A 144,179-nucleotide genomic window follows, 5' to 3' on the forward strand; every position below is an offset into this window, starting at 1 on the left:
TCTGCTGTGCCACTTTCCCTTTTTGGTTTCTGAGTGCTCAAAGCAGGTTCAGCAGGACAGCAAATCTGCCCTCCTTGTACCCGTGAAAGGAGGTGGGAGCCTGGCAGAGGTGGGAGCCTGGCAGAGGGGCAGCTCTCAGATCACCACACATTACACCTGCTAGTTTTGGCTTCAGTCTAGAATGACTGGGAAACAGCTTGGGCTACCAGTCCCTTCCACCCAAGTTGTTACTTTTCCTATGAGTTTGCCATGTGAGAATGGGCTCATTTTGCCTTGGGCATTGGCTATGTTCCTTCACCAATCATGAAGGCAACCACCTTCACCCACCAAAAGTCTGGGCCAAATGAGGCAGTGGACATTAGAGTAAGGTGGGAATGTGTCTGTCCTCTGAATCTGACATAATCTTCATGGCCGTTCCCAGTTGAAAAGAAGTCCAAGCTGCAAACCTTATCCATCTCCTGACACAAACTGGTGCAGTTTGTTTGATGATCTCAGAGGAAGGGGCTTTTCTGGGCCTTGTTTCACATTTTGCTGGGCAATCCAGTTTGCACAGGGAAATAGAAATCAGTTTTGATAGTGCTTCAGTTTTCTGGACATAAGCTGAAACAACATGCAAACCTCTCAAAGCTGCTCCTGGTGGGGACATAAACCATGTTTGAGGACCCTGACAAAGGATGTAACAGAAACCTACCGTGTTTTCCCCCCAAATAACAGCTTGGCCTTATTATCGGGGAGGACTTATTATTTTGGGGGTTCAGGAGGTGGTAAGTGTGGGACTGGATGTCCCGTTGCTGCCGCTGCCCTGACGTCTCCCGCCAGCGCTGCTTCCTCATGGAGCAGGACTCTGCAAGGCTTGTGCCGTTGCATGCACGAACTGCAGCACCACCATGAGCTTCATCATACCGGCACAGCTGGCGTCCTGCCGCTCGCGGCTGTGCCAGTATGTCGAACCTCACGGCTGTGCTGCAGTTCCTGCATGCAACGGCACAAGCCTTGCAGAGTCCTGCTTTACGAGGCAGCGGCGGCATGACGAGTCTCACAAAGACTCGTTTCTAGCAGGTAGGGTGGGGGAGAAGTGAGACACATGGAGCAAGAAGTGGCTCCCCTTGCCGTCTCTTCTCCCCCCCCCCACCGGGCATGACAGGGCTCCTGCCCCTCATTTAGCCACCTGCCCCCACCCGTTCCCTTTCGGGTGCAATTTGGGGGTGGCAGGTGGGGTGGATGAGAAGCGTCTCACTTCTCGCCCGCCCCACCTGCCACCCCTCTCGATAAAGAGACAGTGCGGAAGGGAAGCAGCCAGGCTGCTGTTGCCATTGGGGTGGGATGTGTTGGGCTGCGAGACGTGCATCTTACCTTCCCAGCAGCGTCACGTTCCTCGCCTTTCTGTCCAGGTAGACACATTGTAGAAAAAACTTTCTCGTGAGTTCAAGGAGTTTGACTGAACTTGTAAGAAAATTTTTTCTACAACGTATCTCCCTGGACAGAATGGCGACAAATAGCAAACAGGGAATATAAAATTCTGAGTTTGTAATAAATTACTTCCATCCTCAAGTTCTGTAGGGTAGAAAAAGATATTGAGAGAGAAAATCAAGAGAAAATAGATTGTCTTATTGATAATAAGTCTAAATGGTCTTTCATCAAGTCAATTTGCTTATAATATATGCAAGTCATTTCATAGCTGTTTCTATCTTAACTTAATGGATATGTCAGTTTACAACCAAGAGCCATCTGCTTTATGGGGTGCTTGCATCATTTCCTCTCTTTTAATTTAATAGCTGAACATTTTAAAAAAAACCCATTTGCAAGTCTCCTTCGTATTACATGCAGTACCAGGAAACTAATCTGTTAAATAAGGACAGAAATTTGGTTTCCAGTTGTAAACCAGTTTACAACTGGTTGATTAATTTCCCCCACCACAACCCACCAGGTGGAAATGCCTTGAGTTTTGCTGGACCATCTTCTTGCTTTACGGCCCTACCTTTCTCTCTGTGGCTGGCAAGACAAGCTGTCTATGTCTCAAACCTGATATGGAACTGTTGAGGGAACAGACTGAATAAAGCTCGGACTCCTTGGAACTATGTCTGGGAATGGACATCTAGAACCGACTACTTACCATGGATGAAAAATCAGCCTGATCACTACGAGAACAAAGAGTTCTGCGTTGAGATTGTGGACTTACAGTTCTGTAGCAATGCAACAGTCAAATTAAAATTATACTAACACGATGAACATTAAAATCAACCAAAACCTAGCAGCAAAGTCAGATTTCTGATTTGAAATCAGCCAATCTTGGGGAAAAAACCTGGCCTTTCAAGATTCTACCCAACCAGTCCAACAACAAGGGAAGTCGAGTAATTTATCTTACAGAGGTCAAGAATGTTCCTCATAGTGACATTGCAAGGGCTTCCCCAGTCCCTGTTTATCTAGGAGACACCTGGTTATCTGACAGAGGGAGGCTGGTTTGCTACCTGAAGGTTGGATAAATAATTAGTGTTGCTGCTCTTGTCATCACAACGTAAAGCCTCAAATGCCGCCCCCCCTCCCCGGGCGCAAGACCAAGCGGCGCCGCGTCGGAGAGGACCCATGCCTGGCCTTGCGGAAGGAGGAAGGAGGAGTCACCACCGGGCTGGATCGGGGCCGCATCTGGCTGAGCTTCTTCCCGTCAAGCTCCAACGTTGGAATTTAATTGTTTCAGAAAAGCTTACATATTGACTTTATACAGCCGCTCACCTTGCTTGCTTGTGACTCTGAGCAGTGCAGACAATTAAAAGAAAAACTGAACGATCAACATAATTATCCCCCTTCCTCTGCTTGTTTTTGGCCCTGTGGCAAAGGAGGTGTGGAGGATAACATTCCCGGTTTATATCCTCTTCTGTCTTGTTGGTAACGCACACATGACAACAATTAATTTTATCGTCGGGAAGATGTGCGTATGTATATGTGAGAGGGTGTTGGGATGGATGGGATAGAAGGAATGGGTTTAGAGTGGGTGAATTTGGGGAGAATAAGAGAGCCGGGAGCAAGGAATGGAGCCCCCTCTGCTGAGTGTGCAAACAGAAGCAGATGGGGGCTCAGATATGACCCTTGGCTCGGTATGAGTGGGGTGCCTTGCCTGTCGGGGAGGAGGGGGGCCATTGAGGTGGGGGAGGGGATCTCTGGGGTGTTGGAGAGCCAGAGTATTGCGGTTATGACTGGGAAAGGTAGATATGGCGGGAGCCGAGGGGTAGGCCGCTCTCGGGGAACTAGGACTCACTGTCTCAAAGCGATTACTTGTTCCGGCCCCTCTGGTTCTGGTTCACTGGGCTCGCCTCGTATACCTGGTGACTTGGGATGTCAGGGCCCTGGCCTCAGGCTGCTGCTGTTTAATGCCAGGTCTGTTGTTAACAAGATCCCCCTCGTTCGGGACTTAATTCTGGAGGAGGGGGCTGACCTGGCATGCATAACTGAGACCTGGCTGGGCCCGGAGGGGGGTGTGCCCCTCTCAGAGATGTGCCCAGACGGGTTCCAGATATTGCATCAGCCGCAACTCCAGGGAAGGGGTGGAGGAGTGGCACCTATTGTCTGGAAGAGTCTTTGCCCTCACAGGATCCCTGCCCCTGAGATTGTTGGGTGTGAGTCTCTCCTCTTGAGATTGGACTCAGGGGTTCAGTTGGGCTTGTTGCTGATGTACCTGCCTCCCAGCTGTGTTACAACAGCCCTGCCTGTGTTGCTAGAGGCGGTAGCTGGGCTGGCGGTGGAGTTCCCCAGGCTTATGATACTGGGGGACTTCAATTTGCCGTCACTTGGCGAATCCTCAGATGCAGCTTAGGAGTTCATGGCTTCCATGACAACCATGGACCTGACCCAAGTAGTTCAGGGTCCAACTCATAGGAGGGGACACACACTTGACCTGGTGTTTCTCTCGGAGCAGTGGAGATATGATCAGGAATTAAAGGGTATAGATGCTTCTCCCTTGTCGTGGTCAGATCATTTCCTGCTGAGGTTGGACTTCAGGATGCTACTCCTCCATCGCAGGGAGGTGGAACCGATTAAGTGGTTCCGCCCCAGGCGCCTAATGGACCCTGAAGGGTTCCAGAAGGAGCTTGGGGAGATACCTGACTCCCTTGTCCACAGTCTGGCTGAGTCCCTGGCGGCTGCCTGGAATAGGGCGGCATCGGGGGCACTGGACTGGATTGTGCCTTTGCGACCTCTCCCTGGTGGTGAATCCAGGAAAGCTCCCTGGTTTACCGAGGAGCTTCAGGAGATGAAGCACCAGAAGAGACATCTAGGGAGACGCTGGAAGACCAGTAACTCCGAATCTGACCGAACACTCTTAAGAGCCTTTAATAGGACTTATTTAGTGGTGATACGGGCGGAAAAACGTTTGCATTTTTCCGCACTTATTGCATCCGCTGATTCGCGCCCAGCCGCCCTATTTAGGGTGACTCGCTCCCTCCTTAATGTAGGGAGAATGGAGGAGCCCTTGCAGGGTAGAGCTGAGGACTTTGTGCAGTTTCTGTTGGATAAAGTCGCTCAGATTCGGATGGACCTGGACTCTGATTGGGCAATTCCGACCGAGATGACGGGGTCAGGTCTTAGTCCTATTGTGTGGGATGAGTTTGAGCCTGTGACTCCTGAGGAAGTAGACAAGGCTGTAGGAGTGATGAGTTCCTCCACTTGTTTGTTGGACCTGTGCCCCTTCTGGCTGGTTTTGGCCAGCAGGGAGGTGACACGAGGCTGGCTCCAGGCTTTAGTTAATGCATCCTTGAGAAAAGGGGCCTTCCCGCAACTGTTAAAGGAAGCAGTTGTAAGGCCCCTTCTCAAGAAGCCTTCCCTGGATCCAGCAGAATTAAAGTACTTTCGTCCAGTCTCCAACCTACCCTTTGTGGGAAAGGTTGTAGAGAAAGTGGTGGCACTTCAGCTCCTGCGGTCATTGGAGGAAACGGATTATCTAGACCCTTTTCAGTCTGGCTTCAGGCCTGGCTACAGCACGGAAACTGCTTTGGTCACACTGATGGATGATCTCTGGCGAGCCCGAGATGGGGGTCATTTTTAATTGTCTATGGGTTTTAGTCGGGATTTTAAATTTAGGCCAAAGTTGTGTAATTCTTTTAACAAATTTTAAATTTTGTATTGGGATGTTTTTATTTTGGCTGTACACCGCCCTAAGTCCAGCAGGAGAAGGGCGGTATACAAATTTAATAAAATAAATAAAATAAATAAATTCCTCCATCTTGGTGCTACTTGACCTGCTAATGAAATAGAATGGAAATGATTAAAGAAAAACTCTTTAGAAACAGAAACTTGCTGTGCATGAGGGATGACCGGCTGCTAAATTCCACCCATTTTCCTTAAAAGGATTTGGTGCATTATTTACTGATTTGTGTACTGATTAGCCTCTTCATTACTGTGCACTGGATAATAACTCTTCCAAACTGTAATTCAACATACAGAATAAAACCAGCTATTTGTTAAAAACAAAGGCTGAAAGCCAGGAGTACATTTCATGTAATTGCTAAAGAAAAATGATTAGTTTAATAGCATCAACCCAAAACTGTCAACATAATATAACATTATAATGTTGCAATGACTGGAATGGATTTCATAGCTTCATGACTTGAACAGAAATTGTTTTGATATGAGCTTCCTAAGCAATGAGGAAATGTTGCTAAATGGACAAATTGGAAAGGAGGGAGATAATAGAAATAAACTAAACTGGAGTATTTTCATTATATATTTCCAGACTTAAGAAATAAGTAATCACTTTATATCCATTATCACTGTGTAGATGTAGGAGGAGTATGGACAGCACACATTCAAAATTATTGATCTACTGGTACACACAGACAAGAAAGACCTGATCAAAGGAGTCTCATGTCTCACATGCCATATGAGATCTTTTTAATGCACGTTCTTGACATTTACCGGGTGTAATTTATCTACTTCATGAGCTTGGCTATAAGAAGAATATTGGGTGATAAAATTAAACTAGAGCAGACGGGAGAGTGGAAGTGAGTGAACAAAAAGAATCTAGATAGGTTGAACATCTGACAAAAATTCATATTAACTACATAGATTGCAGTAAAGGACTTAGCTAAACCTAACTAAGTTTTACACTATGTCCTAATTTTTTCATGAATGGATAATGTTTATTTATAATATTTATTATTTTCAGTAAATAAATAAACATCCCCAACCTGATGGTCGCCAAATATGTTAAACTTTAGTTATGATGATCACCAGGTAGCATGTTGGCACAAGGCTGAGGAATGAGGGAAAAAAAGTTACTGAATAGCTGAGACCATATATGCATTCTTGCTCATCCCCAGGAATTAGCTGCAGTTGCTGCTTTTTTCTTCCTTAAAAATAATGGGAACAGTTTTATAGATGGCAAAGAAAAACTTTCCCAAAACCAAGGCTAGGTGTCAAACAAGCTTCTTGGAGGACCGTATTTCTCTGATGAGCCAAAAGGCAATCCCTCAAAGAGGCCACCATAAATGGGGACAGATAAACAGGCTGTCTTGAGAGTACACACAGCAAGTATACCCAAGACAAGGTTGGACTCTGGGGGTTCCTAGTACTGTAATGAGACAATATAAGCTTGAATCCGGAGTTTAGGGGTGTCCAAACTAAATAGATGTTACCTATTCTATTCATAAATAAAACTGTAATGTAATAACATCTTTGTTTAAACCAAATAATTTAGGAATTAGCCCAAATTATTGAATAAACAGTCAAAACATAGTTCTATTGCTGTGATCACATATATGAGAACGGAGCTGTCTCTATAGCCTTCTCCTTGAAAGTGTATTTACTACTGCAGAAAATAAAAGAGGAATGCAATATGTGAGGTATCAAGTATAAATGCTTGATATAGTTATATTTTCTCTTTCTATTTTATCCCGCCCCATGTAGGCACAGAAGAAGTCCCATTATCTGTCCTTTTGTTACAGAACCCCTGACACTAATTTTGATGTGCTGATCATTGAGAAGGCTAAATTACTCTCTCAAATGCTGCCTCTCAATTTGGCATAAAGCCAAAATCTGAGCCGAAGAGGAAGTGGGGGGAGACAAAACCATAATGCCCAGTTCAACTTGCATCTAGTGTCATCAGTGGTGGGTTCCTCCCGGTTCGGTCCGGTTCAGCGGAGCCGGTAGCGGTGATGATATGACGTCACCAAACCGGTTCTCAACCCACCCACGTTATTCTTACCTTTTATTTGGTCCTACCCCCAATCTATTGCTGCCTCCTGAGTCCCAGCTGATGACTAGAGGGAAAAAAACTGTTTAAACTCTTGCCGCGGGGCTTCGAAGGGCCGTCCTACAGCTGATCAGTGTTAAAAGCAAACAAATGAGTCGGGTCGTAAGTGCGAGGACTGGTCGTAAGTGCGAGGACCTTCCAGAAATGACTCTGACCAGCTAGCCAAGCCCACCTAGTCACATGACCTCCAAGTCACACCCACAAAATAAGCCACACCCACAGAACCAGTAGTAAAAAAAATTAGAACCCACCCCTGAGTGTCATCATCACCATTTGAAAGCTGAAAGTCCCAAATCAGATCTTGGATAATCTTTGGATAAAGCTGATAAACACTCAACCAGCATAGTGAAGTTTTAGAATCAGGTCTGATCCAAAATATTGGATTTTCATCTGCTGAATGAAGGCAAACATATCATGTTACTCTTTTAGAAAGTTAAAATTACATTAATTTAGGCTTTGACCATCATGCTTGTCTCCTGGTAGTTACATTATCTGACAATTCAAAGGTAAAAGACTAAGAGGAAAAAAATAGCAATCACTGTGCAGAATAGGTTATATTTTTCAGTGATTTACCACTACATTATTTTGTAGAATAAACTTATCCAAAAGACACTTGTTAAAGCCTTGAAGAAATCTGTGTGATGGGGAAAAAGGAGACTTGAAGATAAATCTTATGACAATATCTGAATATATTTAAGATGAAAACTATTAGAATAAAAAAGAAGGAATGTAAAGTTGATTTATTTAATTGAAGTACAAATAAGACATTTTTGCAAGTTCTGGTGACCGTCTATGGATTTTTTTGCTGACACCATGATAGAAAAGCTGATGTTTTATGAATTTCCTTATAGATAAGGCATGGGTTATGGAATGCAGAGATAGATGTTGGTAATTTTATAGGAGGTAATGAATTACTAAATTTCTTTATGCATGTAATAAAGGTTGGAAGTAACTTCTTTATATATTTTCTTTTTCTTTTTTCTTTCATCTTTTATTCTTTTTATTCCTTTTCTTTATCCTATTCTATTTTTTTCTCAAAAAAGATTAAAACAGATTAACAGAGTTGGAAGGGACCTTATAAGTCATCTAGTCCAACCCCCCCACTCAAGCAAGAGACCCTACACCATTTCTGACAAATGGCAGTCCAATCTTTTCTTGAAAGTGTCAAGTGATGAAGCTCCCACAACTTCTGAAGGCAAGCTGTTCCATTGGTTGATTGTTCTCACTGTCAGAAAGTTCCTCCACATTTCTAGGTTGAATCTTTCCTTGGTCAGTTTCCATCCATTAGAGTGTTAGCTATTCCTGCCAGCTTAGTATCATCTGCAAATTTGGTAAGTTCCCCTTCTATTCCCTCATCTAAATCGTTTATGAAGATATTGAAGAGTACTGGACCTAAGACGGAAACTTGTGGCACCCCTCTGCTTACTTCTCTTCATGTAGACTTAGACCCATTAAGGACTACTCATTCAGTACGGTTTGTCAGCCAGTTGTGAAGCCATCTGGATGTGAAACTATCTATCCCACTTTTTTCTAGTTTACGAAGAAGTAGGTTGTGGTCTACTTTGTTGAATGCTTTGCTGAAGTTTAAGTATATTATGTCCACAGTATTTCACTGGTCTACTAATTTAGTCACTATGTTGAAGAATGAAATAAGATTGGTTTGGCATGATCTGTTTTTAACAAACCCATGCTGGCTGCTAGTTATTACTTTACTCATTTCTAGGTGTTGGCAGATCTTTTCCAGTATCTTCCTGGGTATTGATGTTAGGCTTATTGATCTGTAGTTTTCCTCGGTCTGTTTTTTTTCCCTTTTTTGAAGATGGGAATGGGAACCACATCAGCTCTTTTCCAGTCCTCTTGTAGTTCCCCAGTGTTCCAGGATTTTTGAAAGATGTGGTACAATGGTTCTGAGATGACATCTGCCAGCTCCTTTAGAACTCTGGGATGTAATCCATCAGGTCCTGGTGATTTGTATTCATCAAGATCAGACAGGTGTTCTCTTACTATTTTTTTTTTTTTGCTTATTTTAACTTTTTATCTCCAGTCTGTTTTTTACAGTTGTTTCTGGTAGGTTGGGCTATAGTTTCTTTTTGCGTGAAGACCGATGCAAAAAATCTAAGTTAAATTTGTATTAGTTTTTACTATTGTGATCAAAATTCATAATAAAAATTTTATTAAAAAAAGAAAAAAACTGACAGGATTTTCTTTTATCCAAATTTTGCAGGGAAGGTACCTCTTCAGGTTCAGGTTTAAACAAAACTATTTCATTTTGCCCAAGTGTAAAATGTTGATTGCTTTTCTTATCTTTCTCACAAGTAGAAGAATATGGAACAAATTCAGATTACTATATAGTAATAACCTTTAAAAAGTTTCTATTTCTTAATGCAAAAATTGTCACTGAATGAATTTTTCAAGCAGTGGAACTGCCTGCCTCCTGCAATCATGGGGACCCCATAACTAAAGGTTTTTGAGCAAAAGTTGATCAGCTGTTTGTTTTGGTTGGTCTGAGGATTCCTGCATTGGTAAGAGGTAGGAAAAGACTTCATAGAATCATAGGATTAGAAGGTTTCTTCTAATCCTATGATTCTTTGAAAATGTTCCCTCTGCTGTAAAGGCACACAAACTTTGCAAACTTTTTGTCTATTTAGTGTTACTGCATTCATTGATGAAGAAACCCTTGGTCCAGCTTTTCTCCAATTAGTTGTAGATGAGACTGTACAGCTAATGATGCAAAATGCATTTTAGTTAATACTCTAGTATCCTGTAATTCATGGATCAGAAGGACATTTTACTAGAAAATGACAGTGTGATCTTCGATCCATAATAATATTATTCCATAGCAAAGGTACTTAATGATATGTTGTGTTCATCTGCATTTTCAAAAAACCTTCTGTCCTATAATTGAAAAATGCTTTCTTTTGGGTTGTTTTGGTTTCACCAGCAGTAAGTAGAAGCCTTGTTGAGCAGGATAGCTTACCGTAAAATATTAGTGGCCATTAATTTTCATTACGGTAATAGCTCACAGAGTTCAAGCTACAATTCTGACAAATTGCACAAACCAACATGCATACCCACTGATTGCAACATTAGTCAAAATTCAACTCTTGACATTCATATGCAATATTTATGTGACCCATATCACAGCAGTACTAAATGACCCAGAATCTTTAATACATTTTGTTTATATTTTGTGAAACATAGTATAACTTTCAGTTTATAAATGAGAAAGTTGTGATGTTGTTAAAAGCAAAAATTACATTTGCTATGAGTCTTAACAGAATTTACAATATTTATATTACTTTGCTTTTAAAAGTTTAGCATAAACTATTTACCATGTGATTAGGTATAAAATGGTAAGAACTGCCTGTTTCTCCTCTAAACCCAAATGAGAGGTCACAGGAATAGCCAATGGGCATGGCCAGTATGAGGTGCTGCTGACCATAGCCACTCACTGCCAAAACTTACATTCTTTGCAGCAGACAAGAAATGGACAAATGATTTCACCCAAAACCAAGATTGTTGCAGAGGCTTCTTTAGTCAGATTTATTGAAAAGAAAATTGGATTAGGTTACAGAAATCTCAGCAATGGGATTATTTTCAAATTCAGAAGCTATTTTGTCTCCAAGCCTGCTAAGGTGGGAACTTTTTTCTGTGTTTAACCACATTTTTGACTGATAAAAGAGGAATGTCTAAATGTTAAAAATATAAATATTTCTCAAGCAATGAACCTAGTTACTTAATTATTGATTGGTCTTTTCTATTTTACCTTTCTTCAACTTCCAAACAATATATTGTGTGCACAATAGAGAATGCAGATTGAAGTAAGAAACAAGGTACCTTTGTCATATTTACGGAAGAGTGCTAAACCAGTGATCAAAAACCAGGGTGTCTATGTAGGAGAGAGGTATAGGATAAAGCAGGAATAACAGATTACTAGATATGTATTTAATCAGAGTTCCCCAAACTGGTCAATACTGACCCTTAAGGGTTAATAGAACTATTTATTATTATGGTCATCAGCTATAATTCAGATTCAGAATCTGATTCATAACATTGCTCCAACTGAGCCTATCGATTGTCAGCCTCAGAATTCATCAAGGGGCTGATTAATCACAGGCATCTCCTGATCAATTGAAGGATGAGGCATGGCTCCCAAGTCCCAGGTCTCAAAGTATGTAGCAGTAAGCAAAGCAATATTAGTCAATGAGGTTCCTCACTAGGTAAAGTGTAATGGAATGTGTTAAATTGGGTGATTGAGGAGGCAGAAGCAAGGTCTTCAGTAACAACAGCTCTTTAATTCAGTGTGAGACTTTAGCAAAGGTTACAGTAATACAGCTCCCTTTATATACCTTGCTGGCCAGGAAGCTGACCAATCACAATTGACCAATTACCTTTTAAACTTCCAGCCAAAACTATATACATAACACCCCTCCCTTCCCAGAGAACACTTAGGCTCGACATTTACATTTTTGCATACAAAATCACTGTTGTGGCTCCATCCTCCGAGCCTATCTTATCGGAGGAAGAAGGCTCAGAACATGAAGGAGAGGAGACGGTCAGGCCTCCCTCTCCAGGACCCTCCTCTCTGGCAATGCCTCAGGTGTCTCCCGAAGGAGAAGAGATTGGCCAAGAGCCAGGTGTTTCCGAGCCGTCGGATAGTGACGAAGAAACATTGTGGTTGGACCCACGCCAGCGTCGGAGAGACAAGCATGAACAGCAGAAAAGGAGGCGTGCCAGAGATTAAGCTGAGTCACTGGACCACACCCCACAGGCTATAAAAGGGAGTGTGGTGGCCATTTGGACTCTGTGACAGACAAAGCTAATCTCTGGTGAGGCACTTGCACTGGCGAGACACAACACCTATTTGCCGTGGATTTACTTACAAACTGGACTATTCAAACTGTGTGTATTTTTGTCTGTGTTATGGGAGTAAAAGCTCTTGGCAGGCAGCCATGGAGTTGCTGCCAAGTTCCTTATCACTGACGTTGTGTGTTTGAAGAGTTTATTTAACCCTCGGCTGGCTGGTTGGGTGTGTGCGTGGTACGGGGACAGAACAATCACGCAGGTGACCAGGGCGTTCCCTATGCCTAGTTGACCTGCGCAGTTCAGTCTGAGGCGTGGTGTCGAGCTGGTCGGAGGGACCTTTTGTTTCCCCCAGCTCCGCCAATGGAACCTCCTGGATTACTTTGGGGGTGTTGATTTCCTCGGCTGGGAGAGACATCTCGCTGGGGCGGCGCTGGACACCGAAGTCCCCAGATAAGTCTCCAGATTTCATCGGGCTTGAGCTAACTGTTGTGGGAAGAGTTTGGAAGTTAGGGCTTGGACTTTCTGGTTGGCGTTCTGGTTCGATGGCCACCCTTTTCCAGAGTTGATCAATGTGCCTTCACCATATCCTCCCGTCTTCCATGTCTACTGTGTATGACTTGGGGCCTGTGATATCCGAAATAGTCCCAGCTACCCATAGGGGCCCATTTGCGTAGTTCCTGGCAAAAACTGGTGTCCCACTCTGGAATTCCCTCAGCTTCTTGTCGCCCCCCTTGAACCCGTCTGGGGAATAGTTGGGGTGTAACCGGTCCAGGATGCACCTAAGTTTCCTGCCCATTAGGAGTTCAGCAGGGCTGTGCCCTGTGGCCATACATGGTGTGGTGTGTTGGACAGCCAGGAACTTATCTACTCTGGCCTGCCAGTCCCCAGACACTGTGAGAGTGCCTCCTTGGCCATTCTCACGAACCTTTCAGCCAGTCCATTACTGGCCAGATGAAAAGCTGCAGAGAGTGCACCAACTCTGCTAGGTACCCCTCAAATTGGGTGGCGGTGAATTGGGGCCCACTGTCTGATACGAGTGTATCGGGCAACCCGTGTGTGGCAAAGAGTTTCCGAAGCACTTTGATTACCGCTTTGGAAGTCGTGGATTGCATTAGGATGATTTCGAGCCATTTGGAATAGGCATCGATGATGACCAGGAACGTCTGGCCATGAAAGGGGCCTGCAAAATCTATGTGGATTCTAGTCCAGGGACCTCGGGGGTGTTCCCATTCCCTGACTGATGCTGTGGGTGGATCTGGCCTGGATTCCTGGCAGGGTTGACACTTCTCAGTAATGTTGTTGTCCATCTGTGGCCACCAAATGTAGCTCCTGGCTAGCCCTTTCATCCTCACAATTCTGGGGTGTCCATCATGTAAAATGTGCAAGACTTTTTTCCTTAAGCATAAGGGTACAATGACAAGATCACCCCACAATACATAACCCCCTTGCATAGACAATTCATCCCGCTTGTTTACAAACGCTTTAAATTCCCCGCCTTCGATCCTTCTCAGCCACCCCCTCGTGACCCAGCCCATGACTGTTTTCAAAACATGGTCTTTAGACGAGACTCTCACTATTTCGGCAGAAGCGAGAGGGCCTGAGTCCAAAGTGTCAATCAGCAATACTGGTATCCAGGGGTTGGGTCTTCTATGATGTCTGGTAGTGGGCATCTGCTGAGGGCATTGGCATGCCCCAAACTCAGTCCGGGTCGGTGTACAAGGCGATAGGAGTATGCCACTAGGAAGATTACCCATCAAGTCATTTGTGGAGACAAGGCAACAGGTGTGGGCAGATCCCCCGCCAGGAGGCCCAAAAGCGGCCGGTGGTCTGTAACAAGTTCGAAGTCCCGCCCAAACAAGTACTCGTGGAATTTCTTTACTCCCGAGATGGCTGCTAGAGCTCCTTGTCCAACTGGCTGTAATTTCTCTCAGCGCTGGACAGGGTGCAGGAATAGTAATAGATGGGCGCCTCTAGTCCATTTGGTAGTCTGTGGCTCAAAACAGTCCCTACTCCAAAGGGGGACACATCACAGACTAACACAAGGGGAAGCGTAGCGTTATACTGAATCAGGAAACTGTCTGCAGACAAAAGTTTCTTCACAGCAGCAAACGCGGCAGCCTCAGCTTTTCCCCAGACCCAGGGTTCGTTCTTGGCCAATAGTCTATGCAGAGGTTCAGCTACTGTTGCCTTGTCTCGCAGGAATATTGCATAGAAATTTAGTAACCCCAGGAACGCTTGTATATCTGCTTTGTTTTTTGGGATTGGCGCATTCCTAATGGCCCTTATTTTGCTTTCAGTGGGGTGAATGCCCATTCCATTCACCCTGTACCCCAGAAATTCAACAGAGGGCACTGCGATCCTGCATTTGTTTCGCTTGACCCTGAGGCCCGGGCTCCTGAATTTCTCTAGTACTTGTCTCAAGCGGTCCCCCAATTGTTGTTCGTCTTCTGCCATAATGAGGATATCATTGAAATAGGGAACTACCCCTGGAAGTCCTTGCAGCAGGCGTTCCATCGTGCTTTGGAATAGGCCGGGAGCTATGCTGACTCCGAATTGTAGTCTAGTACATTTGAAAGCACCTCTGTGTGTTATGATAGTCTGTGCCTCTGTGGTAGCGCCATCTACCGGTAGTTGCTGGTACGCCTGCGCAAAATCAAGTTTTGCAAAGATCTTGCCAGGGCCCAGGGAATGAAGCAAATGGTGCACGATGGGGACCGGATAAGCACTCTGCTGGACAGCCTTATTGATTGTGCATTTGTAATCAGTGCAGATGCACACAGACCCATCTGGCTTAATGGGCGTCACTATTGGGGTTTCCCATTTGGCGTGGTCGATGGGAACTAGGACCCCCTGCTTAATAAGCTTATCCAGTTCAATGTCAATTTTTGGTTTTAGTGCAAAAGGCATACTCCTCGTCTTAAATCTGATTGGGGCTACACAAGTTAAAAGAGATAGGGGTCCCCACGTACTTGCCCAGCCGGTCGTTGAACACATCCTGGAATTCTTGCATCAGGTTGTCCCTCAGGCTGCTGCCACTCGTGTTGTGGACTGCGGTGAATCCCATTCCTAGGGTCTTAAACCAGTCCAGTCCCAGGAGGCTCGGTAGGTGTCCACTGACCACAGTGAGGGGTAGCTTCTTCCGGTGCTCTCCTTACTCGACCTGGAACATGCCTACTCCTTCCACGGGGATGCGGTTTCCTTGGTAGTTAAAAAATCCGAATCCGCTGGGGCTGTAGTTGACCCTTTTTTAAACTGGGTATGGCCGTTTTCAGGGTGACCCAGGACATGATGGATAGAGATGAGCCGGTGTCGATGTCCATTTTGCATGGGCTCCCCTCTATTTCCACCCTGGTGTGGACCTTCTTCTCAATGGTTGCACTGGCTTGGTCTACCCTGGTGTTGAAGGTCTCGTGGTTTTTGAAACTTGCGCCTTTTTTTGTGTTGCCATCTTTGTTGGTCCTCTTGTACCACGCTGGCTCTGATTGGCTGGATCCACTCTTTGGCTTGTGGCTGACTGGTAGACTTGCCCTGCAGACTCTTGCCAAATGTCCTTTTTTATCGCAGTGTCTGCAGATGGCGTCCCTGAACTTGCAGGACTGTCGTTGGTGGAACCCTCTGCAATTTGTGCAGTTCTCTCGGTCATCCTTCTGGTCGCGTCGGTGTCGTTGTTTGGAAGACGTCTTCATCAGACTCTTCCTCGCTGTCGGTCTGGGTTGCCCCGCGGTGCATCGGTGTTGACCTTGGCGTTGCTTGTGATGGTGCTGGTCGTTGCAGGGTTTCTGTAGCCTTGGTGGAGGATTCGTGTGCTCTTGCTTCGTCAAGAGCGATGTGGAGTGTTAGATTAGACCTGGCGAGCAGTCTTCTCTGTAGGTGATTATTTCTAACGCCGCAGATTAGTTGCTCTAGGAGCGCATCGAGGTCTCGGTACTCGCAGTGCATGGCTGCCTTGCGCAGGGTGGCCATGTAAGCGCTGATTGGCTCGCCTTCTCGCTGCAGCCATTGCCTCTGGATGAATTTCGATGGTACCGGGGCATAGTGAGTCTTCAGCGAGGCTTGCAAAGCCTGCCAAATACCACTTGGACCGGGGTCGGTTCCGATAGTGACTCAGCCATGCCGAAAATCTCCGGTCCACAGTGGCTCAGGAACAGGGCTCGTTTCCTGTTGTTGGAGAGACCCTGTAAATCGCTGGCCTCCAGGAAGCACTTGAACCGAGCCATATACGACCCCTACTTCTCTCTGGCTGGGTCGAAAGGCGTTGGCGGTATAAAAGCAGTCATCGTGAAGGTCTCTCTCTTGGCACCGAGCTCGTCCACCTGGCTGAATCCGTTGTTGTTAGCTCTTTTCCAGCTTACTACTCATTGCCTCAATCCCACCTTCGTCGCCAATGTTAAGTTGGGCGATTGAGGAGGCAGAAGCAAGGTCTTCAGTAACAACAGCTCTTTAATTCAGTGTGAGACTTCAGCAAAGGTTACAGTAATACAGCTCCCTTTATATACCTTGCTGGCCAGGGAGCTGACCAATCACAACTGACCAATTACCTTTTAAACTTCCCGCCAAAACTATATACATAACAGAATGTATAAATTATCTTGAAGAAAGAAGGGACAAGATTCTGTCTAGGAAACAATCAGACAATAGGAGCAGAAGAAAGAAAGTGCAAACAATCAGGGAAAGAAAGACCCACCCTAATGGATCAAACAGTTAAAGTGGAGGCAGGAAGTTTTCTATCTTCAGACTTGCAAGATTCTGTTAATGTAGCCTTACAATAAAATAGAATTAGTTCATCTTGTCTTGTTTCCTATCTGGTTTATTTGGGAGGGCTGAAACAAAGAGTGAAGCCTGAGTATTTAAGCCAGATGCCTATAGATTGATTCATGGAACCATTTTGCTTCCAGCTTTATTTGGAATCAACAGTTTGGAATTCCAGCTCATGACTCTTGTTTTTGTGTTTCCCTGCTCTTGAATTCTTGTCTATTGGACCAGCTAATTATCTGACTTGGCTCTTTGACTCCTGGAATGAATTTGGAGCATTTTCTTGCTACCTGAATTTGAAATGGAATTATTAAGGCAAGCACTCTTTGCAAAAACCTTGCTTGATGAACTTGTCTATTGTTATTTGTCTGGTTCAAGTAAATAATTCAACTCTTTAGCAACTTGTGTCTGTGTGTCAGAACAATGATTAGTAATATTATAGTATTTATGAACTTATTTTCATATAATAAAAGTTTAGGGGTCAATGAAAAATTTGAAATATTATGAGCTGAACATTTTGGAGACCCTTGATTTAAATGAACAAGTCCAGCACTCTTAAGAGTGCTACATCTATGTTCAAAAATATCCTAACTCGGAGGTCAATGGGATAGAGATCCTCAAGTTTAAACAACTTGACAAATGATTACATCTCATTCACCCAGAGATGTTGAAGTTACCTGATTGCATGTTAAGGACAGTGGCTGGAGGATTTTTCCCCCCGTTGTCAGGTGATACTAGCTGGGAGAAGCAGAGTCAGGGAAATCCACCAACTCTTGCCTTCAACTGACCCATATTAAAATTGCAAGGATATAACAGCAGTGACCAGACATATCATTAAAGGAAAATAGAGTTTGGCTATCAAGGCACCACAATTTATACTGACAGAGCCATTTCATGGGATGGGCATCCATAAAATAAATAATACATAAATAATGAATATAATAAAATATATTAAAATTATAATATCTATATAAATATGAATGCAGCTTTGAGGAAGAGCTTTTTGCTTATAAATAAGTCTCTTTTCCTGGCAAATAGATGGGGAAGAAATGGAGGTAGTGACAGATTTTATTTTCCTGGGCTCCAAGATCACCGCAGATGGGAACTGCAGCCAAGAAATTAAAAGACACTTGCTCCTGGGGAGAAAAGCTATGGCAAATCTAGACAGCATACTAAAAAGCAGAGACATCACCCTGCCAACAAAAGTGCATATAGTCAAGGCTATGGCTTTCCCAGTTGCAATGTATGGCTGTGAAAGTTGGACCCAGTGGTGGGTTTCAACTGGTGTTACCACTGGTTTGCTTTGCACACACGCTTTGTGCGCGCTTTGCGATTTGCTTCATGCAAGCGCATTGCATTTCACAACGCTGAGGCATGGCAATCCGCTCTGCCGCGCCTATCAGCTGGGCTAAAAACAACCAAATATAGGTAGGTATAGCGCAGGGGCGGGTGGGAGAGCCCAGCTGATGGTCGGAGAGAATCAGTTCGCTCTTACCTCACCATCACCCCTACCAGCTCACCTGAACCGGGGAGAACCGGTAGTAACCCACCACTGGTTGGACCATAAGAAAGACTGAGCGCCAAAGAATTGAGGCCTTTGAACTATGGTGCTGGAGAACGCTCCTGCAAGTCCCTTGGACTGCAAGGCGAACAAACAAGCCAGTCCTAGAGATCAACCCTGACTGATCTTTAGAAGGCCAGATCCTGAAGATGATCTGATATTTTGGCCACCTAATGAGAAGGAAGGACTTACTGGAGAAGAACTTAATGCTGGAAAAGACTGAGGGCAAAAGAAGAAGGGGACGACAGAGAACGAGGTGGCTGGATGGAGTCACTGAAGCAGTAGCTTAAATGGACTCCAGAGGATGATAGAGGACAGGAAGCCTGGAGGAACGTTGTCCATGGGGTCGCGATGGGTCAGACACGACTTTGCAACTATCAACAAAAGGCCTCTAAGATTTTGATACAAGAAATGGATGGATAGATGAGTAGAGAAGTAAATGTCTTTTTGGAAGAAAAAAAATTCTCCAACTTAGTATAAATTTCTTGAATGTAAAATAAACATCAGATCCTACAAGAACCTGACATGGACACAAGCACTCTCCTGTACATACCAAGATCTATGTCTACAAGAGCATTGCAGAGAATTTTACAGTGACTCAAGGTGTGTATTTGTATTAAATCCAACAAGTGTTCCTAATCATCTTCTGCTCCAGAATAGTGCCACTGTCAGAATCTCTTCTGTAAATAGGTCTTTAGATTCACCCATTTACACTTGTTTTTTTCCCCTCTTTAAGCCACCCGCTATGAATTATGTTCTTATGTCTAATTAGCTTTGTCATTTAAAAGTATTTCCCTTTCTTTCTTGATAAGATTTTCCAGTTTCCAAAACTTTTGCTTAATAATGTAATTTTACCATAATGATATATGCCTTAAAGACATTGAAAACATTGCATACCCCTGACTAGTTTTCTTATTACAGCATAATATAGATAGATGTGTTTCTAGCTGCAGTAATTACTTTAATTTCATAGAAACATAAGACTGTTGAGTAATCGGCTATTACTAATGTAATTACTCCAACAAAAATGGTTCACAAAGAGACAGTGTTAGAGTTGTTCCTACATTGTACTAATTTAATAGTGAGTCACATTTATCTCTGAAGTGAATAATACAGGATAGCAAAATCCACATTATAATTAAGATGTATGAAAAGCATTTTTTGAGATGTACTATTGAGCTTTCCACAATAAACCTGTATCTTTCTGTCATTCTTATGTCATTCTTGGTTGTATTACACGGCCTCCTGAAAATCAAGGGATATATTTGTCTTAATTGAACACTAAAGATGCATTTTTTACATTTAAGAATAATATTTAAGCAGGCAAATATTCAATTCCATAAGCAGAGAATGTGCACTATACAAGGTCCTCTAGATTTTCCCCCTCTAGTTTCATAGCTATTTTTAAAAAAATGTTTTTGAGTTGAATTCTCAGTGATAACACTTTGGTGCATTTTTTAATGAAATGCATTTATGCAGTTCCTTCTTTTGGTCTCATATACAGTAAAGTAGAAAATAGACACGGCTCAGTTTTAGAGAAGAAACTAGATGAAGTTGATTGTTTCCTATAATAGATCCTTTGCAAATCTACTGCTTCTAACTAGATTTTAACTAGAATTTCCATCAATGATTGATGCATGTTTCATTTGTCATGCTGCAAGCCAGCTTCCAAAAGTCTTCATATCATATCATAAGATATATGAAATTATGATATAACATTCATATTAAATTATGATAAATTATGATTCATTAATATATGGCTGGAGGGATGTGCATCTCTGTGATTAATCATACTCTTCCTATGGACTAATTGCAAAATACTGTGCAAAATTGTCCCGGCTGCTAGGGAAAAGGTCTACTGGCAATTCTCTTCCCCACAGGGAGTGGATCATCCTAAATGAGCACTTGACTGATAAATCACCTACACAATAAGAAAGAAATAATAATATTTTGCCACTTTTATCACCAGATTGTAGATTTGAATATGAGCTCATATACCCCGTGTTCAGTCTTTGATTTCTAGTCTTTCTTTAATGGTACTCTAGGCATTGTTTCTGCCACACCATCTTCCAGAAATCTAAAGAACCTTGGTCCTTGCTCACTGAATGTGGGGTGTCTTGAATGTCATGCCTCAAGCCTTCAGTTTCATGAGGTACACATATGTTGCACAATACTGTCTAGCACACACAAATAATCTTGTTAAGGATATTTATTAGCTGAAATGTATGCCATTGTTACAAAACTAGTAAATAAAGCAAATGGAAAACAGTTCCTTTCATTTTAACAATTGAACATTAAAACAGGGACCTTGCAATTCTTCAGTTTTATTTCATCTTTAGTCAGACACTGAGTACTGAACAAGGGGAGTAAAGTAAGAGTAAAGAAATTTTATATGCACACACATACAGACCATATTAGTAATTCATTTAAATAATAATTTAAATATAGAATATCCAGCTGAACTTTTCATTGCTCTGCTAATTTGGAACAAAATAATTATCAATTATGATAATATAAAAGCAAGAGAAATAGAATTAGAAAATAAACTAAGTGGGTTACTGTATATATATCAAAATTAAAATAATTTCAAGCAATACTTTAGCACTGCAAGTAAAACACATTATTCTACTTTCAGTCCTTTGGATTTAAATTCAGAGTGAAGAATCTGCGCTAAGCATCTCCCAAATTCTTCTAGGATCATTTGTTCAGCTAAGCAAATGGAGTAATCTTGTTTTTCTGCCTCTTCAGCTTGAGCAAGAAGACAGGCACATGTTGCCTCAACCACCTCCCAAGATATACACGTACTAGATTGTCTATTACAACAAAACAATATATAATTACATTTTAAATATATAAATTGATGCAAAGAGAATTGCCATACATAACCACCAAATTCTAAATTTACTCATGGCTTAAGTAACTGTTCTGTGACAGATTTTTATTTCAACACTGACTGATCCCTGAATAGATGTTAAGTGACAGCAGAAGTCAGTCTGAGAGACACCAAACATTTTTTTAAATTTGCAGCTTTCTTTCTGCAACCAATCTCCTTTGATACAGGTAGCTGGAATCTTTCAAGAAAAAGATAGGGACAGGGTTGTCTGCAGGGACGACAATTGCTGAAAGCAAACATGAGCCATGTTACAATGTAATCTCTGCATACTTGCTTGCAATGTTTTGGCAGAAGACAGACAAAAACTTAATTCAATGAATGATCAGATTGGGACAGGCATATGAAAGGAGAAGTTCTGAATTATGCAAACTTGTAATTTTGGCATCTTCTTGTCTACCTAGGGGTATTGAATGCACAGGGAACAAATGATGAATTAAGCTTCCTGCTGTTATCCATCACTTCTTGTACCTTTAATGCAGTATTTCAGTATTTTAGTTCATTCTTTCAGAACTCAACTAATGCCAAATGTTAATTTTAGTCTTTAGTCAGATAATACCAATTAGTAATAAATGTACTTTTAAAAATACCAAGCACTTATATTCTTGAAGTAACTACAGAGAAAATAGTAAATTCTTTAAAGATTACTGAAGCTTTCCCTTATTGATATCTAGTCTTTGAGTCACTGGATTTAATTTTTAAAAATCTAGATTATGGAGGTTTTCAGGATATTTCCATGCTTTCTGTTTCATCCATATTGTAATTCAGTATAAACAGGATAATGGTAAATTCTGAAAGAGTTATGGAATTGTATAATATATAAAACATACACATTTGTACATATGTTAGAAAGTACAGCTATAACAAATTACTGAGTCTGGTTTGGAAAACTACAGATGAAAAGAACAGAGGTTGGAAGTCCAGACTCAAAGAATTATCTAAAAATATTCCCATAGTACAAAATATTACAAAGATATTATCTTAGAAAATATCTTAGAAAAATATTACATAGGTAATTAATTTCTACCTTTCTTTCTTGGTTTTTGATATTTCAGAGTTAGAAAATGATTCAGAATCATTTCCTTCATTGGTTTTAACTTCCATTTGAACTGGCATATTCATTAATGTTTTTCGATCAGGGCTTTCTTCATAATTTTTGCATCCAATACATTTGCAGATAGATGAGCACATAATTTTAGCCTACAGAGAAATAAAATATTTTAATTCCTAAAAAGACATGTTATTTAATAAAGATCCACCAATAAAAATAAATGAGATTGGACTGTTTGAAAATTCAATTATACAGCTGCTTTGTTGGAAATATATCTCTTGAGTCCAGTAATTTTCCATTGAACAAATATTTTTTTATCCAGAGAATGCTTAAATATTTTAAAATGAGAGGAATTTGCTTAATCCCAGTCCAATTTTCACTTGCCCTACTATTGTAGGAGGTTTTCAACCTCTTTAAAGGTTTGGAGTTCAAACTGTTTGGAAGATGAGGGACGTATTGAAAAGAAAAATCTCACTCCCTGTTCTGTAAATGAAAACTTTCTGTGTCCAGAGATACAATCATAGACGCTTAGGATCTAAAACTATATATTTATTTTAAATCTTTATTTACAGCTTTTCCAGATCTATGAAGTCATACATAGCAAACAGCACCATTCATATCTAAAAGGAAAGTCTAGACAATATTATGTAAATTTGACTCCTGGTAATTTCATAGATGTATATATCAGAGCTATATAGTGTTTTAGATTTTATCTCTAAAAGTGGTTCAGAGTAGGAACATGAATGTAGCAACAGTCTGCAAAACATAAAGCAGTTCAAGTAACTTAAAGTGCAGTCCTGTTAGGGTGTTGTATATTGCTGCTTAATTCATACATTATTGTATTTCAAAATATAAAGATTCAAACCAGAGCTTTGCACAGTTCTAAAAGCTGTGTTATCTTCTTGTTACAATGTAAAAGTGATTTGCCATTATCTTTTTCTGGGAATTTTTTCAGATTTCCCAATTTTGGGATTTCTTGGTGGCCTCCAGCCAAGTATTAAAAAGGTCTGACCACCTCCTAGCTTTTAAGGATCAACAAACATTGGTTAGTTACTGCCATTCAGCATGCAATAGGTAGGCATTTCTTTGTCCTGCTTGTTTTCTTATTTGCCATTCTCTCATCCTTTTTTAACCTTTTTAAAATTTAAAAACCATTTTTTTCCACAATTGCTTACTCCAGTTTTCCCTGATCACATATCCTGGAGGTTCCCACAAATAAAGACTCTTAATGCTTAGTCTAAGTATTCTTCTGCTATGATAATACTTTTATAAAACTGATGAAAAATATTTTCAACAAACCTCAAAGCATTCACAGTAATTTTTTAGACACCCTGAACGCTTACAGTTACAACCTTTATTATGTCTTGGTTTAATATCGCCAAGTTTTCCTTTTCCAATCTTTGGCAGGAAAGCTTCTGGATTTCTGTCAAGACAAGCCTAAATAAAACATATTACTCATATAGAATATACCTCTCAAGCAGTTTGAAAAAAAAAAAGCACACAGCTTACTTGCTTCCTAAAAGCAAACCTTTCCTAAAGTTTACTTTTTTCAAGAGACAGAAATTTCTAAGCATACTATTGAAATAGGCAAAATGTATTGAAATAAGGCAAAATGTATATCAAGTAGAAATTCACTGTCAAATTATCTAAAATACATACACTGGTATGTATTTTATTAGTACATCAAGAATCCTTGATCTGATTCTAAGACCTAAAAGAATTTTTGCATGTTTCACATGTTTGAAGAAACCCTAACAAGAACAGAAAATCAGGAATCTGATACCATGTTTTCCTACCAGAAAAGTTGATTAAAAAACATAAGTTTTTGTGAGCTGCAGCTCACTTCATCATATTTGATGAAGTAACTTGCAGTCCTGATGTATCTGACAACAGTAAACCAACTCTTGGATGAAGACTTTTGGGAGTAGAAAAATCTTAAAATAGCTCACTTTGAATTCAGATAAGCACCAGCTGTCTACATCTATAAATCCATTGAACACTAGGTAATAGATGAAGAGACAGTTATTAGAGTTGCACTGCACTTTTATAATTTTATCTTGTGAAAAAGACTTACTTAGAATGATTCTATATAATATGTATTCTATTGGTTGAATTGATTTTTTTTCAGGATTTTCATCACTTCCTTCCTGTCTCAGTTCAGTTCCTTTTCCCCCCACCAAAGTGTTATTTCTTTATAAGGGAGAATATTCTAACATTACAGGCTATTAACAATACATTTTTACTTCCATTCAATCATGTCTGATTCTAGAGACTGCTTCGACAAGTAAATCCCTACAATTTTCTTGGTAAGGTTTTTCAGAAGTGCCATTGCCTGAAGAGAAATGCAGCTGCCATATGATCCCAGGAAAAAATACATCTTAGGAGTTGCAAACAATTATTTTCCTATCCCTATATGCTCCAAAGCATGTTTTTTTGCCCTTGTATCCAAATTATTGCTCAAATCTGTTAATTGCAGTACCATTCCTATTATTTCCAGCATTTTCCAGTAAACTTGAATTGAGAACCAACATGCAAATCATCTGTGATGAAATGAAATTGCATTAACGTGACTGAACAGAGATATGTTTTGAACATAATTTCTCATTCCCTAATTCAAGTAATATGTAAAAAATGAGATGGTATTAAGATATCACTACAGGTAGTCCTCAAGTTATGACCACAATTGAGCCCAAAATTTATGTTGTTAAATGAAATATTTATTGAGTAAATATATATATTAAATAAATAAAAATATTTATTTGAGTAAAGATCATTCTTGCCACAGTTGTTAAGTGAATCACTGCAGTTGTTAAGTTAGCAACATGGTTGAATCTGGTTTCCCCATTGACTTTGCTTGTGAGAAGTTTGCAAAAGGGGATCATATGACCCCGGGACACTGCAACGGTCATAAATATGAGTCAAATGCCAAGCATCTGAATTTTGATCATGTTACCATGGGGATGCTGCAATGGTCATAAGTATGAAAAATAGTCATAAGTCATTTTTTAAAGTGCCATTGTAACTTTGAACGATCACTAATCGAACTGTTGTAAGTCGAGGACTACCTGTATTTCAAAAGGCTGTTTTAATTAATATGTTTACTCAGTTTGATATCCTGAATTGATGGAATATGTAAATGCAATTCATTCAAAATGTTTTAAAAATAACATCTAATTAATATAAATAATTTTCATATCAAAATAAAAAGAGAACATAGTTGAATTACCTTAATAGCCTTAAACCGTTCTATTTCATGCTCTGGATTGTTATAACAATTATTACAGTTGCAATTACTACAGAAATCACCATTGGCAAAACAATCACAGTATCTATATGTAATAAAAGAAGTACATTAAATTGTTTGTAGTTCAGCATTTTCAGATAATGCTCACTCTTATCTACTATTTTTTATTTATTTAATTTATTTAAAATTCCTGTATGGCCACTTGTTTTAATATCACAACTCTGGGCAGTTCATGAACCATAGTAAAACCCATCAAAACAGTAAAACTAAAATACAAAAAAGAAAAAAAAAAAGAATCTCTGCACTTAAGCCAACAGCCCCTAACTGATCCACAACTGCAATTATTGGGCTCCAGCCTCATCTTACCCCAATGCTTGAAGGAACAGCCAGGTTTTCAACCCCCTTTTAAAGGCTAGGGACTAGAACTTGGACTAAACCCACTCTACTAGACTGAGAAACAAGTAAGTTAAACTATATGGATATCTATGTTGTGGCCTGCCAGTGGCCAGTGGATCTGGCAGCAGATTTGGACAGTGAGGTGGTTTAGGAGGAACATGGGCCAGTCCTGGAGTCTGGGGAAGGCTCTGATGAGGGCTCTGTGTCGGAGGCAGAGAGGGGGCCAGAGCCGTATGCCAGTTATCAGCTGCCTTTGGAGTCAGTCATCAGTGAAGCAGACGAACAGCTGGAGCCTGTTCCCAGTGTGTGCATGCACAGAGTTTCCAGACAAAGGGAACAGCTAAAGAACAAAGGTCAATTTGGGAGTAAGGCTACAGGTGGCAATGAATGGCCCTTCCCAGAGGGAATAAAAGAGGAGTGAAAGGGGAGTAGAGTTTGCAGGAGACAATTAGTTCATTACTGCATTCTTGCCAAGTATTGCAGCTTCTGAAAGATATCGGCCCGGCCACTCTCCAAGCCTGATAAAAGTCGGTAATTGTGAACTATCTTGAAAGACTGTGGGAAAGGAAAGACTTTGATGGAGAGGAATTCACTGTACATTAAATAAAAGGGGTTTATCGGGACAAGGACTCGGCTTCGTGCTGCTGGGGAAGCCTAAGTCAGAACAATTTATTAGTTTTATCCTTGATATATTTTGCCACATATGTGGGTACTTTGAAGACTGTTAACAAATGCACTTCCAGAAAATCAGTTGCGCTAAAAGACTCTGGGATACATTCATATATACTCCAAACATTTTATTATTATAATTTATTTGTTATGTTATACATGCTGTTGCTTTATGTTTTGATATGCATCTAATTTAATGCAAAAGTTATTAAGCATTCTTCCCATCTTCACTATGAGCCATGTTTAACTTAAGGTTATTTAAAAAAGAAAAAATACAGAAAATAAAAGGCCTAAATGAAGTTCAGATAAACATAAACTCATATGCTTGTGCCATGCACAGTATTTAGCATATAAAAGCAAAAAGCAACAATTATTTTTACTTACCGGTAATACTATGAAGAAAATGTATAGTAACTGTATAATATACATTTTGTCATGATTAGTTACTTTGTGTGGTGTATTTTTTAAATTGAAGAAAAAGAAAAAGTTGCTTTAGAAGTATAAAAGCATGTCTATGTTTATTCAAGTATTGCATCTGACTTTCCTACAATAACATCTGCATGACATATTTGAGTATATACGAAAGAAACAAATTAAACTTCTCCTTTCTTACATAGCCAAATAATATCTCAGTGACATTTTGTTTACTCACAGTTTGAGGCACTGTGATTTAGTGCAGTTGCATGGCTTCTTTGATTTTGTATCCCAGGAAGCACAAGGAAACCTAAACAAACACATGTCGCATCTAAACTATTATGAAGCATTTATGGACTAGTGCATATTAGAAAGATGACACCCACATAGTGATAAGGTAACAAGAAAAATATAATTGTTTCATTTCCGATTCTCTGTTTAGTTTCTTCTTTTGTTATCCATGAATTCTATCTTTTTGGTAGAATAATTAAATTATAAGCAAAAGTATTTATTAAGTTGTATTACTTAATACAACTTAAAATATGTTTAAGTTGTATTACTTTGCATTTTTATTAAATTATCTAGCAATTCCAAAACATATATTATTATATTGGGGAAAGTGTCCAAATATATTTAGTGCCAATGTATATAGTATTCTCATTGTTGATTATGTAACAATATGATTCCTAAAATGAATTTTCCTTGCAAAATTTAATAAAGTATCTTAGAATGTAACCTTTTTCTCACTTGACTGAAATGAAATACATATATCTCATTAGAAACTAGGTGTAGGCATCAATAAAATATATGTACTGTATAAAAATGCTTTATTGAAAACAATTGTAAACAATAAGTTTTTCAGTCTGCAGAGATAATTATATAAACGCCTATTTCATATAATGATGCCAGGGAAGTGTACATTTTTACAATTCTTACCCAACTAAAGTTAATTTTGTTGGCTCCTGAAGAGTCAGATCTGAACTGCTTGTATGTATGGATCCATTATCAAGCTGCTCAAAATAAAATCCAAACATTCCATTTGCATTATATTAACATATAATTTACACACTATATAATAACAATTAATAGTCTTAGAGAACATCATTTGAAATAATTGATATTTTAAAACATTGCCTTCATAGCATATTGTCTTCTATTTATGTTACTAAATATTGCACATTGCTGATTAGGAGCAGCTCCAGATTGTTGAGCAGAACCACAAAGATTAAAAAAAAAAATCTGCATATGCTGCTCAATAACAAATATTGGAAATATTTGAAAGAGTGAAAAAATGAATAGGTGAAAGAAAAGAAACTATAGCTATGTGAAGAGAGTTAGAATAAAAAAAGAAGGGAAGGAAGCAAAAGAGAAAAATTAATTGATATATATATATTGTAATTAAAACAAATAATGAATGATGATGAAATGAAAAAGAGAGCATAAAAAAGATCAAAGCCAAAGTAATGAGAGACTAGATAGATAATAGTAACCAGGTATAGAGTAAGGATTAGAATTGGCTCTGAATTAGGCAGTATGACATGGTTGCCATTAGTTTGGCAAAATAAAATAATAAAATAGAATCTTTATTATAGTCATAGAGCACCATAAATAACTTGACAGATACTAGATGGTATGGCGATGGCATGTTCACTTTTTGGGAGGGCAAAGTCAGGGAGAAATTAATCTGCTCCAGCTAAGGTTATTGGCTGGAGGTATCCATTCATGTGAAGGGAAGGATACTAGCTCTATTAAACAGGGTGAGTCAGAAACATTTTCAAACGTTTTGTTGCTCAAGTACAGGGGTCCTCAAACTACAGCCAGGGGGCCAGATACGGCCCACTGAAGCCATTAATCCAGCCAGCGTGGGACCACAAGGCTGCCCTGCCCACCTGCTGGCCCCCATCCTTTGGCCAAGTACAGGATTTACTTTCACGAGCCCCATGGGCTGGAACTGGAAGGTAAAGCCAACATTTTTGGTCAGCAGAGTGCTTCTGGAGGCAGGGGAGACCAAAAACGGGATGTGCTGAGGCCTCCCGGGGCGTCCACATGCCCTGTTTTTGGCCTCCCCCGCCTCCAGAAGATAGACATATATGTATGTATGTATGTATGTATATGTACATATGTGTGTGTGTGTGTATATATATATATATGTATGTATACACACACACATATATATACAGACATATATATACATACATACATACAGAGAGAGGGAGGGGGAGAGAACGAGAGAGAGAGAGAGGGAGAGGGAGGGAAAGAGAGACAAGAGACACAGAGATAGAGAGAGGGAAAGAAACAGAGAGATATAGAGAAACAGAGAGAGAGGGAGAGGGAGGGAAAGAGAGAGAGACAAGACACAGATAGACAGAGGCGTGGCTAGCGCCTGGAGGCACGCTTTTCTCAAATACTCCCGAGAAAATGATATCAAAGTTGTTTGGGGTCTTTATTGACCGAAAACTGTCTCGGAGGGATGGTGAGCAAGAAGGGCACAGAATGGCTAATGCAGGGAAATCGCAATTCCCTGGTTAGTCAGAAGCAGCCCTTCAACCAGACGATCTAGAAAGTAGCCATTGAATGAGCCGCAACAAAGCCAGGGCAGTCACAGCGGGACCGGAGAGACAATGGATGTGGATTCATCTTGGTGATAAAGCCAACTTCTCTTTTTCTTTTCTGATTTGAAGTTTTCTTTGTATAAACCCCGGGAAACAATTTGAAGGAACGTGAAGGGGGCAGAGAGAAGAGGAGAGAGTGGGGCGTGTGTCAGCTCTCTACCCTCAGCTGTTTAGCGGCGAAGAAAGTGGATTGACCCAAGAGGAAGAAATGAATTGAATGAAGTAACAAAATTACTTTGGGGAGCAAGAAAATAAGAAAGCCTGATTGAATACTTGTAAATTTTGGATTTGTGGATTTATGTGAAATTAATGAGACTGAGTGGAAATTATTGAAAGAACTAGTTATAAAACTTTTCCTATTTTTTTTCTTTTTTTCCACTTTTCTTCTGAGTGAAAGTGGTTTGCAGCGCCATCTAGAGACACAAATAAAAAGACTTTATTTTAAATAAACTGATTGAGATGACTGACCTTGAGATTGTAGGCTTGGACTGATAAGAAATAGCTGTGTGTGGCAAGAACTGCATATTGAGATAGATAGCCTTAATAGAAGCTGAAATAGTGTGCCTTGTGAAAATTTTGAAACAGAAACTAAAACAAGACAACTGAGGCAATATAAACAGCCCTGTTTGGAAATCTTTTTCATTTTTCTTTTTCTTGTGACTGTGCTCTTTTGCTTCTTTTTATTTTATTTTTTTTCCTTTTATACTCCTCTTTTTTGGCTTAGGATTTGACCATTTACAGTGATTTCTTTTTTGAATTTTGATGATAAAAAAAATTGGATTAAGGTAAGAAGAACCTGAAGAGTCAGAAATTTTTGTTTTTTTACTTCTTCTTCTTCTTCTTCTTCTTCTTCTTCTTCTTCTTCTTCTTCTTCTTCTTCTTCTTCTTCTTCTTCTTCTTCTTCTTCTTCTTCTTCTTCTTCTTCTTCTTCTTCTTCTTCTTCTTCTTCTTCTTCCTTTATATATATATATCCTTTTGCTATGTGTTTCTGGGTGTGATGGAGTTTTTTTATCTCTATTTTTAACCAATCCATTCAACGGGGTGGATTAGGCATTTGGATTATAAATTTAAATTTTATTTGGATTATAAATTCAGTGGATTATAATAGACAAGACAAGACAAAACGAAGAAGACAACAACATAGTTACCTTCCACAACAGCAGCTTCAAGCCCTGCAGTGCAGAGGACACTGGATACCATGGCCATGCAATTGGAATTAAAAAATATGATACAGGTTTTTCATGAAGACTTCAAAGTAAGAATGGAGAAGGTAGAAGGAGAACTTAAAGAAGTGAAGGCAATGATGGGAAAGAATGAAGAAAGAATACAGAAAGTGGAGGAAAAGGCAGATTTAACAGAAAAAAAGTGGAGGAAATGGATGACAGACTCACAATGGCTGACAAAAACCAGGAAAAAAATTATTTATCTCGAAATGGACAGAGCGGAGTACTATTTAAGATTTCAAAATATAGAAGAAGAGAAAGGAGAGAACTTGGCAAAAGTGATGGCGGAGATACTGGCTGAAGTGGTGGAGGAACCCAAGGAAAAGATATTAAATGGGATTGACGAGATATACAGAGTACATACTCGATATGCAATGAGAAATAAACTGCCAAGAGAAGTGCATGTAAGATTTACCAGGAAAGCAATAAAAACAGAAATATTACAGGTGGCAAGAAATACTTGCAAAAAATGAGAACCCAGATTGTTGGGGGTATATTTAGTATACTGTCTTTGGTGTAAGCCGCCCAGAGTCCTCGGAAAATGGGCAGCATAGAAATATTTTAAATAAATAAATAAATACTCCAATAAAATATAAAGACAAAGAGATTGTGGTGCTGAAACAGATACCCAGAAGAGTGTGAGATCTGAGGAGAGAATATCAATTTCTGACAAAACTCTTAATCCAAAAAGGAGTAAATTTCAGATGGTTAATACCAGAAGGAATATTGGTTTATTGGCAAGCGCAAAGACATAGACTGGACTCGATAGAGAAAGTGGAATTATTTTATGATCAATATTTGGGGCCCCAAGAAGAACAAAGATTGAGAGAGGAAAAAGAAACTAAAGTCCAAGATGAAGCGGTGAAAGAAAAAGAAGATCAAAAAAGAGAGACAACAAAAGAACACGAAGAAAAGGAATAAGAGAGGGGGCAAAGTCAAAATAGGCCAAGGATCAAAGAGAAATAAGGACGACAAGATCAACAAAAACTAGTAACAAGTAAAATATGGAAGAAGAAACCAAAGCAATATCAATAAATATTAATGGTTTAAATTTGGTGATAAAAAGAAAAAGAACTTTTAATAAATTGGGAAAATTAAAAATGGACATTGTATGCCTACAAGAAGTTCATATTAGAAAGCAATACAAAAAATTATTGGAGTATCCAAAATTGGGTGATTTGTTTACTGCATTGACACATCAAAGCAAAAGAGGTGTAGTATTATACATTAAAAAGAGACTAGAACCTAAACAAATATACTGCTCAAAAAAATAAAGGGAACACAAGCTCAGCTGTCTTCTGCTTGTGTTCCCTTTATTTTTTTGAGCAGTCTATATGCTGATGAAGAAGGGAGGATTTTAATGGTAGAAGTAACAATGAATTATAAACAAATATTTTGTTTGTTTGGCGATATATGCACCAAATGATAAAGAAGAAGAATTCTTTGGAAAATTGCACAGGAAAATAATAGAATTTGAATTTGACAATATTTGCATAATGGGAGACTTTAATGCGATAAGGGAAGTAGATTGGGATTATAAAACAACAAAAATTAATAAGAAACCTAGAAAAGGACTCCTAAAGTCCTTTCTCACAATGGTAGATGAAATAGGCATTAAAGATGTTTGGAGAGAAAGACATTTGAAAGAAAAGCAGTATACTTTTTATTCAAATAGGCACAAGTCATGGTCCAGAATAGATATGATGTGGATGTCAACTGATTTATTAGCGAATGTACAAGATATAAGCATTGAAACAAGTATTTGGGCGGACCATAATCCGATTATAATTATATGGAAGGGACAAAGAAAGAGATTAAGATAGACATTGAAGGTTTCTATAATGTCTTAACCAATTTAGATAAAATTTTAATGGGTTCTGATGACTATGTAATTAAAAAACTGTACAGTTATTTATTAGAGGTAAAACTGGAAGAAGAACAAGTTAAAGAAACAATGATAGCATGGGGGAAAAATTTTGGCCGCGGGATTTAGAGAAATGGCAAAAATTGTGGTTGCAAAATTATAAAATGACAATGTCTACTGTATAAGATGTTTTACAGGTGGCATTTACCCCCGACAAGAATAGCCAGAATGTTCAAGAATAAGTCGGAGAAATGCTGGAAGTGTCATCAGACTCCAGGATCATATTACCATATGTGGTGGACATGTGCAGAAGCTAAAAGATATTGGACTAAAATCCACACATGGTTGGAAAAAATAACAAAGAAACACATTGACTTTAAACCAGAGATATTTTTATTAGGGATTTTACCAGAAATGTATAATAGAGAATTGAGATATTTAATTGTGAATGTTTTAACAGCGGCTAGAATTGTATTTGCTAAAAATTGTAAAGAGAAAAGATACCTACTGATGATGAAGTTATTAAGAAAATTATGGAATGTGCTGAAATGAGTAAATTGACATTTGAAATTAGAGAACATGAAGACAAACAATACTATTTGACATGGGATTTGTTTTACCAATGGTTAGATAATAAAGCACGGAGATGAAGTATGAAATATGAAATTATTGTAATGATAAAATATATGAAGTGTTTACTTATGGGAGTTCAGCCTTTGTTAAATAATTGTTAAATGAGAATAATAATATAAAGGGATACATAAAATTGTCAAATAAGAGAAATTAAATAATTTGTAATTTGGGATATGGGATTATGCACAAAAGAATCTTAACCAATCGACACACTTTCCGTGATTGTATTGAATGATGGCTATTTTATGTTTTGTTATGTTTAAAAATAATAAAAAAAAATTTTAAAAAAAGATGGACACTGAATCAAACAATATTAAATGAAAAAGAGTTTCAACAATCTGTAGAGAAAGAATTAGGTTTCTTTTTTAAGGAAAACAGAAAGGAAGAAACCTCACTGCAAAATGTGTGGGATACAGTTAAAGCATATATACGAGGGTTGGCAATGACCTATTTGGGAAAAAGAAATAAAAAGAAAAGAGAAACACAGAAAAAATTGGAAGAAGAATACAAAGAACTGGAGATGGAATTACAAAAAAATACACAAAGCAAGAGGACTAAAAACCAAATGGATTTGAAAAAACATGAAATGAACTTAATTGAAAAAGAAGACTTGACTATCAAATAAAGATGTCTAAACAAAACTTTTTTGAAAATGCTAATAAGCCAGGTAGATAGCTGGCATATAAAATGAGAAAGGAGAAGGAGAAAAAACTTATTAATCAACTAATAGATGAGGGAGGACAGATATGTTACCGAACTGAAGGAAAAAAAAGTGGTACAGAAATATTATAAGTGACTTTATGAACAAGAGACAGTATCAGAAGAGAAGATTATACAAGAATAATGATGATGGAAGTGATAGAAAGCATCAAAAGACAGAAGAATGGCAAAACACCAGGTCCAGATGGATTACCAGCAGAATTGTATAAAACTTTCCAGGATGTGTTTAGTAATATGATGCTGGAAGTGTTTAATGACCTTTTAGTAAATGCAAAAATACCTGACTCGTGGATGGAGGCGTTTATTACTCTTATACTGAAGGAGGATGCAGATTTACAACAAACTAAAAACTATAGACCGATCTCTTTGCTAAATGCGGATTATAAAATATTTGCATCAATAATGGCGAATAGACTGAAGATTTTGTACATGTAGATCAAAATGGCTTTTTTACCAAAAAGACAAATTAGAGATAACATGAGATTGATTCTTAATATTTTAGAATACTATGAAGCACACCCAGAAAAACAAGTGGCACTGATGTTTTTAGATGCGCAAAAAGCTTTTGATAATGTGAATTGGAAATTTATGACAAAACAATTATAGATTATGGAATTTGGGGGGGGTTATAAAGATGATTGAGACAATCTATAACAAACAATTTGCAATAATAATAATAAATGGAGATATGACGGAGAAAGTAAATATTATGAAAGGAACAAGGCAAGGATGTCCTCTATCACCATTGTTATTTGTGCTGACATTAGAGGTGTTAAATAGAAATATAAGACAAAATGAGGCGATAAAAGGGACAAAAATTAAAAAAGAAGAGTATAAATTACAAGCATTTGCTGATGATTTAGTGTTTATTCTAGAGGGTAGAATAGGACCCATTAGAAGTGGGACCAAACTGATAGAACAAATAGAGGAATATGGAGAAGTGGCAGGATTGAAAATTAATAAAAATAAAACAAAGATATTGGTGAAAAACATCACAGAGAAACAGAAAAGAGAATTAATGGAGAAATTAAGACATTCAGATTACTAAAAAAATGAGATATTTGGGAATACAATTAACAGCAAAATGTGCAATGATCAAAGAAGATAATTATTACAAGTTGAAAGGCCAAATCGAAACAGATTTGGGAAAATGGGGAAAATTGCAACTTTCATTAATGGGAAGAATAGCAGTAATTAAGATGAACATATTACCTAGACTGCTGTTCTTATTTCAGACAATGAAATTGGAAAAGAAATATTTCAAAAATTTGAATAAAATGATACTGGAATTTATATGGCAGGGGAAAAAAGCAAGAATTAATATGAAAATGTTACAAGATGCAAGACTAAGAGGAGGATTTGGATTACCAAACTGGGAACTATATTATCAAGCAGCAATATTATCTTGGATAAAAGAATGGATTGTGTTGAGAAATACAAGATTATTAACTTTAGAGGGGCATGATCTACAATTAGGTTGGCATGCTTTTTATAGTATGGGAAGAACAAGATGCATAGCTATTTTCAAAGGTACTATGTAAGAAATGCATTATAAAAATTAGAGAGAAACATTTTTTGAAAATACCAACATGACTTTCAACAATGGAAGCATTTGTACACCAAAATCTTATTAAGATGATAAGTATTATAATATATAAAGACAAGTTAGCAACAGGGGAATTGAAAATGAAACAATAATTAGATGAAGAAGGGATTGAAATGGAATGGTATACTCAGCAAATACAATCAAGATATGAAAAAGATGTAAAGCTATATGGTTTTTACTTGGAAATGACAGTATTGGATGAGATACTCACAGAAACTGAGGAAAAATGATTAGGAAATTGTATAGTTATTTACTTGAAGTGAAGTTAGACGAACAAGTCAAAGAAACAATGATGGCATGGGCAAAAATTTTTGGATATACAATTGAGTTAAATAAATGGCAGCAATTATGGGAAAGAAATTATAAATTAACAATGGCCACAGCATATAAAGAGAACTTATATAAAATGTTTTATAGATGGCACATGCCACCAGAAAGATTGGCAAAAATGTTTAAAGCTAAATCAGCTAAATGTTGGAAATGTCATCAGATGCCAGGATCATATTATCATATGTGGTGGACATGTCCAGAAGCGAGAAACTATTGGGCAAAGATTAGAATATGGCTAGAGAAAATGACACAGCAACATATTGACTTAAAACCAGAATTGTTCCTGTTGGGTATTCTTTCAGAGAAGTATAGTAAAGAACACACATATTTGATAATACATGTAATAACGGCGGCAAGAATTGTATTTGCACAAAATTGGAAAGCAGAAAAAATTCCTACAAAGGGAGAGGTAATTAAGAAAATATTGGAATGTGCAGAAATGAATAGCTTGACATTGACAATTAAAGGGAAAGAAGAATCGGAGTATTATAACATATGGGGAAAATTTTATCAATGGATAGAAAATGAGTATAGACAATAAACATGGTAAAGATAAGAACTTTGGGAGGATTAAGTTGTAGTATATTAAAATTAAATGAAAAAGGAAAGACAAATGTATGTATTAAGAAATGATGATATATTATGAAGAATGAGGGCACAAAAATGTTACACCCAGATGACACATGGATTGATTAATAATGTACAGGAATGTAAGAAGAGATATAATTATAAAGTAAAAAAGGAATTTGAAATGAAGATGTATGTGAATAGAAATCGGGGCTGCTCGAATGCCATCTCAGATTGAATTGAAAAAAGAAACAACAAGGAAGGGGAGAGGGAGGAGAGTTGGGAGGTGAGAAGAGAAGAAAAGAAGAACAGGAAAAGGAGGGGAAGAAAGAAGGGGGAGAGAGGAGGAGAGAGGGTAAGAAAGGGAGGAAGAAGAGAGGAGGGGGAAAGAGGAGAGGAAGTAGAAAAGGGAAGGAGAGGAGGAATGAAGAAAGTAGAAAGAAACAGAAGAGGAGAGAGAAGGGAAGAAATGGAAAGATTGTATTAAAATAAAGGAAGGAGATGGTAGAAGAGCAGACCCGAACAACTAATTAGCAAATGGAAGTTAAAGAACAAGATGAATGAATAATGATTAATGATGGACAAAAGACTGTATGTTTGAATATGTTGATAAAAAATAAAAATAAAAAACTTTTTTAAAAAAAGAGAGACACAGAGAGACAGAGAGAGGGAGGGAAAGAGAGAGAGAGAGAAAAAAAAAGGAGAGAGAGACAAAAGTCAGAGAGAGGGAGGGAGGGAGGGAGGGAGGGAGGGAGGGAGAGAGAGAGAGAGAGAGAGAGAGAGAGAGAGAGAGAGAGAGAGAGAGAGAGAGAGAGACTTGTTGATTGTAAACTCCTTGGGGCTGAGAAGAATTGCTGCAAAACTGAGTTTCCGGAAGTGGACCACTAGATTCCTAAACAACTTAAAAAATAATATAATAAAAAGAAAAGTCAACCAAAAGAGCAACATGCAAATAAAAGCAAATAAAACAACCCCAGGAGCAAAACAAAGTTTAATTTGTGTGTATTGTTTAATGGACTGCTAAATTGGACATGCCCACTCAGTCACATGCCCACTTAGCCACACCCACCCAGCCAGCCCGGCCCAACAGTCTGAGGGACCGTGAATTGGCCCCCTGTTTAAAAAGTTTGAGGACCCCTGTTCAAGTACAATATATTATTTATACTATGAGTGTTGACAGATCCTATACTTTTTCTGTACTCTACCTGTTTTCCAGCAGGGGAACTTTTTCCTCCTTCTGAATTATTCTATTCAGTTTCATGAAACATGATAGTTGCCTCAGTGTATCCTAACCCTGCAGTGGTAATTGAAAGCTCCACACAAGGGATGCCAACCATAATCTCTTAATATATGAAATTTATTTATTTATTCATACAATTTTAGAAACTGCTGGACTCCAAACAATTCTGGGTGGCTTACAGTTCTCAGCATGGAAAGAAAAAACATGCTGTTTTTGCTGGGAAGCTATTCTTAATTGCATTATTTTGCAGAGAAAGTCTACAATAAAATCACAGAAAGGTGAATCCATGCATCTGGGCAGACAATGGGAAGATAATAAAATATAGAGATATCCTTTGCACAAAAAAGGGACAACAACATATAGTATAAGATTATAAATACTTGGAGGAAAAGGAAAAAAATATACTTACCTCTTGAGCACAGGTATTCAGTTTACCTGCAACTGGCAAAAACTGCCCAAGTACAGATGTTACCGAGTTGCTTGCATCTAATAAGAAAGTGCTTATTGAATGACATTTGGCACAACAATATCTTCAGTACATAACTGGGTAACATATCTAGGTAACTAAGAATGAAAATTTTTGTTACAAAAATAACAATTGATATATTTATTTCCTTTAAAAGGATATGTATCCTACTCTGATAGGCAGAAATCTAGAAATGTCCTTCCTAGTGGAGGAACAATATTCTTACAAAGTCAGATGCCAATAGCAACAAATAATGTAGGCAGAAAACTGGAAAAATTGCTCCTATCTGTGAAACAAAACTAGAGAACAGTTTGAAAGAAAATAGGGAAAGGGCAAACAATATAGATGACAATACTACAAAATAGGTCAGGCTGCTTATTGATAGCTGAAGTTCTTTAAGTGGTTGTATGTTGATTTTGTCAATGATGATGGTGTTCAAAGGGGTACTCCAGATGTTGTTATTGTCTCCATCTCCCTCTATACATTCAAGGTGTTCTTTACTATTAGCTGAAATAGTTACATTCTAAAAAAAATAGTAATATTTCTATAGAAATGGAAGATTATTTGAATGCAGAGATGACAGCTTAAATAACTTCGGGTTTAAGTAAATGCTCATGTTTTTTCCCCATAATTTCTGTGCATCATGCAAATGGGCAAGTAGCAAGTTGTATTTACTGGAGATGAGCCAGGCAATTGGATATTGTACTGAAGAAAGCATAGTTCTACTAAAGCTTATAACTATCTGAGATTGTACATATTATTTATAGTGAGTGATGAACAAGATATTTGAGAAACAATATCAGAACAGCTTTTATCTGATATAGGTTTGCCATCAAAGCAGAAAGTCTCAGAGACCAAGAAGGACCAATGGATATACATGCAAAATCTTAAAGAATTTATGAAGGAATCATGTGAGATGCTATGAAAAAAATTGAAAATCTTCTGCAACAGAAGGTTAGAACAAAGAGAGTGAAGAAAAGGCTAATCTCATGGCATAAAACAAAAGCAGAATCTTGACAAACTGTAACCCTGCATTAATTATTTTTAATATTGTACAAAGACATACTATCATTTCATTGATATAGGGATTTTTTTTTTTGGTGGAAGGATTCTGTAAAGTATGTTAAGAAGAGAGGGAAATCATAGAGAAATTATGTTTGTGTGACTTCAGAGATCATATAATTTAGATATCAAGCTTGATACCGGTGAATGAGAAATACTATGCAGGAGTGGAGGATTTTTTTGGATATTTATACAAAAAGTCAAGGGTGCTCAAGACACGAAACATATAATAAACTAGCACAATTATTTTTGAACTAGTTGCATTTATAACAGACTACAGTATCTAATATCTTGGAGATGAGTTACTGCATGGCCAATACCATAAAAACTCTCCTTTTACGACCCTGTAATCTCTGGGGTAGAGTTGGGCCGACAAGATGTAGTTGAGTGTTTACTGGCTGGATGCTCTTCCTAACATCACATGTTCACAGCAGATATTTTTTATCTTGCCCTAAGAGAAAAACATCTGCCCCTACCTAGGATTGAAGTCTCAACCTTCCAAGTGGGAAGCAAGTATGTTCATCACTAGGCCACCATGCTGCCTACTATAGTCTGTAAAACCCTGGGAATGGTAAACAGAAGTACTCAAAACTGAAAATGGTGGTCTCCAATTGCAAACTCCTGATATTTTTAACTGAACAGATAGTTACACTGATGGTATCAGTGCTGTATTGGGAGCTAGCTTTTCCCAGAGCAGGAGAGTGAAGATTCTAAGTAAGCAAGTATCATTTACATCAGAGTGTGGGAAATAGTTTTTACTCACTCTGTGAAAAATATAGAAAAAGTAAGTTTTGAATCCAAGAGAATATAAGGTTGAGAATCATCCTAGAAGGTATCAATTGCTAGTAATGGGTTCAGTTTTTGGATTTTAATAAAAAGTTCACCTATTCTAAGCCCTGCTGTGTTGAGTCCCTGAAAAGCTTTTCCATTAAGTCATGGGCAATTTTTTCGCCATTACTTATTCTTGCTTTGAAATCTTACTTGCCATATTATTATTAAGATTAAAAATGTTAAAAATCCAAGATATACTTTTGACTATATTCAGCTTTGGTTTCTTTCAAAATCAAGAATCAAAAATTATCTCATCATTTCAATCAGCAAATATTGCCTTTATTTCCATGTTATCTGCTATCTGTATTAGTATCAAGGATAGCCATTTCTCTTCTGCATCCCTTTACCATCTCCAGGAAAAAGTTTTCAGCAATCAAATTGTGAATTTCCTAAAGGATCAGACTTGGAAGTATTTGCTTTCTAACAGATGCTAGGTAATTAAAGTGACTACTTGCTATATTAGGAAGCAAGAATAAATATTACTTTGACAAGGGCTCTGGGTATAAAGTGGGGCAAAAAAGTATTTAGTCAGCCACCAATTGTGCAAGTTCTCCCACTTAAAAAGATGAGAGAGGCCTGTAATTGTCATCATAGGTAGACCTCAACTATGAGAGACAAAATGAGAAAACAAATCCAGACAATCACATTGTCTGATTTGGAAAGAATTTATTTGCAAATTATGGTGGAAAATAAGTATTTGGTCACCTACAAACAAGCAAGATTTCTGGCTCTCACAGACCTGTAACTTCTTCTTTAAGAGGGTCCTCTGTCCTCCACTCATTACCTGTATTAATGGCACCTGTTTGAACTTGTTATCAGTATAAAAGACACCTGTCCACAACCTCAAACAGTCACACTCCAAACTCCACTATGGTGAAGACCAAAGAGCTGTCGAAGGACACCAGAAACAAAATTGTAGACCTGCACCAGGCTGGGAAGACTGAATCTGCAATAGGCAAGCAGCTTGATGTGAAGAAATCAACTGTGGGAGCAATAATTAGAAAATGGAAGACATACAAGACCACTGATAATCTCCCTCGATCTGGGGCTCCACACAAGATCTCACCCCGTGGGGTCAAAATGATCACAAGAACGGTGAGCAAAAATCCCAGAACCACATGGGGGGACCTAGTGAATGACCTGCAGAGAGCTGGGACCAACGTAACAAAAGCTACCATCAGTAACACACTACGCCGCCAGGGACTCAGATCCTGCAGTGCCAGACGTGTCCCCCTGCTTAAGCCAGTACATGTCCGGGCCCGTCTGAAGTTTGCTAGAGAGCATTTGGATGGTCCAGAAGAGGATTGGGAGAATGTCATATGGTCAGATGAAACCAAAGAAGAACTGTTTGGTAGAAACATAACTCGTCGTGTTTGGAGGAGAGAGAATGCTGAGTTGCATCCAAAGAACACCATACCTATTGTGAAGCATGGGGGTGGCAACATCATGCTTTGGGGCTGTTTCTCTGCAAAGGGACCAGGACGACTGATCTGTGTACAGGAAAGAATGAATGGGGCCATGTATCGTGAGATTTTGAGTGCAAACCTCTTCAAGGGCATTGAAGATGAAATGTGGCTGGGTCTTTCAGCATGACAATGATCCCAAACACACCGCCTGGGCAATGAAGGAGTAGCTTCGTCAGAAGCATTTCAAGTCCTGGAGTGGCCTAGCCAGTCTCCAGATCTCAACCCCATAGAAAACCTTTGGAGGGAGTTGAAAGTCTGTGTTGCCCAGTGACAGCCCCAAAACATCACTGCTCTAGAGGAGATCTGCATGGAGGAATGGGCCAACATACCAGCAACAGTGTGTGCCAACCTTGTGAAGACTTACAGAAAACGTTTGACCTGTGTCATTGCCAACAAAGGATATATAACAAAGTATTGAGATGAACTTTTGATATTGACCAAATACTTATTTTCCACCATAATTTGCAAATAAATTCTTTCCAAATCAGACAATGTGATTGTCTGGATTTGTTTTCTCATTTTGTCTCTCATAGTTGAGGTCTACCTATGATGACAATTACAGGCCTCTCTCATCTTTTTAAGTAGGAGAACTTGCACAATTGGTGGCCGACTAAATACTTTTTTGCCCCACTGTATCTATGGTAGACCCATGGTCAGTGGCTTCATAATTAGTGCCCCAAATCCTCTTATGCTCAGCAACATTGCCCTGGAAACTGCCAACCTGCTGTCATGTTCCTTGGTGGCTGTTACTTTTGAGCTGATGCCAGGCTGTTTTTTAATGGATTTTTAAAAAAATCAACAGAAGATAAAAGTTAACACAAATTCATTGAAAGTAAGCAGGAAAAAAGAAATAAAAGAAAAAGCAAAAATAAAAAGATTAAAAACAGTAAAGAAAGAATAAAGAAGAAATAAACAGTAAAGAAAGAATAAAGAGGTGGCTTCTGATATTCTTCAAGGTTATAAGTAAAATATATTTAAAATTCTCTCTGTGGGTCACATCATATTACCCTTTCTTGAGCTGGTACTGGGCTTTAGAAGCAGGGAACGAAGGTTATAGCAAGGAAGAAAGGTTCAGCTACAGAAAATGAGCCAAGAGTTGGGACTACCTCTTCCATGGGGAAGATGGAGGGCAGCAATCGGAAAGATCAGATCTGATTGCTGTACTCTGTAAGGATCATATACAGCAGGGAATAGACCAATCAAGCAAGATATTGTTTTAAGTCAAAGGAAAGAAGAAAGGATAATACCAGGCAAGAAGAGATATGAAAAAAACCAAAACAAGGAAAGATCTCTCTGCTCATATAAGAGAGATTAAAAAGGAAAGCAGGATGGGTTTCTTAATTTAATCATCCTATGCTTTAAAAAAAATTATACATCAGCCCAATAATAAAACTAAACATTGATGTATTAGTTAATGAAAAATATTGTCATCCAAATGGTCAAGGTAAAATAACTGTTTTGTAGCTCTTTTTTGCAAGTAGCTGTTTCATAGTATATTTTTTTATATATAATATATTTATGTTTCATAGCATACTGTGATACTTCTCATTTTTGATTCAGTTTTTGTATTAATATATGGGAATACTTTAGTATTATAACCCTCAGGATAATGTACTAGTACCAGAGGTGAAATGTGAACTGGTTTGCTACCGGTTCGCTGGCTGTGCATGCACGGTGTGTGCACCAAACGCGCATTGCGCATTTAAAAAGCTACTGGTTTGGTTGAACCAGTAGTTAGCTACCAGTTTGGTTGAACCAGTAGTTAAAAAAAGCTACGATCTGATGATCACCTGTGCTGCATGATTTAGCTTTGCTAGAAAGTAGGATTTCCTGCTTTCTAGCGAAGCTAAACTGCGCACCACAGCTGATCCCCCCTCCCTTGCTGTTCTACTTAACTTCCCAAGCCTCCTTTTGGCACGTACTGCGTTTGGGAGATCAGCTGTGGTGCGCAGTTTAGCTTTGCTAGAAAGCAGGAAATCCTGCTTTCTAGTAAAGCTAAACCACGTGGCACAGGTAATCGTCGGATCATAGCTTTTTTTTACTACCAGTTCGTCCAAACCGGTAGTTTTTATCGCTACCAGTTCGCCTGAACCGAAGTGAACCAGAGCGAACTGGTAGCATTTCACCCCTGACTAGTAATCATGTGATGATACTCTTTGGCTATCTCAGTCTAAGATCTTTTCAATAATTAAAGAACTGATCCACCTCCTTTTCTTTTTTCTTCCTTCTTTTCTTTAAATGTAGGAGAAACTTTATGAGAAAGCTACATAGACATTTGAAGATTATTTCTGCACAATGTGCTTAAATTGGTGGTTGCAAGAAAAAGGCAAGGTCAAAAATATTCTGAAGGAACAACAACAGAATGCTCTGACTGAGAGGAGCATAAGGTATTCCCATGTTTTTCTCAGGTAAAATTTCACACGAGGGAATGATGACTTGACAGTAACAATTTGACTATTATTTCTCTTTCATGAGGGGAGAAATTTGAACTCCAATGTGAATTATAAATTGCCTAAGTGCCAAATTCAGTATAAAGAAAGTTTCCTTTTATTTTTGGTGGAAGACAGAGAATATAGCCTTGTTATGTCCATTTTCAGTACCTTCCATGTCAAATATACATCCCTGTTCTTTTGGATCTTATTAGCATAAAGGAGATAGAAAAATAATTCTCATTCATGTAGAGAAATTGCTCCCATGTGTGAGAACATGTATCATAATCAGTAAGCTGCTCGACCCCTTTTCTTTTTCAAATCAATTTCAGAATTCTGATTCCTCAGAGTCAGAAGAGTAAGAAGTGTAGGACTCATCAGGAATGTAGTTGCAGTAATAGGACTCACAAGAAGTCCTAGTTGTAGCAGTGGGGGAAATGATGTAGTGGTGAATAGTAGATAAATTGGAGTGCTTGTGTATATGTTGTCTAGGGGCGTATGCTGTGTTGGCTCTTTTGTGTCTTGAGCCCACAGAATTGGATACAGTTAAAACAACCTGAGACACATGTTATGGTGGGATATCCATAAACAGATGGGGTACCCAACTTGGGATGGCAACTGGGGGCTCAATTCAAGTTCATTAAATACTTCATGAAAAGGAAACAAATATTAGGTATAAAGGGAACTTGGCCTTGCAGAACTCAAACTTTGCAAACAATAACCAACATCCTAGCTGCAGAAACTGCACCTCTTACCAGAACTTACAGAGAGAGACAGGGAAAAGATAGAAGGTACAAATTCTCCTTACAGACTTTGGTAGAGACAAAACTCCACCCTATGCCTGGAATTAAACCAAAGAAGGTAGAGCAGTCAGAAAGGGGATTAGGCTCAAATACTTGGGCCAGTATTGTCAGAAAAATGTTAAAAGCAACAGAAACAGGAAAAGCCTTGATTAAAACAGGAGGAACCGCTTTGGAGGGAGACAGAAAGGAAAGGTAGGTTACAATGGGAAAAGAATGAAAGAGGCAAGAAGAGAAGAATTTAAGGGCTCATAGATTTATTTAAAGGGGCCCAGTCGAATCACCAGAAGGGCACAAACACCTCTACATTTTTCAGAATACATAGAGAGGAAATGGTCTCAAAGACATAAAAATCCCTAAGATGTCAGAAGTTCTAACATAAAAGCACATTTTACCATGTTTGAAAGAGTTGCTACCTCTTGTGAATGGGTCTTAATATGTTTAAGACGAAAAGCTTTGAGAGCTTATAATAGTTTTGTACCAAGAGATACAATGGATTACTCCCATATTCAAGAGATAATCCTATACAGGCATGATGTAACTCCCACAGGTTTAGAGCTACACATATGACAAATATGAAGCGATTCATGAATTGTGCACAAGATTAAAGACTTAGATAGGAAATGGTTGAAGCCAGATAAAAGGAGCAAAGAAAACTGGCAGACGTACCTTATTTTTCGGTGTGTAAGATGCACTTCCCCACCCAAAAAAGTGGGTGGAAATGTCTGTGTGTCTTATACAGCAAATGTTGCTGAAGCACCGCCCACCTGCCGGCCCCCACCTGCTGGCCTCTGCCTCCCAGCAATTTACCTCCTTACAGCAAACAGCCTGATCAACTTCAGCACAGCCTGATTTAGCACAAGCAGCTGATTGGCAGTTGGATCGGCCTCCTGGAATACCGCCTATCAGTTGTTCCAGCATGTCTCATTTTTGGCTTCTGCGCGCCCCATTTTTGGCATCCACACGTCCAGTTTTTGGCCTGTTCCAGGCGGCAGGGATAGGCAGCAGTGGTAGCAATCCCCGCTGCCTGGAACAGGCCAAAAATGGGATGCACAGAAACCGAAAATGGGGCATGTGGAGGTGGTGATAGGCGGCAGCAGCAATGGGTGGTGACGGCAGCGACAGGCAATGGTGATCCCAGCAGCCTGGAACAGCTGATAGTATTCAGGGAGGCCAATCCAATCAACAATCAGCTGCTTGTGCTAAATCAGCTTTGGAAGTCATATTAGCACCAGAAGCTTCCAAACTGCCAGCTGTGCTGAAGCTGACCAGGCTATTTGCTGTTTGCTGCAAGGAAGTAAATTGCTGGGAGGCAGAGGCAGATTCCCCCCCGTTTTCCTCCCCAAAAGCTAGGTGTGTCTTATACTTCGGAGCGTCTTATAGTCCAAAAAATATGGTAATTTTAGAACAGTTTCTACAGGTACTCTCTACTAAATTGAGGTTTTGGATGCAAAACACAACCCAGAAACAGGACAATATAATTGGATGAAGACTACATGGCAACAAAATGGTCAGAGGATGTTAGAAAAATAGAGAAGGAGAAACAATAGGAAAGCCTGTTCCAGAAAGAAGCTGAAAGGGATAAAAATGAAAGAAAGAAGCCTTTAGCTCCTGCCCAAACAAAAGGGGAGCATTGGGAAGTCAGAGCCCTGTGGTTGTTACAACTGTGGAACTTTTGTCAAAACTAAAAGCTAGAGGAAAAAGGGAATGTCTACAGTATGCAAGCATCTCTGGGGAGAAAAGTTATAATCCCAGCAAATTAATGGGGTCACTGTTAGAGGATTAGTAGATAGTGGGAGTAGATGAATGTTGGACATTCTCATTTAGTAAAAAGGCAGCATCTATGGGAAAAGATCCCCTTACAAGTATGTTTGGCACATTGAGAATGTTCCACTGGTTAAAGCCAGAGTGCCGATATGGGGAAAGGAACAAGTAATAGTGATTGGAGTTATCCTAATTTACCATGTAACCAGGGGTGGGTTCTACTTACCTTTACTACCGGTTTGTAACGGGGCCGCGCTCGCGCAATGCGCAGAAGCATTTTAATGACATCGGGGTTGGTGGGTGGAGCCTCCCGCTGGTTTTACTACCAGTTCTATAGAACTGGTGCGAACAGGGGGCAACCCACCACTGCATGTAACCTAATGATTGGAACAGATTTTTCATTTATAGAGGGATGGACTCCGAAAAAAAGGATTCACGAAGGAGGCTAAAATAGAGGGTATTCCCAGTCTAAGACAAAGACAAAGATGGAACAGAAGCAGGAAGTGAAGGAACCTGGGATTTGTCCTAACCATCCTGGTTTTGTAGGAGAAATGAGATGTCCCAGAAAGGAAAAAGCTTTATGAAAGGCCAACAAAACTAGGGGTAAACTCACAGTGACAGACATTCCTAAATGGAAAATTCACCTGGGACACTTACAAAGGAAACCAACGTTGTTGGCTAGCAGCAGAAAAGGAGAGAAACTGGGAAACAACACTCAGAGTCTAAGAAAAATCAAGGTTGCTGTACTGAATAACGGCTTCATCCCTATATGAAGGAACAAATTGAACAGATAACAGTTTGCCAAGGAATATACTGCAAGGCAATATTGGAAGTAGCCCATGAAATTCCATGGGCTGGACATATGGGTAGGAATAGGATCACATACAGAATTTTAGATTTTAGAATATTAGGCCAGGGAAGTGGCCCAGTAATGTAGATCCTGCCCTATCTTTCAATTGATAAAACCAAAAGGGGACTATGATAAAGTTCCTATAGAGAGATTGCCTTTAATCTCTACTTTTCTAAAATAGCTATGAATATTGTGTAGGCCTTTTGCCACAATGTAGTAAATGAGTATATTCTAGTTATCTGTGATTATGCAATTCAATATCCTGAGGAGGTTCCATTAAGGAATGTGATCACCAAAATAACAGCAAAGTAGCTGGTCAAAATCTTTAAGAAGGGTAGGCATACCAAATGAGATCCTTGCAGATCAAGGATCCAATTTCCAATAGTTGCTGCTGTATGTGTAGACCTGGGAATAAAAGGGGTGTATACAAGTCCTTATCCACAGGCAATTATTCTTATGGAAAGGGCGAACCAGAAATATCAAGAAATATGCAGGCCAAGACTCAAAACATTGGGATATGTGGCTGCCTTTTCTATTGTTTCCCTACAGGATAATTCCCCAGGCATTAACAAAATTTAGCTCTTTTGAGCTACTACATAGGAGAAAACCTTCAAGAATTTTAGGCATTATTAAAGGTGTGGTGTGAAAACTTAGAAGGCCCAAAGAACTTAATCAAATATATATTAATGCAGAGGAACAAGTTAAAAGCCCTAGGACACATTGCCCAGGAATATTTAGAGATTAGCCAGGGAAGGCCGGAAAGACACTATGATAAAAGTGCTGGTGGCGCAGCAGACAGTGCTGTTAAAGTAGCACCAGCTGCCTGCAATTACTGCAAGTTCAAATCTCACCAGGCTCAAGGTTGACTCAGCCTTCCATCCTTTCGAGGTAGGTAAAATGAGGACCCGGATTATGGGGGCAATAAGATGACTTTGTATAAAAAAGAACACCGCTTAAGGGGGGCCGAAAGCCCTACTAAGCAGGTATATACAAAAGTATGAAGGCTATTGCTTAACGCATTGTAAGCTGCCCTGAGTCTCCGGAGAAGGGCGGCATATAAATCGAACCGATAAATAAATAAATAAAGGCAAAGAAATTTAATATAGGAAATCAAGTGCTGTTGTTATTACTTGCTAAAGAAAGCAAACAGGTAAGGTTTCCACATAGTAAAGAGAAGAACTGGGCCAGTAAATTATGAACTTGAATTGGAAGTTACGAAAAAGAATCCACCCTGCCATCCTCCTGAGGAAATGGTGCAATAAAAGTGAATCTATAATGGCTTTGTTCTAAAAGAAAGGCATCCAAAATTGTTGAATTGAGCTTGGGAGACAATACTGCGACTATCCCATGGAAAAATCCATATTAATTTAGACCTAGGGGACCATCAAAAGAAAGAGATAGAAAAAATGTTGGGATTGTAAACATATGTTTACCATATAACCGATGTAACTACCCTAGTAGAGCATAGAATAGAAATGGGGAAACCGGACTGATTAGACAATGTCAATTTCTGAGCAGGATTCCTGAGCAGTTAAAAGCTGTGTTACAAAATAAAGTAGAAAAGATGCTCCAGATGGACATTATAGAACCATCTCAAAGTGTCTGGCCTCTCCAATTTTATTGGTCCCAAAACCAAATGTAGACATATGATTATGTGTAGACTTCAGAAAAATAACAGTAAAAAACACTCAGACTTTTTTTACAAGTTTAATGAGTTAGATGCAAAATGTCATAGCTTCAATATTCTATGTTACATACTTGGGAAGTACTCTAGGAAAATCTGAATTGAAAAGCGAGAGTATCATTGCTACTGTACTTAGCAACATAGATATTTAGCTTTATGAATCAGTAACGTAATTTGGTATAAGTTAACCCCCTATATATTGCTACAATAGAAAAAATTAATAAGTTTTTTTTCCTATAAGGCTACGTTATTGTATTTCCTAACAGGTTTGCACAAACACATTTCCCGACATATGCATATTTGTAATAAATTGCATGGAAAAAAGCCCTGGTTTATAGAATGTTTTGCTACTATTTCTTTTTATTGTGCTCCCTAAGGTCCACTACTTGGATTTACCTCACCATTATTTTACATAACTGCTGTAGCAAGCTACCACATTGAGCGAGGCTAATCTACCTAGAGTTGTTAAGGATGTTTTCTTATTTGTTTGACTGTTTATTATTTAATTTACATGCTGCCCATTTCATAGCAACTCTGTGCGGCTCACAATAGAATAAAAAGGTAATTACAAGATTATTAAAATTAAAAGGATTGAATAAGAAACTAAAAACCAAGATGGGTGACATGGGGGTGGATATCATCCTTGTCAACCCCAACAGGCACCCCCAATATAGCAATCAGGGTCCCATGCCAGCTGGCAGAGCCAGGTTTTCAGATCTAATAAATCAATACTCATTTACTGAGTTATTGACATATATTATATAATGTTTTAAAATTAAGCAACAATATATATACTTTCAAGTAGTTTTATAGTGGAGGTGTGTAAAGAAAAACTTTAAATGTGTATGTTCAATAGGTTCTTACTAGTTATCTTAACAATATTTTCTGAAAAATCCCAAAATGCTTTATTCTTGTTTGCCTTTGTACTGTTCAAAAAGAACAGTACAAGATATAGGTTATTAATATATAAGATGTTTTTCATTGTTGATAAAAGAGTGACATCAAGTGGATAGTTTGTGCATAAATAGTTAGGTTTTTTAAGTTTTCCCCTTTCATAATAAATAAATACATATTTTTATTAACTCAATTGAGAAACTTTCTCTTCTCCTACATTGTTACTTCTATTATGGTAACACTGCATTTTCTTGAAATTGAAATTGTTATAATTTGGAAAAAGTAATGGTTTTCTCAGTTTTGTTGCCCTATGAAAATTGTTGTAAATATACAGGCAGGACCAGTATACAATGATACAATGTATATAGCAAAATGTAATAGAATAAATCTAAATAGGAGCATGCATTCTGTGGTCCTTTAAATCAGAGACTAATGAGGGATGATGGAATTTTTTGGTGAAAAATATCACAGATTCTTAATCATTGATAAGCCAAGAAAGGATAAAGTTTTTAAAACTGGCCAATGCACTTTAATTTTTTTTGGAAGGAATAGATCTTCAATGGGTAGGTAGGTAGATAGGTCAATTATATAAAGTGGACATGATTACACCATGCACAGGGATGGATTTCTGTCCCTCCATATTATTACAGCTTGAAGAGATTGTACTATAATGTTCAACTTATAAATATATCATTAGAGCTTCATATCAACATTTAAGAAGTACCAACATAGTTAATAATTTGAATATCAGAAACAATATATCTATTATAGATACTTACTCTGTTCTTGATACTGGGGAACCAAATGAATAGCTTTCAATTCTCTTGTCTCAGTATTGTTTACACAAAGTATATGAGTGCCATTTTTCAACTGACATATTATCTAAAATGCATAACCAATTATTAGTTTGCTACAATTTTCATTCTATGTGTGGCAGAAGTACTGTATTTATATAAAAAAAGGACTCATTAGAATCTTTACTTAAAACCAGCTTATTAATTTCTGGTATTAACACTGAATACTTGTGTAGTTTTGGAAGCATACACGAAGATGTCCATACTTATACTTAAACAATGCTCAATCCTTTACATTTCTGTTTATTGCACAATACTGCAATCTTATGTACATTTATCAGGGAGTAGGTCTTATTAAACTGAAAGGGTATTATTACTTCTAAATTATAGATTTTAAGACTGAGCTCTAATCTTTTGCATTAAATAATGAAAAAGAAGTCTGAGTGCTTGCAGGCACATGAGAAGGAAAACCACATCCTCTCCATGCCTGCTAGTGGCTTGTACCTCCAATCTACTTTGTTCTACCAGTTGTGACTTTCACGTGGATAAGGATTGTCTATTTATATTATAGCAATAGCAATAGCACTTAGATTTATACACCGCTTCACAGTGCTTTACAGCCCTCTCTAAGTGGTTTATAGAGTCAGCATATTGAACCCAACAACCTGGGTCCTCATTTTACTGACCTCAGAAGGATGGAAGGATTATAAAAGCAGTATCAAGCTTTTTAAATTATTGTGCCATTTGGATAGCAATGTTAACCATAAAAAAATCTAACAAATATATAGATGACTCAACATTTTTAAATAAAAACATGCAAAATTCTCTAATGCAGATGTATATATTGTTATTATGAAGAGGTTATATTTACCACTTGAGGAGTAGAGTAATTTCTCTGTGAATAAGTGGGTTCCTCCACAGCATTTTGTGCAGCTGCCAGATTGTGGCCTGCCTCAGCACCATTTGAACTGTGAAAAACACCTTCCTCGGTATTATTTACTACAAGGCTTACAGCCGTCTCTTTGATCTCATTCTAAAATACAAGCAATTTCATATTTGAAATAGGACACATTATATTAGAATATTAAGAATAAAATCTAATAATTTAAACAGAATATGCTGACATTGATATGTAAATAAGAATTTCAAATTGCCACTGTTCTTAATTGTTATTAAAATATTTTTATAAGGAACATTTTCATTTTCTTTTAACAAGAATATCAAAGAAAATATGGCAGAATTTTTTTTTTGCAACTTCTCCAGGGAAATGCCTGCTTTATGAGCTGTGGCCATTTGGTTTTTAAGGGTTTCATCAAAGACCCCTACATAGTTAGTATTTGTAAGGCAAGGCATTTTTATGTTATTTATTTTTTATTTAATCTATATTCTGAATGTTTGTTTTTAACAATCCTAAAGCAGATTCTATTAGGATATCAGACTTTGTCTTTTTGTTTAAAATATTTGTATTCTTTTCCATTACCAATCCCCCCCCCACCCTTGGAATAAAAATGATGAGCAATACAGTACATAAATGACTAATATGTATAATAAATAATCTGAAAACTTAATTCAGGGCATATGTAGATATGGTACATAGAAGCAAAGTTCAGTTTCAGAAGGCCTTCAAATGGGTGATTCTGCTTAATTCATAAAGTTCTATTAGATGTTGCGATAAATGTCAAATTAATACTTACAAATGTATCATAAACAGGATCTGCATCTTGAGGTGAAATACATATACCATTGCAAGATTCTACTGCACAAAACAAATGTGAAAAATTATAAGGACAAATTATACTATGTATAAACCACTGAACTCAAAAAGCAAAATAACTTTGGAAATATCTGAGATTAATTCACCAAAATACCTCGAATATGAAAGATTTCTCCCTATGGAAGGTTCACCTGAATCTTAATCCCATTTTAAATAGGAAGATTTTTTCCATTTGCAGGAGGAATATCCTTGTTGCAATATAATTTATTCAGGTACAGAAGAACTGATATTATAAAATCACTTACCATCAGAACAGCCTGATAAGGTTTGTGACACTGTAGAATTATTAACAATCCCTTTGATTTGGTCACAAGAAATAGTGCTATTTGCATTTGAAGGAGTTAATAAAGGTCTCAATACCTAGGAAACAAAGTAGGCATACTTAAAAATAGTTTTAATAGCTAAAAACTATTATTTACATTGTAAAAGTAAGCCTTTATGATTATCTAATATTGAGTTTTCTTTAGCAAAAAATATTTGTAGAACCCCATAAATTGTAGAACCTTCTATTTTCTGTTCCACTCTTTTGCAGTTATATTGCATAATCCATTGTTATAGAGACTATTCCAGATCCTCCAGAATAGATTTCTGAAGGGAGTGAGAAGTTTAATATTGTTGGCTATATTAGCAATAATCTGAGGTCCTGATATAACCTTTCAGTAACATACTCTTTTGAAACACGAAAACAGGAAAGTGGAGGGATTCTATTAAACTATCATAAGACTTTGCACAAATCTCAATACTTCCTGAATTTAGGATAAGAAGACAGCTCCTTTTATGGATTAGCCCAAAAATTACAGAACAGGAAGTAGTGGGAAAAATACTTTTTCTGCTTTTTTTTCAGTGAAGCAAACTTGCTGTGTTTGCATACATGCATAAACAAAAGAGAACAGCTTCCAGATCAGTTTCAGAAGCTTGGAAAGAGATGCCCTTGATCAAAGAATTTTTAAAAAGTGCTTTGTTTCTATGTGTTCTTAATAGCCTGTTTCAGTCAATTTGGATAGCCAGTCCTATAAATTATCAGTTCTTGCAATGGAAATGTTGCACAAGAGTAGAGATTGGAATGCTCTAATTAGGTAAAGATGCACCAAAGCTTTTGTAACTTTAGATATCTGGATTTGAATAATTGAATAATCCAGATTCAAAGGCAACATACTATCATACTATCAATAAAGAACAAAAATATCATCTTGCCCTGGTTATGATATTCAACATATATTTTGTTGATCACTATATGATGCCCAATATATTTTTATAAAATTAACACTTTTTCTCCCTCAAATTATCAGGATTTAAATTATAAAATATTATTTTAGGGCTAAATTATATAATTCTACATCCTGTATATTAAAAAAACAAGTTGTTCCATTTGGTAACCTAATAGCTTTTAGTTATATAAAATATTTAAAATTTAAAATATTTTGAAGTACTTAATTTGAATTCAAAGCAGATATTTTGCACTCAAAATGCTCAACTCCTCATAAAAGTTCAAAATAGTTGTTCTGAATTTGAGATAGAACACTCTTGAGTCCAAATCATTTTGAATTTAAAATGTTTTATACACCTCCAACAGATTCTTTCCCCATTTTCAGCTTCTATCTCCAAATCTATTCTAATGAAACATCCTCAGAGGCAAAGAGAAACTTGTGTTGCATAGCTGCATGTGATAATATAAGTCATCAGTCTTAAAATTGTTTCAGATTTAATCAGCAGTACTCAATAATGTAGTTTATTAGTTCCAATTTAATATAATTAAATATAATAAAGTGTGATAAATATAATAGCTATGATTTTTCTAAATTGTAAATAGAAGCACAATCTTACTGGTGTAATTTCTGTATTTGTACTGATTGTTCCATCAGGAGTATTGGTGCCAAGAGATAGTACAGCATTTCTATCTTGTGTCATTAATGAAGAAAATTGAACACTGTATGAATGTAGTTGCAATTCTGGTAAATATGCACATCTTGCTGCTTCTGAAGGAGCCTCTTCAGATACTTTTTCATATTTTCCAAGGTCTTCATCACAATGATCTTGTGTAGATGATTGCATTTTTACTTCTAGCACTGCAGTTTCATTTTCTCTGTTAAGCGTATGTTTCAAATGATCAACTGCAGTTTCACCTGTGCAATTTAAACAAGTATCTTGACTACAAAGAGCTCCCTTTTCAACTGGTTTATTTAGTAAATCAATCTTAAGATTATGGTTTTCAGAGCTAACTGCAAATCCTTTATCTGTCCTGGAAATTCCAGCAAGAATTAGATGATTTTCCGTAGGTACAGTTAAAATTTCAGACTGGCTATGTTTCATCTCAATGGAAACACGTCCTACAGCAGTTTTCCTCTTGGTAAATGTATCAGCTTCAAAATAAGAAAAAAAGTAATATAAAGCTCTCATCATAAATTTAAATACTCTTCTCCATATATAGTCAGACAGTATAATAAATATTAAGTTATACTCTATACATTAAATATATTCATTATATTATATATTAAATCATCGGATTAGAAAGCAGAAAACTGTGAGTTCTAGTTGTGCTTTAGCCATGAAAGCCAGCTGGATGACTTTGGGTCAATCACTCTCAATCCAACTCACCTCATAGGATAGTTGCTGTGGAGACAATTGGAGGAGGAAAGTGTGTTAGATATGTTCACGGTCTCGAGTTATTTGTAAAATATTATGAGGTGGGATACATATAAAATAAATAAATATAAATAAATCATATTCTAAGTAGATGGCAATACTTATTTTGTAAATTGATTATATATGAAATTCTATGCTTATTTAATTAGTGTTACATATTTGCATTTTAAATGCATTAATATGAGAAAAATCACATTGCAATTTTTTTCTATACATCTGAAATACTAAAATGTTTTTGTTACAAAATAAGAATAATCTGTATTAGACACAGGTGAAGGTTTTATTCTATCATACCTGATATCTCTGTTTCTATGAAAATATACACCTCTGCCAATATAAATATAATCCTGTACTTTGGAAATGTTAGTATGTTGCTTATCTATAAACTACTAGAACTCTCATTATCATGACTTTTAATTGGGTGAAGTGGTGCATAATAGAGCAACAATTTTTGAACCAAGGTACATCAAATGGGTTAATTTACAAAATGTGCCCAAATCCAAGATTCCTAAAGGAATGAAAGATGGAAACATTGTGTGGTCATGTGATCTTCATTTTCAGTGTCCTATGACAGCTACCAAATCAATCTCACAATCCCTTGCTCCCCTCTTGCTCCAACAACAGCAGGCGTTTAACTGCCTGCTGGGAAGGGAAGGGGAAAATTTCTGATGCTTCCTGTTAGATTCCCACAAGGAACTCAATGGGGAAGCCAGCAGGAAGTTGGAAGCTACTCCTGGTCCTACTGCTTTTTTGCACAGCCTTGGTAATTCTGTTTCTCTATTTAGGTAAGGAAATATCTCTGAAACAATGACTAAATGGGGGTACTGGTTTTGTAGTTACATTTATAAAATGAGCATATTTATTTTCATATTCTGGTCATAGTCAGTTTAGAATTAAAGTACAAACAATCATGGTTTCATAGTAGGTGGCAATTTGTTAAAGCTCACCAATGAAATATGATTAATATCAGAATGAAACAATCTAAAAGGTGAATTCCGATTTCAATTTGTGATTTTTAAATTACAATTTATTAATTTATATTCCTCAAGGTATACTGAATTATCTTTGTACATGCTAACTGCTTCAAGGATATTATAGACTTTATACTGCAAATCATACGATTCTCTCACTGAAAGAATAGCTGAAGAAATTATTAGGAGTATGCTTTGATATCTAAAATAACTTTATATCTTAAAAGAAAATCTAACACAGAAATTTAATTCAAATTGGATAGCATTCATAGATTTCAATTTAACACATGGATTGGCTGTATATTCAAAGATTATATTCCTCTATGCTTAGAGTCTACATGTTTTTATTGAACTTCCAAATAAGAACAGATTTTGGCAATTCAGATAGTATTTATTATAGTTTATAAACTCACTTGGTGAATTAGTGTTTTGAATATGACTACTGATATTCCTGATTTTCTCAGTAAATACAACTTATATTATGAAGTACAATTTCAAAGCAAACCAGACTGTAATGCATATCAGTAGATTCACTTATATGAATATGAATACTGAATATTATACTGAATATGAAAATCAGCAAGAAGCTAATATAAATCACATTACAACAAAAAATATAGTTGACTGATATTCAAGAATATTTTTTATTTCAGCCTTTCAAAATTTTCAAAGCATTACATCCTCAACTTTACAACACTATTTTATCTGGGTAATTTTTTGCTTTACAATTCCCCTACAGTATTCTACATGAACAGAAACCGTACATCAAGAGGGGGTGGGGGCAGTGGTGGGATTCAATTTTTTTAACAACAGGTTCTGTGGGTGTGGCTTAGTTGGGGGGTGTGGCTTGGCAATCATGTGACTGGGTGGGTGTGGCTAGCTGGTCACGTGACTGTGTAGGCGTGGGTAGCTCGTCATGTGACCGAGTGGGCGTGGCTATGTGCATATGGACTACTCAGAGGGCTGAAAAAAGTGATTTCTGACAGGTCCTCGCACTTTTGACTGGTCTTCGCACTTATGACTGGTCATCATTTATGCCCATTGTAGCATTCTTAACAACCATGTCACTCATTTCACAACTGCTTCTCTTCACCATGGTGACAAGATAGGGCAAAAACGTAAAATGTGAGGACAGTCATAAGTTCGAGGACTGGTCAAAAGTGCGAGGACCAGTCAAAAATCACTTTTTTCAGCCCTCTGAGTAGTCCATATGCACAAAAGGACTACCCAGAGGGCTGAAAAAAGTGATTTCTGACAGGTCCTTGCACTTTTGACCGGTCTTCGCACTTATGACTGGTCATCATTTATGCCCATTGTAGCATTCTTAACAACCATGTCACTCATTTCACAACTGCTTCTCTTCACCATGGTGACAAGATAAGGCAAAAACGTAAAATGTGAGGACAGTCGTAAGTTCGAGGACTGGTCAAAAGTGCGAGGACCAGTCAGAAATAACTTTTTCAGCCCTCTGAGTAGTCCATACGCATAAAAGGATACAGCAATAGAGAGGGATGAAGGAAGGGAAGAGAAATTAGAGTAGGAAGGAGGGTAAGAGAGGGAGGAAGAGAGAGGAGAAGGAGAAAGGAAGAGGAAGTAGGGAGGAGAAGAGGGGGAGGAAGAGAAAGTAAGAAGGAAAGAAAAGAGAGAGGTGGTAGGTTTGAGGAGAAAGATTGCTGTACAATAAAAAAGATGAAAGGGAAGAAAGCCAACCCCAAACAAATATAAAGATATTAAGATAAGAATGAATTGTTAAACTTTAAAGAATAAAAGAGAACAAATATGAATAAATAACAATAATTAGAAACACACATACAAACATACAATGTATTTTCTTTGAACAGAGTATTTGGCCGGTTCACAAATTTAAACAGTGTTTAGTCATTTCAATTAAATTTACAATTTCTATATTTCCTTTTTGCCATATTTATTCCTCATCTATTTTTTAAAAAACCAATATTACCCTTCATCCTCATCTCTAATCTTAATCAAATTCAATTTTTCCCTTCTATTCTATATTATACCCCTTCCCATTGTCATCTATTTTTATATCCATCCTCACATTGGTTAATTATGTAATATTAGTTGTTTAATATAAATTCAACATTTTAATATAAATCAGTTATATAACTACCTTTTTTGTATATTAATCAATATGAACATGAATATTCCAATTATTTCCATGCAATCCAATTTCTTACAAATCAATTAATTATATTTACCAATAATAATAAACCAAATAATTTCCCCCATATATTCCTCCAAACCACAACTTAACCATTTCTGCTTTCAGAAATATACAATTAATAGTATCTCAATTATTACAATTCCCTAGTTAAATAGAGCTTTTTTTCTTTTGTGTTTTAAAATCCTGAACTCTCCTCTTTTTCCCTAAATTTCCCATTGTTTGCACCTACCTTTTTTGGTGAGGAAAAAGAAAAGAATTCTGCCTGACTAATTTTCCAACCTTGCAGCAACAGCAAAGCAGTTTCAGTTTCGTGTTTCAGCAGAACTAAGGGGAAAAAAATCTGCTCCAGGACTCTTTGCAAGGAAGCAGAAGAGCCCTGAGCAAAACAGCTGAGACAAATCAGCTGAGAGCCGGGAGGCCAATTAGCCTATGCTGAAGCTCCGTGGGCCAATAAAATTACAAAAAAAACACCAAACCGTTTGTTAAATTGCTGGCTCCCCCGCCCCTCGCCCACCACTATTTATTGGCAATAAATAGTGGTGCGGAGGGGCGGGGCAAGCCAGCAATTTAACAAACGGTTCGGCTGCACCACTGGCTCTAGGGTGGCCCTTTGAAGCCCCGCGGCAAGAATTTGAAGTTTTTTTTCCTCTAGCCATCAGCTGGGACTCCGGAGGCAGCAATAGATGGGGAGTGGGCGGGGTAAGCGAACAGCCAGCGATCCAACAGAGCAGAGAGTGAGGGTGAGTGAAGGCGTGGAAGCTGCTTTCTCCATCCTGCTCTCTTGCGTCCGGAGCCGGTGGGAAACCACGTGGCAGCCCACGTGGGTCCCAGGCAGCGGAACTCAGGCTAGGGAAGGGGTGGGCAATTGTGGCTCTTTTACAACCTGTGGCCTTCAACTCCCAGAATTCCTGAGACAGCCAAGCTGTTTCTGGAAGCTGAAGTCCACAGGTCGTAAAAGAGCCACAATTGCCTACCCCTGGCTACAGTAGGCTGGCGCCGCGTGGGTGGGAGGCGAGGGGCGGGCGAGCCAGCAATTTAACAAACGGTTCGGGGGCCAATAAATTACAAAAAAACACTGAACCGTTTGTTAAATTGCTGGCTTGCCCGCCCCATTTATTGGGAATAAATAGTAGTGCAGAGGGGTGGGGCAAGGGGCGGGGCGAGCCAGCAATTTAACAAAGGGTGCGGCTGAACCCCCTAGAACCCCCAGAATCCCACCACTGGGTGGGGGGGAATTACTTTGTATAATATTAACTTCATTTATTGTAGATTATTTAATACATGTAGTCCTCGACTTACAACACTTCATTTAGTGACCATTCAAAGTTACAACATCACTGAAAAAAGTGAGCTAAGACCATTTTTCATACTTGGAATCATTGTAGCACCCCCAAATTCAGATGTTTGGCTACTAACTCATTTATGGCCATTGCAGTGCCCAGGGGTCATGTGATCATATTTTGCGACCTTCTGACAAGCAAAGTCAATGGGGAAACCAGTTTCACTTAACAACCGTGTTACTAATTTACCAACTGTATTGATTCACTTAACAACTGTGGCAAAAAAGTCATAAAATGGGGCAAAGTCACTTAAGAAACGTTTCACTTAACAAGAGAAATTTTGGGCTCAATTGTGGTCGTAAACTGAGGACTACCTGTATATAATACTATCAAATTCCACAGGAACTCATGGTAGTGCACATTACAAACTAAAATAATTGTAAAATACAATAATATAAATTGCAATGTTTCTTTAAAATGATAATTTTAGTTATAAGAGATGTACCAATGAAGATATTAAATATTCTTTGAACAGCTCAGATTTTAAATAAGTTTTTTCTAAGGTGTGGAGTGATGGATCTGAGTTTCTGGTGGAAGACTCTTCTTTAGGGTAGGTTCCAAGGCTGATAAACCAATGATATGAAGATGAAGGTGAATAGATACAATATATTGATGTTGTGAAACAATTATACACACCTACAGAAGTAAATCAAAGAGGAATCTAGGTCTATATATACAGTTCTTCAGGAATGCTTTTTTTTGCACTGTGCATGATGGAAATAATTACTGTTATACATACAGTTGTTGGCTCTTTTGTTTACATTTCACACTTATAGACACTTCTGAAAATAATGAATAGTTGTGTGATCGAAAATGGGCTGCCTCACACTTTACAATGCCGCCTGTACTGAAAGGACTTGCGGGAACGTCAGGGTTTAATAAGCGTGCATTATCTTTATCCCGTAAGTTCCAGCTGCTGGGTAGACTAATACGCGTTACCTCAAGAAAAGGGCTACAGATCTGATCTGATTCCCCCACCCAAAAAAATGTTTCTCCAATCTGTCGGGATGGGGGAGAGATGTGCGTGCGCATCTCACACGAGGCGAACAAGTCTTGACTGTACGTACAGTACAGTCTCTCCCGCTCACCTTCCCCCTCGGCAGATTCCCGCCTTTTCTCTTCCATCAAGCTGACGAGCGCCTGCTCTAATTTGCGGAGGAAGAGCCGTTGGGCGGGGAGGGGGAGCAGAGCAGCGGGTGTCTCGAGCTGAGGCGGAGCCTGGAGGGCACGCGCTGGTTCCGGGTCAGATGACCTCGTCTCTGAGAGTACAAACTCCCGCCACCGCCACCCTACCCCGAGCGCTTCGCCGGTGGCTGGGCGCGCGCGCTCTGCAGGGCAGCAGTGGCTTTTGGAAATGCATGGTCTTGTTGTTCTGTACGGTTCGGTTCCGGACTCGTGCTCATGCTCTCACGAGAAGGTATTTAAATAATGGGTGAAGTCGTTTCGACCTTTTCACTTTGCGAAGAGAAAACGGAGGGGAAGACGAAGTTCTGCTTTTCTGAGCAAAAGACAAAAAACATTCTCTCCGACGGGGATAATAGGTAAAATGGGCTGCTGGGCACATGAGCCCTACACCCGAATTCATAGCGTCTACAAATCAAATCTGTGAACACCCGGAGATTGACAGTCATTAACCACCGGCACTCAAGCGCACGTGATAGCTTGCTTACTGGTTTTACAGAACTTAAAAGCCTGTAAATTGGTGGGTTTCTTGTTCTTCAACCAGACCAGTTTAAAATATACCTTGATCATTTTCATGTGGCCTTTTTAATTAGCATTCTGCACAATAATAAGTACAGCCTTCTACACTTTCAAAGTTAAAGCCTCAATAAAGAAAATTATGCAACTTACACTTAATATCCCACAAAAGGAAAATATAAAGACAATGTACTATTGTGGTACTTGTCTCTTCCCTTTTAAGGAAATGAATGCCTTTTGTTATACATACTAACATTGTAACCTCTTCTTTTTCCCCCAGTGAAATGTCTTAAGACAGGTGAGAAGAATAGGACCACCTGAAACACATTTCTATTGCATGTGATCTGTTTTGGGGTAGGGTGTGGCTTGTGCTTTATATGCATGTATGTTCCTTATTGGATAAGATAAAGAACCACATGTACGGTAGTTCTATGCATGATAGCAAGCTCCCATCTACCAATTATATGCTGTAAAGTTAAGGACCAGCAGGCAAATCACAAGGAAAGTGAAAAACTTGAACAGGAAACACTTTGCAATAGAGACGAATGCCTGTTTCCTTCACTTGCCTTTTACATTAACATGATTTTTGGTGCTAATGTTGCTTCTAAAAAACAGGGTGATTATCTAACCACCCTATGCCCACCTTCAAGTCCCAGATTTAAGGTGATCTAGAAAATAACCTTTTCTGCTCAAGATGCCAAGGGAGCTATTGTGTCTATATTGACCAGGTTAGTCTTGTTTATTGATAGATAATGCAGAGACAAGTGAGAAAAGGCAACAGGTGCAACTGGCTATTTATTTATTTAGAAAATTTATACCCTGTCTCCCCCAAAATAAGACATCCCCTAATAATAAGCCCAATCGGGCTTTTGAGTGCATGGCAATAAGGCCAAACACTTATTTCAGGGTTCAAAAAAATATAAATCAGGGAAATGCATGGTCTTGTTGTTCTGTATGGTTCAGTTCCAGACTCGGGGAAACACGGTATTGCCCATTTGCACATTGCGACTCAAGGCAGTTTGCAGGAATATAAAAACATCATATATAAAAAATAATAAATTAATAAAATATACGGTAATAAGACCCCCATCCGTCACCCCAGTGACAACACATCACACAAGCCATTTAATGGGCTCCATCCTGCTCTGGGTTCCACAGGCCTGCTGGCAGAACCAGGTCTTCAGTGCCTTCCGGAAGATTGTTAGAGTGGGGGCCACTCTAATCTCTGGGGGAATGATGTTCCAGAGAGAGGGAACCATGGTTTTCAAAATATTTTTCCCTTACCAAGGAAAATATGCGTTACTAACCAGCAACTAAATGAGCATAAGTCACATCACAGCAAGCTATTACATTGTTGCAGCCTGAGATAGGTTAAGTGAATAAATAAGTGTACCTAAGTGGGGTAAGGGCTTCATTCTGCCTTCAGCATCAGGTAGTGAAAAATCTTAATCTCATCCTTTGATCTGTTGAACTTCATGAACTGGCAAGAGAAATGAATCTTGATCTTCATAAGAAAACCAGTTTAGTGTAATGAAGGTAGAGTACTGGTATTACCTACTCTATTGGGCCAAGAAGGGGGTGGGGTCCCCCTCGTTGAAATGTACCAGCCTGGTTTCCGTACATTTCATCAGCCAAGATCACAGGGTAGGGGCGGGGTGGCTGGCTGGCTGGCTGGCTGTTGTTATAAAAGAAGATCTTGGTCCGAGGGAGGCCACTGTTCCTCAGATTGCTGGATGTAAGTCCCTCCTGGTGAAGTGGGGTCATGGGGCACAGGTGGGCTTGCTGATCACGTACCTGGCTCCCTGCTACGTGGCAGCGGCCCTGTGCGGATCTGGATGGGCTCAACCCATCCAAGACCGAGTGGCTGTGGTTTCCGACGTCCCGATATAGTCAGTTGGTGCCATCACTGACTATTGGGGGCGAGTCATTGGCCCCCACGGAGAGGGCTCGCAACTTGGGTGTCCTCCTGGACTCACAGCTGTCTTTAGAAGAGCACTTGGCGGCTGTGGCCAGGAGGGCTTTTTATCAGGTTCCGCCTGATTCGCCAGTTCCCTTTCTGCATCGGGACTCGTTAAGCACGGTCACTCATGCCCTCATCACTTCCTGCCTGAATTACTGCAATTATAGCCAGCTGGTGCCATCGCTGGTTATTGGGGGCAAATCACTGGCCTCCACGGAGAGGGCTCGCAACTTGGGCGTCCTCCTGGATGCATGGCTGTCTTTAGAAGAGCATGATGGCCGTGGCCAGGGGAGCTTTTTATCAGGTTCGCCTGATACTCCAGTTGCGTTCCTTTCTAGATCGGGACTCCCTACGCACGGTCACTCAGGCACTCGTCACCTCCCGCCTGGACTACTGCAATGCTCTCTACATGGGACTCCCCCTGGGGTACACCCGGAGGCTCCAGCTGGTCCAAAATGTGGCCGCGTGGGGGATTATGGGAGCGACAGGGCGCTCCCATGTGACACCTCTCCTGCGCGAGCTGCACTGGCTCCCGGTGGTTTTCCGAGTGCGCTTCAAGGTGTTGGTGACCACCTTTAAAGCGCTCCATGGCTTAGGGCTGGGGTATTTACGAGACCGCCTTCTGCCACCAATAGCCTCCCACCGGCCAGTATGCTCGCACAGAGAGGGCCTCCTCAGAGTGCCGTCCGCCAGACAGTGTCAGCTGGTGACCTCCAGGGGGAGAGCCTTCTCTGTGACGGCTCCCGCCCTATGGAACAACCTCCCCGAGAGATACGTACAATACCAGACCTCCGGACTTTTCGTCGGGCCCTGAAAACTTATTTATTTAACCTAGCCGGGCTGGCTTGATCCCACTGTTTTGGTTAAATTTAATTGATTTTAATTGGGTTGTTTTAAATTGCGGCCAAAAATATTTAATCATTTTTAAATCGTTTTTAAATTTTGTATGTTCTGTTTTATTCTGGCTGTTCACCGCCCTGAGTCCTGCTGGAGAAGGGAGGTATACAAATTGAAACAAATAAAATAAATAAATGCTCTCTATATGGGGCTCCCCTTGAGGAGCACCCGGAGGCTCCAGTTGGTCCAGAATGCGGCAGTGCAGGTGGTTATGGGAGCGACGTGGCGCTCCCATGTGACTCCCCTCCTGCGCGACCTGCACTGACTCCCGGTGGTCTTCCGGGTGCGCTTCAAGGTTTTGGTTACCACCTTTAGAGCGCTCCATGGCTTAGGACCGGGGTATCTATGAGACCGCCTTCTGCCACCAGTAACCTCTCACCGACCATACGCTCCCATAGAGTGGGGCTTCTCAGGGTGCTGGCGGCCAAACAGTGTTGACTGGCGGCCCCCAGGGGGACAGCCTTCTCTGGAACGAGCTCCCCCCGGAGATACGGACGATTCCGGATCTGCGCGCTTTCCGCCATGCCCTCAAAACATTCCTATTCCAGCAGGCTGGCCTGGCCTAACCTCTCTCTTAAATTGCTTTTTAAACTTTAAATTTGTCTTATAAATTGGGGTGTTTTAAATTTGTTTTCTGGGCCAAAGGATTGAATGTATTTTAAATGGTTTTAACGTTTGTATTGTATGTATTTTATTTTCTGGCTGTTCACCACCTTGAGTCCTTTGGGAGTAGGACGGTATATAAATTTAATAAATAATAAATAATAAATAATAATAATAATAATAATAATATTGAAAAAAATCTCGTTATAGTGTGATAGGCAGCATATAAATTTATATGCTCCCCTGTGAATATATGATGCTGTTACATGACCACAGTAGGATTTGGGTTCATTTCTCCCAAGTAAGTTTTAAAAAGTCTTCTATCCTTTAAGAGAATATGTGAATTCACTTCAGCAGCAGATGCTGTTTCATCAATGGCCAAACATTATTAGATTCATCTCAGAAAAAAAGGTTAAGATTCCAGGAATCTCAAGTTTTTATGATTAAGTGATGCACACCAAAATAGACATTTACAAAATAAATTGGACTTAGAATATTATGCTAAGAATTTAAGCAAAACATGTAAACCTCAGGACAATTTTTTTATTCTAAGAATATACTACTTCCAAATGCAGTTAATATAATAAAGAAAATTTAATGGAGTCAACTTTAAATACTTTAAAGACAGTATTAGTTGTACTCTATATTTAAGTGATGAATATGGGAAAACATAGTTTAAACATTTCTTAGGCTCTTATAATGTGTTTTGTATTTGTACATATGTAGACAAGCAAATACTCATTTAAAGATAGTCCTCGACTTACAACCAACAATTCACCCAAAACTTCTGTTGCTAAGTGAGATAATTAAGTGAATTTTGCCCCATGTTATGACTTTTCTTGCCACCGTTGTTAAGTAAATCACTGCAATTGTGAAGTTAGTAATAGATTGTTAAATGAATCTGGCTTCCTCTTATTGCTTATCAGAAGGTCACCAAAAGTGCTCACATGACACTGGGACACTGCAATCAAAATAAACTAGTCAGTTGTCAAACATCTAAATTTTGATCATGTGACCATGAGGATGCTGCAATGGTTCTAAGTATGAAAAATGGTCATAAGTGACTTTTTTTAGTGCCACTGTAATTTTGAACAGTCACTAAATGAATGGCTTACACACACATACATACACATATTTAAAGTCTAAATATAGTCAAACCAATTCTTTCAAAATGAATTTCAATAGAAATTTCTATGGAAATTATAAATAATGAAAACAGTCCATATATCTAATATAAAATTCACACTTTTAAATAATATTTTTATTAAGAATAAGCTGTTTACTATGTGTTTAAAGATTTACAACCAAAAGCGGTATTATATACAGGCAGTTGACTTTCTAAGAGGATATAAACCAAGGTCTGAAATGGTTTTTGTGTCAATTTTTTTTTTTTTTTTTACAAAAAAGACATTTAACCTTTCAATCACAGTAAAATTCATGTTAACTTCAGCCAATTACACATTTACATTTCCTTAAAATATGAAACATTGCATTGATAATGCACTAATTAAGCATGCTTACAATTCAAATATCTAAAACCTGAGTCAAACCTAATAATGCTCTTGGTAAAAGATTCTTAGAATATAGAGACTGGTCAGTTGTTAAAATAAAGCATATACTTAACAGAACACTGACTTAAGAATGCAGCATGACATCCATTGCTTTGCCCCCCATAATTTTGTGATGTTTACCATTCTTGATCATATGAAACATGCCGCATCTATTCTTTTGCAGATTTATCCATCAATATTTATTTAGGGAATAATATAATTGATTTGCATTGAAGTCAAAGAATTTAATAGCAAATTCTCAGGACAGCAACTTCAATCCCATATGTTCTATTGGTATTAAAAGCTCTTGAACATCAGGGTTTTATTACATTAACCTCCATATTTGTTACTTGATGTGTCTTAAAGCCATTAAATTTGGAAAAACAGATAATTGATGGACAAGGCCTTTTAGATCTTATATAAAGACTTATGAGAGACTGATAAGAATTGTGTCTTATGTAAAGACTGTTGAGATTTTATTTTCTGATTTTTGTAATATTTGTATTTCTGGTTTCTGAATAAAGTTCCTGCCAGCCATAAGACCAACTATCTTTTTTCTTTGTAGTTTCTAATGCAGATTTTTTAGTAATACCATTCATGATTTGTCATATTCTCTACATTTTAAAAAAATCTGAGATAACTCCAATTTAATCTATGACATTTAAGTGTTAGATATTTATATTAATGACTATTTATGATTCATACAATAATTTCTTAAGGCAGAAGGTGGTCAAACTACTTTGACTGGTCCTTTACACTGAAGATTGTCCCAGCTGATTAATTGTAATGCACAAAGCGTGATGGGATGAAACGAACTGAATAAACACTTGAAGCAAAATAACTTCACTTTTTTTGTAACTGTGTAAAAATTATTTTCATAAGAAATAGCTTTTATTATAATACAAATAAAAATTATTTGTGAGATTTTTCATGAAAACATACCCATTTTTATCTGCAGATATTATACTTGACATTACTGCAAATTCGGCAATTCTTATTTTTCAAATTCAGCCATTCCACTTTTGAAATTCAGCAAATACAGGCTTTAAAATTATATACAGAAAAAACCTCATCTGACATTTCAAGTAATGAGACAGACTTAATTCCAAATAGCAAAATATTTCCCCCCACCAAGCACAATTCATTACATTTGCCTGTTGTTTCTAAATGTTCAGTGAAATGCCTTTATTGTGTATGTCCTAAATAGTAACTGAAAAAACTCCCACCAACAATTAAATCAATTATGTCTTCTGCTATTATATTTCAAGTCATATTTTTCTAATAGCATGTGTTTGGAATACACATACATATTCTCTTAATTTATAGAACACAAATAAAAAATTGTTAAATTAAGACACACCAGGAATAAATTTCATGTTGCTATTTTCCAGCAAATATAAAAATCTCAACAGTCATTTCTCATGAAAAAGAAAATTCTTCTGAAGAATCAAAGGGATGGACCGTCGAAGCCACACAAGAATGGTTGTTTATATACCTGGGAATGGATTGCTGTTCAGCATAGCTTATTTTCAGTTACTGTACAGAAGAGTTCTCATCTCCAACATTGACCAATTGGTTGTTCTACTATTAGAAACATCATTTAGTAGAGTTTTTGCCAAGGTGAAACAAATCACGGATGTCACACAACGCTTGTTTGAGGTTTTTCCCAAAGCGATGAGAATTCTAAAAAGGTTAAAAATCAAATTCACAATCACATAGCAATCTTATAGTGTATATAAAGTATGCACGCATATACACAATTCTACTTTTTTAATGTGTGAAGCTGATATAGCTGATGCCATATACTTTTGTTTATTCGGTGATGTGATTTTTATAGGTTCTTTTCATAAAACCCTTTAATAGGATTAATGTTTGGAAAATAATTTGGACTTGATTTTATTTACTGTAACATTTATGATACCCCTATCTACTAAATTAGATATGATATTAGTAGGTAAGTATATGATGAAAATGGAGAAAGATAGGTTCCAAAACCATTTTCTCTAGAAAGTCATTTCTGAGGCCTGGATAAAAATGTATCAACAGCAGCAACACTATATTAGTTATGTAAGATAAAGCCACTTTTAGGCTGTTGGTCATGGTGCATCTTACATTAGCCACTTTATCTCAGATAACTGCTTATCGGAGTATCTATCTGATTGGATCCAGGCTTAGAAGCAAAACAGAGCTGGGTTTGGCTAGAACTTGACAACAATTTTACAAAAGGCAATGACAAGCTACTTCCATTATGTTGCTAAGAAAGTTGCATAAATGGATCTGTCCACCATCTTAGAAGTCAAATATTTTACTTAAACTTTGGTCCCTGAGAACTTCATGAGGTGTTGAAGAAGTGTTTAACAGTATGCCTGTCTACATATAAATATGCACACCTCCAAATTCACCTAACCCACTGTCTCCTTGCTCTTGCTCTTTCTCTCTCTCTCTCCCATACACAGAGTTCAGCATTTCTCTTTTCTCAGGGAGAACACAGCAACTTGCCCTTTCACTGGGTATATGAGAGTTAAAGGTAATTCTCTGAAAACCCAGTGATCAGTGGCTTATAAGCACCAGGGATTTGTTTCAATCCTGTGCCTTAAGGCTGTTGGGATCTGCATGGGGAAGAATCGTCTCTGACCTGATCCTACCAAGACTAAGGGGTTGTTTGAGCTGCCCAAGTCTAGGGATACTCCATCTTTGATCCTGGATGTATCTGTCTGGCCCATTTAATCTACCAGGGCTGGCACAGTCCAGGTTCTTTTGATGATTAAAGCCATCTATTGGGATCCCAGAAATGCGTCTTCTCTGCAGCAGCATCTGCCCTTTGGAAGGAGGCTTCCTGCAAGAACCAGATGGCTCCCTCTTGGCTGTTGACAGGCCTTGAAAACAAGGCACTTTGCCAAGGTCTTAGGCAAGAGAAAGTAAAGCCGTTTTCCTTTCTTCCTGCTTAGTTTGTTGTTCTTTTTTATTTTATTACTTTTTATTAACTGTGCTCTTGATTTACTTGTGAGCTGCCCAAAGTTGTTGGGAGTCAGGTGGCATTAAAATTTGATAAATAGATAAATAAAAAAGCCACAAACAAAACCTGTAGTAGATTGCAGCGGCATCTATATTTTCCAACCTTTGTTTAGTGTAACCAGAATATATACATGCTTATTTGGAATACTGAAGTACATTATCTAAAAATAGTGGGCAATATTTTAAAATCAATAATGTATGTTATACGGTTTTTTATAGATCCAATTTTCTTTTGAGATAAGCAGTGCAAAAAAATATACCTGATACAAAAATGGGGCTATTAGTGAATCATACAGGATGAGAGTAATAGACCATAAAATTAATAGAATACTTACAGTTTCAGAACAGGAAAATTTACTGGATACGTGGAAGTTGATAAGATTCTCACCCACAATAATGTAAGATACACCATAACCATCATCAGCAACCTGTAGAAAATATAGGTAGAATACCTCAGTTCTCTACATGTCTATAACAAACCACCTCAAGATTATTTTGTTTTTAAAAGTCCAATATAAGATGCTCAATAATAGGACATATTTTTATGTTTCAATAAAGACAGGCATCATTTGAAAACAGGTTATCATTATGGGAAGAATTGAAAGGAATGTCAGGCTAATATACTGTGGCCTCTCAAAGTGATAGGAACCTTTTGCTTTTTTTAAAAAAAAACCTGATATAACCTCAGAATTAAATCATGCACTGTGGTTGACCACAATTATTAGTCAAATTTATTTAAGGCAAATGGCACATTAGCCTTACTGAATTATAAAGAATTTAAATAATCTAATGGATTTGTTTAGGAAATTGTGTAGGAAATGTATATGAGGGAATATAATTTCTTAGGGAAAAAGCAGAAAATTTGGCAAAAATCTATAGAAGTTATCATGATCAGAGAAACCTCTGAAAATTATGGATGGTCCTTTTGAGAATTAAAAAAAATGCGTAACAAAATTTAATCATCTTCCTATTAATTTTTTTTAAACAACTGTGATTCTTTTAATCCACATGTGGAGAATGTACCATATTCATGATATAACATCAATATCTAACAATTTCTGTTCTAAAATAATGAAGATTTATTTAGTTTATTACTTCTGTCTTTTGTGTGACAAATGGTCTTAAATTGACATTATACAAGAGGAATAAGAAGCCATCAAAGCATTTATTTGCTGAAATATAGAGCAGTCAGATTTATTACAATGAATCTTAAGTTGATTTTTGTTCTGTACTACCTTTATTATTTTATGGTTAATTTCATAAAATATATAAAGAACATTTGAGTTAAGATATTCAGTTTGCAGAATCCCCTAGTTGGGGATTGGTTAAATTATACAGTGCATTATTTAAATTTATTTTCATGGATTTTTAATATATTATTGGTTGGGCAGTTAATAAATTACTAACAATAAGAAACAGAACTTTTTCCTTCTCTGATCTGTTCCAATATATAAACAACATTAACTTCTCAGCATTTTGTTAAACTGTAGACTGACTGATAGAATTAATAGATTCTACCCATCTCAAAAATTATAATATGAAAACTGGGGTAATTGCTTAGATTATGAGAAGAACAATTCATCTAATGTTGTTCAATCAGTACTTTTAAAACATAACATTTCTGATCAACAACTCTAATTGCATTTTTGCTCTTTTCCTTAGATATAAAAGTTTAAGGTTCATAAAGTTCATGTTTCCACTGAAACATGTCTGCAGCATTGTATGATAGAAAATGTGGTTGGCATGAGGTGGTCTGTAATACTAGATGTTTAAAATAAAATACATGCAGACATACAGGTCCAAAGCCTCCACCACTGGACTCCATTCCAGGATTCTTATTCAGATCAATGTGTTGTTGAGGTGTTTGACTTGTTGAAAGTCTCCAGGGTTCTGCCAAAACCTGGAAAAGATGATATAAGAAATTGCACACTTTTCAACTGCTTGCAGGAACAAAAACTACTATTTTGAAATCAAAGGACACGTGCAACTTGAGTAAGCAAACCATCTGTACTTTTGCCAAAACCTCTCTTACAACCACAATTTCCCAAAAAGGGATGGAATGTCACTACTGGAAATATCCCCAGAATATTTACAATTGGAATGAATAGTGGAGTTTTTTAATGAATTGTGAATGGAAGATATGTCAATATCCAATGCATGTTGCTTTCAACTCTCAAAAGCCTGATCAGAGAATTATTTATATTTTTATTTATAAAATAAATAATATTATTTAAAATATTTATATTTTATTTTGTTTATTATAGCTGGGTTCTTGTGAAATTGGATCCCTATATTATTTTGGTGACGGTGATGAGGAATTATTATAAAAAATGGCATAGAGGGGTAAAAAAAGCCTGCAAAATGGGAAAAAACAATTATAATGACTGAAAAACATTTTGTATTAGTTTTGTACTTTTATTGCATTTGTTTTACATACAATTTAATCTGCTTTCTATTAAAAACAATCCCAAAAATACTTCTGTGGCACCAAAGTTAAAGAAAGTACAATAGTTCAGGGATGGATGACATGTGCAGTATACTACGGAAAAGGCATTAAATTCTGAAAATCCTATTTTTTTTTCACCCAAGCACCTAATAGTAACTGTGTATCTTCTCCAGCATATGTGGGAATTGTAGCTGCACAACTTTAGGGAAAACTAGTTTCTTCAAGAAGGTGCATACACGTATCATGATCATACGCCAAAGGATATTACTGAAATTAAATCCAAAGCACTGCATAGCTCTATCAGTTAGACCAGAGATCATTATTTATTTATTTATTTATTGGTTCGATTTATATGCTGCCCTTCTCCGGAGACTCAGGGCGGTTTACAATGCGTTAAGCAATAGCCTTCATACTTTTGTATATACCTGCTTAGTAGGGCTTTTGAGTCCTTCCTTCTCATTAGGTGGCCAAAGTATTTCATTAAAGATACCAACAAAAATTTTAAAAAGAGAAAAAACCCAAATTATTTACACAAGTATTATATGGTTACATACTTCTTTTAGAAAAGGTGATTCAACAGCAAGGTATTTGGAGACCACATAAAGACAGAAAAGGTGACGATCGATGCCAGAACCAGTCATGGCCAGACGATATAAACACTGATGATTATCAGCAGCAGCCTTGAATAGATTACGCTTCTTTTCAGGCTGTAAATTAAAAAGTGAAAACAACTCACTATTTCTGTTTAAATGCTATTAAAAGGAAACATCAAATTTTAGAAAAAAACAAGTGATCCAACTACAAGTGATCCTTTAGTACCTGGCGTGTCATATCCCACCCACTGGACTTTCCTCACCTGTACAATCTCCCACTGCAATTGTACTACTAGAGAAATGTAATGATTTTTGAGTCAAAAAAGGCAGATGTGCCTATCACATTGCTAGCATCTGATAGATAATGGGAAAGGCAAGGCAATTCTACTGTTTTCTATGTTTGTTTTACTGACATCCCATCTAGTTTATATGCAGTGCAAAATGATGGACTTGAAGACAGAGATACTGGAATTAAAGTTACTGAAACACCAACAATTTCAAATATGCTGATTGAATTATTTTAATGGCTGAACGCAAAGAAGCCTTAAATAATATTTTGCTCAAGATGAAAGAAGGCAAGATAAATGCTGATCTGCTATTCACTATTTTAGAAAGACATGCAGTGCCAATCCAATGCAAATAAAGAGAGAAAAAAATAACAAAAATTTTATCTTCCGAGACTTAAAAATGTACCTAAATGCTATATGGAATAAGGTAACAAATCAAAACAAAATGTTGAAGTGCAGAGATCTGCTGATAACAAAAGTACATTTTGTCCAGACAATGATTTCCCCAACTGCAAAATGTTTACTTGTTAGATTTTATCCTGCCTTTATTACTTTTTATATTGCTGTGAAATTCAGATCATCAGAAATGCTAAACAAAACAAAGACAGCTCTAACTGTGATATTTAGACTTGATTAACACATTCAACTTACAATTTCATTTGGGTTTTCCATAGCTTGCACAAATTTGCAGGACTGAACAGTACATGAGCGGACTGTTTCTGTTCTGCCTTCTCTAAATAGGCGGGTCATAGATGCTTCGTATGTTAAGCAAAATTTTCCCATGTCCTAAGAAAAATAACAAAGTTATTTATATGCAACAGTTAAAAAAAAGTCACATATATTAATATTTAATTATTTCGTGTAAGGCCTTGGTATATGAAAACCAGGAGTTTACAATGTTATTACAGAACAAAAGTTTGGCTGCCTAAGATTGCAAGTTTGTTCAGTTTATGCTCGCATGCTATCCAGAGTGCACAACAGGAGGTGAACTATTTCTGCACACAGAGCAGTTAATGGCATTCTGCTGGAGTGTCGGCGTCATCCGGGGCTTTTTCTCTGCTGGTGTTCACCTTGCATTCGGGCTGGTCTGGCACTGGTTGGTTTCTTGCTTCTGCCATTAGTCCCACTGAAGTACTACCTATTGATCTACTTGCATTTACATGCTTTCAAACTACTAGGTTGGCAGAAGCTGAATCAAGTGAAGGGAGCTCATATTGTCATGCGGTGCTAAGTCTTGAACTGCTGAAACACAGACAGCCAACCTTCCCTGGTTCACAAATCCAGTGTCTTTAAGTTGCTAAAGTACCACGTCTCTTTGATATATGAATATAAATCATATTATATCAGTCACATAAATATCAACATCAACTCTTATTTTCAATACAAACACACGCCTTTATTCCCATCTCCATTTTAAGAAAGAAAGAAAAAAAGAAAGAAGGAAGGAAGGAAGGAAGAAAAAAACAAACAAACAAACAAACAAACAAAGTAGTATATGAGAATAACTGCAGAGGAGGCAGAAGGACTACAGAAAGCAAGGCGATAGTACTGGCCTTTGTTACTGAGTGAGCAACAGAATCTAGGTGCATATGGAGCTAAACTCTTTATGGCAGAATCCTATTCAGCAATTCTTTTACTGACTTCAACAGAATTTAATCCCAAATACATTCTAGAATATTTTTCATTTCATACAGAGTATTCTCTGACTCCTTTCCTTATTCGTTTGCTTTTATCATTTAAGCTGTTCCTTTCTGAATATTTTCCGTATCTACAATGTATTTTTAGGGAATTACACGTAATATCACATGAAATATCTACTTGTAGTGCTATGTTACTTTCTGCTTAGATACAATCTCTCTGCATCAGTTCTCCATACTTTACAGTATTTACTGTAATGCAGAAGACCCTTCACGAATAGGATGCATTTGTGAATTAAAAGATCTTTGCCACAGACAATGGCAAAGCTTGATAAAATAGTACTAAATGATGCAGAATACAGAGATGCTTAAATTTCATTTCTGGGTGATTGAAAAAAATACTACAGTATTAAAGGGCTTCAGCATGGCAGCTTTAGAAAAGACTGTCAGCTCTCATTAGCTACACTGGAAAGTTCATTTTTTTAATCTGGGGAAACTTTTTCTTTTCAAGCAGGAAGTTTAAAAATGGTATCAGATACTTTATGTTTGTTTGTTTTTTAAAAATGATGTCTAAATTAGACTAAAATACCTAAGATACTTACCCGATAATGAGCCAGTTGCAAAGCAAGTTGCACAAATGCATCGGGACTAGTTTTGGTTTTCTTCATTAATCCTTTCCCAAATGTATCGAAGGAAAAAGAATGAAAATCCACATCATCTGCTAATGGCCTTGCAATGTCGAGAGACTTCTCAATCACTTCTTGGCACTAAATAATAGCAACAAGCATAGTATTGTTCAGGAAATATTCAGAGATCATATTTTTTAAACAATTTAATCCTAAATTTATCAGCTTATCCTAAACAAAATCAGCAGTGATCGCATTGATCTATTTTAAAAATACACAAAACATTTTCATTGAAAAATGGATAGATGTGTACTTCAGTCAGTAAGAAACGTTATAGGGTAGCATCCTGAAGTATACCCGATACCATGGATCTAGAATTGGATATGCACCCACCTCTTCAGAGATTTCCCACTGCAGCTTGGTAGGCATAGGAATGCCTAGAGTGGCCTCCCCTTTGCAGTGTCCATCTTCTGTGTATCCCAATTCAAGACAGTCAGAAAACATGACATTCTGGAGATAGATGGTTGGGGGAATGAGAGAAATACTTATAAGCATGTTAAACATACTGCTGCACACCATACAGAGAAAAAACAACAATGAAGTTTCTGATTAAATCTTGCATTTTGATTTAAAACTTTATCAATGGCAAGACAAGAAGATGTTAAGCCTCTCCTCTCCCCTTCTCTCCCTCAGGCTGGCCCCACAGAAGCCTCTCCTCTCCCCTTCTCTCCCTCAGGCTGGCCCCATAGATCCTCTCCTATTCCCCCTCTCCCCCTCAGACTTGCCTCACAGAAGCCTCTCCCCTTCTCTCCCTCAGGCTTGCCCCACAGAAACGTCTCCTATCCTATCCCCTTCTCTCCCTCAGGCTTTCTAGCCCCTTCTCTCCATGAGGCTTGCCCCACAGAAGCCTGTCGTATCTATCCGATTCTCTCCAGAGTTATTTTCAAGTTGGGAGGGGGAGGAGAACGTCTAACTAATTAGAATCAGAGTATGTTATAATAATATAGGAAATATTAATGCTCTGATGGTCATTTTGAAAAATCCTTTCTTAGTGAGCACCTAGAAGCCAAGAGGAATATACGTGCCAGATTTCAAGTTTGTAGGCTTTATGGTTCTGGAGATTTCGTGATTATTGCGTGAGTGGTTTTTGCTTTTATATATATATATAGATTAAATTTAATTAAAATGAACAATTTCATGGTAATAGAAATGCTCACCTCCCAAAGATGTCCGACAATTGGGGCATCTGCCCAAGAGTGTTCACTATTCAGGCCCATTTTGCCATTTCTGAACACTATGAGATTAAACGACTTGTCAAACCACCTATGAAAAACAATAATGTCCATAAACTGTTTTATCACCATACTTAGTAATAGCAATGTCTGAATGGCAATGTTTATGCAGCCAAAATGGAGCCATTCAACTGCAAGAGGGATGTATCTAGACTTGACAAAAAGATTTTTCTGTTCAATTTTGCAAAAAAAATATAAGAACACTTTAGATAAAAATACCCACAGGGAGATGCTATGCCTACTTCTCCACAAACATAGATTAATAAACACTCAGCACAGAATCCTGCATGATGGGAATACTGAAGAAAGCTAAGGAAAGGACAGAGAATGGAGCAAAACACTGAAAGAACAGTTTCAAACTGAAACTCTATTTCAATTATTAAAAATAATTTTATAAATCAATGGTTTTTTCTCCCAAAACATTTTTAAAAAATAAACAAGATCAATGTCTTTGCCAAAATAATGCTCCAAATTTGGAAGAGTACATATACAATTACTATAATTTGACTTAAATGAGACTTTACTGAAGATATAACATTTAGAATAAAAAATTCCTACAATAAGGAACTCTTGATAAAGAACAATTTTAAAAAATGAATAAGTGTTCATGTATTTTTCTGAAACCAACTTTATTGGTAATAAGGATATTAGAGCTTTAGCAATTCGACCTTATACCAGTTTGGAGAAGTCAATATTTAACCATCTCAAACAACCACAAGAAACTATTTCAAAAATTTAGCGGTTACTATTACAAAATAGGAGATCCACCTCTTGACCCAATCTTCAGTAGAAGATTGCACAAGACTCATACTTGACTCCAGTCAAATTGGCACATACTATATCTATCTTAATTATTCTTGTAAAAGTTGGAAAGGTTGTTACAAAAAGGGGACTTTCTTTTGTGATAGCCATGTGTGACCATCCTTTTGCCATAAAACTCTTGATGCTGATAATGCTGATGAGATTAGCATTATTACTAAAAAAAGAAATAAAAACTACCCAGAAGTAGGGTTACTCCACTTATTCACTGGATTGGATATCAACCTTAAAAACAAATGAATCTATCATTTACTTAACCTTAGCAGCGACAAAAGTAATTGCCCAATGGTGGGAAACTATAGATAATTGATCAGTTGAGAGATAAATTAACAAGCCTTCTTCAAACACCATGTTAGAAAATATCAGATAACACTTAAAATAATGAAATACCAGATGTAGGAATCACAAATTTATCCAATTTGGATGGACTTTATATGTTAACTTGTAAGAGACATATTTGTGGCTGCACTTTGGATTTACAACAGATGCAAAGCTTAGTGAAGCATTCAGTATTGAGCAGGGAATGAAAGAAGCACGTGCCATGTCCTTTTGTTTAATATTTACAATTAAGATAAAGCTTGTGCTGAAGCTAAAGATATGTTTGTTGGGAATGTGTATACTATACATGTTTACTTTTGTAGGCTGGAGGCAGCAGAATCTGCCATGTTGGGACATCAAGGAGAGGAATGGAAGGCTTCGCTAAATCTGGGGATTAAGAGATGAGGACTAGAGAGAGATGCTATGCTGAGAAGAAATGGACAACATGCACCAGTCTTGCTTCATTTGTCCTGCTGAATTCTGTTTTCCCCAAAACCTGGAACACCCCCCCCCCCCAAACATTCAGTCGTGGTGGCACAGTGGTTAGAATGAAGTATTTCAGGCTAACTCTGCCGACTGCCAGCAGTTTGATACTGACTGGCTCAAGGTCAACTCAGCCTTCCATCCTTCCGAGGTCAATAAAATGAGGAGCCAGATTATTGGGGGCAATATGCTGACTCTGTAAACTGCTTAGAGAGGGTGTGAAGCACTAGAGGGCGGTATATAAATCTAAGTGCTATTACTATTCTGAATTGCATTTCTACCAAACCATGGCTCACCCAAAATGTGGAAAAAAATCTTCAGAATACAATGGGTTGTTGCGGTTTCGAAACTATTTTTTCATGTCTCTAGTGATAAAGTTTAGCGAAATACAGTAAATGGTGTTGGTGTACACAAAATTTAACGGAGCTATGTTTTCTTTTCCTTTTATCTCTCCTCTCCTATTGTATTTCTTTTGCTTACTATTTCTTAATTATTTTCTGTGCATTGCATAAAGAGGTTATTGTGATAGGTATCTATGTACTGTATTATTGTCTATAACTATACTGCAGCATTAGTCATTTTTTTGTTCAGAAATTGTATACTGAAATGAAAGTAGGTCCCAACATCTATACAATTATTAGCACCTCACCAAAACCTACAATTCTCAATAATCTCTGAAAGTGGTAGTAAGAGTTAAACACATGAGAAAGGCATTTTGTGGGCAAAGTCAGAAACTCTTCAATGAGATACAAATATAACGAGGAAACAGACTTCAGAGCTAATCTTGACTTCTAAAAGGCCCCATTGTTTAATTATTCGGAAAAACACCATAACCATAAGATATTAAAGCAAAACATCAGTAAGCATTTCATTGAACAGTGTACCATTTGTTCTTTGATTTTCAATGGTAGTCAGACCCATGCTTTCAGACAGAATATTTATTTTCACCAACTGAAAATGGAATATTTATATCTACACGAAAAAGATGAAAGAATACCTCTTTCTCAAGCATAGTATACCTGTCATAGCATTTGCCGTGTAGAAGTGCCTTTGCATATGCATCCATTGATTTAACTGGATCCTCTTCTCTGTAACCTTGAACAGTATCGTCCAAAGTAACAAAGAAAGCAGCCTTTTCAATTGCATCCAATGACTGCTTGTTCTTTCCTCTTGCAAAATACGTTTGGCGAGCTTTAGCCCAAGGAACTCTGTTAGATGAATATAAAAACATTGTGTCAAATCACTTGAAGAATCTTCCTTATAAAAAAGGTGTAATTTTATATTTAGATTTAAAGTGATGTGTAATGAACTCTGTATGCATTTATGTGTCTGTGTGTGGGTGCACACCTTCAAGTCAGTATCGATTCCCAGATTGCAGTTTTATTGGCAATGTTTTTCAGGGAAGGGGTTTACTATTGTATTTTTCCCAGGGCTGAGAGACAGTGACTGGCCCAAGGTCACCCAGATGGCTTTGTGCCTAAGGCAGGACTAAAATTCATGGTCTCCTGATTTCTAGTCTGGTGCCTTAACCACTCCATCAAGCTGGCTCTCTCTAATTAAGGAACAGCAAAAACCACTGCAAATTTCACCAATGCTATGTATGGAAAAAAAAAGTTGCAGAGCAATGGAATTATCAAACAAAACATTTATATAAAGCTTCAAATTTTAACCAGGAATTTAACCATAATGTTTAAACGCATCTTTGCAAATTAAAGTCTGCTGCATGTAATCCTCTGGCTTTCCCTATCTTCACAATCCCCTATTTATTTATTTAGCATATGGCACATCATACACAGACTAGCAATATATATTAACATTTCATTAGTAAAACTCAATAAAATATAATGTTAAAAAGATCTACGTTCAAATACCAATGTCTAGGCCATTTAACCATTAACGCGCAGCATTGCTTATATTAAAAAAAATATATCAGATACTGGATCGGTATATGCCCTCAGCTTATAGCCCGTTACAACGTGATCTATAGTTTGATGTTGGATCCCGCAGTCACACTTGAGGGGACATACTATGCCCCATTTATACAGAGTCTCAGGAGATACATTATATGGGATGTGAATCTTATTCAGGATTGTCCACAGCGTGAACTAAATGAACTAGCAATTGCTGCAGAGACTACTCTGTAGACTTTCCTGGCTCTCAAAATACATGGCAATGAAAAAAAAATAAATGGACTTTTTCAGGTTCAAATGACAAGAGAGATCGGTAATATTATTCAAATCTGCCAAATCAATGTTGAGGCACTCAGCAGATCCAAGAGTCTATATGTTTCCTAATTTCTACTGGACAGTGACCTAGACATGGTCATCCTCCAAGAAATGCACATAAAAAACAAAGAACAGCAACTCAGAAAAGGCTAGATTTATGGCTACAACCTATTGTCGACCCACTTACCACCACAGCTGTGGTGTGGCTACATATATTAGAAGGACTATAGAGAATGCCTCCTTATTTTCAGCCTCTACAAATAATAATATAGATGAAGTAGTTTCCAAACTAGGTGATCTAACAATAGTAAACCTTAACTTTGTGTGTACTCTGTTCAGTATGTCTGGACCCAATCGACTGTGTATACAGTATGTTGCATTCCTGCTATCCTCCTCACCTAATAATTGAAATAAATAAATTAAACCTATTGAAACCTACACTCAGCCACTTCTTAGCTTTACAAGAGATACAAAATCAGTTGTAACCACTTGAAAGCTGATATTCAAACTTTCAGTTAAAAAAAGCAATACTGTGCGTTGCTAGGAAGTGTCCAAATCCCAAAGATGTTCACTTTACAATTAATATATCGCAATAAGCATATCAATCAATGAAGAATGAACAGGCTACATTTAAAAGTAAAGAAGAGATCAGGTAAATTAAAAAAAAAAAACATTTTTTTAAAAAATTAAGAAACCTACAATTACCAAGTTTCATACCTGTCTCCAGCAGTAAGAGCTGCTAACTTTTCTTCACCCGGCTGAGGCTCAGATTTGTCATTTAGGATCCACTGCATCTGCTGCTCAATCTCCCTGGGTTTCAGGAGTCTGCCATCATAGTACAACCATACTTTGTAATAGCGTCCCTTATGATATACAGCAATATGTTTGCTGTCCTTCAAATGCTGGATAGTGTCTAGAATTGAAAACCAAAATTTGAAATAATTGTAGGGTTTAATGATAAAATCATTTACATATTGCAGTCCTCAGCTACAAAGTACAGCTATTTTTATTTATTTTATTTTTTCATTAAATTCATGTGCTGCCCATATCATTGATAAGGTGACTCTGGTCTCTCAGCTACCGGTATTAATGAAACTCTTCCATTCAATTGCATAAGAATTGTTTACTCTTTACTATAATTTTCATGAAAAAGCAGCTTAATATTTTTTTAAAAAAAGCTTTAGTAGACAAAAATCAGTTTATTTTTAAATAGAGTCAAGATTATCTTCTATGCACCCAATTATGTAATTTAATGGCTTCTGTATGTGCTACTTTTCCTAAAGTTGGATCATGGGAAAGTACTGGGATTGTACAGTGATCTGCAGAATTTCTAGCCTGCAACATGTTAGTGAAAAGTATCTTGTCATAAGTAGTGAGGCAATTTTATATTTAGGTTGAGATACTTAGTTGAACTACTGAAGTTGTCATATGTACAAGCAATTTATTTAGAAATATACACATATACAGGTAGTCCTCATCTTACGACCAATTGCTTGGTGATCGTTTGAAGTTACAATGGACTCCAAAATGGGATTTATGACCTTGTTTCTAATCTGTCCCCCCACCTCATTTTGGGCGCTTGGCAACTGCCCTGCATTATGGCATTTGCAGTGCCCTGCAGGCACATGATGTCAATTTATGACGTTTTTGTCAGAAACAGGTGTTAAAATTCCAGTTTCCAGTAAAAAAATGCCCCAAAGCAACAACAATTCTGTTGCTGTTGGTTAACAGCAACAGAACTCCCTTAATGACTGCTGAAAAATAGATTGTAAAATTGGATCTGGTCATATGGTGTGATCCTCTTTAAGACTCTCATAACATATGACCGTAATTGCAGTCTCAATTATGGTTGTAACTCAAGGACTATCTTTAAACCTAGCAAAATAAGTCTTCTTGATGTTCTTTCTAAATCTCATGAAAAATATTCAAACATTCATTATTCTACCCAGATCATTTCAAAGCTAGTTTTCGTCTTTTAAGATTTAAATATGCTCAAAATCACAAAAATAAAAATGTTTGCATCTTACCAAACTAATATTTTATAGACAAGTCAAGAGACATAAATGCCATAACATAACTTTTATATAATTTCCATGCAAATATTGCTGGTATCAACATTTCCAAAAGAAATGCATTAAAACAACTAGCAACTTAAATATGACACACATAAAAGCAGCATCCTTACATAAATATTTTAAAGCCACAATAATTTGTAATTTAGAGACAGCACTTGATTCTTTTTTATCATTATCAAGAGTTACACATCAATAAAAACTTAGGAAAAATAAGCTTTAAGGAGAAAAGGTTAATGAAGACATTAGTAGTGATTGAGAGAATATTTAAAAAGTGATTTTAAAATTAGGAAAAATGGGCAATGTTCATGACTTACTCCAGTTAAATTAACAGTGACATTATGAATTGTTATACAGGATATAGTTCAAGTATCATGAACCATTTGAATTGTTACCATGGATGCCTTTACTTATGTCTTTTGTAGAAGGTAATTTTTTAAAAATATTTTTTTGTTATATCAGGAAATTGCAGAAAAATACATTTTTTATTTATTCCAGTTGTTTAAATGTAGTTTCATATATTTGTTTTCTTCAGTCTAAGCCCAGTATGAGATGATGTGTATTAAAAAGATTCTACATAAGCTCTATGGGAATTTTATTCTCTTTCTCAGTTGTAATATGTAAAGCAAAAGATGGGGAACAAGGATCAGAGGATTCTAAAAGCTTCTCCATTTGTGAGAAGACTCTAGTACCGTTGTGTTTTTCGAGTAGTAACTGTTAATGGTAAATGTACAATATTGGGAATCAAAACCAACTCTTCTCCATTAAATAATATTTTCAAATTATTAACGTAATGCAATTGAAATGCATTTAGTTACAGAAATATGTTGAATTTACTTGTCATCCTAACATTTCCATGATTTTAAAATATTTTGGAGAATGTCTCTTTATTCCTAAATATTTTTTGTGCTTAAAGGGCTTGCAGATGTTTCATTACCCAACTAGGTAACATCAGTGTTAGCGAGTGTGGGGTTTGCTCCCTATTTTCACATAGCAACTTGCCCTACCAATTTTGTTGGGTGTGTGGTTTTCTCCTTGGTAGTTTCTTAATTAGGGTACCATATTGTTTTCTGATTGTTTGTCTGAGGTTAATCCTTGATTAGTTAGGTGTTGGTTTCTGAGAGAGTGTGTTCTGGGGTTTTTTTTTTTGTTTCCTTCTTAGTTTTTTTATTGTCTCTTTTGAACGTTGTATAAATATGGGTTATTTATGTATTATTGATGGCTGATTTGTCTGAGGGCAAATTTCCTAGCATTTTATTTAGTTTGGTCTAGGATGCTCAATTTCCCAATTAAAACTATAAATAAATCTGTTCCTATGTTGTGAGATCAAAGAGTTTCCATTGTGTCTTCTGATTTTACTTGGTGTTCATGGATGGGTTCTGCTCTTCCAGTCCTTAAACTGCATTTGAAGATGACTCCTGCGGATTTTTATTGGGCTTCTGGGTCTTTTGGTTTATTAAGTTGGTTTGGAAGGCTTTAGTTAGTTTGTGTAGCCAAAGGATTCCACAATTCAATCCTGAGCTACATATCTTCTCTTCTATTGGCTTATTTTATTTCTTCCCATGGAAGAAAGTGCTGGACCACATACCCGCTTGCACAAAGTACAGCATTAATTACAATGTGTTCTTAATTAAATAGATGTTTCCTTCAAGAACTCTTCTTTTTTCAAGAGCAGGACCAAGATTTGTTGGAACCTTGACTCACGCTTAAAGGTTTTTTAAAATTTTATAGTTCTTTGTTGGTTTTACTTTTTAAAAGGTTCTTGCTGTGCTCAATTTTATTGTATAGTTATACCAGTTTGAATGAAACTATAGTGGCATAAAAGTGGCAAAAGTGGTGCAGTGGTTAGAATGCAGTACTGCAGCCTACTTCTGCTGACTGCTGGCTGACTGCAATTTGGTAGTTCAAATCCCACCAGGCTCAAGGTTGACTCAAGCTTCCATCCTTCTGAGGTGGGTAAAATGATGACCCAAATTGTTGGGGGCAATATGCTGACTCTGTAAACCGCTTAGAAAACTGTAAACTGTAAAAGCACTGTGAAGTGGTATATAAGTCTAAGTGCTATTGCTATTTTTTAAAAAAAAGATTCAGTATTTGTATGAATGTGCATTGAATGCACATTGGGATTTCTAAGATATCTCATCCTAATTCATTCTTTAATTATCCACTTTTTACTGAGATGCCCCCAACTGAAATGGCCCATATAGTTTTAAGAACTGGATCTCTTATCACATTATATTAAAAGCATAGTAACTTCTGCAAGAAAAAGCGCACAGCTTTAGCAAATGTGGCATTTATACATTGCAGTAATTTGCTATATACAGAATGTAAAGGAGGGGCCAAATATTGACAGGACTAACACTGTACCTGTCTCTATGTCTGGTATACGGCTAGTGTTGAACAAACGTTCATACTGAGAGGAGCACAATGGGACGGTATTGTAAATCATAAGCTGAAAGGAAAAAGGGAAAATCAAAATATCCCCCAAACAAAGGTTTCAGATTAAGGAGAAATTGTAGCTGTCACGAAGATTAAAGAAGTAGTGGAAAATAAGAGGACCTAAAGAAAGGGAAACAAAAGAATTAATCACACAAAACGAAATCTCCATAGTAGGTAGCAAGCTATTTCCCAACAGCAATTCTTTCTACAAGCAAAACTTGTAGAAATGCAAGCTAAAATCTTTCTCTTTAGGCAGTGAAGTATTTTAAATTGGCTGCAGATTTACTCACCAGCTACCACATTGTTTGAAGTGTACAATTCACTCCATTTCCTTAGGTTAGGGATGTAACATCAGAATATAAAGCAGGCAAGGGAGCTTCATACCTAGCATTGGACTCTTTACAGTACTTGTTGACTGCTGGTTAACGAAATGACACTTTTTCCAGGCTTATGCTGAAGCCACGTGGGCTCAGGAAAACCACTATTTGAGTGAAAGAGATGTTAAGATGTAACTACATGTTACCATCCTGCTGCCAAAAAATCCTGAGGCACATGGCTGTTCTGTAAGCTGTGGAAAAGGCACAACTTCTTCAAGAAGCAGAAGGCAGATATAGTTACGGTGACCATGCTAGACCCAAAGGTCTCTTGCCCTCTTTGAATCAGAATAATGCAAATGTCCAGGCTCTGCATAGTGTAAATGTAAAGTTTTGTAATTAGTAGAATAGAGTTAAGAGGGAATTCTGGCATTGTTTTATACACTGAATTCTCTGATGCTCCATGTTGTCAGCTGGTTCTTCTTACCTGTTTCATTTCCTGGAATACGGGAGGTGTTAAACATCCTCTCCCATTGAGCTGAGCAGATTGGAACAGTGGATCCCATCAGAAGAATCTATGCCGCAAATGAGCATTACAATTGTGTTTTACAGAAATAATTAGGTTGTGAAGAAAAAAACATATGTGAAGGTTACAGAGATTACCAGAAGATCTGAGGATCCCCAGAGCACTTTAGGCCTGGAGCAATTACCTAAAAAGAAGTCATTCATATTTGAAAAAACAAGTTTTATGTGGTTTATAACTTGACATTAGTAACTGAGGGTGTTTGCCAGGTGACCTTTCCACTGGAGATGCCTTCTGTTAATGGAGTATCTTTCAAAAGTATAATTTTCAAAATGTATCTTTTCTTCCTAGTTTTTAGGTAGTATTGAAGTATTTTCTTTTGGATATTTATGTAATTATACAAAATTTGAGAGCTCCAGCAACAGTGCCAGAATAGATCACTGAAGGGCCATACAAATGTAACTTATTTTGTGTATGTGTATATACAGACCTTCCTTCATTTGTTCTTTCTCTGTATATTCTATCATATATCTTATATTCTGTATATTCTCTATATATTCTATCATATATCATATCACGCACTGAAATCTTCCTTCTCAGCATTTTTGTGTATCAAATTTCTATTTTAAAAATAGAAAAAACACCCATATTTTGGGGGGGGGGGAATTCTTCATAGAACACAGCATAGTGTGTATCATTGCCTTCATCTTGTCTTCTTTCTGCCAAAGTGATCACTGCAAATATTTCAGAGCCTTGGCCACAAAATATGGCCTATACTTGCAGCATGAACACAACTACAGCCTTATAACCAAATGAGAACTTGAGTTCTTTTTCCTACGGTATCAAAGATACCTTCTATTTGGAGGAAGTTGTTACGTATAAGAAACTAGCCTGAATTTAAAAGTATTTCATAATGATTACACTTAGGACAGGAATAATTAAAGTTTAATTACATACAATTATTTCTATATAGCAGTCCATGTTAATATATATGTGTGTTGTATTCATTCCATACCTATAAATATATTGGTCAGCCCAAGTTTCTACCTACCCCACAGTTATGAGAAGCCTGAAAAACCTGCTCATGACAACAAACAGTGAAATACACTTGAAACAGTCACATTATGACTTTGGAAATAAACACCTAATTTCAGACATGAAGAAGAACTATAGTAAAATAGGAAAGTTCAGTAAAAGTGGTATCTCTATAGTAATACTCAATTCTTCATCAATACAAAATGGCAAGAAGCTACCTTTTATAGAAAAGATGGGATCCAAAGGCCAGCACTCTACTTTATTTGGTATTTCCCATGCATAGCTCTGGATTTTTAATGTTGCAAGTATTGCAGAATCAACTTTTTTTAGGAACTGAGCATTATAGTGTGTGTGCATAATACTGAAGGCCTCCAAATATATATTTTTAAATAATATAATTTTAATTTAAAAGGAAGTTAAAAATATTACATGGCTTAATTCTTCCAAAGCCTTGTGAGAACACATGGCCTGGCACAATTTTGGTGTGTGTATGCATGTGTGCATGCGCATGGAAGTATAAATAAATAAAACTGAATCAATGGGTATCATGATGCCTGTAAGAATCTGGTTGCTGATCTTGAAGTAGGTGACTATTCAATACAGATACACAAAGATGCTAGTCTTTTTTGCGGGATACACAAAAGTCTCTTCAAAATTCTTTATCCTAAATTCTAAGATTGGAACTTTACTGCTATTATGTGAATAGGATTAAACACCCACTTGAATCTGAAGTAAACCAAAAAAAAAAAAAAAAAGCCTAGTTACATGAGCCTGGAAAAAAACACCCTTCCTCGCTTACTCATATAGTTAATTTTAATTTGGTCCCTAACTCTCCATTACTCAACCATCCTGCTTTTTTCATTTATCTTATCAGGTCATGTACACATTATATTTACATTTGACAGTCAGATGTCTTATTTTTCCTCTCAGCAATCTGTCAATAGAAATAATACTTCTTATTTATGGAGTTCAAAAAAATTGGAAAATTTACATACTGGCTGGATTTGTTGTCTATCCAGTTTTCTTCTATACAGCAAGGTAGCATGGATGGCGTTGCCAGCTCTAGCTGCCTGCACAGCAGTTGGAGTAAAATACAGAAAATCCTGAAAGATGACAAGAAGAGGTAGGAACAGATGTTAAAGTATTATGTTCGTGAGGACCTTTTAGATACCCAGAAGCAATAATATTGTTGCAGTAATAAGGAAACAAAAGTACACACAAAATACAGGAAGTTTTTTTTTTCTTACAGGTCCCTGTAATAGTATACTTGAATAATGATCTAAATGTCACATCCCTAATATACCAAACATGGGAAGCAAAGGGAGGATAAGCTATTTGGAATTTTTCTTATCACCATAATCTAAAAAGTAGCAAATATACTTCTAAGGCTAAAATAATTCTGAAAGCAGAGTGTTTGAAGCAAAAGCATACTGTGAAATCTATATACTCTTGAAATTTGTTGTCATGACCTTTACTTGGGTGAAATGGTACATCACAGGGCAACAATTTTTGAACCAAGATACTCAAATAGGATAATTTATGGAATGTGTTCAAAATCCAGGCCACATGACTCCTGAGGTAATGAAAGTTGTGACTGCTTCAGTGCTACTGGCTGCTGGGATGCTGCCTCTGTCACACGATCTTCATTTTCAATTTTCCATGATAGTTTCCCAGCCACTATCCCTCACTCCCTCCCCCACCCTGCAGCAGCTACATACTTGCCTGCTGGGAAAGGAATGGAAATTAATGGGGAAATTGTTCTTGCTCCAACTGCTTTTTGGCCTACTCTTGGTCATTCTGTTTCTGTTTAGATAAGGAAATATCTCTGAAATGATGACCCAATAGAGCACATGTTGTCTAATTTACACCAAAATCAAAAACATTATGTTGGCCATAACGTATAAGCTGCCGTGAGTGAATGAAAAGCACCTGAACCCTTGGCATACACTTATTTTAATACTTCCATCTAGATTCAGATTTTGATGTCATAGGACAACAATATTAGCACATAGTGAAATTAAGCCTAAAATATTTATCTTTACTAGGACCAACCAAGATGATAAAAAAAAAAGGATTTGCAAGATGTTAGTATCATTGATTTACACTGGGATACATCAAAATAATGAAATCTGTTGTTCCTATATAGACACAAATTGTTATCCAGGCAAGTACATGTCAGTTGGGAGACTAGTTATGACCTTATTCCAGCCGAATGGCCAATTTGTGGTTAAACTGAATAGTTCACTCACCATCGCAAAGTAATTACTGTTTACCATGATAGGTCCACGTCCTCTAAGATAAATGTATTCTTCCCACCAATCACTAACCTACAACAAAGAAATGATCTCGTTCATTTATCTATGAAACTTAAACAGAATATCAAAAGGCATTCAGATACAATTAATTCAAGCGTCTCAAACAAGCCACAAATTATGATAACTTTGATTGCTTTGGGTGCCTGTATTGGTTTTACATAAGCAACAACATCCACCCAACAGCTTTTAAAGAAAGCTCATCTAACCTTACTTTTTTTCCCTGTGGGAAAGGGAAAATACCCTTCCAAGAGTTGTTGGAAGTGACTGAGAAAGGTCCTGTCATGGGTTGTTGGAGGGTTATTGTTGTTTTTGGCTTACTGCAGAACAATATGAAACTGGGGCTGATTTATTTTTGCAAGGCTTCCAAGTAATATTGCAGCCAAAAAAAGAATATAGGGAATGAACATGTAGAAGATGAGCTTCATCAAAAGTTGGCATACTTGCTAAAGAAAATAACACAAAGGGCTGAAAGATCAGACTGGCCCTCAATTACACGTTGTATGAGGGGTACTCAGTCTTTTCTACTATGATTAATGAATTTTGGGGGGGTTTGGGCAATTGTGTAGGAATCAAGTTGTTTCAGGATATCATATAAAAATTGCACCTCCCAATCCAGGAAACTAAGTCAGAGATGGATTAAAGTAAATGTTGGCAAATTTGTTTGAAGTTTTGTGATTAAGGGTTCCATGGTCAGAATTTAAGTTAACAAAAGAGACTAGGCTAACATTGATAACCTAAATAATTAACTTCATTAAGACGAAGTACCTGCTAAAGGTCTCCTCCTATCAGGATATATAACAGGAGGAGGAACAAAGGCAGGTTTCCTTGGTCGTTGCTTCCCTCCTTTGGAGAAGCTTATCTATTATCAAAGCATTAATGGCTTCCATTTTTATGGCCTTCTAGAGAATAGTTAGCACCTGACTTCTCTAGAAAACATTGGGTGCTATGTTTTGATTTTATATACTGTCTAAACCCTCTGAATTAGTTTATAAATCAACTAGCAAGAAAACAAATAATTTGCAAGTTTAATTTAGGCATCCTAAACTGTTATCAACACTCTGGTAACAAGAAGAGCGCTAGTGAAAATTGCATAACAGTATCAGTCAATGTTTTGAGTATGATAGGATTAATTAAAAAGTCAGTTTTGTGGGTAAGTACATCAAAAGGGCTATTATCACTTTCTATTTTCTAGATGTCACACACTAAAATGTTACACACAAAATTTTTTGTTTTTACAAAGTAACTTTTGGGAAAATTTAAAATCAGAACCTAAGAAAACTTGTGTAACTTAAAACGGTATGATTTCATGAAAGTACTTGATTTACCTACTTACATAATTTGTAGCCCACCAAGACTTTAACTTCAGATACCATTGTAGCTTTGGTCCCAGATTTACAGCAAAATCTTTGCCAAGACCTTCCATTCTTTTAAATTCTTCATTGTTCATAAGTGGATGCACTGATTCTAAATACTAAAATCATTAAGAAGAAATGAGTTGGGATCAACATAGCAAGGTCTATCTGAAAAACGTCTCTCCACACTTACTCCCTTCAAACAACAGCTAAAAGCAATCTTCAAGTAATAATTTCATAATACAGCAGCAGCAACACATATGTGTATTATTCCCAATTACATCAAGATGGAAAACTATAATATAGAGTCAGTTAACTTAAAACTATGGTTTCAATTGTGGCTTAAAACTTAGATAGTGACTGATTTTGTTTTCCAATTCTGGACTATGGTAATTGGTTTCTTTCGCTTAACCTAGCCATAATACCTAAAGATGTGGACTGAGTTTGACCTTCAACATTGACTGCTAAGCTATTTTCTGAACTGGATTTCGTCTTTCTGACTGCCCATGGTCATAACCATTTAGTCCATGGACAATCAATTTGGATCATTTTCAGTAGGAAAAATACATCTATCATCTTCAAAACATCTTGAGCATTATTTTACAACAGATATTCTGGATAGCTGAATTACTCTCTCTCACTCACTCTCTCTCAAACATACACCTGGATATTTGAATGTTTGGATATCCAATACAAAAACATGATCAGTGAATAAATCAAATAATAATTACAACTCTACTTGTATCTGAAATTAACAAAATACCATATTAAATTTGGGGAGGTTACACCCCCACCCCCCCCACCCCCCGGTAGAAGTCTTTAGGTGGAGCAAATCGAAATTAGCATTTCACCCCAATATAAATGTCTTGGGAGAAAAGTTTCAAATATTCACCTTACCCTATTTACAGTATCCTTTACAGTTGGAACAGGAAGGCGTGGTAGTGAGGTCTGAAAGCTATACAGCATTGGTTTACGACCAGAGAAAAGTTTCACAAGTGCCTGGAAATAAAACAGGAAAAATAACATTTTGCAGACTAGATGAAAAAGTATCTTCACCAGAAGGAGTGTTGGCAAACTATTTTTCCTCTCACCATTCTTTTAATATCGAAAGAGTATTATATGTTAACATAATATAAAACAACATTCAGGATGTATTTTTATATTGTGCTAATATATTGTTTTATATGTAATTGTTCTTTTTACTGTAATCTGCTTCTATATACTTCAACTTGGAAGAAACATAAAATTTCAAAAATAAGCCATTGTGCCTTTGCACTTCCTTTAGTGAAAATGATAGATTATAGATTTATGAATCTATCTTAAATAAAAATATTTTTACCCTTAGCTAAGGCAGAGCAATTCCCAATTCTAACTGAGTTTTAATTGCACCTAATATTTCCCTGTTCTCTCCCCACCCCCACCCCCCGTTTTACTGCTTCAGAGGGAAAACCTTCATTAATTCTGCAAAAGTCCATAGTATGCACACTGACAGTGCAACATAAATAAGACTTTTCAATTTTTTTATAGACAAATGTTAGTAGCACAACTGCTAAAGGACAGTATATTGGAATGAGTACAGACATTATTTCAGTGGAGAAAGTTTTGTAAATGGGTAATTTCCACTCTTCCATTGCTCTGCTTCTCCCTGAAACTTTTTAAAGTCTATTTTGAAGAACTCCTTAAGCATGTGGAATACACTTTGGACACATTTATGCGCCTTTACCATTGGGCTCAAATATTCCTTTCTAATTGTTCTTGAAGGACACATCCGTTTGACACAGCTTTCCTCTCATGCCCAAGCCAAAGGCAAAGTCAGTTTAGTTTGAATTTTTCTAATCTGACGTTGAAATACTGTTTTCCACTTCCATTACAAGTCCTTCTGCACTACTGTGGCAGTAGTCATGATGATCTGACCAATTTCAGGTGCTGTGGGTATGCTACCATCTTTTTGGTTTTTGCTGTCTTCTGTCCACGGCCATTTTGGTTTATACTGATGGACTGACATGTCATAAGGAGAGGAATAGTAGCCCCAAAATCACCAGAGAAAGCTGTAGACTGGGTCTTTGTATAATTCCTGTCTGATACATGCAGAAGGAAATGCCCAACAGGCAGATCCCCCTGCAGGTCACACCAAGATTCTGAATAATGTTAAATAATTTTTAGACTGCTCAGAAGATGTTTTAGTTTTCCATTTTATCACAGTAAGGTAGTTTTTACTCTATCTGCTTACACCTATTCATATAGACAATATTCATAACTACAAATATCTGAAAAATATGTCATGGCACTTTCAATTCTGGCTCATGAAGTGCTTATCCTTCTTGCTCTACTTATCCATTGAAAGCAATGGCTCAGTACAATAGGCACTGCCTGAATGGGAGATATTTTTTGCCTGCAACTAGAATTCTCTTTAACATGGCATTATAAAGTTGTCTCCTAAAAGCATCGCTATAACAAAAATAATCACACTCTTTCTGATATTTTGCAGAACGTAAAATTCCTCATTCCAAGGATAGAGATTAACATGTTTCAATAACCATCTCTCTCTCTCTGTTATTTTTTAAAAAGAAAAAAATATTAATAACTAAATTAGAAAAATTATGAGAAATAAGGATTAGGAGAAAATCTTGAATGATCAGGGCAATTTAATGTTTAAAGTAAAACAAATTTCCTTATCCTGGTGTCTCCTCAATGCGCAAGACTTCAACAGTGGAAATCCAGAACATCTGATGAGATTTAGGAAGGCACAAGCCATCCAATTATGTTAATATTGTTCAAAAACTTAAGGGTTTTAGTCCTTATAGAAAGAAAGCAATTATTAACTAAATTTCTCCACACGTTTTCCATTTCAGTAATGGTAAATGATTTCCTGTTTATAAACAGGAGTAAAAATCAAAAACAGCAGAATGTATTAGTTACAATTGTTAACAATGCCCAAGTTAGCATTGTTTAAACAAAACAGATTCAAAGCAATAAACTATAGGCCATGCCAAATACTCAGCCAATGGAAACATTAAGCTATGACAAAGCAATGCTCTGGGCCTTACCCTTCAGATACAGCCTGTATTCAAATGAAAAAATCTTGAAATTATCTCTGAAGTAAACTATCAGACATTTTAGTATGCAACTGCTTTTTATTATTCACAGAAGTATTTAAAATTTTAGTTACTTTCATATATATTCCATTTATATTCTACCAATAAACACAAATGGTAGTTTGCATGAACCATAGGAGGTAATTGCATATATTCCTGCTATATAAATATTTCTAACCCCATGCTATATGATTGAAGTCCTATTAGACAACCCATGATCCATTAGGTTAGAACATTCTTCCTTCTACATATAATGTAAGGTGGTGCTGTCCCTCATGACCCTCAGCAGAGCCCCAGTGAAGCTCTCCCTCCTCCTCTTTCATCTCCTCAGTGGACCTGTGCAACTGCCTGCTAGAGGGAAGCAAAACAAAGGGAGCTGTGGACTGCAAGGAAAACTGCATCCCTGATCCCCATTCCAGCAGGTCCCCAAGGTATTCTCCCTCCAGGGAGAAAGTGGATGTATCCATTGACTGCCAGAATCCCCCAGCCAATCCTATTTTGCCAGCAGCTCATCCTTCCCTCACCACCCAATGCTATTAAGATCAGGATTTGCACCAGCTGATTGGGGGCAGGAGTCAAAGAGATTTAGGAAAGAGGGCAGGGATCTGCACCTCCCATCTTCTCTTGCACCATGCAACTACTGAGAAATGTAGTCAGAAATTACATGATTTGCTGAATTTCAATCATCTGAGGTACACGATGCTATCATTACCTTAGAAGAGTTCACACTTCCCAATGGCTTCTTCACTGACTTGTGGGAAGCTGGCAGGAAGTATGGGAAATGATAATTATGTGGCCGCAGCTGACTGTGCAGCAGTGCAGTGATACTGAAGAGGCCACAACTTTTCTAAATTTCAATTCCATGGGAGTAATGGTTTTTGGGTACTTTCTGTTAAATTAGTCTATTTGAGGAACGTTGATTCAAAAATTATTGCCCTATGACTACTGTTTTGCCCAATTGAAGGTTACAAACCAACAAACAGGAGCTTTAGTAGTATATAGATAAATAGATGTGGTATGCTTTACAACAAAAAAGCTGGTTTACAGTATAGATAGTCTTCTATTTATGACCAGTCGCTTAGCAACGATGGATCCTCCAAAAAGGTACTTATGACCTGATTCTGAACTTCTGATGGATGGAGCCCCCCTCCCCCATGGTCATGTGAGCAAATTTTGGGTCCTTGACAACCATCCCACATTTATGGCTGTTTGCTATGCCCCAGTCATGTTACCATGAATTATATTGTTTTCATCAAAAACCAGCATTTGCGGTACTTCTAGTTTCTGGCAAAAACAGTAAACAATATGTCCCCTTAACAACTATGGCATTCTCTTAATAACCACTACAAAAAAAAAAAAAAAAAGAAGAAGAGGTAATAAAATCACATTGATCACTTTACAACCATCACTGCAGGCTCAATTATGGTTGGAAGTCGAGGACTATCTCTAGCTAATCTAATACATATTGCACTCCTAAATTACAAAATTGTTTTTTTATGTACTTATGGAATACATTTAAACGGCTCCCCAAGTCACACATGGTGAACTCCACCATTAAAATTCCACAATATAAAAACCCCTATCCCCCTGGGGAAAATTACTGTGATTAATTTAATTATAAAATGTTAAATACTGTAGATTTTTTATGTGGCATTAGCCACCCAAGTTTTCTATGGTTAAATAGATGGCCATATAAATCCAATTAATATATAATAAATAAATAATAATAAATACATATTTTAAACAAATGTTGACATTCTGAAAATAAATCCTCAAATAGTGGTTATAGTAAGGCAAGGTTTTATCAACATCACTTTCAAGTATATGTTAAAGTTACCTTACCATCCATATCTTGGTTCCTGTAGAAAGTTTTCCATGCTCTTCAAATATCCAACCATGGTATGAAAGCAGCATCTTCAAAGAGTAGCGCATTGAGAAAATAAGGGTCACCCACAGCCCTGTCCCAAACAGAATCCCACTGACAATATTCTGTGTTTGACTGGACATATAGCCACTGTTAAAAAAAAGAAAGAATGAGAGGAAATTAAAGCATGAGTCAACAATTTCAGAATTTTAAAACCATGATATACTAAGAAGGGTCTATTAATCAAAAAAGAAACACTTATTAAGGGTAAAAATTGCAAACTTCTGCAAATTTATCAACCCACTGGTAATTAAAAATATATTGTCCCAAGAGGGGTGGGGATAACAGTGGGGGTGGGATGACTTCCAGTCTATAGATAAACTGAAAGCTAGTTGTATTGGTTTTCAGAGAATACTTATTCAAAAACATTTTTCTCTTTTTTATATTTAAAAATGATATCAGAACAAAGTTTTGATTATGCCTTCTCCAATATTTCTAGAAAAATTGTATTGCGATAATACAATTATTTTTCAATGTAGATATATAGCAAACATAATGTGTCCCTCCATTGAACTATACAACAAACATAATGCCCAGACCTTAATTCTAATCATTAACAATGATTTTTAAACATTAAGGAGAAAAAGTCGCCATGACTATCCACACAAATCCATTAAAATATTTCACTGTCTATATCCAAAAATGAAGGAATCTGAATGGTTTTATCTACCACAGGCTCAACTTTTGTGGGCAATAAGAGCAGACATTTAGACAGAGAGTCAAAATTTAACAGCACTCTTTTTAAATATCTTCCTCTCCAATCTCTCTGCTCTGTGGGAGGGGGAAGAAAAAAATTTCTTGATTGATTGATACAGAAATTGTTTGCTTTTTTTCCTCTTCTTATTTCCATCAAGAGATCAGAGAGCAGAGAGAAAGAAATGTCAAGGTATCTTGTCTTCTAAGCATCAAGAGCAAATGCCATCACCTTGGCAGTGGGAAAGGACCAGGCAAAGGAGAGACTGCTTATAGAAATCACATTTTTCCTCCTGCTTCTTCTCCCTCAGAGAGAAATTAGAGAGAAAGAGATTTCAAGAGAATGCTGTAAGGCTGTTTGTGTAGTGTGCCCATAGCTTCCAGTTCCAGGCTGCCAGCACACTCACACTGTTTTCAATGTGTAAAACAGCTTACATTCTTGCAATCCCTTTCTTCCATTTTCTACTCCACAGGAGAGAGAGAAAAAAAAACAAGTTGGGCACAGGAGAACGTATAATTGACTGTAACAGTGATTACATGACTGAGGGATACTGCAGAGTTGTAAATGATCATAAAGAGGCTGTAAAGTTATTTTTACAGCATTATTGTTACTTAGGTCAATTTCAGAGGTTGAATGATCAAGGACTACCTGCATTTTATAATGATTGCAAGGGGGGGATGGATTGCCAAGCATCCAAATTTTGTTTACGTGTTCACAGATGCACTGCAGTGGCTGTAACTTTGGGTACAGGTCTTAAGTCCCTTCTTTCAGCCCCATCCTAGTTTCAGACACTCTCTAAATGAAAGGTTGTAAATCGAGGACACCTCTATTCTAAATCAAAATTTTAAATGCTTCAGCATCCCCAGCAATAGTCAATCAATGATTAATTGATATTGACAAATTAAGGCCAGAAGTTTACTTACGTTGTATCCAGGGTCCGGTTGATTTTAGCTATTAATCCCAGTGAAGGATCTATTTTTGCATACATAGTTGACATTACACCTACTACAACAATGAGCCAACTGGATGGGCTAGCAGGATAGACTCCTGTGATTATGCCATTCTGGAAAAAGAAGATATCTATACTTTATTTTCTGATTTTTGAAACCATCACTTTACATTCTCAAAAGAAACTTTCAAAGAATGGACCCAGCACATTGGAAAACATTACCATATAGATGCAGCCTACTTTGCAGTATTTGCCTTCTTTAGAGATCTATAGTATACATTGTTAGCAAAAATATTTATTTTGGAATGAAAAGCAAAAGGACAGGCAATAGGTGAATACTGCAATGCTGAATAGTTTGCAGTTTTGGAATTTACAAAAAAATAGCAGGGAAGCTGCAATCTATATAATTGTAAACCAACTCACCAAAAGTATGGATACATGTATGTCATGAAAAAGAGACCGTCCAAAATGATGTCAATGAAGATTCACTGGCATTGGACTTATTTTGTTGTTTGTTTGAGACATTTTGTGAACTGGAACAAGTCCAGTTGCCATGACTTAACTTTCAGACATCCAAAATGATGTTACAGAATATGTTTTCTATCAGTTAAAAAAGTCATTTAATGGATAGTGTGAAGCAAAACTCTCAATGGAAAGAAAGTAAAAAAAATACCAATGGTTGTTAAACCGTAATATGACGGTAAAGAAATATAGATACACATACGGAAACTTTAAAAAAATCTTGAAGCATCCTAATTATTTCTAGAATTTCATTTTTCTTTCATAGAATTTAAAACAGAAGAGTTGGGATTGTCCTTGTTTTATAGCTTATTAATAGATGGCAAAGATTTAAAGAACTCATGCAATATGGATGCATAGCATTGGCTGTTTGTTGCATGCCCTGCCCCAAGTACAAATCTGTGTTTATTTCCGTTACCTTGAATCTGATGAACTTCTTTTTCCAGGAATAAAGCCCAGATAGATAGATTTGCCTAAGTGCTTCATGGCTCATGCGCAAATCAATTCCATCTGGCGTTACCGTAAACTGAAACGCAACTGCTTGATGGGCTTCCGCCATTCTTAAAATATATCTGCCAAGTGAAAGAACATTTTTTTAAAAAATCAGTAGCCATTTCGCATGAGATAGTAAATCGGAAAAAAAATGTCAATGCTCCCAGGTAAACCAGACAGGACATGTGAGAGAATTATTATATAAAGCTATATTAACAGAATCTTGAATACAAATTTTCCGCCACCATTTAATTGTTTCATCCATTAGCGTGGGTTAGTCATCACATATTACACACAAAATAACATACCGTATTTTCCGGAGTATAAGACGACTGGGCGTATAAGACGACCCCCAAATTTTCCTGTTAAAATATAGTGTTTGGGCTATACTCGCCCTATAAGACTACCCTTTTTCCAACGCACACCAAATAAAAATTAAAAAACACATTACATTGTGGCTCACTCACAATGTAAAAGCAGCTGTGCTAGACCCAAAATGGCCTCTGAAACAAGCAGGAACCTCACACAGCCCCAAAAAACAACTTTCACACTTTACACACACACACAACACAACTGGCTCACCCACAATGTAAAAGCAGCTGTGCTAGACCCAAAATGGCCCCTGAAACAAGCAGGAACCTCACACAGCCACAAAAAGCCCAAAAAAACAACTTTCACACTTTACACACACAAAATTCCACATACAGCTTTGTGAGATTTTGTGTGTTTGTGTAGTTAGAATGAAACACTACAAAAACACACTAAATCTCAGAAAGCTGCACAAATATTATTTTATTTTATTTTTATTTTTATATGAAAGCTAAATTTAAAACTTCCTAAACTTTAAATGGCTAGGTCTAAAAAAGAACAACTAAAAAAAACCCCAATTAACTATTTTTTTTAAAGATTCCAAAGGGGGAAAAAACTTACCCAATAGAACAGGGGTCTCCAACCTTGGCAACTTTAAGACTTGTAGATTTCAACTCCCAGAATTCCTCAGCCAGCTTTGCTTTGCTGGCTGAGGAATTCTGGGAGTTGAAGTCCACAACTCCCTGCCTGCTTGACTGCAGGCAGGGAGTTGCTTGCTGATGGAATGGATTCAGGCAAGCGAAGCAAGGCAAGCAGCTAAGGTAAGCAAGCTGGAGGGGGAAAAGTTTTTTCGTTCTCCATGGCTCTGGCGATCCCAGCTGAGTTGCCTGATTAGCAGATCGTCAGAGCTTGGATCGTCAGAGCCATTTAAGGCTCGTCAGAGCCTTTCAGGCTTGTCTGCCTGGTTACAGGAGAACGACACCCGGCGTATAAGACGACCCCCGACTTTTGAGAAGATTTTCATGTGTTAAAAAGTCATCTTATACGCCGGAAAATACGGTAACATTGGGCAAATTCATGCAGATCAAATATTTGCCATCTTGGGTTTTTCCAGTTGGTAAATATTACTCTTTTCTTAATCTTTTAATAGGAACATAGATATGGTCACAGTGTGGGTGGCATACAGATATCAATTAAAAGTAAATATAATATATAAAGGGAAAAAAACAATTAAGTAGAGACAAAAAAACAAAACCAAAAAACCAACCCTCTAAACTGAAGGAACTTAACCAGCGTCCTATCCCATGGCTGAGAAGAACCTCAGGATGTGCCAAAAATATCAGAAGTCACTCCAAAAATTATTGTAAATATTTGTTAGAAGATCAAAAATATGCCACAAATAAGATTGTTTCATATGTTATTTATTATGTAGATTCAGTGCTGTTTTACTAAAAATTCTTACAGTTCTTGGAAGATTTATCAAACCTAAACCACGATATTCTTCTAGAATAATTTCTATATCCTGTTTCACAATAGCCTGTAGCCTTCCAAAGCATGTTCTTTATTCATTTGGACCATAAACCCATTTTCCTCTATAAATTAGAGTTTATTTTCCTTCTTAAAACTTTTATATATTGCGGTTTTATTAACATGTAATATCACATCTAATATGTAGTTCATTCCCTCTTCCTCAGCTACATGGATGCAAGTTTGCTTTTCAAGACAATTCAAGGACTATTATTTACTTTCAAAGGCAAGAGGACAAGTACCATGAAGATATTTATGAAACCATTACCAAGAGCCTTTCTCTAAATGTTTTTCTTAAATGTTACAATTAATTCTGTAAATCATCTGAGCTGCCTTTGATAGTATGATTATTTGAAAAATAAATAAATAAGGCAAGACAATTGGTCATTGAAGAGATATTTTTATAATATTGCATCACTGAGGAGGTGGAGACGGTGGATAGTTTTAAATTTCTGTGCATTTATATCTCGGAGGACCTCTCATGGACTATGAATGCTAACATGCTTGTGAAAAAGGCACAGAAGAGGCTGTACTTCTTGAATACTCAGGAAGATGAATCTATCTCAGCCATCTACTTCTGTCCTACTATTGCAGCACCATTGAGAGTGTCCTGACATACGGTATTCTTGCATGGTATGGGAGCAGCTCTGTAGCAGACGAAAAAGCTCTACAGAGAATCGTTAAAACTGCCCAGAATATCATCGGACTCCAGCTACCAGCCCTGGACAACATCTTTGAATCTCGCTGTTTGAGAAACTTGCATAACATTCTCAGAGACTCTTCCCATCCTGCTTACAAACTTTTTGGACTGTTGCCTTCTGGCAGAAGATACAGAACAATTAAAACTCGGACCACACATTTTCTGAATAGTTTTTATCCCAGAGCTATAATTTCACTCAACAATGAACTAAAGGGCCACCATCAGTGAGCTGTTGGACAGTATTACTTGGTCTGTTGTGTAGATGTTTGGGTGGTATAGGGGTGGAGAATTGTGGTGGGTGGGAGTGTGTTTGGGGATTGTTATGTGTTGGACCTGGTCTTTGGGTGTTAAGTGAATTTCATTGTATGGGTATACAACACGTACAATGACAATAAAGTTATTTATTATTTATTATTATTAATTATTTGAAGAAAGAGAAATTTCTAGTTTGCAGTGTAATTGCACTCAATTTGCTCCTTCATCAACCAGCCAAAATATTTCGGAACTTAAACACATAAATGTACAGGTAGTCCTCGACTCACAACCATTTGTTTAGTGACTGAAATGGCACTGAAAAAAAGTGGCTTATGACCTGTGGTGGGATTCTACCGGTTCGCACCAGTTCGGTAGAACCGGTTGTGAAGTAGTTAAGTAGTTAGGAGAACCGGTTGTTAAAAGAAATCGCCTTTTGTTTTTTTTCCACTTTACAGGGTTAATCCTGTAAGGAATTACAACATTTGGTGTTGTTTCCTAGCCTAGTCTTTATTGCCCTGCTTACAGAAATTGCCTCTCCGGCAGTATGCCTAGACTTACTGTCACTTCCGGTTCCGGAGGTTCTCAGAGGTTTTTTTTTGCTTGACTTTCTTAAAGGGGAAGGGTTGTTTTAAGCTTTTTACACCGCTGTTGGGAGGAAATACTCCCCTGTTGGAGTTCTTCCAGCCAGGGTGCAATGATCAGCACTTTGAAGAAATAATTGAATAATGAAGCAGAAGCTTTTAATGACAAGGAACCAAGATGAGTGACATTCAGCAAGGCTTCTTGGCTAGCTAGAAAGATTGACATTCAAAAGTGAGTTTACATACCCTTTCTGACTTTTGGTCTAAAACTGGTTTTTGGTGATGTTTAATCCTGTGTTTAGTGATGGGATAATTTTCCCTATTCAGCTTTGTTTGGAAGGAAAAATGTTAATCTCTGTTCCTGAAAAGAAGCAGCTTTGGAAATCTGACTAGTTCTGTGTCTATTTGTTCTGGTAATTGGTTTAACAAGCAACAGCTACTATGTTTGCTCCTTTGCTTCATTCTGGAGAGCTTAAATGACCTCTCTGCTAAAGGGTTTCACTTTATGAGCAAGAGTTGACTGCTGATAGTTATCATTGCATTTTAACTATTTTAATTCCTAAAGGTGCTCTGGCACCCTCCCTGATTCGTAACGCCAGTTTGCAGGTATTTCTAATCTAATGATTGGTATTTAGGGCAGCTTTTTGCAAGCAAAGAAGCTTTTTGTGTACTTTTGTACAGGTAATCCTTGATTTACAACAGTTACAATGGCACTGGAAAAAGTGACTTATGACCGTTTTTCACACTTATGACCATTGCAGCAACCTGTCATTAGGGCAAAGAAGCGGTGCCACATGACCACCTGGCCATGCCCACCCAGTCACATGAAACACTGCAGTTGTGAAATGAGTGACACGGTTGTTAAGAATGCTGCAACAGGCATAAATGATGACCGGTCATAAGTGTGAGGACCAGTCAAAATTGTGAGGACCTGTCAGAAATCACTTTTTTCAGCCCTCTGGGTAGTCCTTTTGTGCATATGGACTACTCAGAGGGCTGAAAAAGTTATTTTTGACCGGTCCTCACACTTTTGACCAGTCCTCGCACTTATGACTGTCCCCACATTTTACGTGTTTTGCCCTATCTTGTCACCATGGTGAAGAGAAGTAGTTGTGAAATGAGTGACATGGTTGTTAAGAATGCTGCAACGGGCATAAATGTGAGGATGGTCATAAGTGTGAGGACCAGTCAAAAGTGCAAGGACCGGTCAGAAATGACTTTTTTCAGCCCTCTGAGTAGTCCCTATACACATAGCCACAGCCACCCTGTCACATGATCAACTAGCCACGCCCACCCGGTCACATGATCAGCTAGCCATGCCCACCCAAATAAGCCATGCCCACAGAACCGGTTGTTAAAAAAATTAAATCCCATCACTGCTTATGACCATTTTTGACACTTATACCCACTGCAACATCCTTGTGGTCACGTGATCAAAATTCAGATGCTTGGCAACTGGCATGTATTTATGATGGTTGCAGTGGCCTGGGATCATGTGATCACCTTTTGCAGCCTTCTGACAAGCAAAATCAATGGGGAAGTCAGATTCACATAACAACCGTGTTATTAACTTAACAACTGCAGCGACTCACTTAATAACTGTTGCAAAAAAGGTCGTGAAAATGGGGCAAAACTCTCTTAACAAGCATCTTGCTTAGCAACAGAAATCTACCATAAACAGAGATGACAGCATGATACATATGAATGTTCTGTAAGAGTTTTTAAGAATTTTCCTAAATAGGTTTTTGAAGCTTATATGAAAAGAAAATAAAGAAAGAATAAGTTTAACTTGAAAAAAAGCCAAACAAAAGTTAAGCTGTTTTCTCCCATCTTTTGGTGAAATGCTCTTCCGAGAGGCTTTCTTACTGAGAAATAAAACTTTATTTTCTAGGCTATCATAAGCACTTTTAGCTATGTTGTATTGCACTGTTCCTGGTGGTTTTCATTTTATTTATTTTTCTTGTTTTGACTTTTCAGTTCTAATTTTTATGACTTAAGTTTTACAAATGTTAAAAAATTAGAAACAAGCAAAAAGGGAACAAGCACAGCATGCTGAGGTAGGACAGAAACAGCAATAATTGACAGAATAATGTAATACTATCCTAAGATCCTCAAACATTCACTATGTCAAGAGTTGAAATTTCAGGATCAAATTACTCTTGGGTACTGAGGAATTGACCACTATACATTTTATACTGAAAAGTTACTGAGAAAACAAAATATACCTATGGAAAGTTTTTTTCCCCTTCAGTACCTCAGTGTTATGGATAGAGGGCAATGAAGCTCAGGTTATTCATTCCCAATGTATACAGAAAAATAAGAGGGAGGGACACATTTGTATGCAATCTAAGATAGTGGCTTAGCTAAGATCTTTCAGTTTTAAGCTTTCTAGGATTTCTGAGAGTGGTACAGTAGTCCCAACAAACTTAGAAAACATCAAATTTGAGAAGCCTTGTTTTAAAGATTTAGCAGATGGATTAAACACATTTGCAAGCAAACTACACATATTTTATCTCTAGCCAGTCTAACAATCTTAAAGGTGTTTGTTACCTATTTTTTACTGTTCTGTCACACATAAAGCGTGTGTCCCATTCAACTTCCCCATATATGAAATAATTCCACAAGGTATTAATCTCACACCCTTGTTACTTCTCGGTTGGACTACTGTAACGCCCTCTACATGGGGCTGCCCTTGGGATGCACCCGGAGGCTACAGCTAGTCCAGAATGCAGCCACGCGGGTTGTTACGGGGGCTTCTCGGTATTCCTGTGTGACATCTCTCCTGTGCGAGCTGCACTGGCTGGTCCTCTGGGTCCGTTTCAAGGTGCTGGTGCTCACCTATAAAGCCCTACATGGCTTAGGCCCGGGGTACTTGCAGGATCATCTCCTGCCATCCTCCCATCGTCCTGTGCGCTCCCACAGAGCGGGTCTCCTCAGAGTGCCGTCAGCCAGACAATGTCGGCTGGCGGCCCCCAGAGGGAGAGCATTCTCTGTGGGAGCGCCGACCCCCTGGAACGGTTGCCCACCAGTCTTAGGACAGCCCCCGACCTCCTCTCCTTCCGCTGCGAACTGAAGACGTGGCTCTTTTATCAAATGGGCTGATCCGTTGGGGGATTTTTACATTGAAATAATTTTAATTAATTTTAATTGGATTTTAATTTTTATGTAATTTTTGAATTGTTGAATGTTTTCTTTGTAAGCCACCCTGAGTCCTTCGGGAGAAGGGCGGCATATAAATTACATAAATAATAATAATAATAACCAAAACCGAGGCAAACACAACTGTCATGTTGCCTAAGTAGCATTTCCTCACTCTCCAATTCCTTTAACTTTGTGGCTCTGTATCATTCTAAATATTTATTTTTCACAAGAAAGATCTTTAACGTTGCTAGTCAGGATTATGAAACATGATTCAACAAAAAAAAAAAAACCCTCAATCTTTTTTTTTAGGAAAAAAAAAGCAATTGCAACAATCCAAACTTTATTTTTTTTCAAGATCATTCTTTGGATAGTAAAAGAGGTTTCATTGTCTACTGCAGTCTTTCTCCGCCTCCACATTTCTGAAGTGGTCATGTGTTTTGTCCCAGAAAACTAGGTAAAAGGCCATAGCATTACAGAGCATGCGTCTCAATTTAGAAATGCAATACAAACCACACTGTGCAAGGAATGCAGAAGTGCCATTAAATCTCTCCAGTGAGAAGAAGAGGAAACTTTTATTAGTACTGCTGACATATTATTTGGCAAAGCCCATAGGTTCAGATCATGCTGGGAAAGAAGCAGAGTGAAAGAGAAAATACATGGCTGGTGTCTTATTTTTTCACACAATAGCATCAACATAGCTTTACACATTTTCTGTATCAGTAACATTTATCCTATTATTAGAAAACTTGAAAAAAACACAGGTTCATAACATTCATAAAGATGATTCATAAAGAAATAGAGTCCTACTCACCAAATGGGAACTAAGTAAGAATATATGCAGCTATTGTTTTCCTTGGGATCTATTCGACCTGAATTGCAAGACCAAATAAAAGTCTGTTAGATCAAATTCAAACATCAGGACCACAGTGTAAGAAAAATGCACCCCCAGCAGTAAGAAAAATAGACTGATGCAAAAAAGAAAAACAGTAACTACACTGATAATATATGCAAATACATGGATGACACTGCTATCTTGAAGAACAAGGTTATTTTTTAACTTGGACTGTTTTCTACAGCATACTGAAAAAGTTAATATTCAGCAGCTTCACATTTAGTACTGAGGCCCTAAAATTTCATAGTCTCACATTTTAACTGTTTTAAGATTACAGGATGCAACTCATTAATATTAATATATTACTGTAATTAAATAAAGTAAATAACGGTATTCACTTTCTTGATTTAAATAATCAGCCATATTGAACGTGCAACATTAGATCTGCATGAGGCTTCCTACAATTCCGGATCAGGCTGCATTTAAACAACTCAGCCTCTGTTTCTGAAAGTCGGTTTGTGCTTCTGTGAAACTAAGCAGGTTCAATTAATAAGCATGAATCAATAACGTGCTCAAATAGTGCACATATATGGGATAACATATGTGGAACACTTTAAGTTTATAATCCACCCGTTTATGGAGTCTTACTTCGATCTCCAGAGCTGCTTATTTCTTCAACTACACAGTGTAATAATGCATTGTATTTTTTTTTGGAGCAGAAAATTATATAAACTGTACAAGTTGCTAGTTCTATTTTTGTACAACTGAATCATTTCCATGAGCCGGAATGCTATCAGGGAGAGATCCCTTTGGAGTCTGGCAAATAAGCAATACGTATGATATGCTTAATCCACCCTTTTCTTTCCACTCGTTACCATTAAAAAACTCGTGATTCAGTTTATGGAGGTATTCAGTAAGTCAATCTGAAAAGCTCTTTCTCAAAAGCAGCAACTTCTTGAAACCCCGCCCTTCCACCGCAGCAGGGAAGGGTCACATGACACGCTTAGAAAAAGTAGGTAAAAGGTTACGCTGATGCACAAAACACGACTGGACTGCAAACGTTCAGTTAGTCTTTCAGTCTCTGCAGAAAATGAGGAAACGCTCCGAAGGTAACACGCATTCAAAAGGCACGGAAAGCAACAATTCAAAAGCAATCCACAGCTAGCCAACACCATGGCAAATCTGGATGCTAGGATCATAAAAATAAAACCCTGGTAGAATCGTTCCCGATTTTTTTTCCCCACGCAGTGCTGCAAACAACGTAAGTCTTTAAATATCTAACTAAAGAAATCATAATTAGTTACTATATTAGTTTCCAATAATTAAGACGAGGAAGACCTTCTGCATTTGTAAATGCCAAGGGGGAGAGGAAGCGGTAGGCGCGCTTTCTGCCATGTGTTTCTTGCCCTTTTCTGAACAGTATGAGAATCCCACACAATTGCTGGTGCTCCAGGGTTGACCTGGAGCTAGAGGAGAAGATTCTTGTCAAAATGTCTGACAAGCTTCAGTATTAATGGATGGAACAGCAAGCATTGGATCCCACCCAAGCAGCATGCTTTTTTTTTTTCTGGAACCTTTATCCAGAAGTGTCACCTCATTCTTCCTTTAAAAGATCTGCCATCAGATGAATGCATCCAGAAACACCCAAGAAAGATAAGGAAATGGGTTTCTTTTCTTCATATTCTGCTGTCTGTCGTACAGCCCACTCCCTCCTTTATTCAAGAGTAAGTCATACTACATTTCAAGGGAAGCTTTCCTATTGCAATATGCATAGATTCAAGAAGTTATATGGCATCAAATTGGCACAGAAGTAGCACCTGCTCACCTCCATGCATATGACTGCAGCCTGAGCCTACAGGTATCTAAACTGTTTGAAATTAATGTTTTATGGATATGTTACAGTTCCCCCCTTTGAGAATAGGCTCATAGGGATTTATAGTATTTCTCAGAATCATAACAATCAGAAGAAGCTGCTTGAGACTAACCTTCACCTCACTGCAAGAATTCAAATTAAAGCATGGCTGTTTGGTCTCACCTAAATACATCCCATAAAGAGGAACCTGGCAGCCTTCTGGATAATTGCTTCTATGATTTTTATGAGGACTTTTGCCCCTAACATTCATTAGGAATCGGTTGTCCTGAAACGGGGCATTTTTCCATTAGTGATTTCTGCCTTTAGTGCCCCTGTTCTTTCTTACTGCTATATAGCTGTCCTGATTTTGTCTATGCAGCACTTGATAAGACAAGCAACTGGCTGATTCATCCAGCTGTGCTGGTTTCCCTCTTCAGCAGGTCAGCAGGCAAGGGGAAAAGCATCTACCAATCAATGTGCTGCAGGAGAAATAAAGCAAGTCTGACCCCAGACTTCCATCTAGGCCAGGGCTGTCAAAGTCCTGGGCCATGGGCCAGATGTGTCACGTGCTGGCCATGCCCACACCGGTTTAGCGAAGGAGGAAAAAGTCACAATATGTCACGTGACGAAGCCATGACGACATGAGTTTGACAACCCTGATCTAGGCTGTGGCACTTCTGTGATACTTGCTGAATTTGAATATACCAAAGTTTTTAAACCCCAGTTCAGAATTCTGAAAATACCTGAGATACGAACAGTATCGCTGAATCTGCTACTTCAGGGACAACTTTAGAAAAATTCTACTTAAGACATGTTTAAAAATATCCAAATAGTGCTGTATTAAACATTATTTCTCCTCCCAACATACTTACTCATTACAGTATGAGAATGCCTCACTAACCTTTTAAAGGGCATAAAGGCAACCTACATTTGAATTTTGCTGTTCCATTTAGAGGTAGGACTTTCCCTCTTGACCCACTATTGTACAAACAATACCTGATGACATCTCATTAAAGCTGTTGACAAAGTCAGGTTTGGATCTGCCTAGCTCCTTTTAGCCACTGTAGGCTCCCTCCCCTCCAGTTGCTCGATACCACCATCCATGGGCATTTTGGGTCATCTGCAGAAGAGACCAGGCTTTCACAGAGGCAGCTCAGGGGACAAGAAACAGATTTGAAAAGACAATATAGACTAATAAAGAAGCTCCATTGAGCTCAATTTACTCCTGAGTGGGAAGGTACAAAAGCCCATGAATGGTATGGGAAGGAAAGTTTCACTGCCCATGTTGCAATCCTGAAGCCTGAGATATATGAGGTTGGTGTGAAAAATCTGTATTTGCAAAAAACCCAACCCCAACCTGTAAACCGCTGGATACTGTGCAATAGCTATTCTGAATTTCTACATGAAATTATGTAAATACATCCTATTATAAAAGCATTATGCATACAGGACTAGCTCATTATGGTTGCAATAATTACTTTGCCTATAATGCTTTTAACTTACTGTGAACTACATAATTCTGTATCTTTCAGAAATTCCAGCACTTATTAAAAACAGTAAGATGAAACTGAACATTCTGCTTGCTCATCTAGCTATTCCAGTTATACAAGAATCACTATAGTTTATGCCCATTTACCCACATTGCTTCAGGTCATAAATCAATAGTGTGGGATGAAGTTTAACCTGCACCTACATTATATTAAAAGCACCTTTCTTAATCCTAAATATTTTTAAAATATTACTTGCTTTCTCAGTATTGTGTGTGCAACTGAAAGCTCAGGTATTTCTTGGCAATATAACTGAAAGTTCCAGTTTTTTAAAGTTTATAGGGATAGATTTACCGTACACAATGACCTGAGATTATATATCGTATTCTATCTCATAATGCATCTTTACACCTGCATGACTCTGGAGTTAACCTAAACTCCAGAAATACATGTTCATTAGAGATATATCCAGTCTTTTTAAATTGTTTGCATGAAACATGCCCTTTTTAAGCAGAGCCAATTTTAATTAAGAAAGTTGGCATATTCTGGAGATGAATCTTTTAAATAGGTCTCACTTTGCTTATCCAACTTAAAATCAATTGATTAATTTAAAATATGTTTGCATTTCTCTTAAAACTTCAATATTAGCATCTTATGGATAATCTTAAAATATGTAATTTCTTTTAGAAGTAAGAAGAGTTTGGTATACTCTATATTGTTAGCTAATCCTTTCTTTCCTAAATATAGAATTTGAAATAACACAAAGAAAAGCTAAAACAGCTTCTCTAAAAAAAGTTACATCTATAGTATGAACATTCCACGTTTTATATCATGTACTGAATTAAAATCATTTGTTTTTATCTCCACTTCTGAAACCTAGGGAAGAAAGGTTCATTTAAAAATAGAATAGCAGCTAGTTTCAGAAAATGTAATTTTATAATAGCATTTTCCTAATACATACTCCCACTGACTTGGTTATACACCCGAATCATTATGACTAAAATGTATGATTGTTTTCATAAAATTTGGTTTGAAAGTGGGGGGGGGGGGGGAGACAGTGTAAGACTAAACAGTTTAAGTAGAAAATGTATTTCTATCTGTTTCATGCATTAGGAGGGGATTACCATGACTGCTTTAATAAGACAATTAAATTTGCCATAGAAAGCTTTTCAACAAAAAGAAATAACACAATTTAACTGGATGATTTAATATTAAGCAAATGCATCTATCCCAGTAGGACAACATGTGAGTACAGTAAAAGTTCAGTTCTTGCTAGACCATTTTCCAATTTCTCAACACAAATGAGAAGACAGCATGGTGATGTTTCTGTGTGGGTTGGACTACATTTCCTACCATCCTCAGCTAGCAGAGGGTTGCCCTTGGCAGTTGTGAAAGCTATAAAACAGGGGCAGGGCTCTGTGTAAAACTAGGATGCCTAGAAGCAGAATCTTCATTTGACCTTCCAATCCCATTCCCATTATAATTCTATGCCAAGGTAGATTTCCATGCTCCACTACTGTGAAGCTTATGACCCAATGAAATGAAACCCCAAATGCTTAAGTAAGTCCTTGGGAATGCCTTGAAATAAAAATATTTATCCAAGTGATCATGCCACTTCTCGATTCATGTTCTGAGTTAGGTCACCTTCAATCCCTTCCCTTCTTTAAACAAACCCCCCTCCCCCCCAATATTCCACATTTCTAGAGAAATCTACTTTGGGGGAGGCCAAAGTCTACTTTGGCCTCCCCCAAAGTAGATTTCTCTAGAAATGTGGTGGAAGAGACTCTTCCAGGTGGCCTACAGTCAAGGACTGCCTGAAGCGGAGGAGGGAGGAAGACCCAAACGGCGATGACAGGCAGAGTCTGGGCAGAGTCAAAAGTTCCTCCAATGTCTTCTTCACGCAAATCCCCAGGGAAACAAGCAGGGAGAAAGTGGATTTTTTTTTTCCTGCCAAGAGCTCCGGGTTCAAGATCTGGTGGTTTTGTACCCCTAAGTCGCCCCCCTCCTTTTGAGAGCCCCGCAGAAAGAGCTCCCGGCGGGGAAGAAACGCGCTTGTGCCCATAATTGCCAGGCGAGAGAGCCAAGCACGCTCCAGACACCGCCAACCCGGCACCTGCCCATTGCCCAGTTTCTACCCCCGCAGCGGCCACACGGATTCAAGCAAGGCTCCATTACCGTCCACGCCAACTACTTCCCGCTCCACGAGTACGTCTCGTTTTCTGCAAAGGGGTTTTTGCAAAGCACGCCCTTTCTTTTAAAGGAAGGGAGCGGAAGGCGCGACAGGCAAGACGCAAATAAGGCGAGGGCGGTGTGTGTATGTGGGGGTGGGGGAGCGGGAAGAGTCACTTACTGTACCGGTGTCCAGCGAGCAGCAAAGCAGACGGGAGGAAAGCGCCTGGACTCCGCGAGCGCCTAGAAGCAAAAGAGGGCGAAGGGGGGGAACCCACGCGCGGTACAGCGCCCCGATACCGGCTAGGGCCGGATTGGCCAACCTGCCAACACAAGAGGCGGGGCCAAAAGAGGCGGCGACGGCCCGGAGGAAAGGGCGGTCTTGCTCTTCTTGGGCGGAGACTGGACTGCGGGCAGAAAGTGCGGCGAGGAGGGAGAGCAAAGGAAGGGGGCGTGGTTGGGGCTCCTTTCGAGATCTCTACGAAAGGGAGACTTTTCTCCTCAGACTCCGACAAAGTGCCGCAGAAGTGAAGGAAGTGGCCTGCTGACGCGTCTCTCGCCGCCTGGCGTGAAAGTCTTATTAAAAGCATTGGAAACTTGACTGGGTGTCCTGTCCGGCGTAGATCGCGCAACGGGTCAGGCGCGGGTCAGTTAGAGGTCCCGGCTTCAGTATGAAAGAGAAGCCGCACGGAGGCTAGCATTGCAAGAATGAGGCCAGTTGCAACTTTCCTCGGTACCACAACTTCCCAGCCGACCTATTTTTCCCTCGTCTGAAGGTCTGGCCTTAGCTTGTCCCTAGTCCAGAATGTAAAGAATCCTAAACTGAACCTTCCAGTTCGAGAAAACTGGATTTTCCACTGTGCCCGATAAGGTCCAGCCAGCCGCAGGAACGTAGAACGGTGGGGCGGTGCCTGCCTGACTTTAGGCAGGTCAGTTCAGGTGACTTGTGGCAAAGTGCGATCAAAAGTGCATCTTGAAAGAAGGGAGGTGTCATTGTACCTGCCCCTTTGGGGACCCGGAATATGCTATGCCAATGCCATTGTCTTATCAGGGCCCTGAAAATGCCCATGAGAATAAGGGGTTTGATTAGCAGGTTGCTGGGAACACAAAGGAGTGATCCAGGTCATGGAGGAAAATATATATATTTTTATGTCTTTGAGACTAACCAAAAGACCCTTGGTCTCTTTACAGCAGTTTTCCAAAGTTGCACTGAACAGGGGAAGAGTTGATATCCCAAACATCTGTAGATATTTTAGGATTAGAAGAGTCTGTTGGACATACCGGGGACACTGTTGCAACATCATTTGTGTTTTAAAGTAAATATTTTTTAATTAAGTGTCCCTATTTATTAAGTGCTTCCTACTCTTGATTTCTGTACAGTTACATCAATATTGTAAAACAGAAAAATTGTTTCTAATTGGCCTCAAGAAGGAAAAATGAAGCTAATAAATGCCACCTGGTGAATTGGGGCTGAACTAAACACCTGCTGCTATCAGTTTATGCAGTTAACAACTTTCTTCACAATTTAAGTTGACAAGGAAGCAAGGTTGGTGTGAGCCAAATGTCGGGAACAGAGGCAATTTTGCCCATGTTCAATTATGCCAAAGTAGAAGCTCCTTGATTGCCAGAAGGCCATTATCATACAATGGGTTTCACAGAAATAATTTTACAGTGAATCCAGATAAAACTATCTTCTATTTTTTATCTTCCAGTGTTTACCCACAATGTCATTTGATTTTCTTGGTTACTGCAAAAAATTGAGAACAAGTGCTCTTCATTCACTATTGGGAGCTGTCCACTTGAAAGCACTCTGTCTGCAATAGAGAATTGGTGTAGTTTGTTCACTTAGTGTACAGTTTCCTTACCCAATTGTTGTCATGGGTTTTTCCCGGTTTTGCATCTCTTTTTCTCTGGCATCCTGTTTGATCTTACTGGCAGCTTAGATTTCATCTTTTCCTAACTTAAAAATATTGTCTAGCCATCCATCCATGAATCAACAGAAAATACTGTCAAGACGACCTTTCCAGTCTCCATTCTCTATCCTACCTCTACCGTGCCTTCTATAATTTCTTGCTATTGAAGATAGTGTCCTAATTAATAAATGTGCCAGTCATGATCAGTAAATTGTTCCCCCATTTTGCTTTGTTTGCTCTCCCCCTAACTCATGACCCCAACCAGTAGGAAATATCTCTAAATTAGGCTACTGCAACATGAATGGGATGAGTCAGACATAGGACTCCTCCTGTCTTCTCAAGACTGGATTGTGTTGCCTCTTCTCCTAACTCCCACTTGGTAGCCTTTAAATTAAAAAAAAAAAAAACCATTCAGAAAGACATAGAGTAAAAAGAGACCCAAAGAGGAAGGAGGCAGATAGGCCCAGGGGTGGGATTCAGCCAGTTCAGACCCACCTACCCACCTCGTGCTATGCCATCCTATTTAGCTGCGTTTTTAAGCCACACGCATGTGTGCAATCATGCATGCGAGCAAAGCGCATGCGCACACTCTCACATTTTCGGTGCTGGGGCGAACCGGTTGTTAATTCATGTGCCGCCCACTTCTGGATAGGCCCCATAGGGTAGGATAACTGAAGCTAACTGGTGGACAACTATTGTTTTACTTCATAAGGGAATGTTAGGGATGGAGAAGGATTGAAACTGACCAATTACCAAACCACATCATAGTTGACCTCATCTCATTTTTCAATGACTGATGAAGCTTTATGGATTTTATATACCATGAAGCTCTGGCAATATTATGTTGGCTTAAGCAGGAAAGATCTGCTTTTATTTTGGTATACTTAGGCTGTTTCATTCATGGGATGGGCATGAGATGAGGGCAGAATCTTGCAACCCTAAGAGAAGATTGGATTATGGGTACATAAAGAAGTTTCATTAAACTGGATTAAGCTGGCAATGAAAATAGGGCCAGTGTGTCTTGTATTCTAGAATTCTACATTTTAATATTTTGGAACCCAGAGTTTCTGACAGATACAGACAAAAGTGGAAAATACAGAAATGAAAACAAAGCTATAGTACAAAATGCAGAAGAAATATTGTGCAATAGTCACCTCAAAATGGATTATCTAAAAGTAGTGTACAGACATAATCTTGTTATTCCTGAGAATTAATGAATTAATATTTAATCATTTTTCCAGAAGTATGTTGTTATAGTAAAAGATGGTGTGACTCTGACATGATCGAGTTCTGTAATTATATTTTATCTAATCTTGATACAACTCATATTATGAGTTCATTAGTCTCATGAACACATTGTTCCATTCATGACATTTCTTAAATGATTTAATTATCCACATTATAAAATTTTAGTGACTTTTACTCTTTGTGACTCACCACTTAGATGTTTCTGAACAAGGAAAACTTTCCTTCATTCTTATCAAGAGATGTCTATTTCTCTTGTATAGCTACCACAGAGATTATGGTAAGAGTTTCTGTTGTTAAACTTTTTTTCACAATAAATAAAAGTACTAATACTTCATTTTTCCCAATTCTAATTGGCAACACACAACTGCACATCAGAATTAGGACACTACCATAGCAACATGCTGTCTAATAACTGTTTTGAAAGTAAGTTGGCATTAACTAAATTATTAACTTGCACAAGACGGTAGGTCAAAGGTATTGAAATTGTCCTGTGTACTTCCTTGACCACTTACGTTAATAGGTTTATCTGCATGTTTGCTAATATGCCAGAGCTGCCCTTTGTCCTTTAATGTGATTAAAAAGTCACACTACAGCTATTGCATCTATCCAGTGGACCAAAGGGTTAAGTCTGAATGGCAACACATACATAGATACTTGGAGAAAAATGTTGGTTTGGTTAATATTGAAAAAGTTACGCAGATTAATTATCTTTTTAAAAATTATCCTAGAGACAATGAAGATAAGCCTAGCAATCATTAGGCTATATTTCAGGTATTTAAAATCTTGTATTTACTGCAGGGTGGATAAAAATCAATGATTTTTTAAAAAAAATCAAAAAAATTGGATTTTTTGATTTAAATTGGATTTTTTTGATTTAAATCGGATTTTTTTATTTAAATCAGATTTTTTTGATTTTTATTGAATTTATTTTAATAAAAAACTTTTGGGGTAAAAATCTATCATAAGATAATTTTCTATTTAAGATACATAAATAATTTAGTTTATTCAGCATGAAATGGAGCTTAGTTATGTAGCACAAGACTATATTCTGCAACACTGGGACTATTGGTGAGTCAACAGCAGGTCAAAGGAGTAGCAGAGATGACAGTTGCTCTTTAAAAATTATGATTTAAATCGAGTTGATTTAAATCAAGTCTTTTTACTAGTGATTTAAATCATGATTTAAATCATGATTTAAATCAACTCGATTTAAATCAAATCCACCCTGATTTACTGTATATAGAGTTGAGGCCATAATTATATTTTGTCACTATTACATTATGCTTTTCATACAGAATGGCCTAAATTCTTGTTGGATTAGTGTTTTTTTTTTATTTCAAAACTTCTGATACATGTCTGGAGCCAGGAATAGTTCATTCTGATCAAATCTGATGGGATAAAACTTTCTGTACATGCTCACAGAGCTGGCATGTGCACAAGCTGAGCTTCTGCTGACTTTGTTGGGTGAAATGAAGAACTATATCAGAAGATGCTTTCTGGTAGATGCCATCACCAATTCATCTGAAATTCCTCTACATCATAGTTCAGCAGTTTCCCCCCCCAGAAAGGAACATTATTATGTGATGGCACACAATGATACTGCTTACTTTAGAGTAAAATAAGATGACATTTCATAAATTCCTGAAATTATGCAAATGTTTGCTGAGCTGACGGTGTTTATTTTTGCACATTTTCATTTCAATAATGTTGATAATGATAAGATTTCATGTGAAAATAGAAAGTTATCTAGAGCCACAGAAATAGGGCAATTTCAATTTGCTAAATGAAACATTCAGTTTTATGAGATTTGGCAGTTTCATGAGATTATTGTACAGTATTGTATGGTTATTTACATTTCTTATTTAATCATGGGAATTGACAGATGCCACTATGCTCTACGTTTTGTGGGAGGTACAAGTTCCTGCACTCATAACAGAAGACATCTAGGAAGCTTGATCCAAGGCATTAACTATACTACTGCTTTATTGCTAATGCTAGGGTTGAAGTGGCCATCTTCAAAAGAAATGATACTGCTTCTCTCTGAGAAATTATTAAGAACAGTGAAGCAGGAGGGAAACAAGATATCACCAAGGAGATAAGAAATCATAAAAAATCACCTCTGTATGAGTTTTCTCCAGCCAGGACTGGAGGACTGGAAAATTGGCATAATTAAAACATCCTGAACAGATCTGGCAAATACCCTAAAGCACTCAATATAGATCTCTTCTGCACTGTGGCCTCTTTGCTACCTAAATTATTACAGCATTTTCATGATGTTTTCTGCCCCTTTCTAGAGCAGGATAGGTCTTCCTCCAGTGGGCCAATGCAGGAGTGTTAAAAATGGAAGTTAGCTGGATTCCCATTCTCATCTTGTTCTTCTTTCATATTTTCAAGTAAAAAAAAAGTAAAGAACAAAACTTTTATCCAGCTACACAGGCATAGGTAGCAAAGCTACAATAGCAAGAAAGCAAGGAATACAGCAAGTCCAACTATGCCTTTGTTTCAAAAGGGAAAATAAAGTCCAAGGCACCAATTGCTGAGATGAGGTGGGAGTTCTGTGGATGGAAAACTTCCCTTAGCAGCTAAAGAGGAGGGCCAGCCGTTTTCTCTGGCTCTGGCAGCAGGAGCTGAGCTGATTAAATTTCTGAACTTAATCAGCTCAGTGTATGAAGACTTACATGTTCTATGGTATCATGAAGGGATAATAAGGGCAGAGCCAAGCTGACCTTGTGTATGAAAGGGTATGAACAGCATTGTGGAAAACTTGTAATGGCTGTTATCTAGTTGGCCACGATTTTCAGCAGGCAAGGAAAGAAAGCCAGAAAGGTAGAAGTTCTACTATGTGTTGTCTCCTACAGTCAGCTTATTTTAACGTTTGTTCCATTAAAAGCAGGATCCCATGTTATCATCAAGCAGAGCAAAGGCCATTAATATTTGTCTTTTGCCAGTTGAGGATTGCAGCATTTATCTCTCAGTTACTTTCTCCAGTTATGGTTTGAGTATAGCTAGCCTGAAATGTTCAACCACAGCTTCCAAGTCCTATAGTTCTGCCTGCTTTGCTTCACAAAGAAGCACAGCAAGAATTAATGTCTCATGAGCTGGACTGACATATCGCTTGTATAAAAACACAGTAGCACAATATGGTTCAGGTCAGTGCTCTACATAAAACTAATGTTACTAATGTTTACTTTTTTAAAAAGCAAACATGCTAGAATGATATGATTAAGTTAATTTCTGTCCAAGACAACTATGCTTGTGCCTACGTGCCAGGTTTTTACTAGTGACAGTCTATACCCATGATGGTGAACCTATGGCAAGGGTGCCACAGGTGGCACACGGAGCCGTATCAGTGGGCACGCCAGTGTTGCCATAGCTCAGCTCCAGCGCGCGTGTGTGCACCGGCCAGCTGATTTTTGGGCCTTTTGGTCCCACCGGAAGTTGGGAAATGGGCTGTTTCCGGCCTCCGGAGGGTCTCCGGGGGGGGGGCGTTTTCACCCTCCCCAGGCTCCTAGAAAGCCTCTGGAGCCTGGGGAGGGTGAAAAACAGGCCTACCGGTCCCACTGTGCCATCACGTACTAAAAGCGGGGGGGGGGTGCGCAGGGGCGGGGTGCATTGAATTATGGGTGTGGGCACACACGTGGGCGACCTTGCTGTGCTCCCCCTGCTTTTGCCACGTGACGGCAAAAAAGTTAGCCATCACTGGTCTATATCAAAATTTGCTAAGTTGAATGTCTAATATTTACTATTTGGGACACAATAAATATGGCATATGAAGCAAAAACCAATTCATTTCTGCCATTAGTTTTTCAGTCCACGGGCCTCAAGCTTCTTCTCCCTCCCAAGTCTTCTCCCTCTCATCATAAGTGATGAGACTGCTTACGATACAATGTGTAATGCCTGAAGGGGGTTCTGCTTCCCTAAAGGAGAAGATGTTCCCTAATGGCCCTTCCCTAAAGAGGATGTTGAGTGGCTGAAGCCAAGTCTCTTGGAATTGGTACTTAGAGATACACTTTGCTAGGAGCAACTTCAAATGCCACCTTCCAGGAAAAAGAACTTGTCTTCTTAGCGCTTCTTGACAACTAGAAAAAAGTTGGGGAGTGATATGTGGATCTAGGTGACAGGTAACATAATTTAATCACATGAGGGAGCCTGGCTCAGGAAAAAAAATCTGACACACAAGGCCAATCCTGTTACACTATATTAAACCCAGGCCACTTTGAATAGAAATAGTTATGTGAAAAATCCAGCTGAGCAATCCATACAGTTGGGGTGATGCACGATTTTTTCCATGCAAATCATGTATTAGGATTCTTGTTCTCATTATATGTTTGTATAAACAGATAAGATTTGTGTTTAAATAACTGAAAATATAAAACACTGGATGAAATATAATGTTCTGCAAATAAATTTTCCAGAGAGTGTGACTTAAAAAAGGGAAATGGGGCTGAATTTCCTTTCCCTTGCTTCCATCAGTGGAGCTCAGCTATTAAAATGTAATCTATATAATATACAAATGTTTAGTATCTCCCCCTGCATGTCACTTGTAGCTAGAAATCTATAATGTTGATCCTGTGTGGTATAGGAAGCAGATCTTCCTTCTGAGACTGGGATCGCTGACCTCCAGCCAGTGAGCTGCTTATTTAGACATACAGACTTATCAACCCTAAGTTTCATATGGAATATTCTGATTGTAAATTGGAGTTCTTCCCCCACCATCATGTTTCAGAAGTCTTTTCATACAATACACTAAATCATAAACTAGCCAATTATATTTTAGCCTAGTATGCTGCATGAACTGTGGCCTTATGGTAAGTTTAAGGTTTCATGTGTTTTCCAAATCCAGAAAATCGGGTTATCCGAATAGCTAATAGCTTAAAAGTAGGAAAGTATTGCAAGAGAGAGAGAGAGAGAGAGAGAGAGAGAGAGAGAGAGAGAGAGACTTTCTTCAGTTACCGCTGCCCATTTGATTTTTCCTGTAATTAACCTTTTCAAAACTTCCCTGCAACTGTCAATTTTTTGCATGTTAAATTTGACTTAACCACCTGGACATGATTACTGAGTAAATATAACATGCTGAAGATGGATCCTGACAAGCGTAAAACCTAGCCACTCTAGAGCCAATGTCCACCGTATGAAAATATAATTAACTGCTTGTTCAACATTATTGCTAAGTACCTGGACCGACTGATGTTTCGATACTGCAATTTAAGTGGCAAGTGAATTGATGAGAGAGTCACACACCAATGCATGCTGTGCTTAGGGAACTATGTTAATAGCAGATCAACATCTGTGCACCTAATTGTGTATATTGCTTGGGATATCAGCTGCCCTGTTAGAAATATTGTGAAGAGAAAGAACATGTCTGCTGCCTTCAAAAAGAAAAGACTTTGGTTCGGTTGGGATCCGAGAATGAGCTCTGTTTGAAGACCAAGGGTGGGTGTGCAGGAAGACAAGGAGAATGGGCAAGCTTTTTGCTTTAATTAGTGATCTCAAGGCCCAGTTGTTTTTGCTATTTATCTTTTATACAAGCTGACCATGTTGGATTAATTTGAATTATCCTTTGTAGGTGTGCAGGAAATTAAGCCAACTGAATTCAGTGGAGCTTACTGTCAGGTAAAAGAATATAGATTTTTTTTCCCTATAAAATCTTTGGCATTTAAATACTCTATGGCAGGGCTGTCAAACTTGCAGCCCGGATGAGTCATGTGCTAGCCACTCCCATGCTCAGATTAGCAAAGGCGGAAAAAGTTGTGATATGTCACGTGACACAGCTTTGACGACGCGAGTTTGACATCTCTGTGCTATTTTAAAACAAAAAATACTGGCAGCCAACTGCTTTGGTTTACTATTTACTATTTTCCACAGCTGCTGGCTACTTAACAAGCACAATACTTGTAGTAAATGGCAAGATATTTCTAAAAAAATCAGACTAAATCTGTTTCCTTTCTTTCCTCTTCTATTATACAGGGATAGCTGCTTAGGAACTCAGCACTCCAATTACTCAAGAGATTTGATCAAAATGGTGAAAAACGAAGTACTCTTCTAACTTATTCAGGGCAGCTGTAGCTAATATTACATCCAAATTCTATCAGCCACGTGTTCTTGCCAAGTTTTTAACCAGGGAATAAATCCCCTGTGGATTTAATTTGTGCACATTCAACAGATGCCTCTGTGCATACATGTATTATGGGGAGGGAGGGCAAAAAACCCCACCTTAAGACCACAAATAAGGCAGGATAATTGAAACAATGGGAGATACTTTGCTGTCTAAATAATAGTCATTATGGTTGTCAGATGTAAATGCCTTATTCTCTAATGTGTAAATAGTATATGAACGGGGTATCAGGGGTTAACTTATTCTTCACTTGTTAATGTATTCATAATTCACCACTCCCACATATAGCTCCACCCATTGTATATATAAGGAGCTACATGCACCTTTTTCCTTGCTTCTATCTGTGAATATTCAGTGAATATAGAATGCCTATTGTAAATAAAAGGAAATATATTTAAACCTTTAATTCTTACTAATCTTATTGAGTCTGATCCTGAAAATATTGCAACAAGCTGGTAGCAGAGGATGGTTAATTGACTCAATAAAAACTTAAAAATGTCTAAGAAAGATAGGCCCAACACCAGGGCCTACAGCAAAGAAATGGAAACAGAACAAGAAATAATCAACGAATCCACAAACGCAATTTCGAGAGAATCCGAAGAATACACCACTGAAGACGAAGAAATAATAGATGAAAATGATGACCAGGAGGAAATCGAGATAGAGAATAACGAACTCAGGTCAGAGATATTAAAATTATTAAAGAGCCAGAAGAATGATGAAAGCCTCATCGCGAACCTCCAAGATATGCTGAAGAACAGCGGAGCAGCGAGAGAGAAAAACATCACTAATGAAAAGTCTAAAGACCCGAAAATAGTGAGTGATATGACTGCAGAGAAAATCATTGCGAAGAAGAAAAACGGTGATCCCGCGCGAAATTTTGAATGGCAGCCATCTTGTTTTCAACAGGCCTCCAAGATGAGCGAAGCAGAGCCAATCAAAAAGCTCAATTCAAAATTTCTGGCGCGAAAAACATTACCAGACAACGAAAATGAAAAAGAAGATTCAAACACCTCAGAAGAATCAGAATCAGAAAGTGAAGGTGATTCAACAAACTACCAAATAAAATCAGCAATGAAAACGCTTTTTGCCGCATTTGGGCCAAAACTAAAAATTACTAAAAAGCTAACGAAGAAGCGAGCGAGCAAGCCAATGCCTCAAGACCTGCCCGCTCCCATCCTGACTACGAGAGCGCTGACGCCCGAACCCAGAGAGCCCTGCCGATACCGCCCTACGCCACAGACCGAAGCAAGCACCAACGCCCTCAAAAGAAGAGGAAGAACAGCCGCCGTCGTCAGGACTCCCAAAATCGAACCAGAGACTGATTCGTCCGAGGAGGAGCAGAACGAGCGAGCCGCAATGGGGAGAACCTTCCACGACGACTCCAAAGAAGAAATGGACAACGCGCATGCGCAAGACTACGCAGACGGCCCGGGAAGACATGAACTGACGAGAAGACCGCGCAGACTCGTTGCGAGCATCCCCACGCCGTTTTGCAATTTTCTGCATTTACGAGACCACGGACTACCTCAGGTTGTAAGTAATGGACCCAATAATGTCGGAAATTTACCCAGTGACTTCCCAAAGCTAAGGGTTGATGGCATTAATTTGCAAGAATGGTATCAACAGCTCCAGGTTGTCTTTATGAAGGAAAGCTTACTGTTTTTTATCACTAGTCCCCCAAAAAGACCTTGGACTCTAAAAATAGATTGTTTACACCATAGAGCATTTTTCTTAATAATATCTAGTGTGTCTCCTGCAATGTATCACAGCATTAAGCCAAATCTGACTGTTTCAGAAATTATTCAATGCATGTTTAATTTGTTTCACAGTGACAGTGTAGCTACCACCACAAGGATGTCTAAAGATTTCTTTTCATCTAGGATAAAACCAGGGGTTTCCATAAGTGAGCATTTAATATCTTTAAACAAAATAAGAGCTGAGCTGCATTTGAGGGGGGAGGTGATTTCAGACCAAACAATGAAAAGTGTTATTATCAACTCACTTGATCCATCATGGGACAATTTTATGTCACATTTAGACACAATCAATCTAGGATACTTATCCATAGAAAGTCTATCCAATAAATTGATAGCAGAAGACAATTCAAGAAGAAATCGTTCTAACAATCACACAGAACACAAATCATATAGGAAAGTAGCTTTCCAAGAAAAATATAATGAAACATTTAAATGTCACAATTGTGGATCCAGGGAACACAATAGAAGAGATTGCCCCAAAATTTCAAAGGAAAGACATAGGTCAGAATATAGAAACAAATACAATTATAGACAGTCTTCCATAGATAGACATAGATATAGAAGCCCACCAAATTACAAAGAGAATAGAGGGGGCAGAGATAATTCAAAGGATAGAAAATCTGGTTCACTGAATGGGTTAAATAAACAAGACAACACTAACAAACAGCAAAATGAGAACAATAATTGGCTTATTGATTCTGGAGCAACTAATCACACCACTAATAACAAAAATATATTGTCTTCATTTACAGAAGATAAATTTGTAATAAAGGTAGCTAACCAAGAAAAGGTTCAAGTATTAGGTAGAGGGAATGTAACCCTGCCTGGTCTAGGAAAAATAGAGGGGGTATTGCTAATACCTGAAATACCTCATAACATACTAAGTGCCATAAAACTAAGTAGAGATTCTGACATTAACATTGTTTTTTCAAAAGGAAAAGCGACTTTGGAGAAGAATAAAATAAATATAGGCACTGTGATGATTAAAGGAGGCCTACCTTATCTGATAACAAAGGAAAAATGGTTGCATAACATTGATTCAAATATGGGAGATTGTATTGAAGTAGATGATGAAAATATTAGCAACAGTGATAATGATGAATGTAAAATATCTCATGATCACATAGATGCACACAATAAAAAAAAACCAAAAATAGGTAAGCCAATTCATGATGAGTGTGCTCACATCTTACATAGGAAGTTAGGACATGCCAGTTTTCCTGTAGTACAAAAAATGACTGAACACGCAGAAGGTGTTAAAATAAAAAATTGTGAAAACTATTTGGAATGCTCAGTATGTAAATCTACAAAACTAAAAACTAGTCCCAGGCCAAGAAAATCTACTAGATCAACTAACAAAATTTTTGATTTAGTACACATGGACTTAGTTGGTCCATTAACTCCATCAATCACTTATAGAAAACGTTACTTCTTGACAATAGTAGACGATTATAGCCGCTATGGATTTGTTTATACATTAAAACACAAAGATGAAACCTTTCAAAAATTTAAAGAATTTTACAAACGCATAGAAACACAACACAATATCAAAATAAAACAAATCATGACAGATAGGGGATGTGAATTCATGTCTAAAGAATTCTCCCAATGGTTAAAAGACAAAGGAATGTTACATTACACATCTAGTCCATTTTCTGCGTTCCAGAACGGGATTGCAGAGAGGAAGAATTCAACATTACAAACCATGATTAGATGCACATTGGAAGATGCTGGCTTAAGCAAACAATTCTGGTCAGAAGCCTTACATTATTCAAATTACACACAAAATAGAACCTGGTCCAGCATTGTAAATAAGACACCATATGAAGTGATGTATAATAGGAAACCAAAATTAGCACACATGCACATATTCGGAGTCACTGCAGACATACACATACCTAAGCAATTAAGAAGAAAGGGAGAAAACGTATCCAGAAGACTCAGATTTATGGGATATGAGACTGGCACTAAAGGGTACAGATTCATTGATAATAATAACAAATTTATAGTCTCCAGAACAGCTGTGTTCCATGAACAGGCCAACTGGTCTAAATTACATCTTAATGAAATATTTCCAAATAAATACAAAGATACAAAATCTCATGAGAAAGGGGCCATAGAAAAGCAAAATATCAACAAATATAAAAACAAAACCAAAACTTGGACAAATAGCCAACACAAAATAAAGACAGACACACTAACAAAAAAGGAAGCAAGATATTTGCATGATAACGATAGTAAACCTGAAAAAACTATTAGAAACACCAGAAATCAAATGCCAAATAAATACAAGGATTATATAATGCACATGGATGGTGAGCCAACAACACCTAATACATATGAGGAAGTGTTAAAACTCCCTCGTGAAGAAAAAGAAAAATGGGAATTAGCGATGAAAAAGGAGATGGAAAGTTTACAAGGATTAAATGTATTTACACCTGCAATTGCACCTAAAGATAAAACAATTATTGGTACCAGGTGGATATATAAAATTAAGAACTTAGAGGGAGGCAATACTCTATACAAAGCTAGACTAGTTGCACAAGGTTATGCACAGAAATATCCGGAGGACTATACTGACACGTATTCCCCCACAGTAAGAACAGAGAGTGTCAAAACAGCTCTAGTGGTAGCATCAGCACTCAATCTTGATGTATTTCAATATGACATACAGACTGCGTATCTACACGCAAAACTAGATAAGGAAATATACGTAAGAGCACCTCACAGTCAATACACAAACAAAAATGAGATTTGGTTGTTAAACAAGAGTTTATACGGGTTAAAACAATCTGGTAAACGATGGTATGATTGTTTAGTAAAAGTACTTAAAACCATGGACTTCAACGCTACCACTGCTGATAACTGTTTCTTTGTCAAAAAGGGTGATGATTACATTGAATTTGTATTGATTTATGTGGATGACATTTTATACATAGGAAAACATAAAGAGAGAAGAGAAACTTTTGTAACTAAGCTAAATGAACATTTCTCGTTAAAATCCCTAGGCAAAGTAAACAAATATCTTGGTGTTCAAATTAATAAGACTAGAAGGGGATTCAAACTTACTCAGAGAGATAAGATCATAGAACTTTTAAATAAATGCAATTTAAACAATGCCAAACCTTGTGATACTCCTATGCAAACTGATTTTCTAAGAAATACTGATGAATCTTCCCCCGAATTCAAGGATAACACATTTTATAGATCAATCATAGGTTCACTTCTTTATATATCTAATTGGACAAGGCCAGATATCGCCTTACCACTCAATTTATTATCCAGACATGTCAGCAAACCGACAATGTATCACTGGGAAGCTGTTAAAAGAATTTTAAGATATCTGAAAAGTACACTAGACTTTTGTTTAATGTTAGAACCTAATGACAATAAAGAACCAAAGCTTACATGTTATGCAGATGCGGACTGGGCTGGAGACACCTCATGTAGAAAAAGTACATCTGGTTATATATTCCTCTTAAATGACTGTCCAGTTTACTGGTACACTGGTAAACAGGAACTAGTGGCTACTTCAACGACAGAAGCGGAATATGTTTGTTTATCCAAAGCTGCAAATAACCTTGTATGGTTTAATGATTTAATTTCAGATGTTTGGAAAAAACCTGCTTTGCCTTTTGTTATGCATGAAGACAATAAAGCAGCCATTGAAATATCTAGATCTGATGCTATTGGACAAAGGTCCAGACACATAGATATAAAATTTAAACATGTGAGACAATTATCTCAGGATGGATTTATCAAAGCAGTGCATTGTGATACTTCAGAACAATTAGCTGACATATTGACAAAGCCTTTACCTTCTAAGCAACATAAATATTTAACTTCTAAGTTGTATGTTTTGTATTGTCCTGAATCTGAATGTAATTGGTGTTGCATAACGAATCGGCATTTAGAGGGGGATTTGTCAGATGTAAATGCCTTATTCTCTAATGTGTAAATAGTATATGAACGGGGTATCAGGGGTTAACTTATTCTTCACTTGTTAATGTATTCATAATTCACCACTCCCACATATAGCTCCACCCATTGTATATATAAGGAGCTACATGCACCTTTTTCCTTGCTTCTATCTGTGAATATTCAGTGAATATAGAATGCCTATTGTAAATAAAAGGAAATATATTTAAACCTTTAATTTTTACTAATCTTATTGAGTCTGATCCTGAAAATATTGCAACAATGGTATTCTCCATTTCCACTGTGAGACTAATTTTAATTTTATACTAGTGACAGATTGTATTTTATCAGTGTTTTGGGAATGAAAAACAGGCATTATAGCACATTCCCTTCTGTACTTCTATAGAGGGAGATTACTAGGAAGTGTGCTCTGAAGCTCCTAGCATCTTAGAGGTTTCTCACTATACCTAAGTGTAGAACTGTCCCTGTTTTAACAAATAAGCAGTCCAAATCTATGCTTATTCATTTATGTAAATATTTTTGAACTGCTTTTTTTATCCAAAAGAGTCTTCAGAACAACATGCAGCTTTAAAAACAATGAAATTAAGAACAGCACAATATACTGTACCTCTGAACTCTAATAGAGAATATTCATAGCTTAGAAATGAACTATAGAGATAAAGCAGTCTATACAAAAATAAAAGGCAGGAACACATGGCCTTCAGCAATCACATAAACAGGGATTAACATAGTGATCCTTCCTTATTATTTACTATTTCCACGAATTTTACTTCATCTTATTCCAAATTACTATCTGTCCCCATCATTTCATTTACAATATATTTCTCTTTTTCATTTCAATCACTAAATTGTATTCACTATGAAAAAGCTGTAAAAAGAGTCTTTTATATAAGTGTTGTATATCTTGTATTGTTTTACTGTGTTATAATAAATAAATAAATAAAAGAGGGATTAACACCAGATAAACAATAAGGTAGAAAACAATATCTTAATCAGGGAACTACCAAGGAGAAAAGCATAGCCCTACCAAAACTGACCAGACAAACTATTAACCCTACACTCACTCACACTGATAATGTTATCTAGTTGGGTAATGAAATGTCTGCAAGCGAACAACCAAGCTCAGGGAACATCCAAACTATCTCTAAAATTTTGGGGGAGACGATGAACCCAAGAATTAATATTAGCAGTCAGCATTCCCAGGGTGGCCTTTACAACCTACTAAAAACTAAAATCAATACTGGTCCAGTTTCATTAATGAAGGATTTTGTTTACCTGGTTCTCAATATAATCTATATATATAAAAGCGAAAACCACTCACGCCGTAATCACGAAATCTCCAGAACCATAAAGTCTACAAACTTGAAATTTGCTACATATGTTCCTCTTGGCTTCTAGGTGCTCACTAAGAAAGGATTTTTCGAAATGACCATCAGATCATTAGTATTTCTTATATTATTATTAACACGCTGTGATGCTAATTAGATGTTCTACTCCCCCTCCCAACCTGAAAATAACTCTGGAGAGAACAGGATAGGGTAGGAGAGGCTTCCGTGTGGCAACCCTGAGGGAGAGAAAGGGATAGGGGAAGATTCTGTGGGGCAAGGCTGAGGGAGAGAAGGGGATAGGATAGGGGTCTGTGGGGCAAGGCTGAGGGAGAGGAGGGGAGAGGAGAGGCCGATTGTAACTAATCATTAATTTTCAAGCTGTAAGTGTCGATTTATCAAGACCAATCACATAGTTTTGTAGCGGAGCACGGGTATTCAGCTAGTATGTAAAATAGAAATGTACATTATATCCAGTAGGAATATGTAAGTGTGTGTGTGTGTTTATTTATAAGATTTATATGGCTGCCCATCTTGTGAGCCCCTATTCTGGGCAGCTAATAGCAATAATAAGAAAGACCTCTGGGTCTCAAGGGAGAAAATGTTCTACAGAGCAGGAATAGATATGGAAAATGAATTTTCCTAGGTCCCACTGTCTCTGACCTAATGGAATGGACAGATAATATCAGAGAGTGGCAATCTCACAGATAAATTGGCCTTGTACCATAGTTTTTAAAAAATATAATTTAATTGAAGATTTTTACACATGTGAAAGCTAAACATGAAAACAAATATAAAGGAAACTTAAAAAAAAAAGATAAAAGAGTCTGAAAACCATATAGATAATGAAAAAAAAAGAAAAAGATTAAAGAAGTAGTCAGATCTTCTTTAGAGTTAAAAACAATCTTATTATCTCTTCTGAGATTATGTTACATAGCTCAACCCTTTTAAATCAACAAATCCAGAAAGCCCCATTTTGTTTTTTTTCCCCATTTTCAATGCGCACTACATGGGGCTGCCCTTGAAGAGCATTTGGAAGCTTCAACTCATGTAGAATTGGCTACATGGGTAGTAAAATGTGTCAGATATTCGACCCATGTAACACCACTGCTTTGTGAACTGCATTGGTTGCCAGTGTGTTTCTAAGTCCAATTCATAGTGCTGGTTACCACCTTTACAGCTCTTCATGGCTTGGGGCCAGGTTATTTTAGGGACCATCTTCTCCTAGTCATTTCTACACATCCAATTCAGTCAGGTAGGTTGGGTATGTTGGGTGAGGAATATAAATTGGTGGGAATAGGATAGGATAGGATAGGATAGGATAGGATAGGATAGGATAGAAGAATATTGTATTGGCCAAGTGTGATTGGACACACAAGTAATTTGTCTTGGTGCATATGCTCTCAGTGTACATAAAAGAAAAGAACCAGGAGACATGCCTTCTGTGCTGTAGCCCTGCTCTCTGGAATATTCTTCCTTCAGATATCAGGATGACCCTGACCCTGTTGGCCTTTTGTAAGACTGTAAAGGCATGGTTGTGTGCCCAGGCCTGGGGCCCCAAATGTGTTAAGGGTCCTTTTTTCTGGCTGTACTAACATCTATAGAAACAGTTTCACTTGGTGCCATATATATTTATTTTGTACTGTTTTAATTTTTTGTTTTTGATTGTGTTGTATGTATGCCACCCATGTATGGGTGGCTATTGAAATAAAATAAATAAAATTTTATAAAAGCTCTTTCTTAAATTATACCATAATGTGAATTTCAATCTTTTTAACCACATTATTTTCCATTGATCCATCTGTATATTATAATCAAAATTCTTAGTCCATTTTATCATGCACTTTTTAACTTCTTCAGTTTCAAACAAAAAAAAGTTTATACATTTTAGCAATCAGATGTTCATTATTTGTACACCACTCAATGTTAAATTCTATCTTATATTGTTCATTTCCAGTTACCTTTCTATGTTAAATCTTTCTCTTAACTGTGCATATGAAAATCATTGAAAACTAAATCTCTTTTCAGTCATTTGTGGTCCTGATTTCATTTTAAATTATCCATGTCCCTGTACTAACAAATCTTTATATGTTAACCATTTCTCTGTGTCTTCTGTCCCCCCGACCCCCTAATGTGCTGAAGCCAAAAAAGCATTTTGGGGCATAACCTGAGTTTATACCTATTCCATATTCTTAATATGGCACTTCTAACATAATGTTTTCTTAAAATCTAAATAACATTAACTCCACCATCCTCCTCTTTCTTTTGCAATTGTGAAATTTTATATTTAACCCTAAGTTCATATAGAACTTTAAAGGTAATATCCAGCACTTTTATACCCGGGGGAAAAATACCCGGAAAGCAGTGTACCTCGTGCAGTAGTGTTATAGTATAGACTCCCAAATTGTGCACCAACTCTGTTTGGGGAAATGTTACCCCATTTAGAGTCAAATTAATGCATCACCAGTCCCAGTGGGCTCCCAAACCCAAAGCTACTGTTTTGCTAGGATTGAGTTGAATCCAGTCCCTCCCTATCCAGATCCTCAAAGCCTACAGGCATCGGGTCAGCACACTACCTGCCCAGCCAGTGATGGAGTTGTATAACTGGGTATCATCTGCAAACTGATGATACTGCACCTTATGCCATCAGATAACCTACCCAGTGTTTCATGTAGATGTTAAAAAGGAGTGGCAAGAGACCCAAGTTGTAAATCACCCTGATTATAGGGATTTAGGGCTGGACCTCTACCCCTTCCCACCAACACTGACTGGTGTAGCCATAGTGAAAGGAAGGGAACTTCTGCAAAATAGTGGCACCCACTTCCAATCCTTGCAATCATTCCAGAAGGTAGGTGGTATGGAAAGGCACCAAGATCAAGGAGGCCAAAACAGATGCAGTACCTCCATCTCAAGTCCTCCAAGGGTCACCCACAAGCGTGATCAATATCCTTTCTGTGCTGATATACCCTGACCTCAATCCAGAATGAAAAGGATCCAAATAATAATTCTTTTGAATTCCATTTGAATTGTGTGAAAATTATCTAGCATTTTCAATACTGAGTGATTTTGGGGGGGGGGGGAAATATTGTACACCTGTGGATTTTCTTTCCTACTTACTGTCATGGCTTTTCTTCTTGTTTCTTGATGAGCAGGGTCCAGCATTATGTTTAATGCCCTATGTGCAAATGGCCTTAAAATTCTAATTGAAACTTCAGCAGTAACAATAGACGTAACAAACAGGTAATCCCTGAAAATTTGGAAGGTAAAATATTTGGGTGCGATGTACAGAGTTGAGGAGGAATTAGATGAACATGCAAGTCATTCTCAAAAAGCTTCCTCTAAAAAACAATTCATATAACTTTTACGGAACTGTCTTATATTTAAAGCCCATGAGGTGAAGCAGTTAGACGTTTGCTGGAATTCATTGCACAACATGCCTGCTCAGCTCTGCTGAACAGAGGTAATGGATCACATCTTCAGTCTGCCACATTACAGAAAGATGGATTAGGAAACATTGAGTGAGTTGATTGTCTTGATGTGAAATCCAAATCCAGAAGACCTCAAAACTATCTATGATAATTTTGAAGGAAAAGCAGAATATAAATGTAAAATGTTTTCCAATAACAAATGCATATTTATCAAGTCATGTACACTTCCTGTGTCTTTAATTGCAATGCAGATGAACATTGATAAATACATTCCCTGCAGGCAGTTTACAATTATATGAAAAAGTTTGCAGTATTTCTGGAAAGGATTTTCATTCATATTTTTTTTTAAAAAAATCTACAATGAGCTAGCTAATAGACAGCATTGCCATCTACTGGACAGAGAGTAATAACAGAGTAGTTTAATGGTTTCCCATAATCACAGTTGAAGAAAAGTATTTCGAAATTAAAATATAGGATTTCAATTTGTTATTAGTTCCACATTCCTGTAACTATGAACATTCAAATCAATCTTAGAATAACTTTATTATATAAGCATTGGTTGAATACTACTTCCAAGAAGATAATTTGGACGTGATAAAGCTAATATAGTTTTAGTATTAAAAATCAAAAGGGAAACCTAACATTATAGAGTACCAATGGCAGGATTTTAAAAGAACAGTTTCAGTTTAGCAGCTTAAGAAGAAACCATATGTAATGAGTAATAAAACAGATAGCTATTTTACAGCCTGCTCAATTGGAAGCAAAGTCCATTCAAGTGTAAGGGCCTACTTCCATCTAAATAAGACTTTGTTTGTTAATATACTACCTTAAATTGTATCCCTCCCATTTACAATTATCACAAGTTTTGGAGCCAGGAGAATTATTCTAATGAGTCTGAGCAATTTTACCATTTTGCTCATTGAGCTTTCCAAGTAATTCTTGGCAATTCCATCTCCTTGCAGTCAGCAAAACTCCACAGCAAAATTATGGAACAAGGGATACTATAAGACAGGTAATTAAAATGAAACAACATACCATATAGTATTGTGCTGTATTGTGGAACAATACTATAATACTATATGTAGTACTGTAGTAGGCTTCAATTGTATTTTACCCATTCATATTGGATATGTTTTAGCTGCAGTTGTGATCAATATCAAACAGTATAGGGCAGGTCTGAAAAGTAGATGAGACAGAAGAACAAGAAGAAACTTTTGGAGGAATGAAGCAGCCACACAATTACACTAAGATTCAAACCAGGGGTTCCAACAATGTAGTGGATACTAGTGTATAGGAAGGTTATCAACCCTTGAAGTAATCCTGAAGAAGCACGAATACTAACTCTGTCTTTATTGTAAGGTTACATTAACAGAATCTTGCAAATCTGAAAGCATTCCTCCCTTTTTTTACTTTCCAAAAAACTAGGCAGGGTCTCTTCTGAGATGCTTCTCACCTGACTTTTGCTTCTGTGGCCTGAGATATCTTTTGCATTATGGCTGACTAGGCTATGACTTTTCCTCCTATCTCCCAAGATGACTCCCAAATACTATTACAAAATTGGACAGTAAGGACCTAAGACAGTGGTAGGATTCAGCCGGTTCTGTCCAAATCGCGCGAATCGGTAGCAGTGACTGCAGAAGGCTTCGCCCACCCACCTGGATGTAATGTGCGACTACTGTACATGTACAGAAAGCTGTGCGCATGCACAGAGGGGTGTGCGAGCAAAGCGAGCGTGTGCACGCGCAAGCTCACATTTGTAAACTGGTAGAGAAGGTAAGTGAATCCCATCTCTGACCTAAGACTGCCTCATTGTCTCTTCCTAAACTCACTTGCAAGGCATTTTCTCTTGGCCTCCTCCATCCCTTCTGATTTCTACCATTTGCCCTCCCCACCCCCGCCCGCCCCCCGCACGCTTTATTTGTGAATGCTTTTCCCAGTGGAAGGGCATCAGATTCAAGCTGAAAGCTTGGCTGTTTCTTCTTCATTCTTGAGATGCTGGGAAAAACATTCCAGAGGCAGCTCCTGAATGCCGATCATATTTATATCTCACTCAAAGGGGCATACAGGAGTCTCCCCTACATTTGAATTTTACCAACAGTCCCAGGAAGTAGACTAAGCAAAGTGATCACCAATGGTCCCAAATATCAGAGAGCTTCATGTTGGCTTTGTGACCAGCTAGGATGCAAAACCAGATGAGCTATTTCTACTTTATTGAAAAACTACATTGACAGAATCGTGCATAAAATAAAATTCTTCCTCGACTTCTTTATAGCCTGAGAAACTTGGGAGGGTCTCTTCTGAGCCTCTTGCCTCACCTACTACTCAGCTATAGACTATGCTATCTTTTATTTGACTATTCCCTTGACGGAGTCTTTTCACCCTGCCTTCCAGGGTCTTTCTTAGGTATTATTGCACACCATGGTTTAAAATGTTATGGTCTACTACTCTGGTTCCTCAGAGATAGAAGCTGAAGGGCTGGATCCATCAAATTGTCAGTCTCAGAAGTCAGCCACTAATCTACTACCTGAGGCTAACTTGGCAGACAAATAAGCAAAAGCATATGAGGGCAGACTTAGTTGAGGAAGGATCACATCCTGGCAGGGCACCAACGACTGCGGACAGCTTCAGAGAACAGAGTAAAGGTGATTTGCTCAGCAACTCAAAAAACAAACAGGATAACTCCTTTTACTAAACCTCATCTACAGTCTGCTCCTACTTAGGAGCAGCTTCCAGAACCTTCGACTTCCTACCTACATTTATTGCTTTTTAGATTCTTAGCTTTACCTTTGTGTAGGGGACATAGGGAATGGCCTTGAACGATAGGAAGGAGAACTGCTACTAAGGCAAACAATCTAACTTGGGAAAAACTTCTCAGATAGGCCCATCCCTAATTCACATAGAGTGAGGGAGGGGAAAAATCTAGCCGTGGACTAGATTATCTTCTCCTAGTGCTCCATCCCAGTTACAGAGCAGGAATTTACTTCCCCTGTATTTCCCCTATTGAATGTGCATGACTGTGCAGCCAAGCAATCTGTTGATCCCTGTAGTTGCTGGAAGTGCTGTGGCATGTTTGCCGAGTTCAGAACAGGACTTTGAACCTTATTCTTCCCTACCAAAACCACATGGCCATGGCCATACCATAGCCCTATATCCATAACCCCCCAGTTTGGTTAGGTTGGTATCAGGCCTATACCTTTTATAGATGGTATAGGATTATGAGTCTTAATCCATCACTGAAATAGCAGCTAACATGATTTTTTAAGGTTCCAACATTTGTATCTTAAAATAATTTCATTTTCTTTCTTTTTTAATTGTCCACATTATAGTGTATTGTGACGTGAAAGGTAAAGCCTTTTGTTCAAAGTTGATACAGCTTGACCTCAGATTCCATCAGAGTGACCAGCAGACTTCCACTTTTTATGCTATAGAGAGCATTTTGTGACAGCTGTGAAGTGTTCAATGGACCTTGCTCTTGGGCAAACAAAACTGAATTGGTCGTGACAAATTTATCCTTGGTGTAGCATGCTTGACTCTTCCACATTTACAGAAGGAATAGTTTTGATCCATGAAATCTGAAAAGCATGATGTTGACCAAGATTTAAAAAACAAGCTGGAGTTTTGTACCTGCAAACTGTAAACATGTTTTGCTAAGGTATCCATTCAAAAAGAAGAAATAACTTGTGGTCTTATTTTGAATGAAATCAGATAGACTTCGGGGAAATGTTCAAATTTCCCAATGTGTTTTTAAATGTTGGGAATAGGAACACTGAATATCCCATATAAAAACCTTACTGCATCACAGTTGCTTACACCAGAAACCATAATTGAGTAAAGATTATTCAAGTGGCAACTAAAATCTCAAGAGAAAAAAAATCTGGCAATCATTTTAAAAAGATATCAGTGGGTATAAGAACCTCAATTTTAAATAGATATTAGAATTTTATTTTAGAATAGAATTAATAAATTAAAAGATTAATTTAGAATTAATCAAGGGCATAAAGGTGTGTTATCTTTGTAAGATAGAAAATTCCAAAGATGAACATTAGCCTTAACTAGATCTTTCAAGAGTAATTAATAAGTCATTTAAAGATCTCACTTCTGTGAGAAGGTTGCTTGTCTAGGTTACAAAAGAGGTCTGTTCCCATAAGGCTCCCAGAATGCCTTCCTCATTCTCATGCGAAGTCAAAGAGTATATAGAGCCAATACAGAATCCACAGAAATCAGAGAGGAAGGAGAAAGAAACCTAAAAAAATTCTGCCTTAATTTTGTTAAGTATAAGAGAGAGTTGACATCAGCTTTGGTTGGCTTTTAAGATTTTGTTATAATACCCTAACTGCAATAAAATAGATTACAAAGCTCCAAGTTCCTCCTGTTTGCAGACCTTGCCCTTTCTGGAATGGCATTAAGCAAATGGCAAACTTTCATGTCTTGAAACTTTTATTTTTAGTTGAATTGATTTTGATTTAGTGGCATTATTTTTAATTTTTTCCCTTGAACTGAATTGTCTTTATTTTTTCATTCTAACATTTGTATTTAAATTGTAAGTTGCATTGACTAAGGATGTTATCTAGCCAATTTGGTACTGTTAGTGAGACATTTTTCATGCTCTTCCCAAGTGGTGTAATGCACACGGCCTTTCAGACAACTCAAACCATGTACCATTCTATGTGACTTCTCTTTGTGGCAAGAGGATGCCTTGGAATGGAAGGCCAATGCATCATCACGCAGATTGCAGAAATCACATTTCCATTGGGCAGCAAAAGAGCTCCTTGCAGTTAAGTATGAGATGGTTAATTAGGTGTGTATTCCATTGCAAATGTGACTTGTGGAAGAGAAGCTGAACCTAGTTATTGCAGGAGACTGTTCTCTAATTTAGATAATTAAGTCACCTTGTGACTTTAAATGTTACATCAGCAGAAAGCTGGGATATACATTCAATAATTAAATAACCTCTGATCCTAACATTCAGTGAGAACCATTTGCACTTCAGTTTGAGATGCAGATAGGACAGACTCATCCCATAGCATTGTGCCTATGCTCAACAGTGAAGGGACACAGAGCAGAAAACATCCTGCAGAAAGCACAGCTCTAACTCCTCAATGAAAGAATTCAGAGCTGAAGAAGAAAAGAAAAAACCATGACCTGGATGACTGAGAATCTCCATAGACATTCAATGAGAAATTTTAAGACCAGTTTTCTCCTATCAAACTCAACACTTTTATACCATTTCCTGGGAAATTCTGATCAATAAATGACTGGCAGATTCACCTTAAAACAGCCTGAAGATTTCTAAATATAAATATTTACCAATGATTTGGATTGGATATAGGGCACGGGCATGGGGAAAGGAAATCTTACCTAAAAATCAGTTCTTGGAATTCATCACTTTTTTTTAAAGCAGGCTTCTTGGACATTTCACCTAGAGTAGAAAAAGCAGACCAACAGCAGGCTTGCTGTGTACTTTCCAACTTATTGGGAAAGGACTGGAAACATGATGCTCCTCCCCTGTTACTATGGCCATAGATCTGTTACATGAGGGACATATGGTGGTAGAAAGAGTGATCAGGATATAGCCTGAGGCCAGGGGTTATCTGTAATACCCCTTGTGTTGTTATTTCTGTCATCCCACATGATACGGCAAGATACGGTCTAAGTCCAGTGGTGGGTTCCTCCCGGTTCCACCCAGTTCCGCCAAGCCGGTAGCGGTGACGATATGACATCATCAAACCGGTTCTTCCCCCCCCTGCATTATTCTTACCTTTTATTTGGCCCCACCCCCAATCTATTGCTGCCTCCTGAGTCCCAGCCGATGGCTAGAGAGAAAAAAACTGTTTAAACACTTGCCGCAGGGCTTCAAAGGGCCGCCCTACAGCTGATCAGTGTTAAAAGAAAACAAATGAGTAGACCGGTGCCTGCAAAAATTCATAAGTAGATCAGTGCCTGCAAAAATAAATGGGTAGACCAGTGCCTGCAAAAATACATGAGTAGATCAGTGCCTGCAAAAATAAATGGGTAGATCAGTACAGCTCGGCAAGCAGTTAAAAGCCTGGTAGACCAGTACCTCTGCTAAATCCTAAATAATTGTCACATAACCATCAAGCCATGCCCACAAAATAAGCCACGCCCACAGAACCGGTAGTAAAAAAATTTAGAACCCACCCCTGTCCAAGTCCCTTCTATGAAACAACATCATCTACTGAGATCCTGATAGCATGGCTTCTCTGTCATGGTGCCTGTCCAATGGAACTGCCACCCCCCTTACCTCCTGTTACAAATCTTTGAGCTGGTACACCATCAGTGGATTATAGCATGATATCCTCTTTTCAAACAGAGTCCTGCATATAACCAAACAAAAATCAGCTTTATTCTCAAATAGAACTTTTACCAAAAGCAATCAAAAGAAAAGACTTCCCATTCCACTTGGTCTTCTTGCATGACAAAGCTTGAGAAAGAAATGATGCAATTCTTGCTTATTTCGCATGTCAGTACAATCAACTTTGCAATTGGGAAACATGCCATTTATATTTATAGAAGGTACACGGAGATGCTGGCAAAAATTCATCCCAGTCTGCAGAGTAAAAGCTTTATTTTTTTTGAGAATAGGATTGTTTAATTTTTGCCTAAACATAATGTCACATAAACTGAAGAGCTGTGCAGTATTGCACATAATTTAATGCTTTAAAACTGCCCAGGCTTCTAGGCAAACATTTTGTTAGCAAGCACAATGGAGCATCAGACTTCTACTGAACTGAGCAGGATTTGACAGAGTTCGGTTCTCACACACAAATTATTTTGAGAAAAATTCAGGGGCAAAGAAAGGTAAATCAGGGATGATAGGAATCCCTTCGTTCTGCTCACTCCAGAATAGTTTGGCAAAAACATTTTTTTTTATTTCTGTCATCCATTTGGAGTCAATATCAGAATTCAGTTTGGAATTCAGTATAAGTCAAATGTATGGTTGTTGCTCCATCTCACCGTGCATAAATACATGTCATTGGTGATACATCCTACGCAGAGTCTTGTCTTGCCATGACATTTCCTTTGCTTGACCTTCCTCCCATGTCTGCTTCTGCCTCAGGCATTCTCTCAATAGGTCATCTTTGGGCGCCTGAATACTGATGTATTCTTGGATGCTCTGGGTTTTGTCCAGGACAGTGGCTTTGACATTCACCAAGCCCCGTCTGCCCTCTTTCGAATGGGTGTACAGTCTCTGGCTACTGCACTCTGAACTCTGAACAACTAAAGCAAGAAGCTGAGGAGAAGACTAATATAATAGGCACTTTTTAAAGGTATTGACTTTTCTAAGATGTTGGCATAGATATGGGTTATAAATGGCTAATGTGGAATATAAATGGAGCAAATGCTCACCAAAAGAAGAAGAAAAATATTTCACTATTTTAAAGTATTGAAATAAGATATAATTTGCAAGAAAGACATATTGGGGGAAAAGCAGTGGTGGAATTCAATTTTTTTTACTACCCGTTCTGTGGGTGTGGCTTAGTGGGCATGGTGTGGCTTGGTGGGTGTGGCTTGGTAGGGGTGGCAGGGGAAGGATACTGCAAAATCTCCATTCCCACCCTACTTCAGGGGAAGGATACTGCAAAATCTCCATTCCCACCCCACTCTGGGGCCAGCCAGAAGTGGTATTTGCCAGTTCTCCGAACTATTCAAAGTTTCTGCTACCGGTTCTCCAGAACCTGTCGGAACCTGCTAAATAGCATCCCTGGGAAAAAATATATAAAGTATTTGATTTGCAAAATTTTAGATAAGAATTTATTTCAGTAGCAATAAAAAAGAGAAATTAAAATGAACATCCTACCTAAAATTCTGTTCCTATTTCAAAATATTCCGATAACCTTAGATAAAAAATTCTTTCTGGACCTGAACAAACACATTAGAAATTTTTTATGGGAGGGTAAGAAATCGAGGATCTCCTTCAAGATACTGCAAGGAAAAAGAAATTTGGGAGGATTCGGGCTCCCCGATTGGGAAATATACCAAAAGGCGGCGAAAATAATTTGGATTAAGGAATGGATCACATTACGAAATAGGAGAATACTGACATTAGAAGGACATGACCTATTGGAAGGATGGCATGCTCACCTGTGGGACACAAAGAACAAGAAAAAATCCTACTTTCATAAACACAAAATTAGGGAGACACTTATACGTACGTGGGAGGAAATTAGACAGAGGATTTATACTAAGGTACCTAACTGGCTTTCTATTACGGAAGCGTTGGCGGCCCCAAACAGGAGAGATGATTATAAATTGGGCACATATAAAGATATTCTTGATGAAAAGGGGAAGCTCAAATCTTTGGATTTATTGAGGGACCAGGGTTTCAACTTGGATTGGTGGAATTACCTGCAGATTAATTCAAGATTCCAAAAAGACAGAGACCAATTTGGTATAGAAGCTAAATATGGAAATTTTGACAAAATTATTTGGGGAATAGACAAGAAAATGCTAGCAAAAATATATAACTTCTTACTAGATGAGGATAGGGCAGAGATTATAGCAAAAAATCAGCTAAATATTTGGGAAAAAAACCTGGGATACAGATTAAATTTTAATGACTGGGAGATGGCCTGGAATAGGAATTATAAAATGACGAAATCGGTAACATTCAGAGAAAACCATTATAAAATGCTACACAGGTGGTATCTAGCACCAGCTAGGTTAGCGAAAATGTTTCCCAATCTCTCAGCCACGTGTTGGAAATGTGGAAAAACGGTCGGCACCTTCTATCATCTATGGTGGACCTGTCCAGAGACGAAAAGGTTCTGGTCAAAAATTCGATATTGGCTATGTGAAATAACGGGACAGGAATCTCCAGAAACCTTCCTCCTGGGTATAATCGGAGACCGCCTCAATAACAACAAAACTCAACTCATAATCCAGATTACAACTGTGGCTAGACTAGCCTTTGCGAAATACTGGAAAAATAAATCCATACCCTCAGAAGAAATACTAATAAACAAAATCCTAGAGTGCGCAGAAATGGCAAAATTGACGAGTGAGATAAATAATGAGGAGAAATCTAAATATTATGAAGTATGGGGAAATTGGTACAATTGGTTGAAGAACAAGACAAAAACATGATTTTAGGATATGACTTGTTATGCACTTGAAGTACGAGCTATATTGCATAGAATATTGAACAGCTAAGGATGAAGTTTATTTGACGTATGATTCTGTAAATTGTATAAACACTGTACCTCTGAAGGAGATAGAGATTGTATATCTTTTTTTTTCTTTCTTTTATAATGGAAAAATTAATAAAGTATATTAAAAAAAAAAAAGAGAGAGAGAGAAATTGAGATGTTTTGCATAGAAACCTCCAATTACACCCAGAACTAATACTGAATGATGATTATAGTAAATATGTGGGGGTGGAAACTACTTCGCATGGGGCTTAGTATAATTATTTGATATGACAGCCTGTCACAAATTAGGCAGTCATGCAAAGTATGGTATATAATTAGATGCTGCAGTAGAATTACTGAAATGTATAAATGAGTATAGATATCAAGGTTTTTTTTTAAATAAAACAGCAGAAGCTTTTAAAAGGCAAATGTTACAAAGCAAAGTACTGTCCGAGTAAAACAACAACGTACAAGCCCTTTTGGGGGGGATGAAGTAGATGATCCAAAATACAAATTTCACATTTCTGAGTTCCTTAATGATGTGGAGGGTGAAACAATTGTGCTTTAAAGGATTTTAGGAACAGATATGGAATCATATTTGATATCAATTCATTAACAAAAATGAGTGGTGGGAGTATTGAAAAATAATGCAAAATTGTGTCTTCACACCATAAGACAGAATTGATTCTGCCAGACTGATGCCTGTAATACAATTCCTTTAAAATATATATAGCTTCAGAATATCTTCAATATATGTCTGTCTGTCTAGTTCTCTGTCCATCTGTCATCTATCTATCATCTGTCTGTCTAATAGTTTGCATTCTTCTCATTGTATAGTAACAATTGTGTTTGATGGAGGTCATTTTCAAAATTGAAAATGTTATCTTTGCTAAATACCTAGTTGAATATGCAATGATCCCAACTGAAAACACAGTTGGAAAAAATTAGATTAGATTTTATTGAGGATTTTTCATATAAAAAGTTTGAAAAGTTTTGTTTCAGTAAACTATAGCCATAATGTTCGCTTATGAAATCAAATAAATCCAGAAATTCTTCATCCTTTATGTAGGACTTCACTACAACCCTAACTACACATTCTATAGTCTAAACTGCTGGGATTTTGTCTACAGGATACCCACTCTGAACTTCATTTTATAGGAAATAGTATGTGCAATGGAACTGAAAATTCTGCACATCTTCAGTTTACTTACAAGATATGACTAAAATAATAGAAGAAATACAGAAAGGGTAATTAAATGAGGGCTGTTTTAAAAGTCCTTCTCCACTAGATGTCATTACAACCCAGCATTCAGTTGCATGACAACCAACATCATGGGAAGAAATAAAGTTTGATGAAGGATAACTTGAAAAAGACATAATGTCCTAGTTAGAAACCATAAAACCTCTTAAACCAAACTTTTTGCAGTTAAATGATGGTAGAACTGTTACTCTGACTAAATTAAATCTTATGCACACTGAGCTGGCTTGTTTTTTAAAATATATGGATTACATTAAAAAAAAAACAGTTGGAAGAGACATTGGAGGCCTTCTAGTCCACTCCTCTGCTCAAGTAGTAAACCCTCTACCATTCCAGACAAGTGGCTGTCCAGTCTCTTCTTAAAAGGCTCCAATATGGAGTAGCACCCACAACTTCTGGAAGCTAGTTGTTCCACTGATTAATTGTTCTAATTGTCAGGAAATTTCTCCTTAGTTCCAGGTTGTTTCTCTCCTTGATTATTTATTTATTTATTTATTTAATTAATTAATTAATTTGTATACCGCCCTTCTCCAACAGGACTCAGGGAGATGAACAGCCATGGTAAAACACAACATATAAAATTTAAAAGCAGTTTAAAAGACATTAAATAATTTTGGCCCTCAATTTAAAACAACCCAGTTAAAACCAATTACAAATTAAAACCGCAAGGATGGGATCAAGCCAGCCCGGCTAGATTTATTTATTTATTTATTTATTTATTATATTTCTATACCGCCTTTCTCCCGTAGGACTCAAGGCGGTGTACAGTCAAGAAAAATATAGACACACAAACATCATAAAATTGCTAATTAAAATTATTACTTAGTTTGGTCAATTAAATAAAACCCAGAATTAGATAACATTTAAAAAATCATTCACATGTTTGTATGTTTAGCCCTGCCTGTTGGAACATCAGGGTCTTGAGGGCACGGCGGAAAGCACGGAGATCAGGGATATTCCGTATCTCCGGGGGCAGTTCATTCCAAAGGGTTGGAGCCCCCACAGAGAAGGCCCTCCCCCTGGGAGTCGCCAGTCGACATAATTTGACTGACGGTACCCTGAGTAGTCCCTCCCTGTGAGAACGAACTGGTCGGTGGGAGGCTATTGGTGGCAAAAGACGGTCTCGTAGGTACCCAGGTCCTAAGCCATGGAGCGCTTTAAAGGTGATAACTAACACCTTGAATCGCACCCGGAAGACCACCGGGAGCCAGTGCAGCTCGCGTAGGAGAGGTGTTACATGGGCGTAATGAGCTGCGCCCATAATCACCCGTGCGGCTACGTTCTGGACCAGTTGGAGCCTCCGGGTGCTTTTCAAGGGGAAATAGATGTGTTTTCAGGGCCCGACGAAAAGTCCGGAGGTCTGGTATCATGCGTATCTCTTGGGGTAGGTCGTTCCAGAGGGCAGGTGCCGCCACAGAGAAGGGTCTCCCCCTGGGGGTTGCCAGCCGACATTGTCTGGCCGACGGCACCCTGAGGAAGCCCTCTCTGCGAGCGAACTGGCCGGTGGGAGGCAATTGGCGGCAGAAGGCGGTCTTGTAGATACCCCGGCCCTAAGCCATGGAGCGTTTTAAAGGTGGTCACCAACACCTTGAAGCGCACCCGGAAGACCACAGGAAGCCAGTGCAGCTCGCGCAGGAGAGGTGTCACGTGGGAGCGCCCCATCGCTCCCATAATCTCTTGCGCAGCCGCATTCTGGACCAACTGGAGCCTCTGGGTGCACCCCAAGGGGAGCCCCATGTAGAGAGCATTACAGTAGTCCAGGCGGGAAGTACAAATGCCTGAGTGACTGTGCGTATGGAGTCCCGATCTAGAAAGGGACGCAACTGGCGTATCAGGCAGACCTGATAGAAAGCCCCCCTGGCCACGGCCGTCATATGCTCTTCTAAAGACAGCCGTGTATCCAGGAGGATGCCCAAGTTGTGAGCCCTTTCTGTGGGGGCCAATGATTCACCCCCAATAACCAGCGATGGTACCAGCTGGCTATATCGGGACGCCAGAAGCCACAGCCACTCGGTCTTGGAAGGGTTGAGTTGGAGCCTGTTTCTCCCCATCCAGGCCCGCACGGCCTCCAGGCACTGGGACATCACTTCAAGGGCATCATTGGGGTGGCCTGGGGTGGAGATGTACAGCTGAGTGTCATAAGCGTACTGATGGAACTGCACCCCGAAGCCACGGATGATCTCACCCAGCGGCTTTACATAAATGTTGAAGAGAAGGGGTGAGAAGACCGACCCTTGCGGCACCCCACAAACAAGGCACCTCGGGGTCGACCGCTGCCCCCCTGCCAACACAGATTGCGACTGGTCAGAGAGGTAGGAGGAGAACCACCGCAAGACGGTGCCCCCCACCTCCAACCCCTCCAACCGGTGCAACATGATACCATGGTCGATGGTATCAAAAGCCGCTGAGAGATCTAACAGGACCAGGATAGAGGAGCACCCCCTATCCCAAGCCCTCCAGAGATCATCCACCAACGTGACCAATGCCGTTTCCGTACTGTACCCAGGCCTGAAGCTGGACTGCAGTGGATCCAGATAGACAGCTTCATCCAGGTACTGTGGAAGCTGCCGCGCCACCACACTCTCAACAACTTTCACAATAAAATGAAGGTTGGAGACTGGACGATAGTTAGCAAAAACAGCCGGATCCAGAGAGGGCTTCTTGAGAAGGGGCCTCACCACCGCTTCTTTCAAGGTGGCCGGTAGGACACCCTCGCTCAAGGAAGCGTTAATAATCCTCTGGAGCCAGCCTCATGTAACCTCCCAGGAAGCCAGCACCAACCAGGAGGGACATGGGATCAATAAACATGTGGTTGCGTTCAGCCATCCCAGAATCCTGTCCACATCCTCAGGAGCCACAGGATCAAATTTCTCCCAGATAACACTCTCAAGACCTGTCTCAGTCATCTCGTCTGGACTTACCCAGTCAGATCCCGACTCTGAGCAATCTTGTCCTGCAGATACTGCACAAAATCCTCAGCTCGACCCTGCAAGGGATCATCCCGTGCTCCCAGATGGAGGAGGGAGTGGGTCACCCTAAACAGGGCGGCTGGGCGATTATCTGATGATGCAATAAGGGCGGCAAAATAACTAGATTTTGCCGCTTTTATCGCCCCTAGGTGGGTCTTAATATGAGACCTCACCAGTGTTCGGTCGGATTTGGAATGGCTGGTCCTCCAACCGCTCTCCAGGCGTCTTTTCCGGTGCTTCATCTCCCTCAGCTCCTCAGAGAACCAAGGAGCTAAGTGA

General features: G+C 38.0%; 2 protein-coding genes and 1 pseudogene across 14 annotated transcripts; all 3 read right to left on the reverse strand.

Annotated features, from left to right (window-relative positions):
- Window positions 1-14,963: 14,963 nt before the first annotated feature.
- On the reverse strand, window positions 14,964-16,009 carry LOC148116508 (uncharacterized; annotated as a pseudogene).
- A 4,544-nt stretch (window positions 16,010-20,553) lies between these two features.
- TESMIN (testis expressed metallothionein like protein) lies at window positions 20,554-60,999 on the reverse strand. 8 transcript variants are annotated; one of them, XM_034416736.3, is made up of 13 exons: window positions 60,860-60,999; window positions 54,457-54,992; window positions 52,878-52,992; window positions 52,553-52,614; window positions 51,730-51,891; window positions 50,844-50,946; window positions 38,228-38,304; window positions 27,960-28,033; window positions 27,262-27,333; window positions 25,527-25,629; window positions 23,600-23,737; window positions 22,277-22,449; window positions 20,554-21,172 (listed from the first exon to the last, which is right to left on the reverse strand). In XM_034416736.3, the coding sequence occupies exons 1-13, from the start codon at window positions 60,894-60,896 to the stop codon at window positions 20,980-20,982; spliced, it is 1,845 nt and encodes a 614-aa protein (XP_034272627.1). In that variant the 5' UTR covers window positions 60,897-60,999; the 3' UTR covers window positions 20,554-20,979. The 8 variants fall into 8 exon arrangements, with proteins under 8 accessions (XP_034272627.1, XP_087737265.1, XP_087737262.1 ...); XM_087881139.1 differs by having other exon boundaries at window positions 20,554-21,478; window positions 60,860-60,985; XM_087881136.1 differs by having other exon boundaries at window positions 52,553-52,611; window positions 60,860-60,980.
- Window positions 61,000-66,163: 5,164 nt separating this feature from the next.
- Window positions 66,164-111,151, reverse strand: CPT1A (carnitine palmitoyltransferase 1A). 6 transcript variants are annotated; one of them, XM_034416727.3, is made up of 20 exons: window positions 110,978-111,151; window positions 105,268-105,325; window positions 97,870-98,023; window positions 96,907-97,046; window positions 95,208-95,379; window positions 91,168-91,269; window positions 90,252-90,389; window positions 88,853-88,930; window positions 87,599-87,706; window positions 85,533-85,620; window positions 80,938-81,133; window positions 79,015-79,203; window positions 76,301-76,406; window positions 75,477-75,593; window positions 75,060-75,224; window positions 73,472-73,606; window positions 72,495-72,647; window positions 71,290-71,394; window positions 69,830-69,922; window positions 66,164-68,162 (listed from the first exon to the last, which is right to left on the reverse strand). In XM_034416727.3, the coding sequence occupies exons 3-20, from the start codon at window positions 98,008-98,010 to the stop codon at window positions 68,076-68,078; spliced, it is 2,313 nt and encodes a 770-aa protein (XP_034272618.1). In that variant the 5' UTR covers window positions 98,011-98,023; window positions 105,268-105,325; window positions 110,978-111,151; the 3' UTR covers window positions 66,164-68,075. The 6 variants fall into 6 exon arrangements, with proteins under 6 accessions (XP_034272618.1, XP_034272622.1, XP_087737306.1 ...); XM_034416731.3 differs by lacking the exon at window positions 85,533-85,620 and adding an exon at window positions 84,660-84,744 and having other exon boundaries at window positions 110,978-111,148; XM_087881180.1 differs by lacking the exon at window positions 85,533-85,620 and adding an exon at window positions 84,660-84,744 and having other exon boundaries at window positions 110,983-111,120.
- Window positions 111,152-144,179: the final 33,028 nt, after the last annotated feature.

The sequence above is a fragment of the Pantherophis guttatus genome, chromosome 1, assembly GCF_059756535.1.
Source record: "Pantherophis guttatus breed Tessera chromosome 1, ASM5975653v1, whole genome shotgun sequence".
Taxonomy (NCBI): domain Eukaryota; kingdom Metazoa; phylum Chordata; class Lepidosauria; order Squamata; family Colubridae; genus Pantherophis; species Pantherophis guttatus.

Excerpts from the sequence above, each read along its gene's own strand:
- TESMIN (XM_034416736.3), bottom strand. The coding sequence starts at position 60,896 with ATGGAAGAGAAAAGGCGGGAATCTGCCGAGGGGGAAG. Across the intron at positions 25,630-27,261 it reads AAATCACAGTGCCTCAAACT|ATACTGTGATTGTTTTGCCA; the intron begins GTGAGTAAACAA and ends TATTACATATAG. Across the intron at positions 22,450-23,599 it reads ATTACTGTGAATGCTTTGAG|GCTAAAATTATGTGCTCATC; the intron begins GTTTGTTGAAAA and ends ATTTCTCTGTAG.
- CPT1A (XM_034416727.3), bottom strand. The coding sequence starts at position 98,010 with ATGGCGGAAGCCCATCAAGCAGTTGCGTTTCAGTTTACGGTAACGCCA. Across the intron at positions 79,204-80,937 it reads GCTCTTACTGCTGGAGACAG|AGTTCCTTGGGCTAAAGCTC; the intron begins GTATGAAACTTG and ends TTCATCTAACAG. Across the intron at positions 76,407-79,014 it reads CACGGCAAATGCTATGACAG|GTGGTTTGACAAGTCGTTTA; the intron begins GTATACTATGCT and ends TGTTTTTCATAG.